General features: G+C 38.4%; 6 protein-coding genes across 9 annotated transcripts; 3 read left to right on the top strand and 3 right to left on the bottom strand.

Annotated features, from left to right (window-relative positions):
* The first annotated feature begins 22,721 nt into the window (after positions 1-22,721).
* SOX10 (SRY-box transcription factor 10) lies at positions 22,722-46,684 on the top strand. The gene is made up of 4 exons (XM_032221374.1): positions 22,722-22,869; positions 23,762-24,219; positions 42,885-43,150; positions 43,808-46,684. Exons 2-4 carry the CDS (start codon positions 23,810-23,812, stop codon positions 44,515-44,517), a joined length of 1,386 nt encoding a protein of 461 aa, XP_032077265.1. The 5' UTR covers positions 22,722-22,869; positions 23,762-23,809; the 3' UTR covers positions 44,518-46,684.
* Positions 43,543-58,181, bottom strand: POLR2F (RNA polymerase II subunit F). The gene is given in 7 exon segments (XM_032221376.1): positions 43,543-43,593; positions 47,974-51,120; positions 53,054-53,111; positions 53,114-53,124; positions 54,960-55,090; positions 55,915-55,984; positions 57,980-58,181. Coding segments are annotated over 6 exon segments (381 nt in total). The 5' UTR covers positions 58,000-58,181; the 3' UTR covers positions 43,543-43,593; positions 47,974-51,029.
* A 3-nt stretch (positions 58,182-58,184) lies between these two features.
* Positions 58,185-65,164, top strand: C7H22orf23 (chromosome 7 C22orf23 homolog). The gene is given in 9 exon segments (XM_032221375.1): positions 58,185-58,251; positions 59,074-59,200; positions 61,279-61,341; positions 61,975-62,157; positions 63,643-63,684; positions 63,687-63,716; positions 63,719-63,766; positions 64,005-64,105; positions 64,340-65,164. Coding segments are annotated over 8 exon segments (663 nt in total). The 5' UTR covers positions 58,185-58,251; positions 59,074-59,097; the 3' UTR covers positions 64,433-65,164.
* A 167-nt stretch (positions 65,165-65,331) lies between these two features.
* On the bottom strand, positions 65,332-97,640 carry MICALL1 (MICAL like 1). 3 transcript variants are annotated; one of them, XM_032221263.1, is made up of 16 exons: positions 96,525-97,640; positions 90,127-90,175; positions 86,873-87,014; positions 85,901-86,001; positions 83,540-83,676; positions 81,739-82,304; positions 80,876-80,939; positions 77,153-77,541; positions 74,725-75,203; positions 73,389-73,523; positions 71,824-71,950; positions 71,646-71,736; positions 70,486-70,559; positions 69,255-69,369; positions 68,711-68,757; positions 65,332-67,270 (listed from the first exon to the last, which is right to left on the bottom strand). In XM_032221263.1, exons 1-16 carry the CDS (start codon positions 96,668-96,670, stop codon positions 67,149-67,151), a joined length of 2,784 nt encoding a protein of 927 aa, XP_032077154.1. In that variant the 5' UTR covers positions 96,671-97,640; the 3' UTR covers positions 65,332-67,148. The 3 variants fall into 3 exon arrangements, with proteins under 3 accessions (XP_032077154.1, XP_032077156.1, XP_032077155.1); XM_032221265.1 differs by having other exon boundaries at positions 96,966-97,640; XM_032221264.1 differs by lacking the exon at positions 96,525-97,640 and adding an exon at positions 96,267-96,474.
* Positions 97,641-109,305: 11,665 nt separating this feature from the next.
* Positions 109,306-124,163, bottom strand: EIF3L (eukaryotic translation initiation factor 3 subunit L). 2 transcript variants are annotated; one of them, XM_032221406.1, is made up of 13 exons: positions 124,048-124,163; positions 123,555-123,603; positions 121,545-121,755; positions 121,073-121,152; positions 120,051-120,112; positions 119,844-119,913; positions 119,083-119,156; positions 118,201-118,372; positions 117,826-117,980; positions 115,460-115,630; positions 113,256-113,753; positions 112,590-112,670; positions 109,306-109,521 (listed from the first exon to the last, which is right to left on the bottom strand). In XM_032221406.1, exons 1-13 carry the CDS (start codon positions 124,075-124,077, stop codon positions 109,483-109,485), a joined length of 1,692 nt encoding a protein of 563 aa, XP_032077297.1. In that variant the 5' UTR covers positions 124,078-124,163; the 3' UTR covers positions 109,306-109,482. The 2 variants fall into 2 exon arrangements, with proteins under 2 accessions (XP_032077297.1, XP_032077298.1); XM_032221407.1 differs by lacking the exons at positions 121,073-121,152; positions 123,555-123,603; positions 124,048-124,163 and having other exon boundaries at positions 121,545-121,623.
* A 2,029-nt stretch (positions 124,164-126,192) lies between these two features.
* On the top strand, positions 126,193-136,577 carry ANKRD54 (ankyrin repeat domain 54). The gene is made up of 8 exons (XM_032221708.1): positions 126,193-126,540; positions 128,589-128,636; positions 129,824-129,922; positions 131,475-131,546; positions 132,255-132,302; positions 132,392-132,516; positions 134,070-134,177; positions 134,685-136,577. The coding sequence occupies exons 1-8, from the start codon at positions 126,198-126,200 to the stop codon at positions 134,757-134,759; spliced, it is 918 nt and encodes a 305-aa protein (XP_032077599.1). The 5' UTR covers positions 126,193-126,197; the 3' UTR covers positions 134,760-136,577.
* The last annotated feature ends 7,602 nt before the right edge of the window (positions 136,578-144,179 follow it).

Raw genomic sequence — 144,179 nt, 5'->3', positions numbered from 1 at the left:
TGGTCACATTCCAGAAGCAGCTGAAAATAGTGCTTTTCCATGAAGCATGTAGGGGTTAACGCCAGATGCTTTTTCAGTTTGTAAGTTTTTGTATACCTGACTTGTTATTATTATGTATTGTTCTATTGTATGTTGTGAGCCACCAAGAATATTTCATGATTGTGATGTAAATGTGATTAATAAATAAATAAACTCCTAACATTCCTAATTGTTCATCAGAGAGGCTGAGGATTATGAGAATTATTGTCCAGCTAATTAATAGTTAAAATTGACTTTGCTATCTAGACATGTAGCCAACTTTGTAAAAAGGACATCTTCAGTAATGTGAAGGCTCTTATACAGGCATCATAGTCAAGGGCAGTGTCCCTATTGGTCCAATTTCAGAAGGTATGTGGATGTATAGAACTAACTTTAATTTATAATTATGTAGGACTGGAAAAGATGATTTAAGAATGTTATCAATTACTTGGGAAAATTGCTATTTCATCACACTGTTTCTATTTGACTAAGGGCACATCCATAAGGAATCCATACAAGGATTCCTTACCTATTCAAAAGAAGACTATTGTGAATTATATTGACACCACTTTGGGAACTGAAGGACTGGGAAACAGAATGTGTAGAAGTGCCTTCACTCTTACTAACGAGGCCCAATAGGTTTCTGAAATAAAACAACAATCTGACTGCGAGAGGATGAGGCAAAATGAGTGCATATACAACCCAAGGAGTAGTCCTTCCTACAATTTGTTTTCTGGAACAAGTAATAGTGTTTTTTTCTTTAGATCCTGCAACAAAGGCTATTTCATCTCCATTTTCAGTTTCGAGGACAAATCTAGCTGAAAGCATGTGAAACTCTTCCATCTGAATGTGAATTCTTTTAAAAAGTCTTGGCAAGTTTCCTTACAATGTGTATTTCTGAGAAGGGTGGGAAGCTGCTGGTAATGGATGGACTGGTTCTCTGAGGTTTGATTCCAAAGATTGAAAAAGACTATTGCCCAAGATCACTCCCTGATCTCCCCACTTGCACCAAGATACCAAGTAATAAACTGGCAATAGATTATCAACAATGATACAGAAGCATCATGCGATGCACTCATTTGGGTTTCTGCAAAGTAGTACAGCAGAATGAACCAAGTCAGGGACCCAGAGGAGCTTTTATTGTGGAGATTAACATAAGAAGAACCCTGTCAGATCACAAAACATTCCATCTAATTCTACATTTTGCCATATACTGGTAGTTGCCAATCAGAAGCATTCAGGAAGCTCATAGGCATAGATATGTGGGTGATAGTTTTCTTTTGATGTTGTTCCATTTGTAACTGGTTTTCAAGGACTGCTGCTATGATTCCAGAGGTAGTAGCCAACCAACCACACTAGGTCCGTTGATAGTCAGATTGTCCCTAAATCTGTTCATTCCTCTTTAAAACATCTATATTTGTTGGAAACAAATTCAACATGATCTGTTCTATACACTGTGTAAAAAAATATTTCGTTTTTCAATTTTATATTTTTCTACATTTAGTTTCAATGGATGACCCTGAAACCTAACTTTGTGAGAGAAATATCTTTGATTGTAAATCAATTAATTGATGCTGATTTGCAGGAAGCAAGGCCCATAAGATTTGATTTCTATAGTTATGCGTCAAGTTTGATGTGATTCCATAACGCTTTTTATTTATATAAGAATACTTATGTCTACATATGCATCTCAACATGTAAACTACCACACATTTCATACAAATTAACATCATGTTGTAAACCCATTTTTGAAACACATTTTCCCTTTTGGGGCAATAATTTCTTGTCAGCCTTTGAAATTATAACTTCTTCCTCCCCCCCCCAAAGTTGCATTCATAATGCAATTAAGTTTTCACATGTCTGTATTAGCTCAGGAGGTTTTTTTCTCCCCAATAATGGCGAGACATTAAATGAAAACTGCTGTATTTAAAAATAATTCCCATTCACGTGGATCAGAAAGAAGGATTAATTTAGAATTCTGTCAAGTTTAGAAAAAGAAGATGGAACATTCCTTGAACTGAATACTTTCCTATATGAAACTTGGAGAGAAATTTCTACCATGGCAAAAGTGTACCATCCTACACAACGCATGAATTAGCCTTAGATTATTTGTCTAATCAAGACACGATACCAGCGGGGGTTGGTTAAAGAAATGTGCTAATTTTGGGGAAAAAAACATAAAATGAAATTCATGGGTAGTAAATATCACTTGTACTCCTTTTTACAATAATAATTAAGAAGTGTTTCAAAAAAGAATCTTGTGGTATTATAAAAGCAAATGTATTATTACCTAACTTTTTGTTGACAGTGTAATCATCAGATACACGGCATCTAATCCTATGAGAGGATTATTATATAAATATACAGTAGCTTTTCTGGAAAGGGGAAGGAAGAGAAAAGGAGGAATAAAGAGAAGAGTTGTGACAAAAACACATTAGCAATAACTTTACAATAATGCCATTGAGATCTACAGATTGAGATTTATGGTTTACAGTAATCGTAAACCCTGGATGTCAGCAGAGGCACAATCATTTCTGAGAGCCCGAAACTCTACCTTCAATGCAGGAAACAAAGATGAATACAATGAGGCAAGGCAAACTTCAGAAGAGGCATTAAGGCTGCTAAACAGAAATACAAACAAAAGGTAGAGAAGCATCTGGAACATAATAACTCAAGACAGGTGTGGCAGTGGCTACAACACTTAACTAAGGGCAATATGAAAAAATAGCCAATGCTAATGCTCTGCTGGTGGAGGAGCTAAATAGTTTCTTCACCCGCTTTGAGGTCAAAAGACAGGTCTGTGGCTGTAGCCCAAAGGCCCTCTAACCTCCAGCCTGGATGAACATCAAGTGAGAGCTGTGCTGAAGGCTGTAAATCCCAACAAAGCTGCAGGTCCAGATGGGGTGCTGTGGAAAGTGGTAGAAACCTGTGCTGACCAATTAACAGGGGTCCTGACAAGGATTTTTAACATCTCCCTGCAACAGGCTAGAGTCCTATCATGCTTGAAAGCAGCCACAATTATCCCAGTTCCGAAGCAGCCATAAACAGCCTGAATGACTATGGACCCATTGCAGTGACGTCTATAGTGATGAACTGCTTTGAGAGACTGGTCCTACAACACCTCAGATCCTGTCTTCCACCAAATTTCAATCAACGCCAGTTGCTTATAGAAGCAACAGGTTGACAGGGGACGCCATAGCAATAGCAGTAGACTTATATACCGCTTCATAGGGCTTTCAGCCTTCTCTAAGCGGTTTACAGAGAGTCAGCATATTGCCCCCAACAATCCGGGTCCTCATTTTACCCACCTCGGAAGGATGGAAGGCTGAGTCAACCCTGAGCCGCTGAGATTTGAACCGCTGAACTGCTGATCTAGCAGTAGCCTGCAGTGCTGCATTTAACCACTGCGCCACCATCGCCACTGCTCTACCTATTGCACTGAGCCACCTTGAGAAATCTGGGAATTATGTCAGAATGCTTTTTATAGATTATAACTCGGTCTTTAACACCATCTTACCAGGCACTCTCATTGAAAAGCTGACTGACCTGAATTTCCCTCCCCTCACTTGTGACTGGATCAAAGACTTCCTGACGGATCATCCACAAACCATAAGGGTTGGGTCCTTTACATCTTCCACACTGAAGCTCAGAACAGGCTGCCCTCAGGGCTGTGTGCTCAGCCCCTACCTGTACTCGCTGTATACACATGACTGCATATCCTCTGATCCATCCAACCTCATAATAAAATTTGCAGATGACACAATGGTGCTGGGTCTTATAACTAGAGGGGATGAATCAGCATACAGGAAAGAAGTCCAGAAGGTATCCGCATGGTGCTCAAGAAACAACTTACATCTAAATACTAGTAAGAGAAAGGAGATGGTGCTAGATTTCCGGAAGCACAGAGAGGAACCTGTCCCACTGTATATCAAGGGGGGCTGTGTGGAGAGGATTTCCTCTTTTAAATTCTTGGGAGTGTTTATTAGTCAAGATATCACCTGGGAAAACAACACATCCCTGATGATTGGCAGGGGGGCAACAGAGACTTCATTTCCTTAGAGTCCTGCGAAAAAATCAGGTGGAACAACGGCTGATGACCTCTTTCTATCAGTCCATGATAGAAAGTGTCCTCACATATTGCATTACAGTATGGTATCCTGGTTTAACTGCTGCGGACAGGAAGGCACTACAGAGAGTGATCAATTTGGCACAAGAAACCATTGGTTGCCCTCTAACACCACTGGATGACATCGCCAGGTTTCGCTGCTTTAGCAGAGTAAGGAAGGTACTCAGAGATGATTCACACCCTGGTCAGTGTCTCTTTGCACTTCTACCATTGGGCAGAAGACATCAAAGCATAGCCAGCCGAACAAATAGGTTTAAAAATAGTTTCTATCCTTGGGCTGTCAGACTCTTAAACACAACCATAATCACTCCAGGCACACACGAAAACGTATGGCTAGTTTTCTTGTTCTTTCTTTTTCTTTTTTCTTTTCCCTAATTACTTGCATTGGGATTATTCTTTATACTATTTATGTTGTTTCTATTTGTTGTCATTAATTGCACTAGTGGGCTAAAACCAATTTTGTTGTATTTATTTTGTACAATGACAATAAAGGCTATACTACTATCTATGTGGTATGAACTCCTTGTCACAGCGAGCTTCTGGTGAACGGATGTGAAAGTCAGAGGATGACCATTGATCTTTTTTTAATAATTGACACCTGTGGATTCCAGTGCTTGTCACAGAGTGACAGATCAGAATCCAAAGCAGTAGAATAAAAGGGCACTGCAACCCTGCCATGCCTATGTCCTGGGCCATCCTCCAGCTGCAGTAGCATCCGCTCGAGACCCAGACAACAATTCCTACCAAGTCCTTTGCACAGATTTCTCTCTCTCTCTTTCTCTCTCTCTCCTTTTCTTTTTAAATCCCCCCCTTTTTTTCAAACATATCATTACAGCGAAACAAAAATGGTGGGACAATAACGCCATTGATACAGCCTTCTCATCACCCGCTCCTCCCTCCCTCCTTGGTGCGTGCCAGCACTCTTTCCACCCGCCCAGAGCTGGAACCAGTGCCAAACAACCTCTGCTAATAAACAAGAGGAACCAGATAAACCAGGAAGACAATAGAGGGATTTGTTGCATTTAGAGATGGTGGGAACAATGTCAACGTCGCGCGCAGCTGCATAGAGCCCCCACACACTTGCACCCAAGCTAGTATGATTTATGAAAGGTCAAGGTTTGTCATGTCTTAAATGGTCCCCTCTTTACATCATTTATTAACCCTTCTTGTACAATGGGCCCTTATTTTATAGGGTGAAGGGTTTGTATATTCAGAATTTCTTTGAGGTGCTAAGAAAGAAGCACACAGAGATTGAACTGTAGGCATTTTTCCAAATTTTTGAGCTCCGATGGATGATGGCTGGTATGAAATATAACTCGGTTTATAAAACTGAAGTGATGATAAAGCAATGCAAATCAATAGCAAACAGAGGAAAAAAGAATAGCCCCAAAGAATGTGCCCCAAAGATAAAAGATTATAACTGAAAATCAAATGACAAAATGTAGACACTGAAATGGAGATGACATAAAGAAAAGCATGGTGTGATACAACAGATGTATATATTAGCAAATAACTAAGTGGAACAATAGGTGTGAATTATTTTATTGCTACTTTTTACTAGTCCAATGAATAAAAATTATGAAAATGTTTTAACAGAATTTAAGATTTGTCCCTGCAAAAAGTTTAAAATATGCCACCTCAGTTAAGATGTTCCTGATTTCAGTTATTTATCCATTATTTTCAATTTACAAATTTTGACATCAATCAGTAGTTACAAAATAGCATTGCCATTCCAATATCTATATTCATTTTATAATTTGAAAGTTTCATTGACAGTAAAATTGGCAACTTTATATCTTTCCAACATCTAGTTGCTAAAATGTATTTGTAATCTACAGGGGGTGCTGGGGAAAATATGTAGGTATTCCTGATTAAATATATCAAACTCTGAAGATTAATATGTGAACTTGTAAGACTGATCATATTTTATTTTATTATTTATTTTATTATTTATTAGTTCATTTTAAATTTATATGCTGCCCATCTCACTATCCAGAGTCTCTGCCTGTCCATCTATCACACATAAAATTGAAAGGACTTTGATATTCAATCATTTGAAATTTAGAATTATTTAGGGGTTGCATATTCTAGAAAATGCAAATATCTGTGCACTGTAATATAGTGTAAAATCAGAAAAGATATTAATTCTGGTGCATTTTGGTATTATTTGAATTCATTCTGCTGTCTGAGAAGAGTTCCATCATGCCATTTGTGCTGGCATTCCAACTAACCAAGAAGGGAACATATCCTACTAGCATCTCAGTGATGGGATTCAATTTTTTTTACTACTGGTTCTGTGAGCGTGGTTTGGTGGACGTGGCAGAGGAAGGATACTGTAAAATCTCCATTCCCTCCCCACTCCTGGGGAAGGATACTGCAAAATTCCCATTTTCTCCCAATCAGCTTGGACTCAGGGGGCAGAGAATAGATGGGGGTGGGCCAGTCAGAGGTGGTATTTACCGGTTCTCTGAACTACTCAAATTTTCCGCTACCAGTTCTCCAGTACTGGTTGGAACCTGTTGAATACCATCTCTGCAGCATCTACCTCCTACCCATATCTTGCTGCAATGCTTTTTTTCCTTGGCAGCTTCAAAAAACATGGTCTGCCTCTGTGAGGGTAATTTGCAAAGTATCTCTTGTTTAAAAGGGTCCAGTTTAAAAGGACTGATGCAGTGGTGGGATTCAGCCAGTTCGCACCTATTCGGGAGAACCGGTTGTTAACTTTCTAAGCAGTTCGGAGAACCAGTTGTTGGAAGAAATCTTATTTTGTTTTTTCCACTTTACAGAATAATCCTGTACGGAAGGCAGGAAGGAAACATTCTGGCATTGTTTCTAGTCTAATCTTTATTTCCCTGCTTACAGAAACTGCCTCTCCAGTTAACCTTATTACATTGTAACAATTAAGGCGAAGCACCCATCAACCTATGATGTTGAGTTGGCCACGCCCACATGACCACTGAGTCATGTTTAGCCAGCTGGTCATTAGGGCAGAGAACCGGTTGTTAAATTATTTGAATCCCACCACTGGACTGATGCAAAGGTAACATGGAGGAGAAGTTTAAGGCAAGAGGGAAAACTTAGGAATTGGGAACCCTTGTCAGTGGGGAAATCCAGCTGCAAGATACATCAACAGTGATTCTTTTTGCACTGTATCTTGGCAAAGTTAATCAGTCCTACTGCCCCAACAGAGGTTATAGAATCTGACCACATGGACACAAAATTGACTTGGAAGCTATACAATTTTGCAGGTGAAGAACAAGCAACGTGCCCCAAACATGCCCCAATTATAGCTTTTGAGCCAGAAATGGTTGCACTTTGTATTTTAAAAGCAAGTAAATAGTGATCTAATCAGAAATTTGTCAGGATACTGATTTAGGCACAGACACAGCAAATAAGGAAAGAGCAACTCTATATTAAAAGAGAGAGAGATCAGATCATTGTGGTGCAAAGCATTTAATCTCTGGTTGGACCATTGGGATGGAAACAATTCAAAGAAAGGAAAAATATCTTCCTGAACGTTTTCCATTTTGTTCTCTACTTGCCAACAGAATTATTTCTGCCCTTGTTTTGGCATCTCGGCCTCAGGGACCCTCTCTTTCTTTCCCTCTCTCTTTTACTTACACACACACACACACACACACTCTCTCTCTCTCTCTCTTTTGGGAGCAGAACAGGGTTTGAATGACACCCCAGATGACTCTTTGCTATTAATTCTTGAAAACAGAAAGAGCTCCTTGTTCTTATTCCCTGGGAGGAATTACAAGGAAGGAGGCAGCAGGCCGAAATGTTCCTGCCTTAACCCTTTCCCTGACTTCCTGGGATGTTTCACAGTGCAAGGGTGCCAAAGACACAAGTGCTGTGCCTGATTCTGGTTTTCCATGAATGTTCCCTAAAAGAAGGAGTGCCTTGCCAACACATGGGCCAAACCCCCTTCTATCTATTTCACACATACATGCCAACCAGTGGTGAAGTTCATTTTTTTTTACTACTGGTTCTGTGGGCATGGGCAGGAGAAGGATACTGCAAAATCTCCATTTGCACCACACTCTGGGGCCAGCCAGAGTTGGTATTTGCTGGTTCTCCAAACTACTTAAAATTTCCGCTACCGGTTCTCCAGAACTTGTCAGAACCTGCTGAATTTCACTACTGATGCTAACCTTCAGCCTAACAAACTGTTGTAAAAACACTCTTTGTCACACTGATTATGATATCAAAACCTATATAGACTTCATAGTAAAAGATACCCATAATCTTACAGTAGATAATGCAAGTCTGGGAGGCTGAAGGCTAATTTTAAAAAGCTATTGAAACTGATATTGTAGTTGATACTAGAAACTTCTTTTTCTGCATCAGGACAGGAAGGGTTAAGGAGAAAGGAATAGGAAGTGAAGAGATACACCTGCCCTCTTTCATCTTTTAAGACTGGAAGTAGGCAAAGACATTGATCCTTTGGCAATGGTAGACCTTGTTTTCTTTCTAAAAGACTTGGATATGTTATGTTGAAAGTTTTATTGACAGTAAAATTGGCAACTTTATATCTTTCCAACATCTAGATTCCAGATTGATCCAAAGATTTCAATAAAATCTATTGCATAGCTATTCCACCTTTTCCTCACACACAGAAGAAGGAACAGTATGAAAAGATTTTAAAAAATTACAAATAATGAACATATATCTGGGTCCTCATAGAAAATGTTAGGGGTAACTCGCTAAGCAATGTGTAAGAAAAGCCCAATCGAGATACATTTTGGTTCCCAAATTCATAAAAATCATTCCAGTTACTTTTGCCTATAAAAATTTAAAAGAGAGAAAAAGACAGCGTGCAACACTTCAAATATACAGTATTCCACAAATTGAGATATAGGATACTGATACTATTCCTATGTTCTTAACTTCTGTGAGATTGAGCTCTCTGCAAGTAGCCATACCTTAATTTGACAAAGTAGTCCTGATAACCCATGGTGTTAATTGATAGCGAGAAAGTTTGAAAGTTTGAAAAGATCACCAGACCCTCACTTTCTCTATGTAAGGGAAGCATGCAAAATGTTTGTCAGTAAAGACAAAAATCACCATAGTTTGAATGCGATTTGAGAAAGACACTGGGAGGTATAGACCTGAGTTTAGTCTTTAGTTATCCTAAGGTGGGTTCATAAGTTGGAATACTTTCATAAAAGTCTTGCTCAGGTAGGATAGACCATTACGAAATGATTGCATGGGCATGCACACATTTTTTTTTTAATGAGCATGGAGCCATTTGTGCCAAAAAAACATTTTTGGGAATAAAAATGTTTTCCCTGAGTCCCCTCAGGGAAAAGGGCGGCCTATAAATAATAAATAAAATCTAAAAAAATCTAAATCTAAAAGTACTTTTCCTTTATACCATCCCAGCTTCCTATGTATTTATTATTGTAATGTGCAAAATTAGGTGAAGCGGGAAGCCTGGGCGTGTGTGTGTGTGTGTGTGTCCTTGACATGCTGCTTCTCTGAGTGCTATCCAGGGGCCTAACGATTCCATTTGATTCTCTCAAATGCACTCAATGTCATATTCAAATGTATGTATTAGAGGTGGTATTCAGCAGGATCTGACCAGTTCTGGAGAACCGGCAGTGGAAATTTTGAGTAGTTCGGAGAACCAATAAATACCACCTATGACTGGCCCTGCCCCCCTCTATTTGCTGCCTCCCGAGTCCCAGCTGATCAGGAGGAAATGGGGATTTTGCAGTAACCTTCCCCTGGAGTGGGGTGGGAATGGGGATTTTACTGTATCCTTCCCCTGCCCACCAAGCCCAGCCAAGCCACACCCACCAAGGCACACTCACAGAACCGGCAGTAAAACTTTTTGCTTCCCACCACCATCTGTTTATCATCTATTTGTAAATAAGCACAAACATTAGCAAAAGTTAATGTTCTATTTTGTTTGTGAAAAAAAGTTCAGTCTTCCTCTTCTATTTTATCCTTGTTTTCCCCAGTAAATTTAAATGTTATATTTCAAGAATTCTATATATTTTAATTTGTATTATGTATCTGTTGTATGTCAGCCTGCTTGCTTGCTTGCTTGCTTGCTTGCCTGCCTGTCTGCCTATCTATCGATCTATCGATCTAACGATCTAACAATCTAACAATCTAACAATCTAACAATCTAATGATCTATTCATCCAACTATCCATCTATCCATCTATTCACCTACCTACCTAACTAATCATCACCTAACATCTCTCTATTGCCAGCAAATTTCCAGCTGCCTTCTAAAAGAAGCAAAATTTAGGTCCTGAAATTTCTTTCAATTCAGAGAGGCATCACACAACATTATTTAATTTATAGTAATTTTGGAAGCATGCCAAGAAGTAAAAATATCAGATGTCAGTAAAACTCAGAATTGTACTAGAATTTTGAATTATATTATGATCTTCTAAATTCATCTCAAAGAGTGATGGATAACCTGCAGTTCATAAACCTTTTCTGATCATTTCACCCCAAGTCAGCAGAGATACATTTCATGGCAGGAAGCATATGTAATCTATAATATAAATCCTAAAAGATGTTTTGAAATACAAAGATATCCAACCTGAACATATGGTTAATCTAATCGTATAAAATTACACTGTTGTCCCAACAGGACAGACAGAAGACATGCAACCTATTACATAACCAAGGGTCCTTTTTTTCACCTCTTTATGTAATAAACCACAGTGATAACCAAGCAGTTGTATCGGGAGCCCTGAGGAGCAGAGCAAATTGACAGATTTCTTTGCATATATTGCAGGTATTAATACTCTGTCACCACTCTTAAGATTAGTAGCATTTACTAAAACATAGCTTCAGTACCTGAGAATTCCGGCTTAAAAGTTGCTCTTATATGGAAGGGCATGCCTTTTTCCAAGCTTTCTTTTAATCTCCTTAATAACTGAGTACGCAATCCAGCACATGAATAAGACTACTTTCCAGGCTATGGAAAAAGACTAAATCAACTGCAGTGTCTAATCCAGAATGTTTGTTAAATAACTCATTAGAGAAGAATAAGAATAATTAATTACTTAGCTACTAAAACTTATCAGGAACCTTAATATTCAGAGATATAGTTTCTTCACTAGAGGAATAATTAGATTTCACCTAGTACAGGAATTTCTAGGAGAGCTGGAAACACTTTCAAGGAAAAAAGTTAAAACTGCTAATCAATATCTTGGAGATTTGCTCTTATAATATCTGTTTAACATAATATGTCAACCTGTGATGTAGAGTGATTCTTATCAGTGATCAAGTCAACAGAAAGCATGGCACTCTGATTTCGAAACCAGTTAAACAGACATGAAGATAAATTGGGACCAAGATGGCCTTTAAATACCTCATTGGTAAAAAAGATCCATTTTAAAAGTGATCCCTTGTCCATCAAATAAATTGATTTATGTGGCCACCATGCATAACTAGAATTGTATTTTCCAGAATTCTTTGGGGAAGGATAGCCATGGGTTCTATACAGCTGTAACTGTCCTCATGCTGCTTCCAGTTTTCTGTTGCTTAAAGCATCTTACTTCAACATGAAATGAAACAAGATTAGCAAGGGCTTTCTTGATAAAGAAGAGTCTGGGAATTTGCATGTTTATTCCTTATGCAAGTCAAATGTGCTTACAGAAATACAGCATCATTCAGAAGCACATAGCTATGTAGTCAGCCAGTCAGCTAGTAAAGGGGATCCCACAATGAGATGAGGTGAGATGAGAGAGACAGAGAGAGAGACAGAGAGACATGTTTATTGGGATTGCCAAATATCTTTCCAATCTTTTGTGGACACTTATGAGTCTTGATTCTTGCTGTTAGACTGGAATATAGAAAACAGGAGGGTTGGATGAGCCTCCTCCTGTGATTACCAATGACCCCATGCCGTACAAACATATGCAATGATAGTTACTGTATAAAAATGGAAGATTCCTGTTACCAACAAATTTCCCAGCTGCAGCAGGAAGCAGCCAGAAAAAAAGCATATTGGGAAGTGCATCTGAATATTAACTTTAAGACATTTTAATATGGCAGCTTAATCAGAATCTGGAAGAAACTCTAGGAAAGCTAATATCGCTCACAAGGTCTGTCTAGGCTCAACTACACATTACATTAACTTCCCACTCCTTGCTCCTTCCAGAATTGTAATTGGAATTAGAATTTCCCAATTACAATTTAACATATCACTGCAGCCTCAAAAGAGTCAATAACTACATAGAAAAGATGGCTCAGATAGGATTGTGCCCTTTATGTTCTATTGCTCCACAGAGTCCATTAACATCTCATACTTCTGAAAAAATATATGTTAAAAATAGACTTATTTCTTTAAGTGCATATATTCACAATATAGACTTACCGTAGATTGCAAATCTAAAGCTTCATTCTAAACTAGGAAATGAATAAATGCTATCTTTATTAAAAGGTCCTCTGAGGCCTTAGGTTCCATTATATTTCTGAAATATTTGGATACAACCCATAGAGATATCTCAGAACAGTTATCAATTTGTGAGAAAAAAACCCGGATATATATTGTACATTATCAGACAATAATATCAACTATATTAATTCTAATTACATTTAATGCAAATAAATAGAAATCCATTTCCTTTTTTTAGCTTCACCCACTAATTTTGTAGTGTAGCCTCTAACATCCAACTCAAAGAACATTTGTATATTTGTGGCATAGACCTCATAGACTTCAGGCTGTCACAGAAGTTAAATGGCCTTAACAAAATAGAGATCAATATCTAACAATATGAGGAATAATCAGCCAATTTTCATTCATGTTCATAATTAAAGACATACATTTAACATGATCCTAAGGGAGGCATTCCATTCTCCCTTCCTTCTGCTCAACATCTTCGAATCTATAGTGCACAAAGGGAATGTTCTGTAGATCCTATGCAAATTTGTCTGACTTTATTGGCATTTCTTTTTGTATAGACTTGAGATAAGGGTTCAGATTGTTGTGTGTCATCAGAAACTCTCACTGTCTTTGGGCAACAGTTCTCAAATCCCAGGATTGCCTGTTGGAGGGAGGTATTGAAAGTCCATGCAGCAAAAGTGTTTCACTATTTGTAATACAGAACAGGAGGAGGAGGAGGAGGAGGAGGAGGAGGAGGAGGAAGGAGGAGGAGGAGGAGGAGGGGAGGAGGAGGAGGAGGAAGAGGAGGAAGAAGAAATTACATATACACATGCAAATGTACTGTTACTTTTTCCAATTCCTCAACACCTGTGGCTTTATTACTATTTTACACACTATACTTCATCATAACAAAATCATTTAAATTTATCTCCATTAGATTAGAAGTTGTTTGAAATGCATGGACTCCCATTTGTAGCCTTTTGTCTTAATCCCAATTTGAAAAGGTCTAATGAAATCCAGCTTCTACATCTTCATCTCTTTGCCTATCTGCTCTTGCAAGGGAGCCTACCCCACAGAACCCAGCAGAGGATGACATTCATTTCTGTGTTTCTACCAAAGAAGAACCTAGACATTTTCATGACATCTGCAAAAGGAAGAGGACATGAGAGTCCTTTCTTAGCCTCTATCAGAAGTTGAAGAGAAGCTCAAAGTCTGCATTTTATACATCTCCTCCTTCTACAGAATAAAACAAAAAGAAAATAGATAGATACATAAATAAATAAAACTAACCTTCATTCTCCTGATTTAACTCCAGGAAGACCTCCAAACATTGGCAATGGCAGATTAAGTAGGCAGTTCCAAGTAGTGCCAATGATCTGCTCTACCAGTATGACCTAGGAAAGTGGTGGAGAATCAGGAAACCGGCATGGTGATCTCAAAAATATAAAAAAATGATACCACCAACCAGGGATTTATGGTTCCCTCTGAAGCAAGGAATAAAATGTGCCTCTCCTCCCATTCTCCCACTGTCTGAGGGTACTTCTTGCTCTGTGAGGAAGCATTCATTCCAGCGAGGCCCTGAACAGTCCAGAGCCTTCAGAAAAGGCTCAGGCATAGTTGTGCTGTGACCACTAGCCCAGCTCTCGAGGTCTCTGCTTCTTACAGCCCTAAGTGCTCCCTGGTTCTGGACAAGAAAGGACGGGCCTTTAAGGAGCTGTGTGCATGTGTGTGGTGTGTGTGTGTGTGCGTGCGTTTTAATCACATGATTATTGTTCACCTGTATCTTGAACAAAGGCAGTGCACTGTTAAAAAGCCCAAACAAGAAAGCAGGCAAGAGAAAGGGGGAGAAATTGAAGGGGCTGTTGAGAGAAAGAGAGAGCCCTTATCAAACTTTCAATTCATGGGTCTCTCTTTCTGTCTACACACTGGTGTTATTGTTCAGCCATTGCGTGTTGAACGTTTTCCCCTCTTTCCTTCACCCGTTATTGCTCTAGTGTATAGAAATAATTAATAGAGTCCCTCCAATTTTCCAAAGGGGTATGACACCAGTCTATTGCCCCCAAGATGAGCATCATCTGCAACAGATACCTCTACCACATTTACAATGTGTCTGGACACGTCAGTTATGCAATTGGGAGTATAACCCACCTGCGTGTATCTTTCCCACAAATGTTGAGATCATTAAAACATCAGAACTAACTCTTCAGTGGCTGAAACATTTTCTAAGAAAATAAATAATATCCTTCAGGTCTCCTTCATATGTGGAATCTATTGACTAATTTCTCTTCTGACAAGTTGTTTGTCTAAAGTGTTCATTAATTTCCCCATTTAATTTTGAATAGGAAATTAGTTCATTTGGGGAGGTCTAGATTAGGCCTTTGTTTCTGCTGTTGGTTCAATCAGAGAAGTTCATACTATCCAATATCAAAAAAAATATCAAAAGTAGAATAATCTCAGTGCAAAGGAGGCTAATGCTGAACAGGGACCACAACAATCACAGTAGTCCGATTTTTATTAATGTAACATACTTGTAATGCATTTTCATTAGTGCCAGCCTAAAGGAGGAGGAAGCTTAATACAGTTAGTACTTAATGGTATCGTTCACACTCAGAAAAGCTAAGGTTCAGTCACTGACACTTTCAATTAGAAATAGATTCAATTAGAAATAAGCAAGTGCTAACAAGTCATCTGCCAGCGATCTGAAGAACCGCTGTTAGCACCAGTAGATAGAGACAAAGGATTGAAGGTCATACATGACTTAAAAAGCTGGTATGTAATATTGTTGTTGTTAGTTGCAAAGTCGTGTCTGACCCATCCATTTAAATGGAGTCCATTTAAGCTCATGCCTACTGCTTTGAGTCTCCATCCAGCCACCTCATTCTCTGTTGTCCCTTCTTTTGCCCTCAATCTTTCCCAGCATTAGGCTCTTAGATATGCAATATGCAGGTGCCTATTCATGTTGCTACAAAATTGCAATTGCTATGCGGCAGAAAATGGAAATCATGAAATACATGGGAAGTAAGTATATTAATTGTTTTTAATTAAGCTCTGTGGGAAAATGGAATCCAGAATCTGGAGCCCACATTTTCCTATCTTTCCTTATATATTTCAACTTTCCAGACTGTCCAACTCTGTCCAAATGCCTGAGTGACTTAATATTATCTTGTATTTAATGTATCTTATTTTCTGATTTTGTCCTGTTTTGAGACTACAAAAGGACTGGAGTTACAACTCGCAGGATATGTAATTCCACACATTTGGAACAAGCCATGTCTAGTAAAACTATGCAAGGCTTCAATTTCTGAGGCAAAAAAAGTATTCCGAGCGGGTGGGGCTGGTCCCGTAGCACCCCAGCAACTGTTGAAGCAGCTGAGTGTTTTCTTAGGATTGCACATCTGTCCTCCACAACTACCGCATAATCCTGGGAAAAGATACATTTCGTTTAAGATTTGCAGGCAGGTGTTATTCAGCCCAAAGCTGAATAGAGTGAACAAAAGCTCTCTTAACCAAAGGCTCCTTCAGACAAGGATGCAATTGCAACATTAAAGTCAATTGAACCCCCTCCCCACCTGAATTTAGAGTTGGTGCTATTGTGTATTGTTCTGGGATCTTCCTTTCTTAGTAATTGGGTTTGCTACAAAATTTTCTGTTTTCAGTAGAAGTGATAATATTGATGGTTCCACATTTCCTCATCTGCTAGCAACCTTGGAATTTTAAACAGCAAAAATCCACTCAAATTATTCTATACAATACAATTTGAGCACAAATAGGAAGACTGCCTATCTGTAAATGCCCAGATTTATAGACAGGTATCAACACGTTCATGAAAATCTGATGGATTGAACTTGGAAAACTATTTTCTCAAGCATGAGATTTAGTCTAATCAGTATAGCATCAGATTGTAATGTCACTTTCATTACAGCTATAATACATAGTAGTGGAAAATATATCGGAGAACTCCATACTGACACTATATGTTCACTAAATGGGTATCTGTAGTTGCAGAGTGGGAAAGTACCCCATGCTCAGAAGTATTTCAAAGTGTAAGGGGGGGGGGGTCGCCCAACCCACAGAGATGATGCCACATAAAGTGTAAAAAAAAAAAACCCAGAAATAAACTCAAAATAGTTACTTGTTCATTTTTTTAAAATCAGTGAAACTATGAGAATCAGAGTTTTTCCTTGTCTTTATAGCATTTTAAAAAAAATATAAGCATCAAGTTTACTTGTGGCCATGGATTTGTGAATGTGTTTCAGCTATGCTAATAGGCTGTTTCCTATTCAACAATTTATTTATTAAATTTATATAGCTGCACATCTCACCTAAATGACTCTGGGCAGTGTATACTGCAAGAAACAAAAAACCCCAAACCTTCAAAGTAATTAAAAACAAAACCATTAAAAAGATAATTAAAACAGTTAAAAACTATGAGAAAAACATGGAAGAATGTATTCTGAACTTAAACACGATGCAACTATTTAACTATTTAATTAGCTAGTTTAAAGAATATACCAAAGTAAACAAGTTACGGTACATTTTCCAGGTTTCTCATGTCATAAATTACCACTTTGATGCTTTCCAAAATAATTGTGGTTATGAAAAATTTCTTCTGGTTCTCCAGAAGATCCTCACACACACCCTCACCATCTATTGTGATGGGAAAAGCAATCTCTGATTGTAAAGCATGATTGATGGGTGGAGGAAAAGATAGAAATTTAAATCCAGAGGTAGGTAACCTTTGTGTACTTTGAGAGCATGCTGTAGGTTATTTCACAAAATGGTTGCCATATGATTTGTGTTCTGATTGTGACATTCCAATCTATTTCCTACAATCTCAGTTTGTTTGTTTGTCTGTCTGTCAAACAGAGCACTAAGTTGAAATTATCCATCATTGTTACTGGCTGAAAATATCTAGGGAACCAGTAGCAGCTCAAGATGATTCCTAGAAATGAAGATTTTTTTGGGGAGGGGGTTTGTTAACGGTTGGCTTAGCTGCATCCTAGCTTCCCATTTACTTACAATTTAAATAATCTTTAAAAAAAATAAGGGCAGGTAAAACAGGGAGCCTGGATTAGTCATGTTGCTGCAGAGTTCTGTTCTCATTCTAAGTAGGATCCACTTTTCTTCTGAGATTCAAAGAAACAATGATTTATACCAGTGGTGGAATTTAAAAAAAATATTACCAGTTGTGGGGATGTAGTTGGTGGGTATGGCATGGCTTGGTGGGCATGGCAGGGGAAGGTTACTGCAAAATCCCCATTTCCTCCCAATCAGCTGGGACTCTGGAGACAGAGAATAGATGGGGGCGGAAGCCAGTCAGAAGTGGTATTTACTGGTTCTTTGAACTACTCAAAATTTCCACCACCGGTTCTCCAGAACTGGTCAGAACCTGCTGAATACCACCTCTGATTTATCCATGTTGTTCTCTGAAATATACCTTTCTCTGCACTGGCCTAGTTAAGCAGCTCCATTCACAGTTAACACAGAAACAAAGAGAAATTTCTGTAGGTGTCCATTTTTCCATCCTAAAATCTTAGGAGAAGCAAGCTGGCAGAATTCTCCTTTCTAGATGAGATTGGGAGTGGCCTTCCAGGTTCGCAGTCGAGTCCCCTTTCATGAAGTGAACTCTTCTGTCAATTGATGCCTCGCTTCCTCTTGCTTGACCATGTAATTCCAGATGCTTGAAGATCGCTATGGCATCCAAACTACTATTGTCTTTCACTAGCAAACTGCACCTGGGCATGGGGGAAATTGCTGCCCTACCTCTTTTCTTTTCCATTGTTTCCCAAGTTGCACTTCCCCACTCGAAGCTGAATTTTAGCCTGACTTTGGAACAATCAGACCAGTGTTTCCAAGCCATGGTGATATCTCAGGGGACCAAGAGAGCCAACCCCCCCCTCCGCGCCTTCCCCTCCCTGGGGCTATTGCTCCCTCTAAAGAGTCTTCCATCTCTCACGCTGGCTGAAGATGACCCTTTCTAACCAGGCTTGATACAGCTGAGTTGATGTAATATAATTACACCATTTGAAGTAGGCCATAGAAATGAACAGTTCCCCTGGATAGAAATTACCAAACTCTTGTTTGTTCCTTTTAACTGGTGGGATGAAGATATTCAGGTTATGATCACAGAGTGGCCTGGTTTGAAATGCCAAAGTTATTCTTCCCAATTAGCACATATTTTTTGGGAAAACATAAATTTATCACTATATTTTCCATAAAATATAGCCAGAATTTACAGAATTTAGATACAGATGCAGAATGATATGTCATAATGTCATTATGTGTAATAATATATTTTTAAAGTAATACATTTTGATGTAATATTAGGCGTGACTTAATCAGTTTTGTAGTTTTTGTGCAACAATTATGTCAGTCTGGAATCTATAGGGACATTTTCAGCATCCTGGAACTCACAGGAAAAAAACATGTTCATGTTTTTATAAATATATATTTTACTTGCATAATAACAATTAGTTTCTTCATTGAATGATAATTATGGCTCCAGCCATGTAGATCCATTAATATCTTTTAAATACTTTAGGCCAGTGTTTCTCAACCTTAGCAAGTTTAAGGTGGGTAGACTTCAAGAGTTGAAGTCTACGCATCTTAAATTTGCTGAGATTGAGAAACATTGCTTTAGGCTACAACTACATAGCAATAGCAACAGCACTTAGACTTATATACCGCTTCACAGTGCTTTACAGCCCTCTCTGGGTGGTTAACAATGTCAGCATATTGCCCCCCAACAATCTGGTCCTCATTTTACCCACCTCGGAAGAATGGAAGGCTGAGTCAACCTTGAGCCAGTGGGATTTGAACTGCCAAACTGCTGGCAATCAGCAGTCAGCAGAAGTAGCTGCACAATCCCCGAACACTTGCTGCTTTGGCTAGGGTTTATGGTTATTATAGTCCAAAGTAGTAACAATGTGATACACATTTGTTAACAAAACCAATCAATTTTACTTGTGAGTTTTTATGATGCGTTGTCTCGTTAATCTGTCCCCTTGATTTTTTATTTTTATTTCATTTATCAAATTTTTAAATCATCCCTCTCCTTCACAGAGGGAGTTTTGGGCAGTGTACAAGTAAAATATGAAGGCATAAAAACTGTATGGAAAATTTAGATAATAGGCAAAGATAATTAAAATTCAATATTAAAAGTTAAAAGTTAATTCAAAGGCAGGGGGAGGGCCATTGCTACAACATCAGTTATTTACCAAACCCTATGTTGACAATTTGACCATTGTTGTTGGTTTACTGTTTCAGATGTATAATATTTGTCAGTCATAATCTTTGCTGCCACCACATCATTAACTATTGTTAAAAGAGAGAAAAGTTACCATTCTGATGTTAATATTGTTTTGTAGTGCAACCTTGTGCAATCTTATACCACTCAGTGACTCTAAGGTTGCCTCTTCTCATTTGGATGGCTCACCATGAACGCAGCTTCAGTTAATGTAACTGTCCATAGTGGGGAAAATGGCAGCGTGGCATTAGGAATTTAGTTAAGACATGAGTGAGAAAGCATTAAGTCTTGGTCTCCCAGTGGGTCCACACTCATTCCTTCTGTAATAATTCAAATCAAATCAAATCAAGCTTATTACAGTCAAAGACCAGAGACCAGAACAAGTAAAAACACTCAAGGAATATCCAGTTAAAAATTATAGAACAAAGTAATAGATCAAATCTATATTAAAACCATAATTTGGCATCCATGCCTAACTATACTATAATATCAATCTTTAAACTGTGAGACCCACTTACTCCTTCTGTAATAGCATTAAGGACAGTAGCTGGGTTCATACATCTGAAACCTAAATTGTATGCTATTATTGGTTTCCACTTCCCATGTGGGAATTGTTTTTATTTAATTTAATTATATGATTAATATTTGTTTTAATTATATATTTTGAATGTATGTATTTATTATTTTTAAACATGAGTTATAATTGTATTTCCCCCTTTATTTTGTAAATCACTGTGCTTCTCTGTCAATGAATGTGACAGAGAAATAAAACATAACAAAACAGAATGCATGAATATGGTCCTCTCCGTAGACTTATAATTTTCTTCTTTTGTCATATTAAAAATTATTGTTCAATGGATGGCAATACTTGGAATGGTTTTAAGAGCCGCACTTGATCATTTATCATCTATGTTCACCAAATTTGCAGGATGTTGTCTAATTCTTGCTAGGGACCTTAAGCTGTAAAATTGTTCAGTTGGTTTTAGTTTAACATGTTATATTATGTGAAACCAGCTAGTTGCGATTTATTAAATATACTGTGGTTAAACATATTATGGCTTTGTGTGCAATAGTTGTGAGTCCAGCTACTATGTAGATATCACAGCTGCTTTTATTGTCTGTCTTAGTATCTCAAGATTTCCTTCACCCATCTTTGTTTGATGGAGCAAATACTACAACATTGTTATTACCGCATCTTCCCAACAAACCAGAGAGAAAGACAACAGTTACATTCTCAAAATTAGCCTAGACAAAAATATAGCAACTTCCTGTTTTGAGGCATGATTTCTCAGCTCCCCGACCAAAAAGAGAGACAGATAATACTGCCTGTGCAACACCAGATTTCTCCAATGGTCTCAGATATGCAATAACCTGATTTGTATTATAATATTTAATTTTGCATCGGAATGGGGATTGTTAGACATCACGGTTAACATTATCATTTGGGTACTTAAATGGAAAAAAAATGTTTATTGGAGTGGTTGCATGTGACAGTTACCAGGGTTCAACTGATTTTTAAAAAGCATTTTTGTTGTAACTGGAATGGAGAAGTAGTGAGAATTCCACAAGATTGTGGAATCATCTATACTTGAATCTATATTTCATGGTTCTGTTGTGCAAATGTCTTTCCTGAGTTTCACTGCATCTTTGGAGTTGTCTCCTGAGGATTCTATTAAATGTCTGCAAGTCCATTCCATCAATATTAATATTAATATTGCAAGAATCATTGGAAACTTAAAATGGTGATTCAAAGGGGAAAAAAGATGTAGAATTTTCTTTCTTTCTTTTTTTCTTGTTTATATGTTTTCTCCACAAGAACATGGAAAAACCCTAGGAGGGATGGTTTTAGCCCTTCTTCTCTATGAATACAATAGAGAAGTCATCAGATACATAATCACTGCACTGAGGTACATTTAAATTTGATCTGCATTTCAGGAGTGTTTATATAGACAGGAATTCCTACTACAGGTTGAACAACAACAATAAACTACATAACTGTAAAAGTACAAATTTACACTTCTTCCCACAAAACACTTGCAAAATTGTCTGAAATTATCTTGTTTGGGAGAAACTCTTAATCAATCCACCAATTCCTTTCCCCCAGTATCTTCCAAGAATGGAGTCTCCAAGAGAAGTATAACCTACCTCAGTGTGTCTCAATCTTGGCAACTTTAAAATGTGTTGACTTCAACTTCCTTCAATATGCAGACTGGGGGATTCTGGAACTTGATGTCCATATATCTAAAAGTTGAGACGGTTGAGAAGTACAGGCCGAACTTCAACTGGTAACAGGCAATTCAATTACAAGTCTTTCTAGATTGTTCTTATTTGCTAGAATGTTCTGAACTCTTTTTGTAGGAGAAAAGCATTTATTTTGAGGGTTCTCAGAACTCTCAAGTATTGGAAGCCTGCCCAACATCAGAACAGTAAGCTTCATCCTAAAGGCAGTTCCATATAATTTTGCATACATGGAGACTATCATATTTTCAGTAGATGCACGTATCGAATAATGGACTATTATTCACACTCATATAGAGATGTGTACGTATAGAAATAAATAAAAATAAAGCTGTTGGTGTAGCCATCACAGGGAATGACACACAAAGTTTGTTCATTCTGTAGTCAAATGATATAACAAAGTGGTCCTTAATGTGGTCCTTTTTCAAACAAAAGATGGTTTGAAAAAGGGGAGGAAGAAAGGAAGTTCTGATGCTAAACGTCTGAACAGATGAAATAAAAGTTGACTATAGCCACCTTCTAAATAGGCCATATGAGAGAAAAGTGTTAATTTGAGATGGGGGTTGAAATGAAGTTGATAGGGATGCCGAACGTCTCCTGTCTGCATACAATTGATGTATTTGGGCCATAGAGAGCTCTTAGCTCCACCCTTTGACTTTCCCTCCCCCAGTGTTAAGCAACGAACCAGTCACAGAGACATTCATGCAGGGTATTAGGAGCAACCAAGCCTCCCTCCAGGAATGGCACTTCTGATAGTTCTCCCAGCACACAGCTCTTGAAAGCTACCAGCCTCGTGAAAAGAGAGCAGACACAGAGAGAACAGAGAGGCTAGTGGGACACAAATTACAGCTAACTCAGGATTTGCCCGAGAGACCGGCTGATGTAAGTTTCCTTACCTGCACTTGATAACTTGCTTCTTCTCTTTTTTCGCTTTCTCTCTCTCTCTCCTTTCTTTTTAACTAACTGACAGCTTTCACTTCACTTATTACTTTAGCAGATGTTAGCAAAGTTGCTACTGTTCTGTTCAAACTAACATAAACGTGTAACTGGAAGTCAAATTTCAGTTTGGCTAATTTCATTGAAGGTGTTTGGGTGAACTTTATTTTTAAATATTGTTTCCCTATAGTTAGATAATATCTCACAGAAACTAAGTAGTGGTAGAAGTAATGACGAACTAAAGCTAACAGCTTTGAATTTCCTAAAAGGTTTCTCTCCCCCCCCCCTTAATCAGAATGTAAGTGAAACGGGACAAAAACCTAAAGACAAAGTATTAGTATCCCCTCTATGCTGCTTTTACCTGTTGGTTTCAAAGGGCACAATGTGTAACGACGCATTCTGAAATGTACGTCTTACACAATCACAAGGCGTTCATGTTATGATCCTTTAATACTAAAACCACCTATTTCTCTTCCGCTGCCAATATTCTTGACTCTGGTCTCAAAAGAAGCTTATATTAGAAGCCATATTTGGAATGTAGTAGGACAAATTAGAGCATGGAGATATTTTTTTTATTCTCAGCCCTCTAAGACCACCCAGATTTTTATTTTATGCTCATGTGTTCAAAAATTGGGTTGCCATATTAGAAACTTTCCCAACAAGAATTGGAAGCATCAATTAATTTGGATCTTGTCCTCCCATTTTTGATCATGGATTTTGCAAATGATAAAATATAGCCCTGGTTGTTTTTTTTAATAGTTACTGGCTGTTTGTTTGATTGTTCAGAAAGTTTGAACACTTTTGACTTTAATATTCACATCTATTTTTTAAATGGTAGTTCCAGCTTGAAGACTTGATTTTTGAAGGGTAAAATCAAGAGGAAACAATGACAGATGATCAAGACCTTTCTGAAGTCGAAATGAGTCCTGTTGGTTCTGAAGACCATCACTGCCTTTCACCAGGACCTTCCATGGCATCAGACACCAACTCTCATCTTACCAACTCCAGCAGTGGTGAGATGGGGAAAGTGAAGAAGGAACAACAAGATACAGAGGCAGATGATGATAAGTTTCCAGTGTGCATCCGGGAGGCAGTGAGCCAGGTACTGAGTGGTTATGATTGGACCCTAGTGCCCATGCCTGTGCGTGTCAATGGAAGCAGCAAGAGCAAGCCCCATGTCAAGCGGCCTATGAATGCCTTCATGGTGTGGGCTCAAGCAGCCCGGAGGAAGCTGGCTGATCAGTATCCTCACCTTCACAATGCAGAACTTAGTAAGACGCTTGGGAAGCTCTGGAGGTAAGAACAATTGGGCGGGTGGGGGGGGTTAAAGAAAATGAATAAGGCAAGGTCAAATAGAGCAGTGTTTTTCAACCACTGTGCCACGGCACACTAGTGTGCCGTGACATAGTGTAAGGTGTGCCGTGGGAGAATTACTTTATATATAGTCAATATAGGCACAGAGTTAAATTTTTTTAACATTTTCTAATGGTGGTGTGCCTCGTGATTTTTTTCATGAAAAAAGTGTGCCTTTGCACAAAAAAGGTTGAAAAACACTGAAATAGAGGCACAATGGAGAATGAGAGAAGCTCAGCAAATATTGATTTAATGGATATATATTTGCAATTTATGGTGTTAAGATAGGCAGTGTCAAAGAATGGGCAGACAGCCAATAGAATGAAATATCCAGAGTGCTGTCAATATAAAATTTCACTCATATTTTGATCTTGTCTATTCTCTTATCTCTGCCATGAGGCCCAGTTGACCTGGCCATTCAGTCTTAGGCCCATGAGTTTTTATTTCAGATACTATGTACTCTGCCCCTTCTCTTGATCAGTTGTGTTCCTTCAATCTAAATCTTTGATCATCTTCTAATCCAAAGCATTTGACGTGCTGGCAGGGAATGATGGAAATTACATTTGGAGGCAGTTGGAGGGCACCCAAGTGGGATAGGCAAGTTTAAACCTTTGCTTCCTTGTCAAATCAAAAGTCTTTGTTCTGCTGGGGAGCACCTAACACTGGAACAATGATTTTCAGGAATCCAATAACGTTGTAAAAGAGACGTTTTATCCTCTAAAACAATTCAAATAACTACATTTTTTTCCTCCATGAGGGAAAACAAATGCTTCCTTTGGGGAGAAAGAAGAAAATGATTATTAATGATGTAGTGAGATGCAGGTACAATGAAAGAAGCAGTTTGTTCTTATTAGAAACCATCTCATTTTTAATCACAGGGACGAATAATTTGTAGTTGTCTGAAAGTAATATGATGATGGGACTTGGTATAGGATTAGTAACAAGTGGAGAGGTGAGGAATTTAAAATTAAAGATTGCATCCTCTATGTTGCCAATTCCTTATTTATAAATAGATAATACTTGGCTGATGAACTGGGCATTTGTAAGTTTTGGGTGATCAAACTGAGGAACGCAGTTATCTTTATGGAACTATACTACTCTGTACTTAGCAGGAACAAGCCAGCACCTACCCAACAGTAGAGATTGTTGCATTGTCCTTGCTCTTCTGTTATATGGACCTAGATTTGAGGAAGCACTTATATTTCAGAAGCACTATGTTTTCCCAGCATTCAGATCACATTAGATTGCTGCCAGGAGAAAAACTCAATCAATTATCACATCTAGAAGACCCTATTAGAATACAATTACGAGGATGTCAAGGGTATCCATTGGAGAGTGCCCATGGCATCATTGATTTAAAGCAGATGCAACACACTATATAAGTGCCATAATAATAGCTTGTAAAAGAGGAGTCACAATGGAGCTGAAACTAAGTGGATGGAAACAAAGCATGGAAAGTCCTTGGATAGTTTCATCTTCACATCAGATAATCCTGATGCTATATCCTAAGGATTTATTTGCATAATTTAAATGGTTATTTTAGCATGGGGCTTTTTTGCATTAGAAGTTAGCTGATTTTGTGGGGAAAGTTTAAGCTGAAGTCTAATCAAACATTTGAAAAGATGATTAAAGGTAAAATATAAAATTTGCCTCTCTTCCTGTCATATTGCTTTATAACTTTAGAATTTTGGACATGCAGAAATTTCGTTCTGTCTCAAAGTCTCAGATGAGTTGGACTTGCTTTTGATTGATCATCCAAGTAAACCTTAAAGTTGGATTTTGTTGCTGTGGAATATTCTTTTGAATTCATTGTAACACATTTGAAGCAATTAAACATCGATTTCATTTAACATTTCATAAAGGATAAATTAATTATATTATTTCTAATATGATCCTCGGAATTGGGATTTAAAAAATCTACTTTTATCCAGATAGTGGAATGTTAGAAAATAGCCTTGGAACAAAACAAAATGAAATATATAATTTTCATCATATCATGTGATTCCTTTAGACAAGGAAATATAAACAACAACGGACTCAAAATTCCAGGATCTAGCCACACTGTTTGCTTTCAAGACTTTATCCCATCCCACCCGACTATCATTCCTTCAAAAGATCTAAATAAGGCTTAATTCATGTGATTCATTTTGCTAAGCAATTCAGTTATGGGGAGCAACATAGTATCCATGTGATGTTGGGTTAAGAATTCCACTGCTTTTCTGGCACATTTGTAACTGACTTCAGCTAAAAGGCAAATGACTGACTAGAGTTCAATAGTGTACAATAGTGCATATTGCATACTGAACTTACTATGTTCTTCTCAAGCAGGGCTGAAAATGTTTAAACTTTGGAGAGACACTGGCTAATAGGACAAGCAACTGAGCTGGGCTCGTGATCTAACTTTATATGCAGCATGTTTTTTTTTAATTACCTCCCTAAAATTGTTTGATAAGTGCTCCATTAAGACACTTGGATTTTCTTAGTGAAAACAAACTTAATATTAAGGATTTGGGTCTCAATTCTTTAGCTGTGTGATTTAAAGGCAACCATCTTTCTGGATTAGGTAGATGTGAAAATAGAGATATTGAGTGCAAGTCATATTAAATTGCAGAACCTCTGTTCCCTCCAGTATTTTAGTTCGTCTCTTTGGTGCTGGCGAGCACTCACAAAATATTTGACAGACTAATTTGTTGGTTATCAAAATCTGTTCCTACTTCTTTTGATTAACTCAAGCAAAAAGGCTTTCTAAAAAATAAATTAATATAAACAAGCATGGTAGATCACAAATAAGATTTCTGCTCATATCTCATTTCCCCCCCCCCACATTATCATACAGAGGCATTTTTGTAAGCAGTTTATGACAACTACTTTGATAAACTCTGGCTTCTTAAGACTTTGAAGACATCGTTATTTCAGGAGTCTGTTGGCATTCACTATTGCATAGACTAGTAAATCTAGTGTTACTACTAATGCTGCTATTGCTGCTGCTACTACTAATATTTGGAGTTTGAAACCAGTTTAACATAGTTTTGACACAGAGACAGTTTAAGTCTTAGGAAACCACCAACCCATTCAATTAAAAATGACCTCTACTTATTTAATTTTATATTAAATAAATATTTATTTAACATAACCTTTATTTATTTAGTTGAAGAATTTTTAATGCATATTAATTTTCTTGATCCTTATAAACAATTATTTGTGAGGAGTTGTTCTTTGACCAGCTACACATTTATTTCTGTTAATATTGGTATAAGTTAGTTATAAACTAGTAAATATAGACAGTGTTGAGCTATAAACCAATAAGGCAATCAATGTCTTTATTTAGTTGCATTAAAATCAGTGAGAAATACATACTGTAAATGTTAAATCAATGTCGATCATATTGGCAATGAGTAGATTAAATGGCAGTGAATAATATCTGTAAGCCCCTTCTTATTAGATCAAATCAGGAATCATCTTTCTATTTTTTTCTCTGATTATTGGCTGCAGTAATTATTGAACTATTACAATAGTGTTAAGAATCAACCATATTAAATATTGTGACTCCTGCAAGGGCAAATCAAATCAAAAGCATTTTGAAGTGCATCTCTTCTTTGGGCATAGTGGGTGATATACCAAATTCTTAGTTTATTTTAAAGTCAACTTCAAGCTCATTGATGATACTAGATTGTAGCCATTGGGTTTTGAAAATATCTGGTTTGAAAAGAGGACATGGAGTGATAGCCATATTTTTATGTTTTCATTTTCATAAATTTGATGCTGCACTTACTCTTATATTCATCTTATTATATTTTAGCCTGTATGCATTTCAAAATGAGAGGCTATACCCTTAAACACATCAAAATAATGATGTATGTTGAATTCAGCAGAATCTGCTTATATATAAACACTGTTAGGGTACAGTTATAATTATAATTAATCATCATACAATTATTATTATTATTATTATTATTATTATTATTATTATTAGCTTGCTAATTATGCTCTACATTATAAAGAGCTCCATAGAATATTTCTGACTTCTTTTTTAATAGCATATTTTATGTGTGTGTGTCTGTGTGTGTGTGTGTTGTTTTAGGCACAACTCTTGATCATATATATTTTCCTTTTTGCCTTAATATCCCATTATATTTATTGCCATTTGCTGTGGTCCTGCTTGGTTAGTTCTGGTTTTAGGAAAGCAGTCACAACATATCTAAGGGACTGGCTGCTTTCTCAATAATCCTGATTTATGTCTCTATTTGCTTTGTCTTGTTTGCTTTTGTTAACAAAAACTTCCTTGTATCGCTCTTCTCTTATACAGCATTTCTCTTTTTTCTCTTTTTATATCTTGTTGCTAACATTTTAAAATCATGCTAAATATTCTTTAAAAAAATATTATCTTAATTATATAATCCAAAATAAATGAATAAATAAATATTTCAAGTTTTTTTTTAAAAAATAAAACAATTTTACTTCATGCTTTCAATATAAAACTCACATGCCGCAGAACTTCAATCATTAAAATGTTATGTTTGGAACCAAAGTTATTTTCTTTTCTGATCCCAGACATACAGAGGATCTCTCCCAGATCTTGTGACCATGTTTCATGGGACCTACAGCTGCCACTACTGTCCTTGAAGCCCCCTGTCTGCCTTCCCAGGTAGATTAGTCAGGAAACCGATCAGGTGACCCAATTCTATTTAATTGTAAGGCTGCATTAAGAGAATCTTGCAAGTCTGATAGTAGAAACTTTTCGCTGTCTCTTTTACTCTCTGATAAATTAGGAATGTTCTTTTCTGCATTTTTTCTCTGGCCATTATGCAGCTGCAGGTTGTATCCAGGTGTCATCTCTTCCCTCCATCTCCCAGGGGTATTCTCACATACCATTGCATCCATTGCAATCAAGGGGCAACAGAATAAATAGCTTTCAGTGGATTGATGTTACAGTGATTATATTGATTGAGTCACTTAACTTGGAAATGAACAATAACAATAACAAGTTATTTGGCCACCAGATGTCCTCCATGTATGTTGGACTACAACTCCCATACCGTGGAATAGAATGATGGTGATATAGTCCAATACTTCCAGAAGGCATCGGGCTACAGAAGGCTAATTTATGGTACCAAAAAGCAAGAAAGGAGCTTTCATTTTTTCCTAGGGTAAATGAAATAATGAAATAAAAGGCACTTTTGAGTAATGGTGGCCCCAGATTTGAAACAGCCTCGAAAATTCTGCAGAAATTGTCCCTGAATTTAATACAAAAGAAGAGGTGAATTATTAAACATAAAAAGAATGGTCATGAACATTATTTAATTAATTCATTTCAATTTAGGTTTTGTTCTGACCGTTTGTCCTTTCTAGGAGTGCAACTCTTGGCACACAGATGGCAAATGTAGTCAATGGCTCAAAAAACAGTCCATACCCTTGCATTAATGAAATGCTCATTGACAAATAATACTTTTCTTATGAAAGTGCAGGGAAAATTTCAATCTCTTTGCTTATATGTAATAATAATAACTTAATGTGTTTATTTCTTACATGCATACGTACGTCACCTGCTGTATCAATTCCTGATATTTATAGTACCCCAATAAATATCATAAACCCCAAATTAAATTTTATTTAACGGATCTTTAAAAGCATAATCCAAGAAAACATAAAATAAAAAATGAGATTTACAAACTAATAAAACACAGAGTAAAAGTTTCAAAGTTAACATTAGACTAATGCTGCATTTAATAGTGATAAAAACCATTAGTAAAATCAATATGATTCATATTATCTTGGCTATCTTAGTTAACTATAGAATAGTTCCCAAATTGGAAATCCTCTCCCAGATGTTTCCAGTTTCAAAACTCTTGCATTCGGGGAAAGTTTCCATCGTCTTCCTAAATGTTCGCAAGGAGAGGGCTATCCTCACCTTGTGGGACCGGCTATTCCAGAGCAGGTAATTAATATATGAACCCGTCCAGGAATCAGAAACTGGCCTGATTCCTAAAATAGAATTGAAAGTCTGGATTGTCGCTTCTCTTGTTCTGACAAGCATGCCTGCACTGCTAAAAAAACAAACAAACAGCCTCAACATTTATCTTTTACACAACACTTTCGGCCAGAGACTAAAACAAACTAACTTTGCCTCATGCGCTGTGTTTCCTGGGCAAAAATGAAATAATCAAAATCAAAATCACAGTTTTCACTATTACTTTAAAAGTGTAGATAGAATCTCCTCCTTGGTGTGGAATGAAAACCTGCTGATGAAGTTCTCTTTATTTTTTAAGGTATAGTCCAGAACATAACTCACCGGCACATAAACGTAACCAATACCTTTACTAGCTTCATAAACCATACTGGTGTATATGCCTTGCTTCTCGTCACATCTCCAATGCATCTGCTATAGCTCAAGCGCAACTATTTTACTCCCTATGGATTAAAGTACATGCCTTTTGCCTGATATGTTGAATTTGCAACTGTTGTACAACCAGAAACCAAGACCGCTTTAGCGCTATTCTATCCAGTCTTCTGGATCAATATTTTTTTCAGTGGCAAAATCCAAAAGGTTACTCCCCACTCATTCACCCAAATTCCCAAATTATTGCTTCCACAGTCTGCTATAATGAGGAATCTTCCTACAATTTGGAAATTCCTCTGAATTTTTTACAGATAGATATCTGCCTATCTGCCATTGTAGCAATAATACCTGCACCCCATGGGAAAATTAATATTTTAATGGGAAGAGAAAACCTGGGTTTACTAAGATCCGTTAAAACTGTATTTTTTTTAGTACATCGTATGTGTTAGCTCATGCTCTCATAATAATAAGGCTACAATTTATGCCCACAATATTCCTAGTTTACTGAGAATAGCTTGTCTAAAGTATCCTCTTATGTTGTAAAGTTTTTACACGTAGTATCGGAGTTGAACTGAGATTTGGGGTAGTTCTCAACTACCAGATTGCTCTTATTCTTAATCTATGATTTATGACCTCATGTGTAGTGAATTTCTTACACTGTGCTATCTTTTATTGAAGGAATTGCATGTGCTTGCCTCATGTGTACGTTTTTATTTTTCCCACATGTTGATTGATTATGTGCCATCACGTAAGTGTTAACTTTTAACAACCGCACAGATAGATTTTCTCCAAAACAATTTGTTCCTAACCTCGTCCGTCAAGTCTTCCCACCGGTGTAGTCATCATCACTCAAACTGAGTCTGTTCATTTTGCTGCCGGTCGTCCCTTCTTCTCTTTCCTTTCACCTTTCCCAGCATAATAGATTTCAGCCGAGAACTAGGTTCTTCACTTAGTGTGTCTGATGTAGAAAACATCCTTTCTGCTTCAAGTGAGAACCCTGGATTGATCTGTTTGATGATCCATTGGCTTGCTTTCTGGACGGTTCACAGTATTCTCAGAATCTTCTCCAACCCTGACATTCAAAGGGGTCAATATTTTTTCTATCCTGCTTCTTCAAAGTCCTACCTTAGCTTTCATAAAGTGTAACTAGGAATATCATTGGTTGCATTATATTAATCGTCATAGGTATATACATCACAGCATCTGAATATCGTTTGCCATCTGTATATGTTGGGAAATATATATGATAGCATTTTACATGTGTGCACATGTAAATTGGTATGGGAGCATTAACAATGATATACCCAAGGGATATCATAAACTGCTCATGGATTTCATTAGATGCACAGGTTCACATCCAGAATATTTGCCTTGTAGTTCCTGGTTTTGCAGAGGCTATTATCTTTTCCCCCAGAAGAAGGATAATTGCTAATTTCTTGCAGCAAAACCAATACTTTTGTGGCATCTTAAAAGATTAATAGACTTTCATGTTATTCAATGTTGATTCTAATATTGATTTTAATATTGAAGATCAGTTCTGGAATACATAGAATTATATTTATGCTTGAAAAAAATTATGTGTGGTTTTTAATTGTTACAGACACTTTGAAATAAAATGTAGGTAATTGAACATTACTAATAGTATTAATGTACTTTAACGCTAAGATGAAGAAAACAGAATTTTCAGTTCCTATGAATTTATAGAACAAATCCCTAAATCTCTTCTAAAAATTAATTGCTGACCAATAAAAGGGATTCAGGCAAAGGGCTGTAATAGATGAATGATTTATCTGAATGATTACTGCATAAATAAAATGAAAATTGAGATATAATTTCATTTACATGTTTTTCTTCTGCTTACTGCATCATTAGTGGACAATGTAGATGATAATTCTCAGTTGATACTGTTTTAATTCTCATCATGATCAAGCCAGATTTAGACATTAGGTTCAAGTCACAGTTTGCTTTTAAATGGTTTGTTGAATATTCAAAACTAGCTAGGTTCACAAAACAGATTAAGCTAAAATCCATGGATTTTTAAAATATAAATATGTCTATATCATTTGGAAGTTGAATGCAGTGAAAATGAAATTTTTATCCATTTTGCCAATTTCAGCGAGGACAGAGTAAGAGAAGTAAGAAGGTTTGTAAAAATTTTGCATTTTATAATTTGTTGGTTGATTCTTCTTGAGGACTTTTTCTTTATGGAAATAGTATCTAGTGCCTAAGAATAAATACTAAAAAAAAATATTCTGCCTGATTCACCGAGAAAGCTACAGGGTTTTCCCGCCCAGAAAATTCATGAGATATGGAAGCCTTGGAGATACTTTCAGATTGAAAGGGCATTTTTGCAAAGGCAGATGTGCAAAATCCCTAAAGAATTGTTGAGATAGATGTAAGTGTGGATTCTTCTACATGTTGTGAGGAGTGCGAGGTTGATCCATTTGGAAAGAAAGACAATAACAAAATCAGTATTTGTCATAATGTAAAAAGGCCAGGCTGTTGCATGTAGAGACTAAAATGCTGCTATTTACAGCACCCTCTCCTGGACAAGATATCCAATAACACATTCCAACAGGAATAAAAACTGTTCCCCAAAATAAATCCATAGGAATTTACTGAGGTTGCAAAAAGAAAAGAAAACTTAGACTTATGATTGCCTAATTGCTGCATGCATTCATGAGAAGAGGAAGATGAATTTGTCATAAAAATTTGTCATTAACATTCTCTGATGTACAGTACATTTAGTTTTTGATGAGCAAATTCAGGTATTCGGAGGAGGATCATTAAGCACGGAACATTGCAAGATATGTTAAGCATCAGCACAGTGCACATAGCCATGCACACAGAGCAAAAACCAGCATGCTAATTTGGTGAAAGTGTTCCTGAGAGTTTCTGACAGCATCATAGTACATAAGCGACTGTACATCTTTCCATGTATTTTTTTTAATCAAATAACTCAGTGTTCCCAATTTGATGTCCTCCAGATTTGTTGGCCTCTAAATCCCTCATTATTCCTAATCAACATATTTATGAAAATATAAGAATAGGACCAAACCAAACACCATCTCAGACCAGGATTTTGTTTCTCATTGATCAACTGGATGCTCACAAGTAGGACACCGAGACATATTTCTCTTCTGCTGTTATTTGCCTGCAATTAATTTTAGAGCAACACTGCCTCTAATGCAAAGATAACTCTGATTTTTTTCAAGACTAATAAACCTTCATCGATCTTCCTCCATGAATGCATCCATTCCACCTTGAAAGACAACTAAATTAGGATTATTATGCACTGTTTGAAGAAGTGCTTTCTTTTGACTGTTCCGAATGTCAATCTGATCAATATCAGTGGATCACAAGTTGGCCCAGGTGTTTTGACAGAGGAACAAAGATGTCTCCCATCCCATTTTCTTAATGCCATGCTGCATAAACAGTTCGAATGTCCACCAACCCCTTCCTCAGGTGCCTTCTTCCTAAGCTAAGAATCCTGCATGTTCTATTTTTGATTTCTTAAGGAATCTCCTAACTATTCACTCTTTTGCAACTATATCTCTATTATATCTTTCTTTCTACTGCGACCATAAATATACTGGTAGTGTTCCAAATATAGATGTACCATTGATGTATATAATGAAAAAAAATGGCAATGTTATTCTCAATCCATTTCCTAATGATTTCTAGATGGATTCTGCTTTTTTCAACAATGGCTGTGGATAGAGTTACCCTCTTTGTTGATTCTTTTTCTTGCTTAGTTTACAGGCAGCTCAGATCACATTGACGTATAGATGAAGTTAGATTGTTGCCTTATTGTGGATCATTTAACGTTTAAATTGAAATTCATAGTTTGCCATACATAGTTAGGCTGGTTAGAAATCAATGATTGAAACCCAGCACATCTTGAGATGGAGACCCAGGTTGGAGGTAGGTGGGTGCAATAGCTCAGGATGTGCCCTACCCTTATCACTATCCATCCAATAATATTGGCACATCAAAACTAGGCATGCATAATCAATAAAATTGTAGCAAGAAAATTGTGGAGGGATAATATTGATGCTTTTTTTCCTGGTTCCTTTTTCATTATGCCTTAGCACATGCACTGTTATTCATGAGTTGAGGAGTGTGAATTGCATCCAATGTTTTTATATTAATATTCTCAGAAAAAAGTCTGATAGCATAGGAAAGTGAGAAAATTGTTCAGCTTGTATTTGCATGAAATCTACTAAATAGTTTGTCCTAAGCCAATACTCAAACAAAACTGCAAATTATCCTTTAGGAATGGTACTTTTCTGATGAAGCAATTCTCCACTCTATATTATGCATTCTAATGGGCACGTTGGGAAAAATTAAGGAAAATGCATATGCTAATAAGAATGGCACAAAACAAATAATGCCAAGTTAAAAAAATGCACCCTTTTGTAGTTGTGAAGAAGAGAGTGATATCAACAGATGTAGATTGTCCTAAAACTACACTTTCAGACTTTGTTTTCTTTGTGTACAGAAAACTCTATATGAGTACAGGAGCATAACCTTATCTTTTTGGCATGTGGCCATTTAGATTTGATGTTAGGAATGATTTGTGCAGATTGGGAAGAACTTCAGATCTTTAAAATGGCCTTTCTTTATAGAAAGTGAACTTTTTGTACAAAAGAAAAAAAATGCTTAGCATTTCTCCAGAAGTATCCTTGTTCCAAATCCCAAAGATGGCACATTACTGTCAGCTACTGTGTTCAGCTAGATTTGGCTGGTAGAAATGATGACTTTAGAAACATAAAACAAATAATTAAGTAGATAGTACAAACATCCATTTGTGCTAGTTCAATTAAATTTCAGACACATATTATCAGCAGACAAAACATTTACAACAGCAGTCATTGGAAATAATAGCATCATCTTAGCACTGCTAAATTAATTAACCCCACGATGGGGCAGAAAACAGTTTTATTCAATTGAAACCCAGACTAGTACTAAGGATTTTGATAATGTCTACATTAATTTCATGCTGAAATTTTCTTAAGCCTGTTTTCTATATTCTTTATCTGATAAAATCAAATGTACAAAATATAACCTATTATCTTTTAGCTGTTGCTTGTTTGAAGCATCTTTTTTTTAACTTAATGGCCTATCAAAAGGCAAATATGAGATGGTAGAAATTTTAAAGTACATAATTAGAGTTTTCAGTCTCAACCTGAATAACTTTGGGCCATGTTATGTTGGAATAGTGTTGTCTTAGTCACAATGTTCAAACATCTGTCATTGTCTATGTGTAGTCATGCTGAATGTGTGCTCTTCCATCCTCCACCTTCCTCTTGTTTTCATTGTTCACCACACTGATTCAGCAGCAGCTGCTACTGATGAGTAAGTGGGGACGGTTGTGACTTTATCGCTTGCAGTCACTCTCAGCGATATTCACCAGATTTCTACTGTCGTGACAGTGAAAAACCGAGACTAAAAGACCATCTCTCACTGATGTTATAGCCAATGTGAAAACTTTACTTGAACTGGGTGAAATATTCTTTATTTATGGGTCAGGGAACTAGAAGTTCAGTTAAAGGTTTCTTAGGACCAATAGCTTTACAGGATGGTTTGCCTTCCCCCATCTGCTTTGGTGGGGTTTTTTGTGTATGGGCGGGGGAGGTTGCATCCAATTCCTTTTTTAAAAGCATAGAAACAAGGAGATTGAGTTGGGGGGAAAAACCCAGATCTTTGCCTGCTCGTATCACTTTCTATTTATTACAACTGGTTTGGTTAGGTAGAAAGAGATGGGTAGATCAACGTGGATTTGATTGCAATTCATTGAAAGATGGTGAAAACAAATATGCAGAGGTTCAGTTCTGGGTACAAAGGCTGATACAAAAAGAATTGAAGCTGATTTTGTAGTAGCATGGAACTTCCTGTCAGTTGTGTTTTCATAAAACAGCACAATGAAGGGCGATCCTTTTAATAAAAGGCACATCCTGCCATATAAAAGTCCCGCTGCAATGGAGATAGACAATTCTTAAATATGATAAAAATATTATATAATGCCACCAGACGAAGTAGCCCATTGAATCACTGATGAAAGCAGACACTGAAGAAGAATGTTTTTATTTATTTCGTTTATTTATTTATTTTCGTCAAGCATATATTAGATAACAGATATAAGTATAAACATGATTATGAATACATGAAAAGACTACGAATAAAAGGGAACATTAGGACAGGGACATTAGGCACGTTGGTATGCTTATGCACGTCCCTTACAGACCTCTTAGGAATGGGGTGAAGTAGACAGTCTACTACTACTACAGACAATGTCTGTTGGTTCTATATATCTCCAAGCAAGGACTGAAAATGTTGGCCATCTTAAAGGTAAAGGTTCCCCTCACACATATGTGCTAGTCACTCCCAACTCTAGGGAGCGGTGCTCATCTCTGTTTCAAAGCGGAAGAGCCAGCGCTGTCCAAAGACATCTCTGTGGTCATGTGGCTGGCATGACTAAATGCCAAAAGCACACGGAACGCTGTTACTTTCACACCAAAGATGGTCCCTATTTTTCTACTTGCATTTTTTACATGCTTTCGAACTGCTAGCTTGGCAGAAGCTGGGACAAGTAACAGGAGCTTACACTGTTACGCAGCACTAGGGATTTGAATCACCAAACTGCTGACCTTTCAATCGACAAGCTCAGCATCTCAGCCACTGAGCCACCGCATTCCTTGTTGGCCACCTTGCATAGACCCTATTTTCTGTTGACAAGTATTTAATATCAAGCAGGTTAAAAGGTTCTGAATGAATTTTCAGTGACTTTTTGTTTTATCCCAGAATAATATTCAGAACGTTTCAAGTACCGTAGGTTGATGGCTTGTCCAGATTTTATCCTTCCAGAAAATAATTGTCAACTGAGTATTGTTGACTCTACTTTAGCTTTTTAAAACCATTGAAGAACTCTGCTTGGAACAATTCAAGACAAAGGAGGAGGGTGGTTTGGATCTCTGAATGCAATCCATAGAGCCACCAAGAGAATCAGGAAAGCTGGCATTTAACTAGAAGATCAGTGCTTTTAATATCCTGGATTAAAACAATGAAGTAAAAGAATGAAATTTTGGGCATATAAGCCATTCAGCACCAGGTGATGTGATAGTAAGTCAAGCTTTCAAGATACTGCTGCAGGTCATAGAAAAGAAAAGCCAAGTCTTTTGTTTGCCCGCTAACTTTGTTATGAGCTGTTAATCAGTATTTAGTATTCTTGTTCGTATAATAAACTAAGCCAGAAAATGTGTGATTGATTTTGTATTGTTAGCAATATGTTGTGTGAATACAGTTTTAGTTTATAAACCATGGTTTCTGAACTAGTAGTAATGTGCAAACCAGCCAGCAAACCATTTAAAAACCATGATTTATGTGATGTGTGAACCTAATCTCTGCTTGGCTTTCTAATGTTAAAGTCTGCTTGGATGTTAATTACAATAATGTAAAAACCTTCAGAGCTTGCACAGACTCACAGAAACTCAACTCAATTTAGTATTTTGGTGCTCCTTCCCAGAACTTAATCAAAATTCTTAACTGGAAATCTTGTACAGAGTGACAGGCTTGCATGAGAATTTACAACTGTGTCTAAATTAGCTGGAACCCACACAAGAAACACCAGGGAATTGTTCTGTTTCTCATTGAATTGGAAAGACACAGCATTTATGGACAGAAACAGTAGAGTCGGTCCATGTTTTAACAAGAAATACTGTGGGGTGATATTCAGAATATAGCACAGCAGATCTTGAGATCTAAGCTGGCTGGAACTTTTAGTAATCAGAACCCAGGTTGTAGAAACCTGATCTGAAAGCTATATATCCCCAAAAACTGTAGTTATGCTAATAGGCTAGCTAAAATAGTCTCTTGGAAGAATGTAGAGAAATATCTAAAAACAGGTGCTGTTGTACTAATGAAACATATTCTTTTGTAAAATATGCCCATTTTCTTCTATGACTAATTTTTGCACTTTGAGAGATTCATTGTTATTGCCTGTTGTCATGGTCCCTCCTCCTTTTGAGAGCAATTTCAATCTTAACATGATGCAATTCATAAACTTTTCAGCTCCTTTGAAGAACAAAGGCACAAAACCAACCAGTACCTCAAAATGTTTAACAGGTGTAGGTGAACATGGCAAACCTGATGATTTAAGGCAGAAAGAAATAGTAACAGGGATTAGGTTTTACTACCTGCACCCATGTTTCCATAAGTCCTTTATTTCTTTGATTTGGAAATTAATTCCCCCTTTTTAAAATGATAATCCAATTGACAATTAATAGATTATAAGCATGTTTGCAAGAAGAAGGTAGAAGGATATGGGAAAAAAGGAGCTAAAACCAGAAAAATAGGAATGCATTGTTATCATTATGGCATTATCCAAAGGAGCTGGAAAGTATCTCTGTACCAGGTTCAGAGGAAATGGGAATGTCCTTACAGCTTTTCCAGCTTTTACACCTGAGAATGCTTGCGTCTTTTATTTGACTCAAGGCACAGAAGAAACTTTTTCAAATGCTATTGAATGGGAGGTAGAAAGAGGTAACGCTATTTAGAGACCAAGGCAAGATCTCTGGCCATGCTCTGATTGTTATTATAACACTCGATTATAGAATGGTTAATTCACTAGTCATCTATGCTTTAAAAGATGGATCAATTAAATATAATTTTTTTCAAAATCTTTTAAAATCTTCCTTTTCTTGCCTTTGCTCTCCTCCTGAAGATGAAATATTTTGAGGCAGAGTTTGGTAGAAATCAATGGAAATTATCATAGACATAATTCGTGTACTCAATATATATTGTATTTAGCATTTTATTTTGACAGCCAAAGTGGCAAAAAAACTGGGCCATCATTTTCATGAGGGGAAAGGAGAGCAAAGGCAAGAAGAGAAAAGTTATATGACTTTTGTTTTCTACCTATATAGGGAGATAGGATTATCTTGAATATTTTTGTTTGATTCCCCATTCTTGTAAAACCCTAGAAACAATAAACCAGTATGGTTTTGTAATTTCTATACCAATTAAAATTAAGATCCATGTGCTAGCAAGCAATGCCAAATAAACAAATCTTGCAGTCCTAATAAAATACTGTTTCACATGTTTCAAGCAGCTGCTTGATATTTACAACAAATACCAGAGCTCAGGCTTTTGTTCCAATGAAGCTCTGTCATTATAACTCCATGTTTACATATTATGCATTAAACATTGTTGCTGCCAATCTCTGTGCCTGATTTATAGTGCCTTAGACTGGAAGTCTTGGATGTTGCAAAATTAAGTCCCAATTAAAGCAACTCAATTAGCCAGTTTTAAAATGCATATGTGTAAAACCATTTTGAGGGGTTTCTTCCCCACTAGCCATGCTGGAAGCTTGTCAGCACTTCCAGACTTCGGGGAAATGGGTTCCCGGAAGGGTTTGAAGGCTGCAAAAAGTGGGGTTTGGGGATATACTGGCTCATCCTTGGTATATATTCAGATGCTTTCAGAGTGCTGATAGGTGCCAAAACTTCATGAAGAACCATTTCACACACAGAAATAAAGCATTAGAATTTATTCCCAGTTCATGCAATGACAGAACATCTGAATAACAGAATAATATTAAATAATATGAATTGAAGCTCAGAATTTTTATGGTTTAATCTCTCTTTCTCTTTCTCTCTCTCTAATTTATAGACCTGCCCATCTTAATCTCATGACCTTGGGCAGCGAACAGCAGTTAAAAACATAAAGCAACAATAATAGCATACTAAAGATTGGCAGCCAAGGTAAAAACCATCATAACCATCAATGTAGGTATCCCATGGGCTCTCATTTTGATTCCATGCCCAGTGGTATATTCTTCAAAACCATCGACAAGGTTAACAAGGTTGGGGCTAGTCTAATGATACTCCAAAGAGTGGCCATCACAACAGGCTTTCTTTCTTGGTCCTGCTATTGACGACAGTTGGGCTTGCCCGGATATATATAATCAGGAAGAAGTAGTCCCTCAAAATCTAACCCTATGCCATGGAGGGCTTTATATTTACATAAACAAATTGAATATTTATTGATAAATCCACTGATCTATTTGCTAAACAAGAAATAGCCAAAATAATTCTTCATAGGTTATTTGAGGAATAAAAATGTTCATTCGGTTTGTTGTTTGTCTATCAAACAGAGGTTTTTCCCCTCACTGGGCAAGACAGAGAAAGGTATCTCAACAACTTGATATTTGTTTTGTTAAAATTTAATGTAAGCAATAATATTTTTGGGCGCGGAGGAGACAATCTGTAATTTAAATATAATATATATAGTATAGCAAAATTTAGACAATAATTCTGGGGTGGGCTTTACAGTACCATTAGACAGCCATGGTGACACAGTGGTTAGAATGCAGTACTGCAAGCTAACTCTGCCCACAGCCAGAAGTTCAATCCTGACCAGCTCAAGCCTTTGATTCTTCCGAGGTCAGTAAAATAAGGACCCAGATTGTTTGGGGCAATATGCTGACTCCGTAAATTGCTTATAGAGTGTTGTAAAGCACTATGGAGCAGTACATAAGTTCAAGTGCTATTGCTATTAAACAGTCAGTTGATTGACTCAGGTGGTAGATGCTGAAAGACGGGGAACAAAGTTACATGTTGAAGTGATACCTGCCTTATATTTCCCCTTCTTGTAGTATACCTGCCTATATTTCCCCCCTGTGGAAATAATCTAAAGAGATAGAGAAATTTTGAGCATTTTGAAACTCCAGATAATAGGTTTTCTGTTCAAGGCTCCATAATGCTACTTAGCTCAACAACCCTGCCCACTTGCAGCGACTTAGCAGGAAATATTGTCTCAAGTAATAACACAAGCCACTTAGGGATTATGTTAAGCGATTGAAAAATTCTTAATTAGATGAGGCTATGAAATAAGAGTCTGATTGGTCTCAAAGTTAGCGTTGGGCTCAAACTGGTCTCAGTGGCAATCCCCATTAAGAAGCAAAATTCAGAATGTGTTAAAGAGATAGTTTCTCTTCTTTACAAAAAAGCTTACAATAACCCAGTGTAGATTTGGGCAGTCATTTTGCTGGATAGCAGGTTTCGCCTTCTCTACCCCTTGTTGGTCAAAAGTAAAACATTCTCCTGCATCTGTATGGGATTTTTAAGGGATGTATTGTTATATATAACATTTTTAATGTCTCTGTGAGAATTTTTTGAAGATGACATCTGGAGATCAAAATATTACCCACCTAATGTATGTTAGTCCCAATCTGAAAAATAAAGCTGCCATAGCAAACGCATATTACAGACTTAACATGTGATGTAGGTTGAGCCATGGAAAGAAATACCAGAGTGTACCAATCTCCCACAGTTTCATTTAATCCTGGATGTTTGTTCTGTGAATAAATTGAAAAAGATTGTATATAAATGGAAATTGATCTTATTACCAAAAGACTAGAATTTGTTCAAGTGTATGATGTAAAGTTTTCCCACTTGTACAATCCGTGAGGAACATCTTTCTGTTCCATTTCAGTGAAATTGATTACAAACATTTAACCAATTCTCCTAAATAAAAATTTCACGCATTACAAGGCTCGGTAGGTCAGTAGAAAAACATGTACCAGATGTGCTTTCCGTGTTTGTGTGCCTTCAGGTCAGCTTGACTCCTGGCAATTGTCTGGACAAGTCCCTGCAGTTTTCTTGGCAAGATTTTTGGAAGTGTTTTGCCATTGCCTGCTTCTTATGGCTGAGAGAGAGGAGGGGAAGAGCTGGCCCAAGGTCACCTAGTTGGCTTTAAGCCTAAAACAGGATTAGAACTCCTGGTTTCTAGCTCAGAGCTTGTAGCCATTACACCAAACTGGTTCTCAGCTGAATAAAATACATAGTTGTTTACAGTTGCTCATGCCAGTGAATTTTACATAAAAACGTAATTATGGCAAAAAACTTTGCTGATGTGCTAAGTTGAAATCTGCTCATGATATGAGAGAGAGCTTTGACTAGCTGAGTGTAGCATTCTTGCTGAGTTCAAAAGAAAATGGCTGCTGATGTTTCTGGTAGCATCACCGATTATCTTAAAAGTTCTCACCGTTCCATTGCAAAATTTCTGGTTAATCTCCTTCCAGAGTCATGGTAGAGCAACTTTCAACATCTCCTCTTTGCTGATCTTCTTTCCCATCTGCAATGCTGTGTCTAATAGTCATTAATGGGTTTCTATTATCAATTGATACGATCCTGATTATTTAGAATTCTGCTTTTAAAACATTGGTCACTTACATTTCTTCCTGTTCTCTTCTCTCTCCCACCTCTTTAAGATTACTGAATGAAAGTGACAAACGACCTTTCATTGAAGAAGCAGAGCGGCTAAGGATGCAGCACAAGAAGGACCACCCTGATTATAAGTACCAACCACGGCGTCGGAAAAACGGCAAGGCTGCCCAAGGAGAAAATGATGGCCAGGCTGATGGGGAAGCTGGTGGAGCTGCAGCTATTCAAGCCCACTATAAGAATGCCCATTTGGACCATAGGCATCCTGGAGAAGGATCTCCCTTGTCTGATGGGCACCCTGAACATTCTTCAGGTGAGTTCATAAATTGAGCCAGCAGTCAGATCCATAGCAATCTGAATTCTAGTGGCATGGTAAACCAGGAACTGCCTAAATATAGAGCAGAAGCATGAAAACCACCATTTATTTTTCTGACAAAGCTGAACATTTAATTGAATTGGCATAGATGAGTATCATAACAAAAGACAATTGCCACAGCCCTCAGCTCACAATTACATCTTGCAATTGTGCTTTTTTACTTATTACCAGCCTCTTTGTTCCTTCCTTCCTTCCTTCCTTCCTTCCTTCCTTCCTTTCTTTCTTTCTCTTTCTTTCTTTCTTTCTTTCTCTTTCTTTCTTTCTCTTTCTTTCTTTCTTTCTTTCTTTCTTTCTTTCTTTCTTTCTTTCTTTCTTTCTTTCTTTCTTTCTTTCTCTTTTCACTGGAAGCTCTTGTGAAGCCACCCCAAGTCAGGGAGTGCCTAAATCAAATAAAACAAAACCAACAAATGACTAAGCAGTCTGTGTAATGAAGGTAAAGAACTTAACTAAGATACTGGTTTGTTGTGTTTTGTTCTTAATGGACTCAAACTCCGGTAACCTGGAAAGGATCCAATCCAAATATAATGTTGCTATGAAAGTTATATTTGTAATAACTGAGCAGTTTACACACACTCTGTGATGTCAACCTTACAGGTCAGAGCCATGGTCCTCCCACTCCACCAACTACACCTAAGACGGAGCTCCAGACGGGTAAGGCTGACTCCAAACGGGATGGGCGTTCCCTTGGGGAAGGAGGAAAACCTCACATCGACTTTGGCAACGTGGATATCGGGGAGATCAGCCACGAAGTGATGTCCAATATGGAGCCCTTTGATGTCAACGAGTTTGATCAATATCTTCCACCAAATGGACACGCTGCTCACCCAGGCCATGTGGGGGGTTATGCCACAGCTGCTGGTTACGGCCTTGGTAGTGCCCTGGCTGCAGCCAGTGGACACTCTGCCTGGATCTCCAAGCAGCATGGGGTCTCTTTGTCTGCTGCCGCATCCTCAGTGGTAGATTCGAAGACACAAGTAAAAACAGAGGGTTCTACTCCTGGGGGTCATTATACTGACCAGCCCTCCACTTCCCAGTTAGCTTACACATCACTCAGTCTGCCCCATTATGGCTCAGCTTTTCCATCTATATCCAGGCCCCAGTTTGACTATCCTGATCACCAACCTTCAGGACCCTATTACAGCCACTCTAGTCAGGCTTCTGGCCTCTACTCAGCCTTCTCATATATGGGGCCCTCTCAGCGTCCTCTGTACACTGCCATCTCTGACCCAGCCCCTTCCGTGCCACAGTCCCACAGTCCCACACACTGGGAACAGCCTGTGTATACAACTCTCTCAAGACCCTAGGGAATGGGGAGCAGTGACCAAAGCAGCAGCGAAAAGGCTCCAAAGAATCAGCCCCAGAAGATGAGCCTCCAAGTTCCAAGGTCTTTTGGTGTCATCCATTCGCCAGAATCCACAGAATATCCAGGGATGTCTATCATGACCACAGTTATCGATGGCTCACCTGGCTGGAGGAAGGTTCCCAACCACCACCCCTACTCCCAGTCCCTGAGTGGCTTTCAAGATCCCATAGGCCTTCTAAAGGAGGGTGATTCTAGGCATGGAGCAACAAGTCATGGTTGGTTTTTGTAAGGCAGATTGAGGGTTTAAATAATTACAGGAAGAATAAAATTGAGAGATAATTCCTCCCTTCTCTTCCCCCATCCTCAACTGCCCAAACACTCCGTCTGACATTTTAAGAAAGAAACCAATAACCATAACTTTGCCACAGTCTATTGGGAAATTATGGCTAGAGCTGGGCATGCTGTGGTGGATATGTTACAGAAGAAATGCAGTGATGCAGCTGCTGTGGACAGAGCTCTAGGACATTCGTGCTTCAGAGTTGCACATGCATGAAATTTAGTTCTCCATTGGAAGACCACCCTGTGCTTGCTTTTCCTGTTGTACTTGGCATCTCAGTTTCCGCCTATCTATTCCATCACCTCTCTGCTGCCTGGCTCTCTTAAGACTTAACTACACAGTACATTGGACTCAGGAACTGTATTATATGATCTGGCCACCTTTGCATGTAAGCGAATCCATGGGGGCACACCTGCTGGTCCCTCGACCATAAATGGCAAAACAGACTGAAATGTCGTCCTTGGTAATGAACGTTTTGTATTCCTAGTCTGTTCCCAGTACTTCATGGTTCCCTTCTAACTCTCCCAACTATCCTTCTAATAGTCAAAAAGATATCCTGCCAAAGCCAATGTTTTTTCTTCTGGCACGCTTATGAATGTGCGTTTCCATGTATGAGTGTGTATATGTGGATGTAGGGAAATTGGGGAAAGACAGCAACTCAGTATGGTTTTTTCCTACATGCTTAATTAGAGAACAAAATTACTGTTATCATTTCATGAAACATCTCAAGATGTTTGGGTGCTTGAGGCAAATGTTCCAATAGTATCCAGGAATGGTAACAAGATAGTAAAAATATTAGCTGATCCTTTGCTGCCCTTCAATCATTCACAAAATCGGCTATGAATGGAGGACTGTGTTACCATGCCTTTTGGTCACAATGTAAAAGCATGAAAACATCAATGCACTAGAAACAACAGATGCTATGCAACACAAGTACATGAGAAAAGGCCATTACTGGCTGCAGCAGTGTTTCTCAACCTTAGCAACGTGAAGCTACATGGACTTCAATTCCCAGAATTCTCCAGCCAGAATCTTCAAGTTGTCAAGGCTGAGAAATACTGGGCTCTAGTATTGTATGTTAACGCTACGTTTTGTTCTTCCCAACACCTTTAGACTGAGACAGCTGAGGCTTGCCTGCCCCAAGTTACGAACTTATATATGCTTATTTCCATGTTCAGCTATGGATAATTATCTTTTCTCTATGGTATTTGAAAAGAACATGTAGTATGGCTGTATCTCTTATAATCTATTAACTGCTATGCACCCTTATTTATGCAAGTAGCACATCTTTTCCTGTCCCCAATGCTACAAACTTAAGTTGTCCTAGCATCATTAACTTTGCATCAAATGTATGGAGTAATAAACTTAAAATGTTTTAGCTATGTATGTCAATGTGTGTTTCCTATTTTGATCTATGCTCTGCCTCATATCCCTCCAAACTGGCTGAGAAGAGAGAGAGAAAAACATATAGCCTGCTTGTCCATAGATTTCTCCCTGTGTATTGTTAACAGATCAACCTGTCTTTTCACACCTAGTCAGAACTAAAATTCCCACTTTTTTCACCCAGCAATGGACCAGATGAGGATTGTTGGTCTTTCCAGTTAAACATTCCAAGCATACTTTTTACTATATTTTTCTAGCTCCATGGTTGTCTGTTAAACCCAATTGGGATGGTCACAAGTATCTTGTCATCTTTTCTAGCTCTTTCACTACATTTGCTATTCTAAAGTCAGCTGACTCTGAATATGGGGTAACATCTTTAATTTCCAAGGATAACTGTAATTGATAAGTTTATTCTACAGTATGTAATCCTTTGGGGTTCCACCACAAAACCGCGTCTGACTAAACCGCGTCGCTGACGTCATCAACAGGGCGACAACAGCGCGGAGACAGAAGCACGCTGTAAACCCTAAACCTAAAATTAACACCTAAACCTAAACCTAACCCCCTAAACCTAATCCTAAACCTAACCCTAACCTAAACCCTTAACCTAACCCTTAACCTAACCCTAAACCTAATCCTAACCCTTAACCTAACCCTAACCCTAACCCTTAACTTAATCCTAAACCTAACCCTAACCCTTAACCTAACCCTAAAGCTAACCCTAAACCTAATCCTTACCTTAAGTTGAATCGGCTTGCTTTCAAAGCGCTATTTAAAGCGCCCTTCTTTCTCTGCGCTGGCTGTTGTCACCCTGTTGATGACGTCAGTGACGCGGTTTAATCGGGCGCAATTTAGTCGAGCGCGGTTTTGACGGGTCACGATCCTTTGGTAGCATACATTCTATAAATCAACTGCATCACATTAATGAGAGGTCCTTTTTGTGATGCATCCAAACAGGTTGACTGCATAATTTTAAATTCTAAATATGGTATATGTTTTGAAGTGAGATTAGAATAATATTATTCTAATTCAATTTATCCATCCAGTTCACCATCCCACTTGATTTGCAATGCTTTACTTGAGAGAAAGTATGTGCCTTCTTCATCAGGCAGCAAAAAATATATATTTCTACCACTACATATGCCATTTCTATTGGGAATTACAAAAATGGACTTTCAAGATTCCCATCCCTGAAACCAACTGATCCTTCCTGATTTCTCAGGTAGGTACTTAACAATCAGGAGGAACAAATTCCTACTTTCGTCCACTCCTTCAACTTTCATTCCACAAGATTCCTAAGATTATGAAGAAATTATACATTTTTCAGCCTGAAGTATCATACCAAAACCAAAAGGTTGCAATGTCAGAAAAAGGAGATATGTAGCCAAGATGGTACTTAAAATTCAGAAACTGCCATATTTTGCATACCAGGATAACTTTTGACTTATTCTGTGGGGGAGCGAATGAAAAATGTAATGGTGGGTGGGTTGTGCATTCGGCTTGACATTTTCTCCTTTGACTCTGGTGGAAATCTTTGGCTCTAGGCCTCTGTTTAAATGCCTGGCCAAATGCTTTAAATTCCCAAAAATTGGCAACTTGTGCTCTATATTTGGCCATGGCACTAGTTTTTTAACCAAATGACTCAATGATCACTAAGCAATCTGAGTTGAACTTTCCTAGGTAAAGGAGAATAACAAGAGGAGGTTAATAGGAAAGTGATAAGATCAATGCAATTACCTTTCTTCAGCGGACCAATGAATCCACAAGATGTACCTCATTTTAGATCAGAATAGCCATAGTTTCTTTCTTCACGCCTCTTACTACAAATCCTAGAAGCATAGAATCAGAATTGGAAGAGGGTGCATGGGCTCTCTAAGTCCAACCTCCTGTGAAGGAATCCAAATTAAAGCATTCTAGTCAGATGGTTTTCAGTCCTAATTTGAATATATTCAGTGAAGAGCAGTACACCTTCTCTAGATAGCATGTTTCATTGTTGAACTGTTCTTATTGATAGATAAGGCATCTGTCTTTCTATAACTTAAACTCATTATTGTGTCTTGCATTCTGGAATGAGAAAACTTCATCTATATGGACATTTTTATATCCAATAAAACATAGTTAAAACTGGAAATATATGACCTATTGCAGTAGGGAGATTGCCACAACTAAAGGAACCACACACAAGGAACAAAAGCAAATCTTTCCAGATTATTTCAAGGGCTTCCTATGCGCATCTTCAGAAGGAAAGCTGATTAAGAGGAAGTGATGTGCTTTCTTAGCCAATAAATTGCAGGAGTTAATGCCAATTGCCCTGTTTCTGTCTTAAGAACAAAAGTAGGATCCGGCATTTACCAGCTTCCATGCTGGGCACAAAAGGACTGTACATTCCCCTGCCAGTCTGGTGGGAGGTGGCCTAGAGCCTTTTGCTATCCTTTTAATTGTATCTGATGTAGATGCAAGGGTTGAGGAAGGGGGATGGGGGATGGGGAAGGGAGAGTATTAAAACAAAGAAGCTTTTTTTTTTTTAAAAGAGGACCAGGAGAACAACTCCTGCGCTCCATTGTGGACGCCAAAACGATCACACAAAGACACATTTCATTACTGAAATTTCATCACACAAACGTGATTAAACGCCAGAGGGAGTCGGGACGCCAAGGAGATTTGTAAGTTATAACAACTCTGCAAATTAACCTATTATTGGTATAGCTGCTGTGAGCAAACGCAACACATTCCTTATGGCTTCAGTGCCTTTGTCTGTTGACAGTTGTTGCATTCTATTCACTTCCATTTCACATTATTTCTGAAACTACTCCCTTAAAAAACTATTTCCAAATATAAATTTCATTTGCATATTTGTGTTTGTGTATAAATGAAATTGGGTGGAGGGGAGGGAGAGAATAGGTAACTTGAAGTCCTAGGACTGTCTATAGCCTTTGCCCCAATTTCACAAGCTCCCTGGAAAAACATCTCACATCCAGGGCAAGTCCGATGTACCCCTCCAGTAGCAACTCCCGGGCATAAAGTAGAATAATAAAAGAATTTTGCCATAGTAGGAGGAAATCTGGATATTCCAGCAGGAATCTTTCTTCAGAGTCTGGTTAGCTTTAGTTTCTCTCCCAAAACCCTACATCTGAAACAAAGGTACACAGGATTGAATGTTGCATACAAAAATCAAGAGCTGTATTTTAAAAAAAGAACTTGCATTCAAAGAAATTACACTTAAGAAAGTATGCATTAAGTTTGCATCAAGAGCCAAAAGCAAGGCAAATATCTTAAGCAAACCTTTTTGGACTACATGCATTACATATGTATAACTTATAGCAGCGGTCCCCAACTTTTCCGGCTCTGCTGACTGGCGGTGTCAGTGTCGGAAGGGGGATGGTTTTGCTCGTGTGCCCGCTGCTTACACAAAACGGAGCTCTGCCTGCTCATCCATCGCTTGCACAGCTCAGTTCCCAATGGACCATGGGTTTGTTGGGACCTCTGACTTATAGGAATGAGGTTTACAAAGCCTTTGTAGATTATGTTAAAATATCCTTACAGTCCATCGGGGTGTTGGACTGAGGATTGATTGGAGATTGTGACTCGGGGGGGGGGGGGGTGGTTCAAACTTTTGTTTTTATTGGGTGTAATTCTGGATCCGGTTTCAGAGTCGGAATTACACCGAGTCCTTGCCAATTTAATGTGTGCCCATTAAAATGGATTTGAAAAGGATGGATGCCTTGGACTTCATTTTCCAGAACATGCTAGTTGGAGGCTTGACACAATGCTGACAATACATTAGTTCTAGAAAGCTCCAAAAAAAGAGTGTTTGTTGCAAAAAGTAAAGATTTCTTAGAAGCATAAGTTTTTTCTCATTGCAAAAGTACTTTTAAAATATTATCTTTGACCATTTGGGTGGCACAGTGGATTTGGAGTTTTGTTTTGCAATACAGTTTGCTTATTTACCTAAGTTTAAAAGTTATTTTCCTGATATTTTAGGGATCGTGTAATTCTTCTCAATATGAGCATGCACTTACAGTCAGACTAATACCAGACAGGGTGGGAAAGAAATGTACTGAGACATAGGTACCATAAAGCATAGATTACAGATGTCAAGCTGACTCTCGCTAGATAGCTCATCAAGGCAACTATGCTTTTTTGCTGTAGAACAGCCCACTGTAAGGGGATCCTGTTGATTGATAAGAAGTCAGGGCAGGAAAAGGAACAATGGGAGATTTGATGAGAGTTGCTCTGTGATACTCCTGAGAAGCCCAGAGAACCAGCCTTGATCAGAGGGGAAATTGGGGGTTTCCAAGGCAACTTGTTCCCAGGCACAAAGGCATGTCTGTTTGGTAGCAAGCAACAGAAATGCCTCGTCTACTACAGGCCCCTGGAAAAAAGCGTAGGTCGAAGGCAAAGGGGTCTTTCAGTTGTCTTAAAGGGCATCTGGAAGTTTGGCAGCTGCAAGATCACTTTAAAATCACTTGCGCATAGCACGATGATTAGATACAACACTGAGGAAGCTTCTCCTGCACCATCTTTCTAGTTTGCATTTATAGCATTGAAAGGCAGCAAGTTGGTTTGTCAAAAACAACAACAGAATTAACCTACTGGGTCTTCAAGACAATGTAAGACTGAGCTATAAAAGCACTAAAAAGAAAAAAGAAAGAGAGCAAGACAGGCAGGCTGCTGGTTTTCTTTAGCATTATTTATGTAAAAAGGAAACATCCAAGACATTTGTAGGGGGATTTTGTATTTATTTACACAATATATATATATATATATCCATAAAGATGGAGCACGGAAGAGATTTAATCTGTGATAATTAGTTCATCTACACCCCAGTCTTCATAACTTCCATCCGGCAGGTACCTGCGGATAATTATAGGAATCTTCCGCGCTCTGGAGGAAAGAAAGAGACATTCATAGTCAAGGACACTAAATCATTGGTATTCAGCGAGACTCCAGTAATGTAATAAAACATTTGAAAGCCTCCAAACCCAAATCAAAAAATTCACTAATAGAAAATCATTAACTGTTCCTTCCCACATCTTAAAAATAACCAGGAAGTAATCTGAACTTCTGAAGGACTTCTGAATCTGAATTTTCCAAAGAACGTTCCTAAGAGACAGGGAGACAACTGCACTATAGAAAGAGCAAACTGGGATCACATAAATGACCCTTCTAATATGCTTTAATTGCATATAAAGTGTTCATATAGTGTAATGAAAGGATGCAGTGGCTCTCAGTGGCTAAGACGCTGAACTTATCGATTGAAGGTCGGCAGTTCGAATCCCTAGCGCCGTTTAACAGAGTGAACTCCCGTTACTTGTCCCAACTTCTGCCAACCGAGTAGTTCAAAAGCATGTAAAAAATGCAAGTAGAAAAATAAAGACCACTTTGGTGGGAAGGTAACAGCATTCCGTGCACCTTCGGCGTTTAGTCATGCCAGCCATATGATCACAAAGATGTCTTCGGACAGTGCTGGCTCTTTGGCTTTGAAACCGAGATGAGCACTGCTTGCTAGAGTCGGGAATGACTAGCACATATGTGTAAGGGAAACCTTTACCTTTATAGTGTAATGTCATAAACCAAACAAATGCTCTGAGTTTTAAACTATTAAAAAACGTTTGGCAAACTAAACAATTTGGAACCTAAAGAAATTTAAATCCAGTCTAATCTAAATAAGACTTTTTAGGTCAACAATATAATTAGCCAGCCTGGAATTTGTCTAGGGCATCAGGTTGATAATCTTGCAATATGTGAAAGTAAAAGCAGAAAACTATTTTTTTAAAGTTGCAGGAGTTCAACAGAATGGTTCTGAAGCCATAATCAGAATAGAATTTTTCAGGGAAATTCTCACATTATGAGTTTGCATTGGGGTACCAATTACAGCTTCATATAATTCAAGTAAACATTAAAACAAGTTTAGTTACATTAATGTTTGGGTTTACAAACTTCTATAAAATATACAAATCTTGCATTATGTACACAATGTGAGCCAAATACGAAGAAAGAAAAAAGTACCCTTTTGTATTTCTTTCTATAATGGGAACTCATGAATCTCAACCACGTTATAACAGGAGTAGAGTTTACTGTCACTTTTTCAGTTTCTACATAATTAAAATCTGACATTATAGTTCTCTAACGATGCTTATAAAAAAAAAAGAGAAACCAAATTATTACCTATTTAAACCCTGAATCTCAAAATAATAGTCTGAAACATTTAAATGCTATGAAAAGGAAAATCTTCTACTGTGATGATACTTCTATGGAAAACAAAAACCAAAGATGGCAGGGACTAAATCATAAACTATTTTAATGCCTTTAATTAATTCACCTGGGAAAACTATGGTACTGAAAATGTGTCAAAAATAAATTATAAAAACTATTAGTATTTTATAATTAGTGTTATATTACTTAGGTAATAGGCACCTACAAAATGTAACAGTCTATGTAAGTGTTTCTTGTTGGACAACAGAAATTAATTCAAATATTTTATATGTGCATAAAATCTCTCCTCTCCCCAATAATTGCCTCTTTGTCATAAGTTGTAGGACAAACATATGTAGTAATAAATATTTACTATATATAGAGCTTCCTCTCATCATGTCCTAAAAATCATGGTTTTAAATTGTATGTGAACCAATACATGTAGGCAAGATTTCAGGCTGCAGAAAATTCTCTTGACCTTAAGGACAACTAGAAGAACAGGAAGAGTGAAACTAGCATGTTCACCATCCAACCCCTCCTGCCTTAGAGCAGAATGTTCAAATGTAATTAGAGAAGGAACAGTTTATGCACACCTGCACATGGATAAAACTTCTCAACTTACTTCAGTTCTTTCATTGCAATCAGCAAGGGGATCTCTTTCTCCTTCAGCTCTACCATACTGGGGCACACATCCTGGTGGGGGGAAAGATTTAAGAACTTTTACTGCAACAGGAGTAAGCAGTGGATATTAAAAGTTATCAAGTTAGATGAGAATATGATATACCATTTGTTTCCTGTCAAACTTGTAATTTGCCTGGAGATTTTACTCTTGAGACGCTATGCTATAATCTCTGTTTTCTGACATTTAAAGATTTTCATTTTAGAGCTGGGTGTGTGTGTATTTTCGAGTCAGTCCTTCTTGGAAAGGGTTTCAGAAGTAGTTTGCCACTGCCTGCTTCCTAGGGCTGAGAGAAAGTGGTCCAATTTCTAGCCTTAACCACGAACTGATCTTTGTTATTGTTTGGCTATACGTCAATAATAAAATGTTCAAATGAAGTTATACTTTAAATTGCATTCAGAAGTATGTGGGGGTAGGGGAGATGGGGTTGCTATTTTGGCATAAAACAAAATAAAATACAAAAATAAAAGTAGATTACATTCTCACACATGGGCATTATTGTTATTCACCTCTAGCAACTAATCTCATTGGCTTAGCAAAATAACTGCCTACCACGTGATTTCTACTGAAATAAAGAATAACCAGCCACTAGTCCTCACTTACTGACTAAAATTGGGACCAGCTACTCCATCAGTAAGTGACATAGTTGCAAAATGAAACTTCATGTAACCATACAGAGTTCATCAGTTCTGGATATGGTCATTAACAAATCACCCATGGCCATTAAGTGAGATGTCACATGACGGCAACTTGCAACTTACTGCCAGCTTCTCTTGATTTTATGGAAGCCAGCCATGAAGGTGGCAAATGTCAATCATGTGGCCAGAAGATGACAAACATTATAAATGTAAACTGATTGTTAAGCATCCAAACTGCAATCACATGATTGCAAGGACACTGTGACATACGTTTGAGAACTGGTCACAAATCTACTTTTTCAGTGTCATCATAATTTTGAATGTTTACTGATAAATGAGGACAACCTGTAAAGTTTTGGCTTGTTAAACCTCCGGAAAGATGCTTCAAATAAGCTCAAGAGCACTACATTCCTTCAAGGAGCAATATTGAGAACATATTGGATAATGAAATATCTATCCGTCTTTAGTGGCTAATTCTTCTAAACATTTCGTTTTCCACAAAAAAAGTAAATATATCCTGCCTAGCACCTTCAGAATGGGGAAAATATTTAATCTGAAAGACATTGTGTAACCCACCCACCCCCCCAAAAATACAATCTTATTTGGACCTCTGTTTTTAGTTGCTCATCTTAAAGTTCCCTTGGGAGAGGAGTGGTGTGGTGGCCTAGGGGTGGAGCCCTTGCCTCACAATCAGGAGGCTGTGAGTTTGATCCTAGATAAAGACAGATATTTCTCTTTCCGGGGACAATGAGAATATATCTGCTGAACAAAACTCTGCATTGGCAACAGGAAGTGCATCCGGCCAGTCAACACTCTGCTAGTTCCATTCAGTTGCCCAGATTCCACCCAGCAAGGGATCATGGGGTTATTAAAGAATGATGATATGATGATGATGATGATGATCTTAAAGTTCTCTACTACTCTTATTGCCCAATTCGTGAATGAGGAATAGAATATTCTGCTAGCAGCCTTCGCCTCCCATTATTCATACATATCTCTGTATGAATTCTGAAATCCATGTACATTCCCGTAATATATTCAGAATGAATGTCCTATTTTTAATGATATCTTACTAATAATTTAAATGCATGCTCTGCCAAAGAGCTATGGCAAAGTAGAATTATACTTTTCCAGCTGAAAGCTGGAAAAACCTTCAAACAATAATTAGTATAAAAAGACAGATAACTAAATAAATGTATATCTATATTTACGCTATCTGTAGGGCACGGGTGCCAAGAACTCTGGCCCGCTCATATTTGGTCATGTAAGGAGTAGTGATCCGCTTCTGATTTGCTTGTTGTCGCTCTCCAGATGGCAAGATTTCCACATTTTCCTGACCTTCCTATGGGATAATACAAAGCAAATATAAACACACACAGGTGTATGCCCTGTCATCTGAGCAGTCATGCAACTGAAACTGAGAATATGAATGGAAATATTAAATAAGGTTCTATGACAAGAATGTTATTAGTAAAGGTACCTAATACATGATGATAAAATGTACAACAGACATTAACATGAATTCATATATTTTAACCCATTTCTAAAGTTCACATTTTACCACTTAAGCATTGGGGCTTTACAGATCTAGGTTACCAGTATAAATTTATATCCTATTCATTGTCCTTAGCTTCTATACAAAGAACAAAATATATGCTTTGGGTAAAACAATATGGAACAGACTTTGATGGACATAAGAGAGTACTATGCAAAAATGTTCAAGATTCTATTATTCTGCCTTATTATGATAAAGAATATTCCTAGAATCCAGTTTCTTGACCTGGCCTATCTCAAAGGACTGACATAATTCTTGAAAATTTATCCAAGTTTTTCTCTATCTCATCCTATACTAAACAAAATCAATGGGAGGTTATTTTGAGTTTGTTTCTCATGCTTCGCTCTAAAGTCCCTCTATAGTTTGATCCTTCTTTCTCCTCTTAAGTGGCCCTTTCATAAGTTCCCTAAAATCAATTCTATATTCCTTTATACCCTAATAATTCAGAAATACAGCCTTCCAAAAGTATTCATTTTGCCAGCTAAGAATGACATAAATTGAAGTCTAATATATCTAGAAGTTATTTCACTCATAAAATATACATCTTCCTATTTCAAATCATTCACCAGATTGAAGGCTATTTTAATATATCACAAGCTAAAGTCACTTACCTCCTCAACATTTTCTAGATCATCAAGTCCTTCATCTTCTTCCACATCATCAAAATCATCTCCATCAAAACTAACAGAAGAAATGTATTAATATTTTATGGACAATTCTCTAGCAAAACCCTAAAGTATGTTTCTACAAGCACTACAAGCTAAATGTCACAACTGCTGTCAACACCTCAATTAGCTGTTGACAAAAACAACGTAGGACTGGACTTGATTCATATTTGGAAGGAAGATCACTAGGAAATCCCAGGTTTATAGTTCAGGCTGTGAATAGATCACAGAGAAGTCAGAAAGGGAACATTTTGTTTTTAGACTGGAGAAAATTAACCTGATCTTCTTTCAAATTCTGTGGCACAAGCCAGAAAAAAGAAATATTTTTGAACTTTTAAAAGTCACTAAATCAATATGCATAGTTTTAAGGAATTTAGAGTCAAATCATACATGAGTCAGGGACAACCCATTGGCATGACTGTTGGCTATTTAACATATTGTACATAATGTAGAAAATGCTTTTATTCTCAATTCTGTCCATCAGGTCAGGATAAACTGTTTGAGCAAAAATTATACACTTAATTAAAATACACCTATTAGTATATTTTTTAAAAAGTCCAATTTGGCTAGTTGTATGCCAATCCTCTTTGAAAGGTGATTAACACTAAAGAAGAACAAACAAAGTAATAAACAAAGGATTTTTTGACTTTAACTGTACTTCAAACTGCCACATCTGAAGGGTGCATACTAAAAATGTGGATCATTTAGCCTTTCAGAATAAAGCATGCTAGACTAGACAGAGCTTTAGTCGGATCCGTGTGTGTTTGTGTGTGTGTGTGTGTGCATGTGCGTGCAAATGTATATGTGGGTGGGGAGACACTGTAATTACTCTCCACTTTCAGTGATGAACAGAGAGACTATGCCATGCCAGTTAAAAATATTTTTGGAAAAATCAGTATGGTACAATTATCTGAGTGAGCCTAGCTCGGCCTTGGATTCAAATTTTATCCTTAACCATGAGACCCAACTCATTATCACTTGGGACTGTTTCAACAATGAAAGTGGGATACACCTTTTAATAACAATGCTATTTTATTAACAAACTCAACATTAAGAAAACTAAGATCATGCATCCAGCACTCTCAATTCTGGAAAATAGATGGGGAAGAAATGGATATAGTGACCGATTTTATTTTCCTGGGCTCCAGATCACCACAGATGGGGATTGCAGCCAAGAAATTAAAAGATGCTTGCTCCTGGGGAGGAAAGCTATGGCAAATCTAGACAGCATACTAAAAAGCAGAGACATCACCCTGACAACAAAAGTATAGTCAAGGCTATGGTTTTCCCAGTTGCAATGTATGGTTGTGAAAGTTGGACCATAAGAAAAGCTGAGTTCCAAAGAATTGAGGCCTTTGAATTATGGTGCTGGAGAAGGACTCCTGTGAGTCCCTGGATGCAAGGCAATCAAACCAGTCAGCTAGAGGAGATCAACCCTGGCTGCTCTTTAGAAGGCCAGAACCTAAAGATGAAGCTCAAATACTTTGGCCACCTAATGAGAAGGACGGACTCACTGGAGAAGAACCTACTGTGGGAAAGCTGAGGGCAAAAGAAGAAGGGGACAGACAGAGAATGAGGTGGCTGGATGGAGTCACTGAAGCAGTCGGCATGAGCTTAAACGGACTCCAGAGGATGGTAGAGGACAGGAGAGGCCTGGAGGAACGTTGTCCATGGGGTCGCGAAGGGTGGACACGGACTTCGCAACTAACAACAAATTGTTATTAACATTAACATGTGGTAATATTAAATCATAGCAATATGGGGGGGGGGGGGGAATCAATAGCTGAAAACACATTCTTCTTTAAGTCACGAAATTGAAGTGACCCAGGGCAGCGTCTCACCCGCTCGAGTTTTATAAAGCAGTTCCAGGAGGCTCTTTTCCCAACTGCAGGCTAAGCGAGCCTTCCTTCCACCCTGGACCGGCTCTGGAAATGAGAAGCAGCCCCAACACCCCGGAGACGCCAAACTGGGGCAAGAGATTAGAAGATGCATTTCGTATTCACGCGCTTACTTATCCTCGTTGTCCGACATGTTGAGGCCTTCCCTCGTTCAGCGCAGACCCTCGCGGTGTCAATTCCCACCACCAACCGAGCGGCCTGGTGGGAGACGCGAAGAGCCCCGAGAAAACCGCCACCGGCAAGGAAGGAAAAAGAAAAAGATAATAAATCCACGCGCTTCCCGTCGAAGAGCACGCAGAGTGCGAACACTTCCGGGGTCAGAGTTGATATTGACGGAAACGAGTGCCGGAGGTGGTTGTCATGGTGACGGGAGTCGCCAATTCGGGTAAGAGAAGGGGGAAGTGGGGGGAGGAGACTTTTCTTGTTGCAAACCTCTCTCGCTTCTCACTCCGTATTGTTATCCCTCCAGAAAAGGGAGCCGTGATCGGACGTAAAATCGGCTACTGTGGGAATAGCTGAGATGGGTGCCTGCAAGCCGAGAAAGGCACGATTTCACGTGTCCGTTTTAGATGCTGGGTTTGCACCTCCGCTACCTTAAATTGCACCGTGATGTCAAAGTTATGATTAGGCTGTGATAAGACGCTGGGTACAATTGTTGTGATCGTGAGGTAGCACAAATGTCTTCAATTCTTGCCTTTAAAAGTCCAGTTCGCAGCCCATACATATTTTGCAATTGGTACAGGTAATACATAACTTATGTCCACAAATGAGACCAAAATTTCTGTTGCTAAGTGAGACGGTTGTTAAGTGAGTTTAGCCTCATTTAAGACCTTTTTGGCCACCGTTGTTAAGTGAATCATTGTAGTTGTAATATGGTTGCTAAGTGAATCTGGCTACCCCACTGACTTTGCTTATCAGGTTGCAAAAGGTGATTACCTGACCCTGGAACACTGCAACCATCATAAATATGAGTTACCATATTTCCCAAGCATCCAAATTGTGATCATGTGACAATAGGGATGCTGCAACAGTGATAAATGTGGAAACTGGTCCTAAATTCAGTGCCACTGTATTGACATGGGCAGCATAGAAATTTAATAAATAAAATAAAATATGGCAAATGAACATTAGTGAAAGAATCACTAGAAAAAATAAAGACAGAATATGTGTGAATTGTGACCTTAATAACCGTAGTTCTCTTTATCAGTTTCTTTCAGAGTACTATATTACAATGGCTTCTCAAGAGAGGATCAGGCCTGTGATAAAAGGAAGTGGATTTTGGCATGTTCCCACTGTGAAGGAATATAGCAAGGAAACGCAAGAGTTGTTAAAAGGTAATCAGGAAGCAGAATAGAAAAGTATCCCAGGAAGTAATGCTTCCCCACTCCTGATTATTATCTTGCTGCATTTTAAATTACTACCGCTTAAATTACTTTTTGTGCAAATTGAGGATGTAAGTTAAGGATCCCTAGTCTTTGATGATTTTAGTAACTAGTGACTATAGGAAAACACCTGTGTTGAATTTCTTCATAATATGAAGAAAGCAGCTAATCACAAGATCTGGTCATGCTAATAAAGTTATAGCTGAAAACCAGTTACAGAAAAAAATACAGCCTTTTGAATACTACTTGTTTAAAGTAAAAAATCCAGAAAAAACTTCACTTTGGATTTTTGTATTCCAGAATAACCACAATAATAAAAATAATAATATTGGAGAGAAAACCTATTGTTGCAATTAATTAGATATTCTGAAAAAGGGGGTTGAATATACATTACATTATAACATTCATTTCCTTTATTTGTATGCCGCCCTTTTCCCTGGGGGGACTCAGGGCGGCTCACAATTCAAAAAGGGAGGGGGGGAAAGACAAACAGTATTCCAATATGGAAACAATACAACATATTAAAAGAGAGCACAACAGTCACACAATTCGGGTGGGGTTAGAATCTTAACCCAGGCCAGCCGGGACAGCCAGATCTTCAAAGCGGCGCAGAAGGATTGGAGGGTGGTGAGGGTCCGAATCTCCACGGGGAGTTCGTTCCAAAGGGTTGGAGCAGCCACGAGAAGGCTCTCCTCTGGGTAGTTGCCAGTTTGCACTGGCTAGTAGATGGAATTCGGAGGAGGCTTAATCGATGCGATCGTATCGGTCTAGTGGAGGTAATTGGCAGTAGGCGGTCTCTCAAATACCCAGGCCCACTACCATGAAGGGCTTTATAGGTGATAAGTAGCACCTTGAAGCGCACCCGGAGATCGACAGGCAGCCAGTGCAGCTCACGGAGGATAGGTGTAACGTGGTGAAGCGAGGTGCACCCACAATCGCTCGCGCGGCCGCATTCTGGACTAGCTGAAGTCGCCGAATGCTCTTCAAGGGCAGCCCCATGTAGAGCACATTGCAGTATTCCAGCCTAGAGGTCACAAGGGCACGAGTGACTGTTGTGAGGGCCTCCCGGTTCAGGTAGGGACGCAACTGGTGTACCAGGCGAACCTGGGCAAATGCCCCCCTGGTCACAGCTGACAAATGATGTTCGAAGGTCAGCTGTGGGTCCAGGAGGACTCCCAAGTTGCGAACCCTGTCTGAGGGGCGTATAATTTGACCCCCCAGCCTGAGAGATGGAACACTTGGCCAATTCGCGGGAGGGAAACACAGCAGCCACTCGGTCTTTTCTGGATTGAGCACAAGCTTGTTGACCCCCATCCAGTCTTTAACAGCCTCCAGACCCTGGCTCATCACATCCATCGCTTCGTTGAGTTGGCACGGGGTGGACAGATACAACTGGGTATCGTCCGCATATTGGTGGTATTTTATCCCGTGCCGTCGAATGATCTCACCCAGCGGTTTCATGTAGATGTTGAAAAGTAAGAGGGACAGGACCGAACCTGCGGCACCCCACACGTTAGGGGCCTAGGGGTCGATCTCTGCTCCCCAACTAACACCGACTGCGACCTGTCCGAGAGGTAGGAGGAGAACCACTGTAGAACAGCGCCTCCCACCCCCCACCTCCCGCAGTCGTCGCAGAAGGATACCATGGTCGATGGTATCGAAAGCCGCTGAGAGGTCAAGGAGCACCAGGATGGAGGCGTGGCCTCCATCCCTGGCTCTCCAAAGATCATCGGTCAACGCGACCAAAGCGGTTTCTGTGCTGCAGCCAGGTCTGAAGCCTGACTGGAAAGATTAACATTCTACAACTGGATGTCCTTTAATTATATTATATCAAAAAGAGGGCAGGAATATCTCATTGGAAAAGGCGGCTGCTTACAGGTAGATTGGACTGTACTCTTTTAGCATTTGTGGTATCTGTGCTCAAGATTTGGCATTCCTTTTTAAATGAAGATACCGTTTGGGTTAAATCTGTTTCTGCAAAGGGAGTGATGTAGTTACTGATCTCTATAGATATCTTTTTTCTCTTTCAGTGATGATGCAAGAATCTAAGCTTACTTGTTTCCAGCAACGCCATCTTGTAAATTGCATTAAACGTAAGTATGGCTGAAATTTAGCTTTCTTTTAAAATTTAGCTCCATGAAAGCCATTTAGTCCTGGCTTTCAGATTTCTAAATTTAATTCAGACGTATGACTTTCTCCAGCTAAAGAAACAAACCATCCTCTTGCAAAGGAAATTTATATAAACTCAGGAAGTGAACTACGGTAAACATTAGTGGAAAACTGTAAATCACAGATAATGAATACTTCTTAATAAACTCTAGTTTAGGCAACTCTCTAGGACAATAAGAAATCTTCTGTAAAAGTTTGGGATTTTCAGCATGTACTATAAAGGTAGGTTGAGGGACTATTTTAGTTTTAAACACTTCTGAATTCATATTAAAACATGAATAATTCCTATTATGTTTTCTTTTATGCATTTACAAACAAGCCAATTTACAGAATCCCTCCTGAAATATTAAATTGGAACTCATATTTATACCTAGCAATTTTTAACTTGGGGTCAAATCTAGATACTGCCAAGAATACTGCATGGAGGTTTCTAGAAGTTGCCAGAGACTGAGCTTGGCTGAAAGGAGACACTTGCCATGTGCACTTAAAATGGTACATGTATGCCATCAACTTTACGTTTAATTCCTTTCCAACCAATCTCTGCCTTTCTTTCTTAGGCGGTGATGCTTTACCCATACACTGTTATCCAACATCCAGCAGAGAACCAGAGTTTCCGAAGCCTGTATTACCAAAAGTTATTTTGACCACCAGTCCCTTTGGCAGACCTCACCTCAGGCCTGCAGAGATCTGTCGTGCAGGAAATGCATATATCAGAGAAAAATTCAAGCCTCAAGCCACTCGTAAGCAAGAAACATTTACAAATGATAAATGAAGGAATGGAAAGATCAATAAAAATAATTATACTCATTATTTACAAGTAATCTTTGTTTAGCTACTGTACAATCTGGGCAGCAACCACTTGTAGTTACAACACTAATGAAAATGTAACCTTGCAACCCGTGACCACATTTATGGCCTTCGAAGCTTCTCTAGGTCATGTGTTCACCATTAAACACGGTACATGTTGCGTATTGCTTGACCTGCTTTTCTCTCTCTACCTCATTCACAGTGCGGATTGCCTAAACAAGCTATCTCTTCCTGAGCTGCTTCTCTCTTCAGTGCAGAGGATCACTGAAAAATGCAAACCATGATTTAACCACTCTTGCCATTTTAATTACTTCATTAGAATCCTGGATCTGCACAGTTGCTCCCTGAAATTGACAAGACTATAATCAATGTCTCAAGGCTTTTTTTTGTCCCCTAAATGGTTCAGCACTCCTAAGTGTGCTAGGCAAACAGCTTTATTCCACTTTGTGTGCCTGCTTACTTCTTATAATCTCTCCTTTCCAAACATGAATTCTCTAATTCCCTTACTAAATTATCCCAGTACTTGAGTGAGCTTCCAAAATGGTAACAAGGAGCATAAGATTTGCCCCTTTACTTGGCTTCCTTGTGAGTCAAGTTCCAGAAACCTTCCCCTGCTGTTTGAAATGACCCGATTGTTTGGGGTCATATCCTTTTGATGCTGTAAAGGAAAGCTGCTCTAAAAGTGCAAGAACAGTCATGTATTTTTTCACTTAGCTACCATGCTTAATGACTTGCGTTGGTCCCAGCTGCAGTAGTTAAACAAGGGACTATCTGGTGAAAGGATTAATGTTCTAAGTCAGAGGTGTCAAACTCGCGGGCCAGATGTGTCACATGCTGGCCACACCCACACATTTTAGCAAAGAGGGAAGTCACAGTACATGACTGGCCGCATGACAATGCGAGTTTGACTCCCCTGTTCTGAGTAATCTGCAGATTAGTGCAACACTTCAGAGAGAAATGTCTGAGAAAGAAAATGATAACCAAGGAAATGTCTGTGTGGGGAAATACTATCTCCAGAATTCTCTCCACTAGCAGTTTCAACTGCTGCATTTGAGTATCAAGGTTTATTGTATTCCTTGCTTAAACCATTTTAAAGTTACCTTCTTTTGAGCATAGTCTGTCCTTATGTTTTATATTGTATGGTAATTTTTATTTACTATTTAGTAGTTTAGGATAAGAATAGTTCAACAAGAATAGTTTTCCTAAAATATATAAATGCCTGAGATTTGAATCAAATCAAACCTAAACTGCTAAGCATCAAGCATCAGCAATCCAAATTCAAATAAGTCCATGGTCCTTCTTCCCAACTGTGAGCTGGCGGGAGGGGGGGGGCAGGATGGAACATGACAGTAAGCTATTCCCTCAGGAATGCTGATCAATATTTTCATAAACAGTAATAATATCTCTTGTATCTACAGGAGACCTGGAGAAGGAGAAAGAAAGACTGCAAAACATCTTAGCAACGGAAAAGACAAAGTAGAAAAGAAAACTCGTCAGTCAAGGTTAGAAGAACAGTACAAGAGATGGACCGATTCGATGAATGTAAGTGAAGTTATTAACAAGTTTAAATATCATACAGGGTATTAATGTAGCATATGTTCCAAATCTGTTGTTTTCATGTGCTGTTGTTGTGAGCCTCCTAGGTTATGACCATAAAATGGGCTGCTACAGAAGTCTTTAAATAAAATACATGGGAACATTAATGATTCAAACTTCAGAAGAACTATGTTCCTGCCCTTAGTGTTTCATTCCATATTGCTTCTTTTGTCTTTATGCTCAGTGGTGAATGAAATTCAAGATCGACAAAATTTCCTGTCAGAAATGGAAGCTTTGGGACAGAGCAAAGTGTATCAAGGAATTATCCAGACTGAAATATCACAGGTACCTGGTAATTCTGACCCTTTATAGGCTTAAATGCAATCGTTTTTCAATATGAAAATTGGATATGATCATGATTTTTTGACAAAGTAGGGAAAGATTTGGCAGAAGGGCATGTGTGTATCTAAAGTGAAAATGAACCTTATACTTCTTCATCTAGAGTAAACTGTGTATTATCTTGTAAGAAAATTAAATTTATTGAATTCTTACTATGTCTCCTTTCTCTGCTGTTTGCAGATGCTCCGGGGAGATGGAGATGATAGACAAGCAGAGAACTGCAGAACTGAAAGGGGCAATAGCCAAGTCTTTCACTGTAAGCATCAAACATGACAATCCAAGCACAGGTCAAGTAGACCAATAGTTCTCCCCACACTACACCCAAGGATTTTAACTCCTTCACTCTTTTTCTGCTGACATAAGTGAATGTGAAGAATATCTTACCCAGTACAGTTTGACCACCTTGTGGCAAGTATCTGTAGAATATATTTAATCTCCTAGGAATACTGTATGAATCCTGAAAAGTAGGAATAACTTGTTTCAACATGTAATGGCAGTTAAAAAATGTGATCCAGAAACAAAGGGTTCAAATGAATCACTGGGTTTACATTCTTGCCTTTGACAAAAAAAGAGAGAAAGGATTTCCACATATTTCATCTCTGGAAGACAGCATCTGTGTTTCTATCATTTATGTGCTCCTGCTTTTTAGAATTAGAACTGTACAACTATTAGAATAGATCAAAAATATTTATGTTATGATTGTGCCATCCACTGATGCTGCTGCTTCCAGTCAAAACGGCTGTTTTTCACTCGTCATATAAAGCGTTAAGCAAACAGTGGTGACTGTTGTATTGGACTATGAAAGAGAATCGGAAGGTTTTAGATGGCACTTATTTTTGATGAATGCTTCTTCAGTAAAATTACAGACTTAGGACATCTTCATTATGACTGTGACTATTTATTTACATGTCTGTCACTTGTTAAAAGAAAGACTTAATACCACAACAGCAAGTGGGTGGGTAGGAGTAAGGGATGTTTTTCTCATTGGTACACTTTTTGCTTTGGTCCAGCAGCTCCCTTTTGATAGCTATATATTATTCAACTTGTAAAAAAATAAAAGTCTTAAGAATTTTGTGATTTTCTACTTTTTATCCCCTGTACTGTAATGCTTTCTGTCCACTTCCTGCCAAGACACCTCAGACTATAGAAACAAACACAACAGATACAAAATATAGGGTTTTATCAGTTTTATTTATTTCATCTGTGCCCATCAGTGGAGATTGCAGTTAACACCGGGTAATTATGTTCACCATGATAATTTCTGATGGGAATGTATCTGAGGACATTTTAAAAGATTGACTTGTTTTACTTTATAAAAGGAAGGGCTGTGCATTGGACAATCTTGTAGCTGAGAGCAAGAATTAGATGGTGGCTACTGTACTTGTAGAGCAGGGGTGTCAAACTTGTGTCATGTATTGTTACTTTTTTCCCCTTCGCTAAACTGGGGGTGGGGGTGGCCAGCGCGTGACGCGTTCGCCCTGCAGGCCACAAGTTTGACACCCCTGTTGTAGAGGCTGAGAAGGTGGTCCCAATCAGAGCTGACACCACCAATGAATTCAGTTCTGCTTTGAAAAGGTCTAGACCTTAACTGCTGCTTTCCAGATGTGTTGAATTATCCATCATTCCCAAACTAGTATTAACATGACATACTGGCTGACCAGATGGAAATGGTAGCATAACACATCTGGAGGGCTCCAAGTTAGGGAGGGCACTCCAGGCTGAATATCACAGTCAAGGACTGTTTGCCAGTTTGTCACATTTGAATAAAGCAGCACAGCATTTGCTAATGAGAACTCAAACCAACATCTACAATATTATCAACATTTAACTCAGACCAAACAAACATCTCAATAAATAGTCCCTCAAGTTAGAGAAGCCAGAAGAGGAAAAAAATAGACATTCTCCCCTCTGAATTCATACATACACACAAAACTAAAAAAAAAAGCTGAAAGTCAGATAGAGGGAGTTTGGCTACAAAAATTGTAAAGATCTTTTGCACTCTTAGGGAAAAAAACCATGCACATAAACCCTTAGGGGAGGGAGCTAAGAAGAATTACAGTGGTACCTTGTTGATATTGAAGACAGCTTGACATCCTCTTCTGGCTCTAATGTTTGGCAGGCAATGAGTATTGTCTCAGCCTGCTGTGTCCCCTGATATAAATAGCAGCAGAAGCAGAAGCAACTAAGAGGGTTAAAAAGATCCAGTTGTTTTCCATTCACACCTGCACAAACCTATCCTCCACAATTTGCTTTACAACAGAGGTCAAAGCTGCCTTAGTCTTTCCTCTGGTTTGTTAACTGGTTGCCAAGAGAATCGGCATTCACAGCATAATATCTTCTTTGGTGGCAGAGAAATCTTCCAGAAATAAGAGCACTGGTTAGATTTTTGGCTGTTTTTACTGACTTTATAATAGACTTCTATGGTCAAAATATTTTAAAAATTTAAGACCACAACAAAAATCTGCCCTGAAAGCCCAATTATTATTATTATTATTTAATTGAATGATCAAAGAGGAGAAAAGAATAAGAAAAGGAATTCTAGAGAGATAACCAGAGGCTCCCCAAACTACAGTGGGGATTCCCTTCCTCCTCCCTCCCTCCCCCAAAGAGATTATTAGGCACATGTGACTATCACAGTTAAAGGAGGGGACAATTAGTGCAACTTCCCCCAAAGCACACATGATTAAAGTTCTGAACAGTCAAAGATAATAGGTGCACAACTGAGGAAGTCTAAAGCTATTTATTTGTCCATTCCCATCCCCACCTTGAAAGAGAAAATGGCAAACAGCTTCTTCCCACCATGTCTGTCCCGCTTTGTAATGTGCTCATAAGACTTGCCATATTTCCCCATTTTCTAACACCTGCTGCTGTGGAAGGTGGTGGATTTTTCCGAGATAAAGCCAGCTTTGGTGTATGGCAAGGCACAACCTCTTTAAAAAAAATGGGCAAAAGCAGGAAGCCATCCTACTTGCTAGGCACACCAGCTGCTTTAGCTTTTTTCCTTGGGGGATCTGCTTTTTGAGTCAGGCTTATTTCCAAGTAACTTCAGCACTTTCATTGGTTTGAATTTTCCTTTCTTCTTGCTATCAGCCTCGGAGTCCTTGCGAAATTCTGGAGAGAGAAAGGGCTAGGGTTAGTGGCATGCAACGTAGAGGGGCATAGAAGGCTCTCTTAGAATCAGCCAGACTACTCAACTGTCTGCTTAAACTGAACAAAAAGCTCTTGGTTTTCAGAAACCATTCCTTCCTAACGCTACCACATCAAGCACTGAACTAACCCAAGGTCCTTCTATAACATGGAATGACTTTCTTAGACCACAGATGCTTAAGCAATGCATCCAGAAAATGCCTCAATGACAGGATTTACAGGAATGTAAATTTTATATTTTACATTTAATGACTAATATTCCAAACTTGTACATGGATCTTATCTAAGAATATAAATCCATTTATCTGCATGTTTTCTAAAACTTAGATCATCTTGGAATCATAGTTAGCAAAGTTTACAGAATCTGCAATTGTGTTCAGATTTCCCCCCCCATATTGGATTAAGAAAAAAAGATTTTGCAGGTGGCAAATATTAAGACCACAACAGTCACTGAACTTATTCATTACTGAATCTGCGCCACTCTGGGAATGAAAATAGAATCTCAATTTAGAATTATTGCACTGTACCCTTAATCTGTCCCATCCAGATACATGCTGTGATCTCCGGGTCAAAGAAAAAAATCACGTTCTCTTGACAATGAACTGTTCTTGTTACAGAACAGATGTAGCTTTTATGACAAATCACAAAAGATTCTGGGTTTCCAATATTTTGGGCAGAACTTCTATGCCTTCTATTTGTTTTTGCTCCACAGCTAGCAAAATCAATGTAAATAACACATTAAATGCAAGTCCCTGAAAATATTCATGACTTATATTCTTTCTTGTATTTGCTTCAAAAGGAAGGACGATTGCCCTCTTCTACACTGGCAGTGGAAGAGGAAAGCAGATTTAGATTCACTGGTCCAGTGCCTCAGTTTACCTCCTCCTTTCACTTAACTTTCTTTGATCTCTTAAATAAAAGTTATTTGCTACTCTCATGTGTTGGCAAAGGGAAAGAAACTAAACCAATACAACTTCCCTCTTCCTTGGCTCATGGTAGCAAATGTGCTGCCTCTTTTGACAAAGATTCTCCCTAACAACAGAGAAGTGGTGCCAACACCATATATTGACAAAGCCAATTTAGGATGGAGAAACATTACTTTGTATTTCCCATTTCTAATTCATTCCGTCTACAAGGAACAAAAAGTATATTTTACTGCTAAGGTGTATGTGGGAAACAGGATAAGTACCTATTTGGTTTATATTTTATACCTAATTATACAGTTAGCTTGGCTTACAGTTGTTACGATAGAAGTGAAGTTGGTATGGATATAAACATTAAAGATATTTTTTACAGAAGACAAACATATTTAATAGTTAAACAACAATATCAGTGCATCATTCTGCGAAGAGCAGCTGCATCTGAGACTGGGAAGTCTGAATGACTGGATTTCATTCTTCTTACCTTTTTTTTTAATCATGGCTTCCAACATTTTATCCTCCTCTTCCTCCCTGGCAAAACAATCAGATCCTGTTTTAGTCAATGTAGCCAAAGTGACACTGGTTAGAACAAGAATTATGCTCCTAAAGCAGCAATGAGCTGCTATTGAGTGACCAAAGTCTATGTTTAATATTTTTCAAGTGGGTGGAGGGCTAAATAGGGAAAATTCATCACATATATGCTGTTGCCTGGGTTTTCCGTATTTTTTTTAAAAGTTTTTAATTCTATGGGGCATTTATTACATTTTGTGAATGTATCCTTTCCTGAAAAGATAGCTAACGGTGGCAGGGGATTCCAGAAACTGCATATTGCCCACCCCTCTCCTAAAAACTAATACACTACCCTTTTGCCCAAGTTGCTAATACCACCTGGCTTAGTTTATCAAAGAATTAATGGTAAGAATCACACATGCAATTACGGTATACTTTGCAGTGCTACAATCAACATTTCCCAGGCCAATTGTTTTCAATTAACCAAAAATACAGCCATTAGCTTTTCCTTTCACTACCTTTGCCGATCCTCATCCAGACTGTTGACAATGGCATTCCGTTGTTCAATAATGGTTACAAGCTCTTCCATCAATACCTTCTCTCTGATCCGGTCATCATCTGTCCAGTCTTTATCTAGCACCCAAAAGAAAGAAAGAAAGAAAGAAAGAGAGGAAACAAATTATATAATAAAGACAATTTAGGCTCTATGTAATGTTACATGAGAAAAGTGCTTTTGATCACCATTTATGCATTTATTCTTCACTACATATTAAACATGCTGAGAATATATAAAGATTGGGTGAAGTTTGCTTTCTATCCTGCTTGTATAGTAGCATATTCAGTAACACAATACCAGGATTCTGTAGAAATCCACTGCCATCAGAACAAACTATAGTAGATTAACACTAAGCAGTCTATATTTTATGTGCCATTGAGTTTCTTTGCTGAAAATGAACAATGAGAGCTCAGCAAAATATATTTTAAAAGGTGGGATTGAATAATAATCATCCCAAAACATCTGGACCACCACTTGAACACTAATGGTATCAACAAAATTACCACCAGTCAGTTGCAAATGCCAGATTTACTTGGAACAGTTTACATCCTGTGACAATACCTTTAACACCATCAGACAACATCTGTCTATCCCAGGTCTTTGGGAAAGATTTGATAGGTGTATAAAAATGCCAAATCCAGTCTAAACATCTGGCTGATTCTGTGACCATAATTATTGTTATCATGTATATTAAAGGATCAACCGTGGGTTCAATACTCATTTGAATCCAGTCATGAATCAGTAAGCTCTGATATATTTCAACAAGTCATTATGCTTTCAGCCTATTTTGGGAGTTTCTTTTTTGTTGGATTCTTGCTCTTAGGACAGAAATAGAGAGCATGCAGAAAAGCTCTTGGTTAGCAACAGAGACTCTGCTTTTATAGAACAGTACTCCCTGCTGGCAGCCAAGGTATGGTGAAACAAATTTAAAAAAACATTTAAAAAGCAATAAGCACAACTCAGTCTCCCTCCATGTAATTCCTCCCAGATGTATCAAACTGTAATTCTCATCATTTCCCTCCAGCGCAGCCCATGCATGACCGATATTGGATTAGGGAAGAACCAAACCCAATGAGAGAACAGATGCTTATGTTTTAAATAATTTCCTAATGCAACAACATATTTCACTTAAGATCTTTAAAAAAAAAAAAAAAAAAAAAGCAAACACCAGGCTAACACCCTTTAAGACTTGCCAGGTTTATTAAGAAGACATCGCAGTTCATACTCCACATCAGCTTGACGTTGCTCCAAGTTCTGCTGCTTAAAACTCGAAAGAAGAAACAGAATATGTATTATTGCTTTAATTATTGTAAAAACTGATATACCATCTTTAAGGACCAACATACGTCTCTCAAATCTTCAGTAAAAGAAAATATGCTTTATTCTCCAAGCATTTTACACAATTTCTGCTACCTAAGAAAGGCACTGCTTATGGCTGCCCCCCCCCCCAATTTGCATTTCTGTTGTCATTACCGAATTTGTCGCTATTGAAATACTGAATGAAATCCAGGTAGATCACTTTTCCAAAGGTCAGAAGTACTTTGAATGTTTTACACTCATATCTCTGGGCTTCCTACAAATAATCAACTGCTTAAATAGGTAAGCATGCACTTGTATGAAATATCCTTCAGGACTGTCCACAGGAGGGAAAGCCAGTTCAATGTCAATGCCACAGAGTTTGGCAGGAAAGTTTCTTAACAACAAAAGAGTACTTCCATCATGTGCTTAGAAAGTATCAGACATTGGTAGTTTCCAGGTGTGATGGGCTCTATAGCATCAAATTCTTCAGTTCTACCTTTTCAGCTTGGAAGATCTCGACAAGAAATGGTTCCTGAATCATCTAGATTCTGCTACGTTACTTCTATTTCTGTGGTATATTTGAGGATGTCTTTCTTTCTGATTATATTGCTCCAAGGTTCTTCCATAATTTTCCAGGACTGTCAGTAGAATGTAAGTGAATGAAAAAATGCTAGCCATTTTGCTTTCATTCTATGCCCCATATGCAGGAAACTACCCAACTTCTCACTGTAGGGATTTTAGGAAGAGATCCACATTAATTTATAGTGGTGAAAAATCTGAAGGAGTCTAATGGCACTTTTTTTGACAAATAAATTTTTATTCATTCATAAATTTTCATGAGTGCAGCTCACATAAGCAGATACATAAAGGAAGTGAGCTGCAGCTTATGGAAACTTAATGGCTTTTAATAAAATTTATTAAAAGACAATTAAGTTTCAGAAAAAGTGCCACGAGATTCCTTTGGATTCTTGGCCACCTAACAAATATAATTCATAGCATATTTATTCAAAAGTTAAGTCTTGCTGAACTCAATTGCAGCTTATATTGTACTCACATATAGATAAGTTCAGACTCCCGACGCACTAGCATATGTTTCTCATGAATCAGCTTAAACCAATCCACCAGCAAACTATCTTCAGGGATATCTGCCAATTGGAGACAGGACAGGGTAAGGTTAGAAAAACACATTTCCTTTCCTTATCCAGCCTTAGGAGTAGCATCAGCTATCCTACCATTCTCCATGCTCCGGAGTTTCCTTTCCAGCTCAACTCCTCGGTGTTCTAACTCATCCAGCTGCTGCTCAATGCTGTCCATTTCACCATAAATATTCTCCACTGGAACATACTGATCTGACTGAACCTATAAAAAGAGGGGGGGGGGGATAAGGAACCATATGTTTTATTCCAAACAAGATTTGTATAAAGTATCAAGTATTTCCAGAGTAGGCAGAGAGAAATAACAGTTACTGACAATGAGACAGAAGCAGGAGAGAATTTGGGGAGAAGATACAAAATGCCAAATTTATTCTAACTTCTTGCCTGAAACAGGCATTGACTGCCTAACTCCTTCACAACTGTGAAAGGCAGGCAGGGAGTGGTTTATTGTCTTTATTTAACTGAACATTCAAGCCTAAGGAAGCAAATTCAAATTCATGGTTAACTGTCAGGAATCAAATCCCCCCCCCCCCCAATTTAATTGTGTCTGATTCTTTGAGATTGCCTGGACAAGTGCCTGAAGTGTTCATGACAAGGTTTTTCAGAAGTGGTTTGCCACAGCCTCCTTCCTAGGGCTGATACAAAGTGACTGGCCCAAGGTCACCTTAGCTGCCTTTGCGCCTAAGGCAGAACTAGAATTCAGTTTCCATTTCTAGCCTGATGCCTTAATCACTACACCAAATTCACTCTCAATTTATGTCATTCCTTATGTTGTTTTATATAAAAGTTTGGGCATCTCTAGTCAAATTGTACATTTCGGTGAGTAGAAGTTGGCATAGTCCGTACATGATACAAAGCTAAAATACATCTTTCTGTAAATCTGAATACATGGTTATGATGTATGTATAGCTATTTACAAATTTAAATTAAAGAAAGAATGAATATGGCATGCGGAAATTTTGGGAACACCATTTTAGTCACCACTTCGTGTAACAGCCTTGGAAGAATTGAAAACTTCCAAGTGTTTTCTGTAGTCAGATAAGTATCTTTCTATTTCCCTTCTTGGAATTTTTTCCCATCTTCCTGGTAGAACTCGTCTAGCTTAAACATTCTTTTAGGAAGTTTGAGATCTCCACACAGAATCTTAATAATATTCAAGCCTGGGACCGTGAAGGCACTGAAATATTCCATTTGACCAAGTGTGCCTAAATTTATGCATGCAGCTGTAATTTTGACTATGGCAATAACAATGTATGGAAATCATTACAAAAAAGAGAATTGAAGGTTGGAATGTTCTGAGCCAAGTTCTAAGGCCACAATTTTAGAACCTGAGATGATGAGTTTTACTGTAGTGCAGTCTTTAGAAAAAGCCACTATACCATTACATAGTAAGGCACTTCCTTATGGAATCTCTTGGCAGCCTTCTGACACTGTACCCCTTTCAGATATGTGAATTTTAACTGCCAAAATTCACCACCCATAATTGGCATTGATGAAAATTCTGAAAAATGAAGATAAGCTATCTTAATATTCAACCCTCTCTTAGAAGGTTAGTAACCCCCTTCCAACATCTGTTTTTAAAAAAAGGAAGTTCAGGAAGCACCATGCAAAAGTACTTCCCCATTTCCCCCAATCCCAATTACCTTCCTTTTTATTAGTGGGAAACCATGTCCAGGAGCAGGAGGCCTTGCTGGTTTGGGTCCCTTTGAAGCTTTCTTAATAGAAGGGGAAGCGGCAGGTGATGGCTTCCGGTTGAAGGGATTCTCCTTACAGGATGACTAGGTACAAACAGATAAAAACACATCTTGTGATTCTGGGCTGCACCCTCATTCTTTAATGGGAACATTCCAAATGCATTGCTAAAGAGTGTATCACCTTCAAAAATTTCCCCTCCAGGTCAGATAAGTAGGAACAAATGAATATATTGTCCAGGTCATTTTACATCTAGATCAGGATGAGATTTCCGAGAAAGAAAAAATAGGTGCTATAAGAAGTCATAAGTGCTGTGGAAACACTGAAGGATTAGAAAGTAATTTCTGTCAACATTAAAAACCAAGATTCAAAGAGAAGGAAATAGCACTGAAACTGTCAATCCATCTTTTAGAATCTAACTGGCAAATATCACAATTTAAGACAAAAGTTTTTCCAGCCCTACTGTTTAATTGAATTACTATGCAAAGTGTGTGCATTGAGCTATGGTCCTTCCCTATAGGGCAGTTCTTGTCTTCTCTAGTTTACATAATTTGTCCCATAATCATTTCTGGGAAAATAATTCAGAAGCAAATAAAATGAACTTCTTGGTGAAGGCAGTGTCAAGAGAATTTTCACTAATCAAAGTGAGGTAGACTTTTGCTCTCCAAATGAGCCTAGTTCTTTAACCCCCTGAGGAAAACCAAGTTGTGGTCAAAAGCGAACAAAATAATAAATTTTAAAATGGCCAGCTCTAAACAACTTCAGAACCAAATACCATTGGCCCTGTGGTGGGTTCCGGCCAGTACACCCCAGTATGGGCGTAGCGGTAGCAGCTGGGAGCAGCCACCATACCAGAACGGTGTTTTGGAGGGCCCACCCGTGTTCCTTACCTGTATTTAAGCCAACCGGGCCATTTGTGCACGTGTGGGCAGCCTATAGCGCCTGCGCAACCTTCACTGAGCAGCTGGAGCATCGCAGGGAAGTGGGTGTGCAAGCGTGCGCAGCATGCATGCCCGAGGTGGATGCCCAGCCCCGTTGCAGCGTACCAGTTGCGATGGGATCTGGAACCCACCATTGCATTGGCCCTACGTCTAAGTGATGCCAAGAGACCAAAGAAGCATTTTATGGACAAAGATGGAATTGTCTGAATGTTTTATAACAAACAAATCCCATATGTTTCCTAGAAAGCTAAGTATACCAATGAATAGCTTTGGTAGAGAGAGACAGGGGAAGAGTAAGGGAAGGAAAGAAAAAGACAGAGAGCTTCCAACTACGCCTGCTACCTACCTTTGGCTGTGCTTTGGGTGAAGGAGAGTTACTTGCAGACCCACTGTTCAACTCTGATGCCAAGAGAATGGGTGTGGGAGATGCTCCAGCAGGAGGCTTAGGAAAGGTATTCCCAGGGCTGGTTTTCAAGTTCCCAGACAAACAAATTCTGCCAGTCTGTAAATGTCCACCTTGTGCCTCATCCCCATTGCCCATCAAATCACTGGATGACGATAAAGAGGAATCGGTAGAACAGGCGGGCAGAACTGTAGGTCCCTCACCAGAAGGGACACTGATCAGCGGGGAGTCCGAATGGGAAAGGATGGAAGCAGCTGGAGCATGGACTGTAGGCTCAGAGGAGCTCTTCGGCACAGAGCCATCGTTCAGGTTATCAGCAGCCTTGGCCAAACATTCAGATGTGATACTCTCCAAGCTGGGGGCTGGGGACGGCGTGGAAGAAGATGGTTCTGAGTGCGAAAGCCTGGAGATGGGATGGTGAACTGCAATAGGAAAGACAGAGTTTGGAGGCAGCATGAAGAATCTTTTGGCTAATCAGGTCTGTTTGATGGAAGTCCTGCAGCTAGTGACAGAAAAGCACCATACCTCAAGCCCCCACCCTTTTGTCCCATTGGTCTTAAAAATGTGCAACATTTTCCAAAATAAAGGCTACGTTCCAGGAAACCCATTCCAAAAGTAGATGAGGCCTGAACAAAACAGTACTTGGAAAGAGAACAATTTCAAATTTACCGTATTTTTCGGAATATAAGATGCACCTTTTTCCCTCAAAAAAGAGACTGAAAATCTGGGTGCATCTTATACACTGAATACAGCATTTTTGGCCTCCTGAAACCCTGCTCCCTTCACCAAAATGGCGGTGCAGAGCCTTTAGGAGCCTTGCAGAGTGTTCCTGGGGACTGAAGAGGGCAGAAATGAGCAAAATATGGGCCGGTTTTTGCTTAATTCTGCCCCCCCCCCGCCCCCAGGAGCACTTTATAAGCCTCCTAAAGGCTATTCATGAGCCCATTTTCACCAAAAAAAACCAGGCCATTTTTTGCTCATTTGGGGGTCCCCTCATCTCCCAGGAGCACTCTACAAGCCTCCTAAAGGCTATTCATGGCTTTTTGGGGGGGGGGGGGAAGCAAGCCCCTTTTCGTGAAAAATGGGCTGTTTTGGGGAGGTCTGCAGAGTGCAAAAACGTTTTTTTTTAAATTGCATCTTCCAAACCTTGGTGAGTCTTATACTCTGGTGTGTCTTATACTCTGGTGCGTCTTATACTCCAAAAATATGGTAAGTTAAATTGTACTGCTTTTATTATTAAGATAAGATGATAATTTCTCTCTTCCATTACATAATCTTACATTTCAGCAGCAGTCTTGTGAGGGCTCCCCTCAGGTTTTTGAAGACTGCACAGGACCATGAAATTCAGGTCATGCACCATTGCTCTGTGCCCTCCAAACTATAGTGGGTAAAAACAGAGGGGGAAAAAGGAAAACACCTAGAGAAAAAATCTAGCCAAGTCCTTCCCAGTCTTTAAGCAGCAGATCAATTAGGAGTCATAAATAACACACCTTAAAAAAAAATAGGAGGAAAGAAGAGACCATACAGCACACACCACCTTGTCTTTAGATGAAAAATGAAAACTTATTTTCAAGACTGAATGCTGGAAGGGAAGTTTTCATCTTAAAAGTCCTTCACTAAGGAACAGAAGAGAAATGCGAGGAAAGGGGAGAAAATATTCAACAATAGCTCTCTGCCATTTCCTTAGTCCTCCAAGAATAATCGGAGAAGGACTAGGTAATTGCATTTGTTTTGGAAGCAACTGAACAATCAAATCAATCATGATCTAGGTTTAGGTTTAGGTTTTATTGGGATTTATATGCCGCCCTTTTCCCTGAGGGGACTCAGGGCGGTTTTTTTTGTTTTTTTTTGTTTAGGTTTTAGGTTTTAGGTTTTTAGGTTTATCTATACCCGTGATGGCGAACCTATGGCACGTGTGCCCAAAGTGGCACGTGGAGCCATGTCGCCTGGCATGCATGGCACCTCCTGTTCCTCTTCTGGGTTTCTGGTGCACATGCATGCACAACAATCAACTGGTCTTTGTGTGTGTGGCAGTGCCGGAAACTGGAAGAACTAGTCTTCTGCTTTCCGGCGTGAGCATGCACGCCAGCCAGCTGATCATCCTCTGCGCATGCGTGCCAGTAACTGGAAGACTAGCTGGCCGGCACAGATGCATGCGCTGGAAAACAGAAGTTCCCCTGGGCAGCTCCTCTTCCGGTTGTGACCCCAACAAGCACACACGCATACTCCCTTTTCGGCACATGGTGCCAAAAAGGTTCACCATCACTGATCTATACTGCAAAAAGAAGAAGGCATTGACATGCTGAATAAGTCAGGATACCCATCTAGAAGGCATTTTTTCCCCATTTTAAAACATGCTGAAGAAACTCACCAAGTGGGAAGGCACTGGGTGCTCTTGGAGCTGGTCGCTTCTTTGTCTTGGGGCTGCTTGTGGGAGTAATGCCGTACCAGGGATGAGTAGGCTTGAGACCACCCTCCCTTTGCTCTTGCTTTTGCGTGTTCTGTGATATGACAACTTCCTTCTCCTCCTCTTCCTCGTCTTCATCTTCAAAGGGGTTATAAGGCTTTGGCTCTTCCAGGACAGCTCTGTCTTCCCTGATCTGTGCCTTTCCTCCTTCTACTCTATCTTCATTCTCTTCGAAGGCCACTGGGGAGCTTCCTTTGCTATTGCCTGGTGGTAGAGGAGCCGGCTTCTTCCTGGATTCTGTCTGAACCAGTGCAATCCATGGAGGGTCTCTGGGCCTTAGCAATTCACCAGAGCTGGTTGGAGGGCAAAAAAGGACAGAACATAAGGAAAGATGAAAAGGAAGACTGGAATCACAGCAGGGAAAGTTCTCCCTGAGTAGAAGAAGATGGGCAGATGTGTTCCTACGTCTCCTTGGGAGAAAACAAGATGGACTTTCTGATATGTATAGATCTAAATATTCTGCGAGTGTGTTACACAACACAAAGAAACACTATAAAGAAATAGCTAAACACAAAATAATTATTCCTGCAATTTCATTTTGTCTTTCATTTTAATTCTGTAAGTTTATATCCTTCAGGCTGCAAGTACAAATTTAAAAATGACTGGATAACAACAACAGTAATTGTTTCAGAGGAACAAAATTGATTACTTCTCTGTGCACACTTTCAGACTTCTTCAGAGGTAAAAGAAGCAAAATGAATTTAAGTAAATGTTATTATTAATTTCCTATATTGATAAAGATTCAGTAGATAGTCATGTAAATGGCCAGCTGCAACTTTTCCTTTGATGAATGAACAAACTCAGCTCCCACAGAATAACAGGAAGGCTGCTAAAATGAAACTTTAAAAAGTGTTTTCCTTAATGCATTATTGGATAAACTGTTCTCTAAATGGGAAATAGTTCTGTTGCTGAAGTCTTGTAATCCTATCCCTTTCATCTCAATAAATCACACTAAAGAAGACTCCTGTGGGAAGCTTGTTTGGAAAGATTTACTTGGGTTTCAGGCAACTGCCAAAGAACCTGACAGTAAAGTAACTCAGACTAAAAGTCTGCAGTGAAATAACTGTCTCTTTAATTTAAATGTGTATATAAAACTCAACAACTTGCATATCCCTGCAGATTTTAGCCTTCCTCCATCTACAATGAGGGTATAAATAACAAGCTCTCTTAATAAGGTGTAGATAAGCCTTTTATAACTTTGGATCCCCAGATGTTTAAACTACAATACTTACCATCCCTCGCAAGTAGAGAAGCTGACTAAAGATGGTGAATGCTAGAGTTCAACAACACATGCAAATCCAATGTTAGGATAGATTTGAGAATGCAAACCTCTCGTTATTTTCCCTCCTGCCAATAATTTACAACCCTGCTTGGCAGAAGCTGGGACAAATAACGGGAACTCACTCCATTACACAGCGCTAGAGATTCGAAACACCGAACTGCCAACCTTTTGATTTGACAAGCTCAGTGTCTTAGCCACTGAGCCACCGCATCCCAGATTCTCTCTACATTGTCTTAAATCTCAAAGATCCTTTCCTTTTTTTTTCTCTATGATCTATGATCTTTTCTTAAACGACAAAACTTCTAACATGAGGTTTTAAGTCCAGTGCTAAATAATTTCCCTTCCCTGAACTGAAAATGATTTAGCTCAAGTTAAGTTTAGGGGCATATTCCGGCACAAATTGTTCTGATCTAAAGAATGATGTTCTGAGTGTTCTGAGCTTGGGAGAGAACACAAGTGTTTTGAGCGTTTTGTTTCAAGTATGGATTAAAATGTGTTGGTTTTCTCTCAGTAAAAAACAAAATGCCTCTTCTTGAACAACAGCTCTTTTTCAAGTGCTGCATGATATTCTAAGCAATATGAATGGAATGATGCTTTACAACTGGATTCTACCTTTACATTTTTTCTGGGCAATAATAGCCTTATATATCTATTGTTATTGGTTCAAGATAGATCTAGAAATCTGACGGAGGGAAAACTGCAAGCATTTAAGGGGCACTAAAGGAATCATTCTGGAACTACTGGTAGTTCTGACAAGAGAAGAAAGAGGGAGAAAAAAAGGTATCGTTGCAAGGCATTGTTGGATTGCTCTCACTGCTGCTGATGAGCATATCTGTTTGTATTCTCCATTCCTTTCATCCCATTTTAGCTTAAGTATGCATTTCTTAAATGTTTTACTTTTACAGAAGTGCCAGGGAAAATATTAAAAGTGAAGAAGAAAGACACAAGCATTTCTTCACCTCATTTCTTCTTGCTTTTCAATTTAGCCTGCCCCCCTCTCCCCAATATTTCCCATATTTTCCAATATCTCCATCTTCCCACTCCAAATAAAGCAGGCTTGCTTACTTGGGAGACTTTAATTCTTATTAGCTGTTGCATACACACTACTGATAATGCACTGAGGTTTGCAATCCAAATACACTCCTTTATTTGAACTGTAAACAACATTTTGCCTTTCAATAAACCCAGTTCCTCCTTATCTACTGCTTAGCTAACAATGAGGCTCAAGAAAAGCAGGACTTTCTCTCTGTTGAATCCAATTCATACAACTTCAAGGCCTGGATTAGCAAGTGAAGTCTACTAAACATCTTTTGAAATTAGGGACGATCAAATATCTATTCACCCTTCATCCACTCTTGTTTATCTCTTGTAGCAGTAGGAAGCCTATGATGTTAGCATCTTTTCTAAGCAGAGCTAAGTAATTTTATAATGATTGAAGGTAGGCATTAGGTACATGTAACAGCTTGCTCCAGAGACATCATATCCGCATATGATATCATATAGGTAATAACACCACCTGCCCATATTTCATTCACTACTTCAGTGAGCAGGTGCATCAATGTTGCAATGAGGGAATAATAAGACTATATGGAATATATGTGTCTTATGATTGCTACAGAGTAGTGGAATAAGACTGAGGCCAATCTAAGCTTCAGCAGATATCGTTATCCATATTTAGGGACTGCTTTATGTTGAGCTGCTGGGTGTAGCTCAAAGGTGAATGTAGCCATGAAAAATATAATGCAGGGCTCTCTACACCATGGCTTTATGGTCAGCAGCATTAGGCAAATATGTGATAGCCAATGTGTCGGACACTACGTCAGGCCTGCAGCGGTTCCTTTAAGAATCTTTGGCCTGCCACACTCTCATTAAGGGGGGGGGGCAGGTTAGCAAGGGGTAGAATGTGTTGTTTTCAAAATAATAAATTCCTTCCTAGAAGCTCAAGGTCATCTTTTGTCTCCCAAACTTTTGCACCTGATCGGAAGCAGTTGGGCGTAAGTGCTAGCATGAAAGAAGAAGATTGGACCATATGAAGGACTGTGGGTGTGGGGACAAGATCATGAACTTTTAACTGGGTGGGATTCTGATGTAACTTCCAGGATTGGGATCCCATAGCACGATGCCAACATGCCTGCCTTATTAAATTGGAACTTTAAGCATAGTTTTGCCTTTGACTCTGATTTAATTCTGCATGATATTTGGAACGCTGGCATACTATTGGATTCAGCTGTGTTGGGTATGTACAGTATATATAATACATTTTGGGAGGGAGGGAGGGAGGGAGGAAGGAAATGTGGTAACACGTTTCCCTCCCTCTCAATACGTTTTGCAAGAAAGGAACATACCGGTCTGAGGAAGAAGGTCTGCTTCTGGGCTTTGGAACTGGAGGGCTGAGCTCAGGAAATTTACCTATTCCAGAAATGAAGAAGACATATCGTAATTAGGTGTTACTTTCTAAAACCACTTCCAAAATCATTACACTGTGATTATTTTAAAAAGTTTGTTCTTTGCCTTTATGCCTAGGAATGAAGGCTTGACTATGTATCTATTCAGTATCTTATATTAAAAGAGAGGGTTTTCTGGAGGAAGGTACACATTCTCTTATTTCTGGACTCTGCCATAATTCCTTGGCACATGCTTAAAAACCAGAGACCCTTTGGATGTATAGTACTATCATGCACATCATCCCAACCGGGATGGCCACTGCTGGTAGGGAATGATGGACATTCTGGCCCAACTAATAGGAAAGCACCAAATCAGAGATACCCTAGGAAAAACCACAGTTTTTCTATGTATTTCATATATTCCTAGTCATCATCAGGTTTCCCATCAGGACTTCAGACTACAAAGAAGTATTTAAATAAAATATTATTAAATTGTGGGTGCTAAAATAGGCCAGGTTTCCCTAACCTGTTTCTTCCAAATGTGTTGTATTACAATTCCCATAATCCCAAATCAGAATGACCATACTGAAATGCGTTATACAAAACATGTAAAGACACTAGACTTGGCTGGAGCAAGCAATACAAAATTGAATGAACACTTATCCGCTCTAGCATAAAACAATTTAGAAAAATAAGTGGTAAGGTTCCTTCCTTGTTTTATAAAACACACACATTTTCCTTACTTTGGCATGGCCTCAACATACAGGATTACAAGGAGTCCAGTTAGAAGGTTTAAATTACTTCCTGTGTCCATGTTTCCTTACCATTGACCAAATCAGATGGTGGCTCACTGGAACTCTCATTTTGCATATTGGCTCTGGGCCTTGGGACAGGATATAAGTTCAGTGGTGACAGACTGGCTGGGTCTGTGCTCCTCCGAGGGGCAGGGGTAGGTCGAGGCTCTTTGAGCTGCCCATGTTGCAAGCTAACCTTTTCTTGGATAAGTGTTGGTGGCTTGGTTGGTATAGGAGGCTTGGGAGGCAACTGTAAGCAAGAGCCAGAAGTGGAAGTGGGCACTTCATTCTTTGGCCGGATGCAAGGTATCTCAAGCTCTGTGCTTACTTCGCCAACAGTTCTTTCCCCCATTTTGCCCATTTCTTCCATGGCTGATAAGTGACTTTCTGAGATGCCATTCTTTTCTTCCATCTCATTACTCACTGTCCCAGCTTCTGTACTTTCCTTTCCAAGTGGCGGTTCTGGAGTTAGCTGGTGCTCAGTCTTCCCACTCAGTTTGCTCAGCTTACCGCAATGCTGGGTGCACACAAATGTGCCCAATTCAGGTCCAGGTTTGTAAGATCCAGGAATGAGGGTGCTGGAGCATTCCTTGCATCTGCCGGAGATGTGAATCCATGATCAGAAAGAGAAGATAAAGAGGAAAACACTCAAGTTCTTGCTTGCCTTTTGATAATAGAAGCACCCAAAGAAAATAAAATTCAATCCGTGATTTTGCTACAGATTCACTCAGAGACCGGGGGGGGGAAATCACTTATAATTTTTATCAGTTCCCATCATCCCCACTTTTAAGCAACAAGAGCAAGTGGGTAGTAAAAGTTTTCCATATACACCAATACATGTAGCACAAGCAAAGGCAGCGTTTTGCTGTTTTCCTTTCCCAACTAAGTTTCATTTTTTTCTATGTCTTTATCCCACTGAAACCTGTAAAATAAAAAAATAAGTTCCCTGCTCCTAGGCTACTGTAAATTCAGGTCCCATCCTGGAGGACTATGACATTTTGAATATAGCAGATCCAAAACTGTCACCACCAACAATGTCTACATGAAGACCAAATATCCGGAGTGACAATATTTCTGTTATTAAGCTCGCAATACTTTGTGTGGCTATATTGTAAGCCTCCATCTCATCTTCCCTGGAGAGCTTCTCCTTATTGAACTAGCCCATCCCATCCTAATTTCCTGTATCTGACCTTACTGCTTGTAGAAATTAAAATCCACAATTATTTTCCAAAATGAATGGCATAGAAAACTGTTGTTTTTTTTAATTGCATTTACTGTATTGCATTCATGCTTTGCCTTTTCTCCGAGAGTTCAAGATAACTGTATGTTAAGAGAGTTAAGTGGGATGTTTCCCCTAATTTTATCCCCACAACAACAATCTTGTGTGAAGCTATGACACGGCTCCACAGTAAATAGTAAACTCTCTGGTCTAAGTTCAACTCCTTAACCACTGTGCCTGAGGGGTTGAAGTTCTGGGTTTGCAATTCAACAAAACAGTCTCGTGAAGCTGAAAATGACACTACTGAATCTCACAGTACTGTAGTTTATATTCCTGTATTAAACAGTACCGAAAAACCAAAATAGGGTTTCTCTTTATTTCTTTCAAAGGTAAAAATTATGGGATCCACTTGAGCCTAGAAACTGGAGGTGACCTTTTTAAAAAAATAATAATAATAACATGGTAACATAGTAAATTGCAAGGACATCGTGGGCTTGAAAGGACTGAAAAAGGAAAAGATGTTCTAAGTTATCCTGGCACAACTACAGACTTTTTCTACAGGACTACAGACGACAGATCCTTTTTCAGTGGCCTTGGATAGGAAGAGCTCACCTGAAACACTGACGGTGGTAAAGTTTGCCCTCAGCCAAATAGCGCTGAACCAGGTGAACGTGTTGCTGGCAAGCTGCACAAGGGCTGCTAAGGAAAGTGTGCGAGGAATCCTCTGCCAGGCTTTCAGTAACACTGTCCTGAGACAACAAGAATTGAGATGAGAATGTCTCCATCAACTGTGATTTAGAGACTTGAGACTAGGTGGCCTTTCGGTTAAGGATATGAAAGAAAGACACACACACACACACACACACACACACACACACACACAAAGATTAGAATAATCTTTTTTTAACCCTTCTCTCAAAGTTGCTAGGTTGATGAAGTTGTAATAAAATAAATAAAATACTTATAAAGTGACTTGATGCCATCTGACAACTGTGACTGACACCCTTAAGAAAAGTCTCAAAATGTACTTATTCATCCAAAAGTAGCTATATTGTTCAGAGGTGCAATCGTAGCTGAGCTTTTAGCATTTTGGAATGAATGTTTTACTTTTTGTCATTTTAACATTGAGAGCTGGTGAATATGAAGATTGGTCTGATTTATGCTTTCTTTCTTTGTGTGTGCATCAGTCATCCTGGGACAAGTTTTACCCTAAACACATTATTTTATATTTTAAAAGAAAACAAAATAATTAGGAATATCCTTTTCCCCCCTTCCATCCAATCACATCCAATCCTCAGAGAAGTCCCTGTGGTTTTCTTGGTAGAACTGGTTTGCCATTGCCTCCTTGATAGGCATGAGAGAACATGACTGGCATTGTATCTAAGGGAAGGGATTAGAAGTTACAATCTCTCAGTATCTAGACTGATGCCTTAACCATTACACCAAACTGGCTTTATACACAAACTTTATATCCCACTTTTGGATCCTGTGTGCAACATAATATCTGCTTCTTTATGTACAATTTTCTTCACAACCATAAATCCCTTAAGCATATTTCTAATTCACAGGTGTCATTACATTTCACTCAGTGTATATTTCTTTAATAAAAACTTCTGGGCAGAAGTTTAATAAAAACTTCTGGGCAGCAAACTATAGAGATGAAGCAATAAAATTAGTAATGTAAATAATTAAAAGGGCTTATTCTTTACAGGCATCAAAGACTTGTTTTTCTTTGGCTTGGTCCTATGAAACTGTTAATACTAAAAGTTTCAGACAAAGAGTTATTGGAGTGGGGGGAGCTTTGGAAGGCACTGCTTCCTGGAGATAGCCAAATCAATGAAGAGTCTTACCTCTAAGGCAATCTTTGATGCAGCTTTTCGTCATGTAACTGATATATGGTTTGAAATACAATAATACAATACAATACAATAGCAGAGTTGGAAGGGACCTTGGAGGTCTTGTAGTCCAACCCCCTGCCTAGGCAGGAAACCTTATACAGTTTCAGACAAATGGCTATCCAACATCTTCTTAAAGACTTCCAGTGTTGGGGCATTCACAACTTCTGGGGGCAAGCTGTTCCACTGATTAATTGTTCTAACTGTCAAGAAATTCCTCCTCAGTTCTAGGTTGCTTCTCTCCTTGATTAGTTTCCACCCATTGCTTCTTGTTCTACCCTCAGGTGCCTTGGAGAATAGTTTGATTCCCTCTTCTTTGTGGCAGCCCCTGAGATATTAGAACATTGCTATCATGTCTCCTCTAGTCCTTCTTTTCATTAAACTAGACATGCCCAGTTCCTGCAACAGTTCCTCATATCTTTTAGCCTCCAGTCCCCTAATTATCTTTGTTGCTCTTCTCTGCACTCTTTCTAGAGTCTCCACATCTTTTCTACACCGTGGCAAAATGTACAAACCAAGTTCAACATGGCTACTATTTCTCCCCCATTTTTACCCCAGTCCCTGGGACCCTCCCCTCCTCCACCCAAAATTATCAGTGTTTAATACTTATTTTAATGTAAAATAAATTAAGTGGGATTAGTTTTTGCAAATGCATTCATAACTGAGGCCTGCTAAGTGGCAATTATTGCAACTCAAGTACTGTGGGGCCCTTGGCAACCTGTAGTTGTATAATCCCAGACAAACAATGTAGCATTTATCAAGTTTGTACTGGTGTGTCATACATGGCATGATGCAGGAGGAATGTAAGTATAATCATAAAACCCACAGAAAGACGTTAAGGGATCAACAAAACCCTCAATATGAAAGAAGGGAGAAGAGGATGAGTTGTTAAACCAGGCCCTTCAAATATGCAACAAAATTTCATCTTAATGTATGCCGATTAGTATACATTCAAACTGACAATAAAGTTATTCTAAGCCTAAAAATTGGCCTTTCTTAAAGTCCATGGATTCAGAAGCAAGTGCCTGAAATAGACCGGAGAGACCATGAGAGTTTCCAGTCTGACGAAACTGAATACCTGGGATGTAGATGTAGCTTCAAGTACAGACAAAGGTTTGTCAGTTCGCAGAATCGGTGAGGAGACAACAGCTGGGTGTTTCACAGGGATGCCGACTCTGGCTGCAAAAATAAAGAGAAAGGGGAAATTAATCTGTGACCCAATAGATAAGTCAGAAAAAATAAGGTATGGAGCAACTTTTCTCTAGTCAGTTAGGCTGATTCCTGGTACTGTTGCATTAGATTGGGGAAGTTGCCTTAAACATCCTATCAATATATTGTGGTATAGCTACAAATTATTTTGCCAGAGGCAAGCATTCCATGTCTTTTGAGGATCCAGAAATATACATCTTTTCTTTTCTAATTTCTTACTTGCACTTAGTAATGTCCTACAATGCTTTACTTCTTCTGTGCAATGAGAAAAATGGAGTAAATTCTTGGTCTCCTGTAAAAGATCTTGAGTAAAGGAGAGAGCCAGGGTGAAATAAGGAAATAGAGCACACCTGAGTTACATTACAGGTTCAAGACCAATATTCCATCCAAAACCTTAGGACCAAAGTCCAAAGCAAAGGGGTGACATAGTCTTTCTATATTCCATTATTATTTCAGACATATTTGGAAGGAAGACCACAGCCAGCCCTAACATTAAGCAAGGTCATAAAAGGATAGCTAAGGTTTTTGAACATATTACTTATCCTTTTTTACTGCCATAAGTAAGAAGTGTCACTAATGGGATGTTTTGGAGGGGAGGTTAAGTTGGTTATGGTGTTAGTACCCACAGCCCACACAAACACCAAACTCAGAGCTTTTTAAAATGTCATCCTGCTTACTATGGGATGTTTACCATTGGCAAATAACATTATGGATTCCTGGAGAGTCCACAGCCTCTAGCAAGGATTGGGAAACTAGTTCTGCCACATCAAAGGAAATGAAGGAACTCTTCCTCCTCAATATATAATTATCTCTCGAATAAATGACCTGTTGAAGCTCTCACCTTGGGTAGGGTTATTAAAATGGTTGTAATACTGGGACACATATGTCATGATGCTGAGGCAGTCAGGAACTTTCATGGAGACCATATCATTGGGATCCAACAAGGCAGGGATCCCCAGTTCTTGTTCAGCCACTTCAAATGCCTATCAAAGCAACCAGGAGAGAACAGTTAGTTGATGGAAGCTGAAAAAGAGGCAGACTCTAGTGCAGGGAAACTCTAAACTTCGCAATTTTAAGACGTGTGGACTTCAACTCCCAGAATTCCTCAGCCAGTTGATCCCTGCTCTAGTGGAACAACATGAGGTGAAAACAAAGGAAGAGAAAAATGTCAAAACAGATATTTAACAGAAAATTATATATATATATATATATATATATATATATATATATATATATATATATATATATATATGAATGCTGATTATTTATATTTAATTGAATTAATTTGAATTAATTTTCATTACCCTTAAATTAAATCAAACTTAATTTTGTCCACCACATTAGGAACATTATTCATAGGTAAAATAAGCCTCACAAGCCTGTAAATCATCACTGATTTATCATCTTAAAAATCACTTCACTATAAGACAGGAGCATCTACTTTGCTTGTTAGTAAGCAAGTACCAAGCCGTACTATTCCAGAATACTCAAAATGGCCTGTTATGAAGTCGAATCTTCCATGTTAGGATCATAACTTTGTGCAATATTGAGAGTGGCCTATGTTTGAGAGTGGAATGATCTGCATAATCCTAATTCTTATACCATCTTTTGAGTCCCTTCATATCAGAGAATTGTTCATGCATAGTATTTCTCTTTCCACATATGTTTGGCTGTAGTCAGAGTGAAACAAACTGACCCATAATTAAAAAGACAATAATGATGTAATAGTTGGTGTATCAGACTATGATTAAGACAACTCAGCTTCAAATTCCTATTTAGCTACAAAGCTTCAAATTCCTATTTAGCTACAAAGCTAATCACATGCCCTGGGGCAAAAAATCAGCTTTCAGCCTGTCTTATTTTGGCATAAATAAAATGGAGACAGCAAATTACAAGCATTGTCTTGTTGGAACACAAAAGCAATAAATGAAAAGGTAATAAACATAAAACAAACAAACATATAAAAAGTGATGGAAGACAGTGTGTTCTGTTTTTCTATGTATATCTTGTGGCAGGCCCCTTTGCCTCCTTTGAGTTGTTATACACACCTCTCTTTCCTTTCCAGCATTAAAATTCCTGCCCAATCCCTCTCCAAATGTTGAGTGCACAAAAAATTGCTTTTAGAAAATATTATACAACTAAATACATTTTAATTAAAAAGAAGTGATGATGGTATCATCCTAATGGACAAATGAAATTACCAAAGCAAAGTATTTGTAGTCATAGGCAATTACCAGAATCAATGAGTGAAGCAGAAATAAAAGAGATTAATGATGATGCAGATTTGCTTCTTATATAATCCATTACAATAGACAGAAGGTTGGACTGTTGACCAATTCTCAGCTGAACCAAAGTCTAACTGGATGAATCAATCGGTGTTCCTTAATCTAAGAATGCCAAAGCTTAGCTGCTTTTATGCAAAAGTCATAATGGAAAGTATTTGTAATTTATAATTACAGATACTTTTAACCTTTTTCTAAAGCAAAGCATACCACATATTAAGAATAATAGCACTAAACTGTAAACAAACTAGCAAGAAGTGCATTATTTTTAAAAGAACCTAAAAGCAGATGCATATAATCCGTCTGTGAAAATGCCTATCATAAAAGAGAATATGTTTCCATCAAGAGCCCATAGATGGACCATTCACACAAAATGTTAAGAGACATAAAAACTTGATGCCATAAACTTGGTAATGTGCAAAAACGAACAACACCTTAAATGTGGTCTTTAAAAAGTATGCATCAATATCTATACATTCAAAAAGTGTTAATGTTGTGTCCTTGCTCATTTTCCTCAGATTAAAACCAGCAAAGATTACATCTCTGACTAGTCTATTGCTAGTCAGAACTTTACAATTACGTCAGCACTGTTTTCCTAGTGTAGATTATTATTTACAGTCATCGGGTAATTTACACCAGCCACAGAGGCAAAATCTAAGCACATTCTTTCACTGTCAAGACAAGTCCATGATACTGGATTGCACGCTTGCATCTGCCATGTTCGCTGCACAAATATAAAATTTACTACAGTAATATTGTAAGATTAAACACCTTTAGAATAGAAACATGTTACTTTTCAAGAAAGAAAAAAATCTAACTCCTGAAGAACCTTGCTAGCAAAACAACTGGATTATGAAGCGATGAGACTTACTTTGGCCTATGTACTAATGGCTTGCCGGAAAACTATAAACATCCTAATCCCTCTTCCTTGATACCAACTTCTAGAAAGGTTGTGATAGTGAAAGTTAGAAATAGGCTTGCATAAGAAATTAAAGAAATTTAAATCAACAAGACTAAGCCAATTTAAGTATTGGTTTTAAACTTCCACCAAACACAGCCAGTTAAGGGCACCAGGTTGGGAAAATGTAAACACTTTTCAAGTTGAGCTTAGCTTTCAAGTGGACTTCATACACATATCCATGTAGCTCTCTTGTTGCCAATATGGAACTATGTTGCCACTGGTTTTTCAACTTCCCAGTCAGGCCCATAGCTCTGATATTCCCAAGAAAATTCCCATTCAGGTACTAACCAGCCAATTTCTGAATGAGGACAAAGTCAATCATCTGCCATCACTGCCAGAGATACCATGTTGGAAACGCCTGCACTTAATGAATATTGATAAAAATGTAGAAATATGTAACTTAGAAAGTGAGACATTGAAATGTCTGCTCCCTGCTTTTCACAATTGACACATTATTCTATTTCTCTTGTCCTTATATCTTCAACAAATGTCTTTGCTGCAGTTTTCCCAAACTTGATGATTTCCAGATGCATTGGAATTTACAACTTTAGAACTGGTCAATAGTCATGCTATCCAGACATATGGAGCGTTATAAATCAACACATCTGGATAATGCCCTGTCAGACAAAGCTGAGTTCATTCTAACAAGAAATAGCTTTTTTCATCTGGTTTCTAGTCATCCATACACAGCATGCATGGCACTCATTTGATGTAACTTACTAGCACATGCATTTCAAGTTGATCTATGTCTGATGATTTTCACAGCCGACATATCAACTACAGTTAGAAAAAGAGACTAAAAAGCAAGCATGATGAAGTATGATTGCAATGAAGCCAGAGGCCAGAACTTACCAAACGATTGTTCTCATATACATTTTCTTTGGACAGGGAAGTAAAGTCCCTGCAAATTGAAAAGAAAAGAGACTGTCATAAAAGAAGTACATTAGATTATATAGCTCAGTGTTGCAATATTTCTCAGTAACCACTAGTAAAATTTGCAGAGAACAGAATCCTTGTAGTTCATTCTTTGATATTACAGTTGAATGCCAAAGCTTTAAATTGTGGACTTTTCAACAATACTCTAACATTGAAACAATCCCAATAGAATTGCCTTTTTAAAAAAGAGATCTAGCATAAAAAGCATTCTGATTAGCAAAGGAACAGCTTTACAGCACTTTCTTTGCAAATTGCCAAAAATATGTCCCAATGGGTTCACCTGAAATGTATGTTCAAAACTATTTTTCCTGGATACACTCCATTTTCTCAATTCCTTTACATAGTTTCCTTGCACGTGTTTCCACTGTGTGAGAAAATCACTGGAAGTGTGAAGTTATTGAAAATTGTACTGACAGTGAAGCTGAACTCAAGAGATAGAGAAGCTAAATTCAAGAAAAACAATACAAAGCCGGGACCAGTATATATGCATACATGTATGTATGTATGTATGTATGTATGTATGTATGTATGTATGTATTTAATGTCACAACCCCTGGTATGCCCAAATATGGGAGGAAGCAGACTGCTTCCATTCTCTGTCTATCGGCTGATCACAAGAGACCATCACGACAGAAACCCAATATTTTTACTGTTGCCTTTGTTACATTTGTGTTGTATTTGTGCTGATTTTATTTATTTTTATTTATTTATCAGCACAAATACAACACACACACATATATGTATATATGTATATGTGTGTGTGTGTGTATAGATGATAGATAGATAGATAGATAGATAGATAGATAGATAGATAGATAGATAGATAGATAGATATAGATATAGATATAGATATAGATATATAGATAGAGATATAGAGATATAGAGATATAGAGATATAGAGATATAGAGATATAGAGATATAGAGATATAGATATATAGATTGCAGGTGGCAGATACATTTTTACAATACACACAGAATACACCAACATTGTCTCTGGTGGGTTTGTTAATAATTCCTAAACATGTTTTAAACAGGGGAAAGCAGATTAAATCCTATTCTGCTAGGATGTATACAATGAGGGCAACAGGACCTGATAATCAAATAACAACTGAACATATAATTCGAAGTGAGTTTTATGATTATTTACCCCCCACCCCCACCCCACTCACAGCCTTTAGCCTTTATTTATCTTTTTGGTTATGTTTACTTAGTATGGGGAGTTAGAATAATTTAAATTTGATACTAGATCTACTAATTATGATTACATACAAACACTGCAGAACCTGTATCATTCTTACTGTTATGTAGAAGAGCTTAATAACTCTGGGGCTAAAATTATACATCTCTTTAAGCTTAATTTATGATCCCAGAAATTAGCCTCAATGTTGTATTTTGGTATGGTTTGATACTATTCTGCCTTACAGTCAGCAGTACTTGCTGATGGACTTTATTATATATTTTCAAGTCCATGTTAACTCTTAATAATCAGATATAATTTCTCCAAGATGATCTGTCCCCAACCAATTCAATTCAATTTCTGGGTATTCTATCTGGTGATGTCCGTGCGTATAGATGCTGTTTTGGCCATCCAAAGAGTATGCTAGTAATGGGGGAAAAAATCTGGATTGGCAGGAACAAATAAATTGTTTCGCTTCATTTCAGCCTCCTAGGCTACGTAGTTTCCCACTTTGGCTTTCTCGTCTCCAACAAGAAGCACAGAAAAAGCTGTAAATGTTACTAGGAAGGGAAATACTGTCAGCACAAACAGGGTGTGTAATCACACACCTCAAATGCAAGTCCTAACCTCCCTGAGCAGTTTGCCTGAGGAGAAGTCAAAGCTCATGAGTCCAGAGAAGGAAGCAGAGTCAGTGTCAGAAGGTAATCCAAAAGACTTAAGATACAAATCTAGGTCATGGTGAAAAAGCAGGAGGATGTTTGTCACAAGACACAGTCAGGTAGTTGTTCCCAACAAGGGACTGACTGCTAGCAGTGGTTCTAAAATAGAGCGTCTACCAGGTGCAAGCAATTACCAGTGGAAACACCCTTGTGTGGCAAAGAGCTGCTCAGATCTTCTCTGTTCTGCCCTTCCTTCAGCCTTATGTGCCTTAGGGCTAGGAGGAGATCCTAGATCAGAAGTGTCATTCTTTGCTGCTTCCAGGTGCTCAGAATGCTCTGCCACCATATCAGTCCCAGGTGTGTCCCTGGTGCTTTTTCAGATACCTCCTTAGACTCCTTCCAGTCTGAGCTGGCCATGACACATTCTGTTAATTTCAGGTTGACTAGAAAACTTGTGAATTTCCTCCCCTCACCCTGTAACAGTGATTAAAGCATAAGCTTAGGAAACTATCACATTAAAGGATTGTCCACAAAGTCCAATTAATATTAAATTAGACATTGTATTGTACCCAAGTACTGTCTTTCTATATCTTCTGAACTATGACTCCTCATATAGCACAATCAAATATCAGCAGCTGACTACAAGAAATCTTTTATGACATTTTGTATTATGTCATAAAATGCCAACCAGTTCACCGAGGGCTCTGATAAAATAAAACTTAGGTGAAAACAGGATTTCTTGTGATTTTTGACCATTTTTGTCTATCCTTTGATCCTCTAGCTTCCAAGTCAAGACATGCTGAAGCAGTTAAAATGATTCAACATTCCCTTCAGATGTTCCTTGGAAACTTATTTCTTAACATGCCATATCCTTGTAAGGCTCTATGTGTCAAGTTGGCAATGCAATTCACTACCGTTAATTAAGAAGTGCTTACTTAGACCATTTGCAAGAGCAGCGATTCATAGTTGAGGTATTTCAGAACAGTAACTTGTGCTTAATGGACAGCTAATAATGGACAAAGGCCCTCAACACTATCACATTCATTTAAAAACTATTGAATGACTATCACCAAGCAATTTTATCAGTCATTCATCAATGACATACCTAATTTAGTTTGATCTAATAGAGAGCTAGTGTGGTCCAGTGGTTAAGGCACCAGGCTGGATGCCATGGGACTTTCAGTTGTACTCCTGCCATTAGGCATGAAAGTCAACAGGGTGACTTTGGGTCAGCAATTCTCTCTCAACCTAACTCACCTCACAGAATTGTTGTTGTACAGAAAACAGCAGGAGGAAGAAGTGTCATGGTTCTTTTCTGCCTTTTTATTTATAAAAATAATAAAGGTGGGATAAAAATAAATAATCTGGCTTTCCCCAATCTGATGTTCTCCAGGTATTGTACCTCAATAATTCAAGAATTTTACCAGTTGCAGTCCCACTATATCTGGAAGGCACCAAGATGAAAAAGGTTGCTAGTACAGTACTTCCATATAGATCATAAATTTACTAAAGATATTTCTATTCTTAATTCTCTTAGCCAATTTTAATTACAAACCTTATCGAGATAAGTGATGGCATAGAAATGAGATGAGGATGATGGTAATAACCGTGTCTTAGTTTTCCTGCTATTAATTTGTCACATTTTAAAAAGTAATCCAGTTGTAAGAGAACAGCGCTAAACAAGAGCTTGAATTTGGTGATTTCTACTGTGCTTTCCAGTTATAATTCTTTAATTATATCATAGTATTATACTGGGGTAGGCAGACGGGAGAAGAATGATTAACAAATATGTAGGGTAGACAAATATCTCCTAAATAATTATTTGCAATATCTTCCCACCAGAGTTAAACTGGATCGGGACTCAATAAATATATTTACATAATATACTTAACCATTGGCTAGACTTTATGCTGCCATTTGCACTATGTGCAAAGTTGATTAGTTTTAAACTTAATTCATTTATTTACTTGATTCTTTGCATAAACTCACCTCATTAAGTTGGTTGACTGGTCTTGTACAAATAAACAAGTTAATTTATTAACGCTATTGTTTGAAAGCAGCTCAGGCTTACCCAGGACTAAAAATAAGGGGACCTTCAGATGGAGACCTTCCTGCCCCCACCTTCTGCCTGTTATTCCACCCAAGCACTTATTCTGATTGGAAAACTCAATACATTAAAACAGAAGTCTTCTGGAGGTGTATTAACTAATTGGAATGAACCATAAGAATTGTTTATACATTATTCCAATTTAAATGTGAAACATTATGTATTGGCAATAGTTATATTTGTAATAATTATTATACTACTGTTATTGTGGAAGTTTTATTCTCTATAAACTGAGTCATACAGTTGCAGTGGTTTAAAAATCTAGTAAATAAGTACATTTAACTCCCTCTCCATTATATACAACACAGAATATAGGACACATACAGGATAATATTTTGCTAGTTTCAGTGGATATTGCCTAGATCAGTGTTTTTTCCAAACATGTCTGAAACAACATGGACAACAAAGCAGTTTGACTATGGCAACACAAGTTTGCAAGATAACATTACAAAACAGAAGCATTAATATTTGCCGGCAAAAATACATTTGAAAACTATAATTCTGTTAAATATGGGACGTATTAATTCTATATTGTTTTTAAGACAGTGAACATTTATCTATTCCTTTTCTGTAAACTTCTGAATTTGCACTAACCAGAAATTCTGTAAAACAAAAAAATCCAGTCATGTACTGCCAACTATTTTGTGACAACTGTTAAAAAGATAATGTTTGTGGATGTGTTTACAATTGTGAAATGATTTACACAAGTGGGGGGGTGTCATTCAGGAGGTGGTTAACAGAAATAAGACCCCACCTCCTTCAGTGCATTTGGTTCGCTTCCTCATCTTTGTCAATTTTAATAAAATGTTTTATGACTATTTATGTCTTAATGTTTGATGCTTCATATTGATGTTTTAATGGTTGCAAGCTGCCTAGAGGCACTTTCTGACAAAATGTGTAGCCTATAGTTTTAATAAATAAAGTAATAAAATACTATAATGCATCAATAAAAATATTACCAAACCTTTTATTGTTTGGCTTAGGTAGAATAGTTTAATTGCCCTTGAATACTAAAACTGAGTTTCTAATTCATGATTAATATCAGAACTCCAATAACTATCTCCAAACTGGAAAGCTCCTTTAGGATAACAAAATAATTAAATAACTGATGGCAGATCTAGAGCCCATCTATACATCCATGCAACATCAAAAAAGACTAAAAATCATTAAGCAAAGCAGGGTTGAAATTTTCATTTGAGAGAAGTTCTGAAAAGGAAAGCACAACCATAAAGTAAGATTTCATATTTTTTCACAGTCAAAAAGAAGAGGTTCTACTACTCTTCTTTTATATATTATATATTATTTGGCTGTTAGAATCGTACAGCTGGGACTACAAAAACATATTTCACAGAACTTCAAACAGTATTCCCTGATTATGGTCTGGTTGATAATAGCTTTTAGAAAGACACTTAGGTGAGATGGGTGGTGTAGAAATGTGATAAACAAATAGTCTACACTTGTTTTTTCAGATGATAAAGACTGGACTATTTTGACACAGGCCAGGTTATCAATCAGCTTGAACTAAAAGTGTCTGTGGTGTTAAAAATATCACTCTATTGTACAATGGGATTTCCATTTCTTGCACAAGTCATTTCAGAGATGAGGAACAAGGAGGAAGGCTGAAACTGAGTTTTAGCTGAATCTGAGAAGAATAAAACTCATCTTCATAAAATTTTTGTCATGAAAGTGGGCACATCCATTTCATTACTGTAGGCAGGCAAGATTACAATTATTAAAATATGAAGTTTGGTTATCTTTTGATTTGGAGCAGAAAAGAAAGGTTAATTTAAGGGGTCCATCAATTTTTCAGCAAAAAAAAAAAAACAGGAACTGGTTTTATAGACTATTTTTACACTATTTATAACTGAATATTCACCCTATTTCAGGAAATGTCTGAATTACAGGGAGCAGATCCCATGTCAGACACATCTGAACCGGACAGCTCTTTTTTACACAATGAAATTCCAGTTACATTGCACTAACTGATTGCAGAGTGGGAAACAGTCCTTGTTTGGGATCAGTTGCTATGGAGTAAAAGGGTGCCAGTTGGTGCCTTTGCTAGAGGGGTATGGACAGCTGGGTGGGGGGTCTCTCTAAGGCTCTAAGTATTACTTTAAGATGACTTCATCATATCCGTCTCTTGGAGGGGGCGCCTCTCTCCAGCCAGTTTCTAGCCAGTAGCCCATCTTTTCTCCCTCTTCAAAATTCCCAGGAAGAAAGCGCTGGTTCCCCCCACTCGGGAGCTGGAGAGAAGCTCCTCCTCGAGCGGCTGGTGGTCGAGCCGAGCTCGGGGTTGCTGGGCCTAGTCCCGCACGTCCTGTATGCGGAGAGTAAGGGGTGGGGAACGAGAGGCGGTCGCCCGGTACTCACAGCAAATCAGGCCGGTTCCTATGGAGGATGGCGCAAAAGGCCAGGCCATCCCGGAAGGAGCTGCTGAGGTTTCGGATCTCCACGCCCGGGTAACCCTCGCATTGGCGGCGGCACCAGGCCTGCAAGGCGCTGCGGGGGCCCGACATCGGAAAGGAGGCAAAAGAAGAGGGAGCCCGGCTCAGGGAGCCTCTGCTTGAGAAAGCGGCATGGACGGAGCGGAGAGCAGTGCCCGAGACCTAGGCGCGCCTCCCGGGAGAGCCAACGGAAGGCGGCGGGGCCGAGCCTTCGAGCTAGTACGGCTCCCGGCCCGGTGCCTGGGCGGGGAGGCTGAGCTTCGCCGTTCCCCGCTCGGGTTCTCTGGCGGTTCCCCGCTCCCCTCCTACCCCCGGGGGGCGCCTCCTTCCTCTCCCGCCCAGCCACACCGTCGGACTCTGCTCAGACCTGTCCCTTCTCCGCCCATGATCATCCTCTCGCAGCGCGTTGCTCTTAGTCATCCGTCAGCCCGGGGACGGGAGAAGGCGGCTGGGCGCAAACGGAGGCCCGGGAAGAGTCATCCTGCGGCCGCCTCGCGATTCTGCGGAGGTCGTTAGTTCGGGGCTGCCCTTTACAAGGTCACTCAATAGAGCCTCCATGTTCAGAAGGCGTAAGGAAACTATGGTTACGACCACCCGGACATCCTGCTCTGACCTTTGTGGAAACAGGGTTCTGGGCCAAAGGACATTTGGCTTGATCCACCTTTAGGGTTTGATTGGGAATGGAGATCCCAGCATTCAATCAATAAAGATTCACAATTAGATCAGGCAACCTCAGACCAACTCTGTCTAGGTTATCCCTCCACTGTGCATAACCGAATGGGAACCACATACTTAAAATTATGAAATTCCTGGTTTATACATTGGCTCCCACCCCTCATCAAGATGCCCTTCCCTAAATGTGCTCACCATCAAATGTTCATACTCACAATTAAATTAATCTGAGATATGTATCAATCCTAAATCCTTTTTTTCCCTTGCAGATACAACAGAAAACTATTCAGTGTGTCTGGTAACGATCTAATAATTAGAAAACATTGATTATTTGAATTTGAGGTTTTGTTTGAGCCCAAAGTTTCTGTTGTTAAACAAGACAATTGGTAGGTGAATTTTGAGCTTTCTTCCACAGCTGTTATGTGAATCACTGCAAGCATTAAGATGGTAACATAATTGTTAAGTGAATCTGCTTCCCCATTGACTTTGCTTGTCAGAATGTCTCAGAACGTGATCACATGACGCCAGGACACTGCAACCATCATAAATACATGCCAGTTGCCATGTGTCCTAATTTTGTTCACTGGACTATGGGGATGCTGCAATGGTCGTAAATGTGAAAAACAGTCATAAATCATTTTTTCAGTGCCATTGTAACTTCAAACGGTCATTAAATGAATGGTTGTAAGTCAAGGACTACCTTGACTATATTTACTGTCAGTAACTAGGCTATTCACAGGGAAATATAGGAATTATTGGAAATGTTATCCAAAATTAACAGAGGGTGTGGATGAGTGTGTACATGCTTACACATGCACGTTTCCATGCAGTTTTAAGAGGTTGAATTATCTGCAGTGAATTTAAAAAGAAATGAAATGGCTCTGTAGGAAACAGTGGAGCACACTCAATCCTATTCACAATGCAGCGAGTTGTGTTTCCACATCAGGAGTGTCACCAAAGAGCTGTGGTGATTTATTTCTGGCATTAATAGCGCTACACACATTTTATTTGTTTGTTTTAAGAATTAATGCTTCTTTCCTACTGAAAGAAACATTTATTTCCATGCAGCTCCCCTCAGTAGCACAAGCAAAAAGAACTTAAAGTGAAATTATCTTGTTTTTCCTGTTTTGCATCTCTCTTCAGATTCGGTTGAGGATGCATTGAAAATACCAGGTTTGGGGGGAATTTTACTGCTTACGTGATACTTCTCCCTTAATTGGACTGAAACTGAGGAGTTTATTGCTGCAGGAAAAGTCAGTCAGGAAAATTTGGAAGTTTTCACTGCTAGTTTTTAGCGTTTCAAGTCAGATGTCAAGGCTAAAAATGTTATAAACATGCTATAAACAGTACTCAGACAGCAAACATTTCCATTCTTCCACAGTTTTCATTTTCTAACTCATATTTCAAATACAGAATCTCCCAAGTAAAAATGCCCAGCTTTCGAGGATTTGGGAATGAATACAGCAGTAAGGAAATTTATGCTACTATTTATAAATTGAAATAGCAGCATTGTTTCCAAAGCTTTCTTTAACCTAGATCTAGAATACATAATATGTGCATTCCCTAATGTTTTGGATGCAAACATGTCATATAATACAAACATATTATTTGTGTGCCTACTAAGGCATTTAACTATAATTAAAATATAGCTTTTCTCTGCCCTTACCCACCTTTTATTTAACTATCCATATCTCAGAGGAGGCTCATTTTGGAATGCACAGCTTTGTAAACTCCTTTAATATAAAATAATACACAGCTGCCCTGCAAAATTGCATATCCTTCAAACATTATTATTTATTCTATAGGTTATTCTGCAGGAAGTCTCCCAAGAGAAACTGTCTTAGTAAATATTATATTTAAACATACATACCAGAGCAAATATGGAGTTCAACAATAGCAAATTCCTCAGATAAATAAATTAAAGAAATTAAATGTCATTGAAGAGAATATCAATAAAAGATAATTCAGTAATCACTGGAGAAGTAGTGTTCATTCAGGCAGATCCATCAAGTTATTCCATTTGAGAGCTACATTATGCAAAGCAGAAAAAACATTCTGCAGAGCTCAGAAGCGAGCTGGTAGGCAAAAGAAATCCATGAGATAAGAAAAGAATACATAACTAAACTTTGTTCACATCAATGCCATTCTCTGTAACTATCCCTGCTCTCTTTCCAAACCATCTTTGCTTTTATCATATCCATTCAGATTTGTATGAAACTTCTTGTCCTTGAAATGTCTCAATTTTTTTCAGTATCTTCAGTATCATAAAACTATAATTTTCTCATTCTTCACGTGTGTGTATGTGAGTGTATCTTCAAGTATGCAATCATATTTAATGCGCCCCCCCTCACATTTCCCCAATACAACAAGCCTGTGAGTGAAGTTGAGTTGAGAGACAGTCCCCAGCTCAAAGTCATCCAGATGGTCTTTCATATGCCAGGTAGGACTAGAACTCACACTCTGCTTGTTCCTAACTTTCTGGATTCAGTCTCTATATGACTAAACGTTCTCAACAGGTTTCCTTTGTATTATTCATACACGTTTACATCCAGGCTACATTAATTTAGTATCTATCCATTGTTGACTTTCTGTATCCTGATTTTCTCACATAAAGCACTCAATTAAAGGGAATATAGCATTCACTGAGGAAATAGTATTTAAACACTATTTAAGAGTAGCTATGTACACTCAGGAGGGGCTCACAGGACAGTGAAACCTGCAGACTATGGGAAAGATTGAGGCCAATGTAGGCTCTGCCCATGCTCTCTCCTTTGCCTTAAAAAGTTCTGAATCAGTTTTGGAGTGTTATCGATTGCCTTTGTTTTATATTCAGTGGGGGAGAAGGAAGAGAGTGAAAAACACCTTATATATAAAGGAGGGGTGGGGAACAAAGGTAGAACAAAGGGATGATAAGACAACCTGTAGATATAATCTGGGGGAAGGAAGAAGGAAAAACTTGCATTTGATATTTGTGTAGGCAGGCAGGAAAGTTCTCAATAAGCATTGCCTTGTAGTAGATCCCATGTTTCCTTCATTAAACATTCAATTATAAAAGCTTTCCTTTGTATAAGCTTTAAAATGGTACCGTATTGGGATAACGATGAGAGCATCGACCTGCTTGAAAAAGAAGTAGGATGGTGGTGCTTTTTTATTCATTTTTAATGGATGTACAGTAGCAAAGGACTTATAATGAAGTCCTTTGCCACTTTATATCCATTAAAAGTGAAGATACTTTAAAAAAAAAGTTAGCAAATAGTATACATTATAATGATTGTGGTAGATCAAATTACACCATTTTTTCTGTAAACGTATAGAAGCAGTTATTTGTGGTTTGAGATATCAAAGACTTAACTTGAAACTTTATCAAACTGCACAGACCAGTCAGACAAGGAAGACTGGAATGAGGAGTTGCCCGAGGTAGGTGTGGATGGGTATGTCTTTTGTTACAACTGGTCTAGCTAAGCAGAGCATCAGCTTCCCTTTATGTTGCACACAGAAATGTTTATGTCTGAACTCTCAATTGCCTTGCAGTGCTATAATTAACCAGCCTTTACGAAACCCAGTGCTTCTCATGCTGCTGGGGAATTCTGGGAATTGAAGTCCATAGCTCTTAAAGATGCTAAGGTTGAGAAACACTGATTCAAGCAATTACAAACATTGTATGCGTTTGTAAAGCCATCAGATAGAAAAGCCATTGGATAGAGTAGCATATAAGGTACAAATAATAGAAATAAAATTCTGAACAATTGGCATTTGGAAGAATGTCAAAGAATATTGCACACTGCTTTAGGCTGTTGCTGCAGATTTTGAGCCATAACAATTGCAGGAACTGTTGCATAAAATCAGGGCTGAAAGGGACTTTGGTGGTCTACTAGTCCAATTCCCCCCTGTTCTGGTTAGGCTTGTAATTATCATATATTTTCAGTTTGTGGCTTCCTCAATTAATGAATTGGTTCCCAAATTCCAAAGAGAAGAATCATTCTTTGGTTTCTTCATGTTGATATTTCCTGAGAACTGGAAAGGTTCCGAGTGGGACCTTAGAAGGAATGAAGCTGCATTGCCTGAACTCATCCCCCTGTTATACCCTCTAGCTATGAATATTATAAAATCAGGAAGCTGTTCTTTCACAGAATATCCACTTGAAACTTCATTGTACCAACACAATACCCTTTCTTTCACCTTTGCAGTAACTAGCCAATGCTTTAATTCATTAGTGAGGAAACAGCTTCCCCCTGATTCACCTCTTTCGTGGGCTTCTCCAGTTCTAATGGCTGTTTCTGCTGCTTAAAAGGTCTAAAGGCCACATGAGTGTGGATTAGGAGTGGTCGAACCTCCATTCTCCAGGTCTATTATTTTTTTCTGTTAAGAGTAGTTGGGATAAAATCCCTTAAGATTAGGCTTTGTCTGAATCACCACTCAATTTTTAAATCTTACTGCATGCTAATGCATATCATTTTTAATTAGGGCATTAATATCTTTGTGACAACTTCAGCTTTGTTTAGCTATGAAATTCTTTTTTAAAATGATGTTGTAGGATGTGAACTCTTCTAATGTTGAGAATGGAAAATAGCATACAAAGAAACTAAATGCTGAGATGTTTTCCAGCTGCAGCTGCACTTTAGGGATGGGCAGGAAGCGAACATGATAAATGCCTGGAAGGAAAAAGAAGTTCATCTATTTTCAGTTATCATGAAAGTGCACTTTTTATTGAGGTATTAAAAAAAAGTCTTAAGAGGAAAGTACTAACAATGGAGAAAAAGCAGCAGCACTGGATCTTCAAAACTATTTGAAGATGCTGGAAATTACACAAAATGAAAGTTGTTCATATCTTTAAATCTGTCATAAGATCAAGATTTGTTATTATTTAGACACACAGCATATGCTGCAATATTTTGAGATGAGATGTGCACAGCATGATAGTACAGACAACACCATTTCTTTTGGCCTGCATTAATCATGAAAGAACAAAACGGATAATAAACATTTATAAAATAGGCTTCAAATATATGTGCATTCTTCTGCTCTCCCCGCCTTCCCCTAGTTTTTATGCTGTGCTCTGTAATTTAACAAAATGATCACAGTGAACTGTATATTTCATAATTGAGATACAACATGAGTCTGACGTTTAGAGATGGAAAATTGGTATACAAGTCAGATGACAACTCATTGACATTGTCCAGGCTAAAATATTCCAAGCCTGCCTTCATAAAAATATATATATTTGACAACTAATTAACTCCAGACTATGACAGATAGAAACGTTTCCATTTTAAAAGCAAATCTCTAATCTGATTTTTTATGGTGGCTGGTATAATGTGCAAAGCTGTTGAAGTGAGCTAAACCATGCTTCAGAATATGTGAAGCAGAGTGTTGTACAGCCTTTTCACATGCCCTTCTCCACATGCTTTTCCATCCTTGTTTGGGCTTTTTCAATTTGCCCAATGTCAAGTATCTTTAAAACAAGATTTTTTTTTTAAAGAGTCCTACTGGATTAAACCAAAAGCCTGTCTAGTCTAGTACACAGAATTAGATTGTGGCCAGCCAAATGAATTCAGGAAGTTTGTCAATGCAGACAGGAAGTGATTTTTCTCTTCAACTGCTGTTTTTAGCATGTGGTATTTAACATCATCTACTGTATTACAGTAGTACTAAATAGACATAAACCTAATAGGCAGTGATAACTGACTACATGCATATTTGCAATGCCATCAAAATTGGTGTTGCTTATTGTACTTGATGGTAGCAAATACCATTTTAACTACCCATTGTGTAAAATACTTGAATCTGATTACTTAAGAGCCATGGTGGCGAAGTGGTTATAATGCAGTACTGCAGGCTACTTCTGCTGATTGCCAGCAGTTCGGCAGTTTGATTCTCATGAGCTCAAGGTTGATTTAGCCTTCCATCCTTCTGAGGTCGGTCAAATGAGCACCCAGATTGTTGGGGGCAATATCCTGACTCTGTAAACCGCTTAGAGGGCTGTAATGCACTGTGAAGCTATATATAAGTTTAAGTGCTATTGCTATTGCTATTTGAACAGTGTTGGGATTCAAAAAATTTACTACCAGTTCTGTGGGTGTGGCTTGGTGGGCATGGCAGGGGACGGATACTGTAAAATCTCCATTCCCTCCCCACTCCAGGGGAAGGATACTGCAAAATCCCCATTTCCTCCCTATCAGCTGGGACTCAGGAGGAAGAGAATAGATGGGGGCAGGGCCAGTCAGAGGTGGTGTTTATCGGTTCTCCAAACTACTCAAACTTTCCACTACTGGTTTTCAGAACTGGTCAGTACCTGCTGAATACCACCTCTGTACTTGAAGAAGGTAGAGGGAGTTTTTCAAAGGCATTTTATTCTGCAGAATAATATTGGGAAGGGTGAAATCATTTTAAGATTAAGCTCAGAGATTCCAAAAGTGGCATGATGCCAAGAGCATTCCAAAGCGAATTAAGGTAAATATTTTTCGTAATAGGTTAGAAATGGCAAGAAAAATACCAGACTTTTAAAATAACAGCGCTGACAAAACATTGGCACATCCATCTATTGACTGACTTTGAATCTAGCTTTGCACAGGTCAGGATTTTGCATAATGCCAATTTATAGAATGTCTTATTTGGCTTTGGTTTAATATGTAATATAAATAAATTACTATTTGTCAGCCATTCTGTAGGAAACCCAGCCATTATAGATTTTTCAACAAATTAAAGTTAAAATAACAGCAGATTAATGAAGAATTTCTTTAAAAATGGCAACCATAATGGCTGCTAATCAGAAAACATCAGAACGAAACTGATATGATTACTTCACAATAAGCCACTCACGCTATGGTGTTGCCTTTTTCTGAGTAGGTTGGTTCACTTCCATAAGAATATCAGGCTGAAATTGTCTATCACTTTATTTTATGAGTGCTTCTGAATACTATGCAAGACTTAAGAGGAATTGTTGAAAATACAAATTAGGCTTGAATTTATTACTTTGCTTCTCATTTATTTTTTAAATCTTTTTTTAATGAAATCAGATGGATCGGAGAACTACAAAGAGTGACATTGACAGGTAGATTGATGCCTATATCCTCATACTGAGATTTTAAAGATGGCATATCTATAAGGAAGTAAGCCTTTGATCCAATTTACAGGATCTTATGTCATACAACATTGTGTATAAAAATATATCACTATAGTATTCTATACGCATGGCGTCTTGTTCGAACAAAATCATTTTTCATTAGGCACTTCCATGACATGACTCCAAGACCAGAATACTGATCACTATAGTAAATTAATACTGGGTGCAAGTGGGTCAAGGAGCCAACTTAAATTGTGATAGGTCATACAGATAGGTCATTTTGCTCAGTCAGCATCAACTTTACACTGGATCTGGTCAGTGTAAAGCACTATCTCCCTGTCAAGAAATGTGAAACAAATCACTTGTAGCACCAATTTTATTTCATGATTTCAGCAATTAAGAGTTCTGAAGGGGTTTTATCGTTGAGCTACATCAGCTCAGAATTTATTATGGCAGTTGAGCCTGGAGCTGAGATTTAAAAACAATGTGGCTATACAGAAACTTCACCCTCATTTCAACAATTGGGCTCTCTGTTAATGCGGCTACATACTTTGAATTCCTTTAGGTTCAGTTGGTGCCAGGCACAGACTGAAACAGCCTGTCCTTCCTCTGGCTACAAAGAGCAACTGGCCAGAAGGTCTTTCCAGAAGGTCAGCTGTGATGAAGTGAACCCGCCCACACCTTTTGCCACTTAACAGAAGTGTGATGCAGCAGGCATCAATGTGCAGCATGTGATATTTATGTTCTCAGAAATTGTGGAGGGAATGGTAACAGGTGCAGTTGCAAAGACCACTTCATGTAATATTTGATCACACTGGCTAAAAGACAATCCTAGGCTAGATTTGAGAATGCCACCCGAACCATCTCCATAACAAGAAAGTGCCTGAGGAGATACTTCTGGCTGTTTGAAATGAACCTATTGATCCATAAAATGCTAAAAAACCTGGGGGGAGGGGGAAATAGCTGGGAAAAATGAAGAATAGCATGACACTAGGAGAAATTCTTCGCAGAACATGAACTACAGAGAGGATTTGACAAATTATTGGCAGATACATTTATCAAAATAACTTTTTTACAGTGACTTTATTTTTCCTCCTCCATGACAGACAGCAGGCTTGTTAACACTAATTGCTGGGAATGCTGTTATCCTCATGAACTTTCCACACCATCTAGTTCAGTTAAAGTTCACACCTTGGTGACTTTAAGTCCTGTGGACGTCAACTCCCAGAATCCCCCAGCCAGCTGACTGGGAAATTCTGGGAGTTGAAGTCCACAGGACTTAAAGTAGCCAAGTTTGAGAAACACTGATCTATTTGGTCACCATGGGGACAGAAATGTGGATTTAGTAATCCTATTGTCTGATTCTTATTTCTGAACATTGAACACAGTGCATGGTCAATAGCTTTTAATAAAAGTGGTCCAATAACATTATATCAAGTCTTATTTATCCTCGAGGCAATTTGGGATTATAACAATTCATATTATTTTTAAAAAATGATAAAATGGACTGAAAAATAGTGGCTAGCCAAAAATCACCTATAAAGGTTTGTGGCTGAGCTGAATTTAAATTTAAGTTCAAAGTTCTATCCACTATGACATAATGCTACAACGTATACCTATAAAAGTGTATCAGTGACAAAAATGCTGCAAACAATTGAAAAATGTATTTTGCTGCACATTTTGAATCAGGAGATCATACACAACCAAACCTTTCCTAAAGCCTTTGCCCGCCAATATACTTTCTTTCTACACAAGTGGGAAGATAAAGATCTTTTACAAAATGGCTAAAAACTGCATTTCAATTACTGAAGAATTCCACTGAACAATTCAATCACTTCTATATAAACACATATAAAATCAGGCTTTTTACTTGCAAGCAAACACATACAAGACCAGGCTTCAAATTCCTTTTTATTATAATTTCTATTGAAGATTTTAATTACTGTAATACAAACTAATACAAACTAAAGTCAAAGCGAGAGAAAGGAAATAACAGAAAGTGAAAAGTGCAAAGAAAAAAGAAAAATGAAGGGTGAAAGAAGAAAATAAACCAAGAAGTAACTTCCAATCTTCACAAGTATAAATGAGTTTAGTAGGTCTTTATTACCCTATAAGATTACAAACAGGTATCTCTTCTTCCCATGACCCATTATTTATAAGCAAATGTACAGTATAAGACATCAACTTTTCAATCCTAGTGTCAGTAAAAAAATCCATAAACGGTTGCCAGAATTTCATAAAAACATACTATTTTAAACATGATCAAATAAATCAGCTTTATATTTCTTCATTTTACTTCTGAAAATCTGAATCTTTAATTCATTCAAATATTGTTGTAGGATGTGATTTCCAAATCTTCTTTGTTCCCCTCATGAGCCTCTTGACACTTGAACTAGCCTCTTTTGTAAATCCATTAAGACATTATCCAGCCATTCTCTAATTTGTTATTTGCACTTCCCCTTTAATTTTTAAAACTTGTCCAGATAATCAAATTGAAAAAGGGGTTTTCTTTTTGCCTTCAATCTTTAGTCCCCTCTAGTTTCCAAATTAAATCTAATTTCTTATCTCTGTTATGAGATAAGTCTTACAGTACATTGTCTTACAGTAGACAAAATAATTTTGGTTCTCACAAAAAGTTGTTTTATATAGTTCCAAAATCTTATAGTAAAAGTTTCAATATTCCAAATTTGTCTGTACCCTTAATTCATTTATAAGTTTCTTTGTTCCAAGTCTTAGCTTTTTGCAATTCATTTCAAATTTTTAAAGCTATAATTAGTTGTTCAGTAATGAAGACAGACTCACCAGGTGCTTTTCAAACTTGTTTTTGGAAGATCATGAATAGGTTTAAGATAGTTAGCTAAGCAATTTCTGAAGTGATTAGAAATGAGGTTAGCAAACTTAGTGTTCTTTGAAAGATCCTGCCATCTTTGAGTTTGATTATTGATCCCTTCATCTGTTAGTACTCAAACTCATGGGAGACAAACTGTCCAGTGAGCTCCTCATGAAGAGCAGCCATCTGCAGCACACATGGGTGATCTCCTGTCTTACCAGTCCTTTGGTCATTGCCATGATCATCTGTGCTCTCCATGGAGACTTGTTTAGCTCACTATGTCTCTACCAGACGTCAACAGCAGGCTTCATATTCCATTGAAATATGTTCATCAAAGTATAGTTTTATAGTTCTAGAATATAGTTATTAGAACACTGCATTCCAATGCTGTTCGCAACAAAACAAGCTACTGAAAATTCAAGTCTTAAATATGTGTGGCTATATTAGACTGCAAAGCATAAAAAATTTCAATATTATTTTCTCTCAGAGAATAGAATAAGAATAGAATAAAGAATAGAAGAGCTTTATTTGCCAAGTGTGGTTAGACACACAAGGAATTTATCTCCAGTGCCAGAAGTTAGGAAATAATCAACTCCTATGATTGTCACATTTGTCTGCTGTTAAAATCTGTTAACACTGTGTTTTTCTGTAGATAGAATCTCTAGCAAGGAAGAATGACTCTACCTTTCCAATTCAATATTGTTACAGAAAGTAATGAGTATTCTTGTAGGCGCCACATGGATGCTACCAGAGGCCCATAATGTACTTTTTAGATCCTATATGAACAGCTGACAAAGTTTTCTTTTAGAACTACTCATTATAACATTTGAAAATCATGTTAGCATTTACAAAATCCTGAAAAATGTAATTTTTTTAAAATTTGTGCATTCTTGTTAATACACAGAACTCCAGCTGACTAATTAACACCTGCAACAAGGATTTTTATGAAATGCTTTAGCTTTTCATCTTCATGTTTTAGCAAAGTGAGAACAATACATTTATTTTTCTATTATTGTTTTTCATGTTTTTTATCAGACAGTAAAACACAGATTCTCAAACTCTAAAGTATGCCCGTTTTGTTACTTTGTGAACTTGTAATAGGAAAGGAGCTTGCAGATTTTCAGTTTTTCTATGAACTCAGCACTTCCTCATATGCCTTTTCTAAGAAACAAACATTTCCCAAGAGGTATTAGCTAGCCTCACTGAGTGTACAATTGTAAGAATTGGCAGTTCTAATTTCATATGCTTACCCTCACTAGGAAAGCTGGAAGGAGTCTGGCATGAACAAATGGCTGATATTTTTTAGCAATGTTGTTTCATTATTGTCAAAAGCGTTCCATAACATGTGCTATACTTAGTCACATACTGAAACCCCCTAACATTTCATCCAATGTAAGCAAACACACCTTTAGGCAGCCCAATCCTAGTATGTTTTCTAAAACTACCAAGTTCAAGAGATTGATTTCCAATTTACATGGATGGGAATGTAGTCATAATTGCTTTTATTTCATATAAAAAGACTGAAGGTTTGTTTGCAGTATTTTTCAGTATGATTTTTAAAAGGGAGATAAATTTAATCCTAAAGGATAAGAAGGGTGCTATATGTCAACTTCACTCTGATTTTGCGCATTAAAAAAAAAAACAAGGCACATGGATATTGCCAAAAATCATGCATGGACATCTCTATGAGGTCACCAAGAGCTGAGCCTGATTTAGAGACTTCACCTTTCCTGTCCCAGTGCCTTACATTAAAAGAAAAAGAAAAAAAACACATCATAAAAAATCTGGAAGATACTCTGAGGCATTCAATCTTAGAGGGATTAAATCTACAGTCCACGGAAATCATTTGGACATGTAGCATTTTCTCATTTCCTTTCTTTTAACAATGCAGGGCATTGTGGTTTTGCATTCTAAAGCTATAGGAGAAAGGGCAGGCTCACATTTTTGTGAAATCAGCATCAATACAGATCACATTTCAAAACAGAGGTGAAGACCTGTGCTTCAGTCCTGGCAAACACTCTGCTAGCTATCCAAAAACACTTCCAGTAGAATGAAAGTAGGAAGGCCCTACAACCAAGATATCAAAAGCAGCCAAAGATTAGCTATTTCTCCCTCAAAGGGACAAATGAACAAACTCCAGAGACACAAAGAAATGTCATTTATTTAATTAGACCTTCTAGGTTTTTTTGTATGAGCACAGCCATCTGCTGTCCAAGAAAAAAATTGCTGAGATTACAGAAAATTCCAAAATTCTTAGCTCATATTTCTTCCAGGCTTGCCCTCTTCAAAATAGGGCAAATAGCTGATGCAAGAAGAGTTTCAAGGTCTCTGGCCCATCTTCTTCAGGGTACGGTTCAACTGAAAGAGACAGACATCTAATTACAAGTTAACTGGGGGAGGGGGAGATAAATACCCATAGTTAAGCACTTCAGTGTCATTGCCGCAATTATACATTCTCCAAACAATTGTCTGCATCCTACCAAGAATGCTGACTGCAGCTGAATAAATCAAATCTAGCCCGCATGCAGACTGCTAAGGTGGACAGATTTGAGGTCAGACCACCAATGTATTTGTAAAAAGAGATGAGCATCTGCAAATTATACAAACTGTAAATGATTTTATCCAAATTTCTACTGGCAAAATTGTTTAGAAATAATCATTTCTGGAAAATGACTATTCAACTGCTAAAAAAAAAAACCTAGAAAAAGAATTTTGGGGTTATTGAAATTGGGAGATTCATAGCAAAGATGGTGGTTGCAAAGAATTCGTACTCATTCATCCAGTTGGTCATCTCAAAACTTTTTACTCTTGGGATTGCTTTCAGAAACCTCATTAGACAGTATTATTTCATCTCCTGCATCATTTTCCAAATTTTTATGCTATATTATGCATTTCTAGAGACTTCCTTATTCTCTCCTTCACCAATCATGTAATTCCCACTCATGCAAATGTGACCAACTAGTTATGTATTCTGAAGGTGAGTCAATATACTACATTTTATCTCCTAGTTGGTGGGATGCATGGAATTGTGCTGTATGTGAAATGTGCAGAAAAAATTTAAGATGTGATAGAGATAGATATGGAGAAAGATTATTCCAAATTATGATATTAGAAAAGCCACCCAATAAAGTGATAAGAGATCAGAATCATGGAATGTTTTTATTATTATGGAGTATTAACTGCTGATTATAATCAGTGTTTGCTGCAAGAATCACAAGTGTAGAAATAAACAGATTGCTTAGCAAATGGCTCAGTAGTTAGAGGGAGGATGTGTGATATGACCTTGATTGTTTAATGCATTTCTAAAGAAATGTGTAAGGAATGCTTTGTTGCATGTTGTTGATTGAGAACCTGAATAATTTCATCAAATGTTAAATTGTATGGTGCAGCAAAATTAAATGAAATTTTGCAAGGAAAACAGTGAACAATGATGAATGGCAAAATGGGGGAAAATAGACCAAGTAGATGAATTTTTGTATCGTAACAAATGCTTAGATAGGAAAATGTAGAAATTTTAAGATGTGTAAATACTAGGAGAACAGCACTGAGCGGTATAATCTATTGCAAGGAGTTCATCAGAAATAGCAAAAATAGCTGCATAAAAAGTGTGCTTCTGCCCACTTTGTTATATAGGAGTGAGATTTGGATATGTCAAGAGAAGCATAAAGCCAAATAGAGTGGGAATAGTGTACTTAAATATATGTGATAAAACAAGGAAATAATTAGAAATGAGTGGACACAATAAGAATGTAGACTAAATATAAGAGACCAATATGTTGAATTGGTTTAGCCCTATAGAAAAAATGAATGATCATCAAATTGCAGGTAAAAAATAACACATGGGTTAAGAGAAAGGGAAAGACTGAGAAGAAATTAATGAAAAAAACTGGAAAAAAAACACCAGGATAACAAAAGGCATGCGTAAATATGATGGAAACAAAGATGGTTTATATGTATTTTGAAAGGGAAAGGGAAATGCAGAAGTGGTGATGATATAAATTAAAACCAGCTGCTTCCTTTCTCTTATTTTAGATGTTTCTTTGGTTTATTGATTCTTATTCCTTTCAGCTCCTTACACAATGATGAACCTGACAGGGAACAACATAATGGGCATGCATGTATAAAGTTGTAAGATTTTTGTGATCAAGAAAACCAACAGAAAGTACATATTACAGAAATTAATATTTACCATTGCTCAACTATATACAATATATTCAAAATAATCCAGCCATTTCTGTTTAAATCATTTGTTGTACCAATTGCTTGACAGTCACTGCAAAAATAACTCCAACTGGCTGTTGTAAGTCACCTTGTGATCTTCATTAGACAGCCCAAAATTAGCATTTTCAAAATTAAATTTGCCTGGCATTATTTGTAACATAAGCTGCTTATATCTTGGCAAGCCTCTGCAAAAAAAGTTGCAGTCTAGGAGAGCATCCTTCACCGACTCTGACCTTTCATTCTTATGAGGGCAAACTCTTTGTGCAGTAGGGATCCCCCGACCCCTCCTTTTCAACATAACTACAATCATGCCACTTAAGGCAATATGATATCTACAATGGCTAGGATTAAGTAAGGCATCTGAAGAGCATAGTTATAATTGAGGCCATTTTAACCATGCATTACTATGGTTAGCCCTTATGAAGCTGGCTGGTATCTTGGTTTTATTTTAAAAATAATGATGATCAAAGTGCACCACACAACTCTGAACAAACCTTGTATATACAATTTGTTGATTACAAGTAATTAGGAACTGAATTCTGGTATGATGGCAAAGAAGGGTTTTAGAACTCTCCATTCTTGCTCTTCTATCCAGAATAAAAACAAAGCAGGCAATTCAAGGAGGGGGGAGCCGTCACCCCCTCCACGAGAGCTTGCCAACTCCCAGCAGTCTGACGATCTTTGAGGGCTTAATCACAAGGCAGCTTTACATGCTGCTCATCTGATAGCTTCCCTCCATTTTTCCACCATGATCCCATGTTAAATGACCTCAATAGAGAGCACTGAGCCATTTCAGTTTTTTAAAAACAAAATAGGAAGTAGGGATAATCATTTTACTTACACATACACACACAGAAACATCTTTACCCCTTTGGATAGATTGCTGGGTAATGTAGTGACCTCTTCAGGATGGCTAAAACAGCCATATTTTGCTCTCTGGGTGGCAAAATGCATGGGATCTTTCTGACAACTTCCTTTTCTCACAGAAAGAGGGCAGCAATGCAAGCAATTGCTTCATTTTGGGGTTGCATACAAATACTGTTTGGAATAACTGGTGCTCTTTTAATGTTTGACCACCTTTGTATGGAAAGAAGCCCAGACTGAAGCAAGAAAGAAGTGTTTTAAGTTTCATGGCCACCAGGTTTTGGAAACAATGCCATTTATTTGTTAATAAGTTTCGCTTGTGCATTTATCCATTAGCTTACCTCTTCAAACTTATGAATCTGACGGATGAAGAAATCCCCATAGCGCCGAGCAACTTTTGTATCTGCAATATGGATCATGTCCTGCCAAAAGGCAAGTAGAAGTTAGCAACATATCCAGATTCTGCTAGGAAACATCTGCTGGGTATTATGTCTGCTCTAGGCTGGGATTAGGGTTTTATTTTTATACTGCCTTGTATCATATGCTGAAACATGACATGTTGGTCCGAATTAGGATTTGCTGTCATGAAAACAGACTTGTCATGTTATCTGATATTATCTTAGGCTGGATTTAGTCTGTTTTAGTCTGTTTGGGTGTTTCTACCTGAAGCTCATGCCCCTAAGAGAGGTGGCCTAGTGATCTGGTCTCACAAGGGAAGGGCTTCAGAGAAGGGATTCCCCCCCCCCCCCCACTACTTCTATATGGACTCCCTGAGAAAGAGTCAAGGCAAGGGAATGTGGGAATGTCTCATTTGTATATCAGTTTCCAACACAGATTAATCTCACGTGTATAAAGGAACTCAAACCCAAGAGAAGATGTAAATGAGTTTGATGATGATACATTCCAGTTGTTGGAATGCATCCCGTTGACTGGAGTTCAGTACATCTAAATAGTATCAAGTTCAGGTACTATGTACTATTGTCAGAAGGGTTGGAGAAATGTCAAACCTTGTCAATGTAGAAGTCCACCTCAGAAGCTGACTGGAACTCTCCATCCAAGGCGGAGATGCCACTTGTCCAGACCAGGTTTTTCATTTTGTGTTTGAAGACCAGCAGTTGGATGCAGAATTCCTGCTCTGTGAGGTCCAAGAAGCCAGCCAGTTTAGTCACAGGCATAGTAGTGTACAGTTTTAGGAAACTGCGAATGGTGGACAGCTGAGCTTGCTGCTGGACTTCATCAGCAAAGACCTTCAATTGCTGCAGGTATGGTTCCTTATGATAATTGGGATGTACATTGTCGTAGTTGGGTACTACGGGCGAGACAAATTTGGGACAAGAATAGCTGAACAGCTCTTCATATACCTGGGGGTCTCCCTTCTGCATCCGTAGCATCTTATCCCCATATTTCTCTCTGAGCTGCAGGTGAATGCTTTCATCAATGCGCATTGGATACATGGCAAGAGCAATGGCCAGAAGAGCATGCATCTGCTCATTTTGCTTGTTAATCTGAAAAATAAACAATTCCCGTGAGAAACATTAGAGTTAAGTTACACTTCACATCTAAGAAGATATGTGTGTAGCAGCTACTTGCCAAGTAGCACACCCTTAAGTCTCACTTTTGTCATGAATGCATGGGTAGCTTTCCAAAGTAAAAACTAAGCAAGCAAACGTACACTGACACACAAACTGAAAATAAAAGCTGCCCTGATCCATTAAGCTCCCTGAACATAGACAGTGGCATCATTCTAGTTCTGCTTAATAGACCAAGTCCTTTGGATAATTGGGTTAGCTTAATATAAAGGGATTTTTAAAAAGCGCTTTGAAATATACATTGTATGCTTTTGGTGTCTTTAAATAACTATTTTTAAGTCTCTTGCCTATCCTTGCCCCCACCCCCTTTTAAGGAACACTTAAAAAATAAAATCCCAAAGAGTTCTCAACTCTTTGAACATTAACTTTGAAGACCAATCTAATAAGGAAAGCTGTCTATGAGAATTCATGACAGAAGTGATTGCCATATTTAAGAAAATAACAGCAAGAATAGGAGGAACTGAGATACCAACTTAAGCATATGCTGGTAGGAATTTCACCAGACAGGATATAGTGTATTTTTTGGAGTATAAGATGTTCCAAAGTATAAGGCGCACTTAGCTTTTGGGGAGGAAAACAAGGGGAAAAAGATTTACCTCTACCTATCAACAAATTGCCTCCTTGGAGAAAACAGCAAACAACCAGTTTCAGTTTCAGCACAGCCTGATTAGCACAAGCAGCTGATTGTCGGGCCTCTTTATGACCAACTGTTTCAGGCTGCAAAGATTGTCTTTGCCTATTGCCGCCTCTGCACCCCCATTTTCGGTCTCCGCATGCCCCGTTTTCGGCCTTTCTGCATCCCGTTTTCTGCCCGTTCCAGGGATCAGAATGGGCCGAAAATGGGGCGCACAGAGGCTGAAAATGAGGCGCACAAAGGCAGCAATAGGCAATGGCAATCCCTGCAGCCTGAAACAGCTGATGGGGAGGCCAATCCAACTGACAATCAGCTGCTTGTGCTAATCAGGCTGTGCTGAAACTGAAACGGGCTGTTTGCCGCAAGGAGGCAAATTGCTGGGAGGCAGAAGCCAGCAGGTGGACGGGGCTACATTTGGTGTATTAGATGCACCCAAATTTTCACCTTGGGTGTGTGTGTGTGTGTCATATACTCCAAAAAATACAGTACATTAACAAAGAGTATAAAGGTTTGCACCATTCACAATAAGGATCTGGTCCCATAGAAACAAATTTTGAAAAAAGTATCACTACATGAAAGGATGGGAAAGTGGAGAGGGCATCAGCAGCACAACAGCAGACTAGGGAAATAGACACGTTAAATCAAATTATCAAAGTGTCCAAAAGTGAAGACTGAAGTTTGATATACCTAGGGCAAATGAAAAGGATCAAAGAATTAATACTCTCCTGAAAGATTTAATCAGTTACATACTGGATGCATCTGGCAGGAGCTATTGATGCCAGGTAGGTAAATATGGCTCAGCTAAACCAGAAAGCATTTGTACATTTTTAAACAAATGACTTGAACTGAAAGCTGAAAGCTGGGTACAACATACTTCTTGATATCAGTGAAAGAGATACTGATAGAATTGGGCTGAAAGAAGATCACTGGCACTATTTGCAAACAGGAAAGAATTGTCAAGGAGGAGAGAAGCCTTTCTACATTTTACCATTTCATATTTGTAAGTTGTTCTCTGGAACATGCTCTTGGTCCTCTGAATATAAAGCAGAATATTAGCAAAGACACGGATTGCATCTTGGTAGCGTCGCATCATGAAGTATGCAAAACCAACATAGTAATAGGTGGTAACCTGGCATTCTGGCACTCGTGAGTACATGCTCTGAGAAGGGAGAAAGGAGACATTGCTCAGCACAGGAGGAGTCAAGAAAGAAATGCTATCGGGGGCTACAAAGAGTGAATAGCGTCATTCCAAAGGCTATAATGTAAGGACTTGGCAGCATATTTACGATTAACAAGTAAGCCCAAAATTTATGTTGCTAAGCAAGACAGTTGTTAAGTGATTTTTGCCCCATTTTACTACCTTTCCCCCCACAGTTATTAAGTGAATCTCTACAGTCATTAAATTAGTAATGCGGTTATTAAGTGAATCTGGCATCCCCCTTGAATTTGATTGTCAGGTCACAAAAGGTGATCACATAACCTCAGAACACTGCAGCCATCATAAATATGAGTCAGTTGTCAAGTGTACGAATTTTGTTCATGTAACCATGGGAATGCTGCAATGGTTGCAAGTATGAAAAATGGTCATGTCACTTTTTTCAGCACTGTTGTAACTTCAAACAGTCACTAAATGGACTGATGTAAGTTAAGGACGACCTGTACTGCTCTATAGTGTCTCTGAAGCACTGCAGGAAGCAGAGCACCTCCTTATTCAATCTTACTGTAGCATTTTAATCCTACAATTTTCAGAGAGATAGGCCTGTTAAGTTCCTTGCAGCAAACATAATGAAGAGAAACAGAGTACCAGTGGTGGGATACGGCCAGTATGCCCCGGTACGGGCGTACTGGTGTCTGCTGGGAGCACCAGGTACCGTTCCGGTACGGTGCTCCGGAGTGCCCACCTGCCCGCCTTACCGGTATTTGAGCTGTTCAGGGCTTACGCGCATGGAGCCTACGGCGCCTGCGCAACACTCCGCCAAACAGCTGGAACATTGCAGAGGCGTCACGGAGCATCACAGACTGTAAGTACACATGTGTGCGCTGCGCGCATGTTGCGCATGTTCATGTGGTGGACACCCAGCCCCGTTGCACTGTACCGGTTGCAACGGGATCCGGAACCCACCACTGCAGAGTACCTTAAACTTGAGCAACAAGATGTTGTTATTTTATTCTATTTAAACCAATCTATGATTTTAAAAGCAAATGTATTCAGCATTTTTAACCCAAACTTGTTCGTATCTATTTTTAAATAGTTATCTTCAGCTAGCTGGCAAAAAAAGAGAGGCAGAGATACACATTTTTCTCTGATTAAAAGGTACAATGTAACAATTTCACCATTGTAGAGATCTCCTATTACAACCTTCCCCAACTCTGTACTTGACAGCAAGTAGCTGTCAAGGGAAATCATGGCAATCCTGTGTGAAATCACAGGGACTGATTATTTTCAGCTCAAACAGAGCCCAAATTAGATGGGGCTATATCTACTGTATACAGATTACTGTTTTTCCCCATATTCGCTTGTTTATAATATACAATTTATATGATTTATTTGGAATCAAGGGAATAGTAGATTTATAGTAGGGGAATAGCAAGGGGAAAGTAGGTTGGATATAAGGGGAGAAGCACAGCTAACAGTCACCAGAGAAGAAAAGAACTAATCTTGGAATATGCATTAATTTTCTAAATTATATTAGCATTAAATATGGGTTATAGCTTGAAAAGTACCATTTTGTATGAAATGCAAAACCTAAACAGTAACGGATGGCTTAGTATTTAAATGCCTGAGAATATAAAAGCAACAGAAACTTTTAAAGAGACTCCACATCTCTTTTCAGTACAAAGAATAAAAGTAAGTTGGAAATCTCATCGTACAGTTATGAGACATCCAACAGGCTCAACCTGACAACTATTGTTTAGAGAAAAAAACATTTTGCAGAACATTTAGCATCCTAGCAAACAAAATCTATATATTTATATAATTATAGCTGTCCAGAGCCATATTCATGAGACGGATGGTGATATAAATCCATGCAAATAAATAAATATTCCAGAAGGGAAATGTCCTTTAAAAAAAGTGCAATTTTTTTAAGAGCCGAAGTGGCGCAGTGGTTAGGGTGCAGTACTGCAGGTCACTTTAGCTGACTGTTATTTGCAGTTCAGCGGTTCATATCTCACCGGCTCAGGGTTGACTCAGCCTTCCATCCTTCCAAGGTGGGTGAAATGAGGACCCAGACTGTGAGGGCAATATGCTGACTCTGTAAACCGCTTAGAGAGGGCTGAAAGCCCTATGAAGCGGTATATAAGTCTAACTGCTATTGCTATAACTGCTATTAACACAAAAGTGGCTCTTATTACCTTCTTGTTAAGCTCAATATTTTCCAGAACCTTGATGGCTTGATAATAATCACCCAACAATGAATGGAGGCGCAGCAGACCCACAAGGCTAAAATAGCCCAACATCTTATATAAAGAATGACGACCGTATTCTCCAGCAACACTCTCAGGATCACCTAAGGGGAAAAAAAATTGAAACTATATATGTGAACTTTAATGCAACAGTGAAAATGCACATTTCAATCTGCCAACTTGATTCCTGATCAGAATGAAACAGTTGAAGACATGATCAGAATGAAAATTGCTAGACCTTCCTCATGAATAAATTATTGGATAATTATTATTGATAATTGATCATGGGAAAGCCCACTCATTTAAAAATATTTATTTCCTTACCTCCACTGGTATAGACTTCCAGTTGCCTGTTGATGTTGGATTTGTCCACTATGGAATATAACACATTAAGAACACTGTGGACATTCCAGATCTTAGGATTTAACCTCAAGAAATCAATTTCTTCCTCAGATTTCTTGGCAGTCTTGCAGCGATACTGACTGTAGGACTGAAACTTTACAAGGATATAGAGAATGCAAGAGAAAATTAGGATGGTATTATTTTCCTCCTTGGATTTTTTTTTATATAACCAGAATAAAAATGAAATGACTGAATAAATTGGAATTATCCAAAGACAAAGGGAGAAAGGAAGAACAGTTCATCAATGAGTACCAATTTTATGTTGCATTTAGTTTGCAAAACCAAACTAAATACTATTTTACAAATGAAAATAGTAAAGTTTCCTCAGTGCTAATTAGAAACCAAATTGTAGCTCTAACAATTTGTAGGAGGAAAAGCAAATCATGTGAGAACCCTGAATAAAATTACAACTCATCATAAAAATATTATTCAAGTCACTAAAAATAGGCATACTTGTATCCAAAATATCTATAGTATATGTCAAACAGAGCTGGCACAAAACAGATTTTAAATTCTGTCGAGCACACAAAATTCCATACAAATTGCAATCTTATATACCTGTATAAAAATAAACCCTTCTTTCTATGCATATATATATATATTTGGATATCTGCAGTGTTCCAAGACCCAAAAAGAAAAATATAAACATTCCAACCACAAAGCTGCTGGAAGTCTTACTGCTTTGGGAAGTTTTTTGCAAATTACTTGCATGCTTAGTATCTGATTCTAGTGATCTTTGTAGATTTTCATCAGTGTTAAAAAAGGCATGTGGAATAGATATAAGAGAACAATCCATTTTTATACCTGATATATAAATTCATCTATAATATCCCAGAGCCACTGATTGGGTAGTTCTAGAGGAGCTGGGCCATCTGCATCTAGAAAGGAACATTCAAATAGAATATATAGAATGAATAATACAAGACAAAGAGTCTATATGTCTTTGTTCTCTCCACATCTTACTGATAAAATAATTAAGAGGAGATCCTGGACTATTGACTGAGCAGTTCCAAAAACAAGTTAGAACCTAGCTTTATAACATTATTAAGCCATTGTGCATTGTGCTAAAACCCTTCATAATGTAATTTATTTACAAATTTGGGGTGGGGGGACACTATACATTGCTGCATTTTCTAACAGAATTACTTTTAATCCAAATTAGATCCCACCATTAGTTAACGAACACTGAATATTTACTAATTTAACAGCTTGCACTATTGCTTCTTGGTTTAATTTTACATGCTTGTATTGTTTTCTAGGCATTCTAAGTAAACACTATATCATAGCAGATCATTTCTTTAACAGAACGAAATGTAAAAAGGAAAAGAAAAAAACCAAACAGAGATGTAAAAAAATCAGAATAAAGAAAGGGATTTTTCTTTTAAAAAATGAAGATATACAGTACTAACAAAAGGGGTCAGAGAGCTTCAGAAGGCTTCTGGGAAAAACACATTTGGGAACAGAGTTATATATTAAGATGTTAAATTGAATAAATGCTAATATAAAAGATATATTCTTATTACCCCTTGTACAATACAAAGAATTATATAATTTTAAAGACTCACTAAGAATGTAGTTGAAGAGATTACAGTAATTGTAATAAGATTCAAATCTTTGTTCCAGGGTTGGGCCACCCTGCAATAAATGAAGAAAGAGTAAATAGTTGTCTGAATTTCTAAAATGAATGAATATATAGTCTCAGAATTCTTAGCAAACAGTGAACAAAAAATAAATGTATTTTTCACTAAGGACAATCTAAACCTGATACTCACACTGACTTTAGCATAGATGTGTCTGTAATACAACTCCTTGTACAAAATCAGGAACACAGCATCTACAAGTAAAGAAAATTTATAAATTGTTGTGTTTGTATTTGCCTTTTCATTCAATTGGTTTTCAACTTTTCATACAAGTGAAAATAATAAAATATATCAGAAATCCAAAAATTGTGAATGTATATATGAAATTGATAAAATTAAAAATAAAAAAAAAATTCCTATAACAAATACAGGTCAAAGCCTATCAACAGCATGATTCTCTGGTAAATAAAATTTCATATGCTATCTGAAAGTTAACAAATATGATATGCTAGAATATGCTACAAATACATTTTCATCTGATTAGTCTCTCTTGCTAATGAGCATCTGAGATATCTCATAATTGGTGATCCTACACTGCCATTAAGATCCATTAAATGCAACTATAATAAAAAAAGGCTATTCTTATTTTGATAAAAACTAGTCATGTTGTATATTAAAATTTTCAGTATTGTACTGCAGTATAAAATCTTCAAGCATCAAGTGGCATTGTCTTCAAGCATTAAGTGGCATTGTTAAAATTTTATTCAAATAGGAAATACGGTTAAGATAGGAGATTTCTTCTGGCAACAGAGACCCTCTAATTTGTTGAAAATATAATATCAATATCTTAATACAGTAGGATAGGATGCAAAAGTTCAAGGACAGTATTTCTTTATACCATCTCTTAAATTTGTCACATGTCTCACAATTTCAGTACAAAAAACAAGCCAGGTATACGATAAAAAAAGAATAAAGTCTTCTGCTGAATCTCAATTTTAGGCTTATCATATAAATGTTGGAAATGTGGGTCAAATCAGATCACATGTGACATATCCTGTTACATTAAAGGAATCATTTAGAATTAAGAGAGTTCAATGCAATTCTTAAATCTGTCTTCTTCAATATGTACTGTCGTGTCCCGTTCCCCCCCCCCCCCATTACTCTTCCAATACAGGATAAAAGTCAGAAAAACATATTCTATTTAAAATTCTTACCATTTCCAACCTGTGGGGCAATAGCTTCTGCTTCTGGCCACGGCGTGTTTTTAAAGAACCTTTCTGTTAGTTTGGTCCAACTGCAATACACATCAGTATTTAGAAAATCATGGCATGACTGATTATAATAAACCTATATAACAAACTACCACAATTTACATGACCCTCTCTCACTTTTTACCAACTCTACATATATAAAGATTTCCATGAGAAAAGTGGTAAGAAAGATGCTAAAGAAAAAGATTTTTCAGTGGTATATGCCATCATGCGAGCAGATGGCACATCACAATCTTGTTCTTTAGCATGTTTCTTACCATTTTTCTCACATCTGCATAAACTTTAATTATTTACAATTATATAGTCACAATTATATAGCTCATTAATATTTTATCTTTTTAAATATAATTGAACCATAATAAGAACTATCCATACTGATAATTCTTGCTCTTTTCTGAAGCAAAAGAAATCCTACCTGTTTTCATAGATGTCTTGGATCTCATACACCTTCTGATCAATGACATCACTAGATATGCGACTGGCCTGAAGCTCATACACTTTCTGGTCAATCAGATCTGAAACAGTCTTATGAAAGTACTGGATAAAATTTTTTATCACTTCTGGAATCACCTGAAAGGTTTGCTGTTCATATTGCCGTTCATAGGCTAAATCCTGTTTTGGATCTCCTATGAAATACAAGATATAACAACTATATCAAAACATAACATCAGGAAGACATAGAATAGTAACATTTTGAATCTAATGCATGCATCTGTTTTAGAATCCTCATTTTTAATAAAATTCTTCAAATACGAACATGGGCAGATGCCAGAAAGGAGGAATGAGAAGAGAAATGATAACCTACTGATGATGCCATCCATGCAAATTTCATTACTTGCAACAATATATTATGATGAAAATATATAAAAGCAGCATTCGCATGATGATATCTGTCTGTCTGTCTGTGGCTCATAGCCCATCACAGGCCACTCAACACTTTGGCAACATTAGGGTTACTGTGGAGGCTAACAAACATGAATATTGATGATGTTTGTCCATCATGTTTTAAGAGGATCTTGACATCTAACAAGTTGTAGGTTGTCTATGATGTATCCGCAGGTGGCTGGTAACATCTATACAGGCATGAAATGTTCTGCCACATGTCAGGCAGACATGTGTGGGCACCATTGTTGGAGCATTTGCGGCTCTGGTTTTGCGGATAAAATATATAATAGCAGCATTTACATGATGATATCTATCTGTCTGTCTGAGGCTCACAGCCCATCATAGGCCACTCAACACTTTGGCAACATTAGGGTTACTGTGGAGGCCCGCAACATGAATATTACTAAACAAGACAACATAGGTCAGAGGAAAAAAAGTGTACAGAACAAGAGCAGGCATTCTGAAAGGCCCTCGAAAATGTTTTTTGCTGATGAGCTTGGAGATCCCATGAATTTGGAGACTGCTAAATGTGTTAGTTAACATTAGATGCATTCCTTGCATGCTTTGCTGTCATTCCATCTTATTTCTTGTGGTTTTTTTAACCTTGCTTTTATATTGCCTTTCTACTAATTTAAGTTGGGCTTTTTAATAGTATTGATGTGTTTTGTTCTACTATGGATGCTATCCAGCGTCACAATGTGAATTTAAGCCACAGTATTCTTGGTATCTAAGTCAGTAACATTTTTTCTTAATTAAAATTTGCTTTTCAACTGGCAAATTCAGAAAACATACGGAAAGCTTTTTTTTCATATTCTTAAACTACCCGAAGAAGTAATTTGTTTTGGGAGAGAGTAATTGTCTATAATCACCCAAGTGAGTTCCATAACTGAGTGGACATTTGAATTTGGACAACTTTAAAAAATATGTATTAAATAAAATCCCATTATTCTTAAACAAGCCAATCTGAATAAAACACCTACGATAGATTGCAAGAATGGAAAGTACAAGAATGGAAATGCCTAGAAGTTATTTTGTATAGCCAGATTGTTTTAATCTCTAGTTTCCACTCAATTTTGTTTTCACGTTTTAGCCTACCATTGCAAATTAAAAGCAATTGGCAAAGAAACAAACCAGAAAAAAATTAAAGTTGCTAAACCAAAGATAGGTCAAAGTACTTTCTTTCCATAAGAGTATAATATCAAAAGTTTAATAAAGCACATAGTTATCCTTTTTTTTTTGCTAGAAGTGCTTTGAGTCCAGCCCACTTCTTTATTCAATTTCTAGCAAAAAAAAAAAATGGATAACTATGTGCTTTATTAAACTTTTGATATTTTTTTCTCATGGAAAGAAAGTATGTTGGCCTATCTTTGATTTAGCAACTTAAATTTTTCCCCGTTTGTTTCCTTGCCAAATGCTTTTAAGTTAAAATGTGTGTGTGTGGGGGGGGGAATTGTAGCACAACACACACCTAGGATAGTACTCTTTGCCTAACATAAATTCAAAGTAGGAGGACCATCAACACGAAAGTATACAGACTCACCTGTGTGTAAATCATAATCCCCTGTATAAGCATATGGATCGTAAGAGCCCTGCAAAAAGAGAGCGTGGGAAGGAAAGGCTTGAATCTGGTACAGATAACACAGTGCAACATATTTAATCGTTGCCCCCCTCCTTCTCATATGTGAACACCCACGGATTTGGAAAACAAGACCCTTCTTCTCGGCTTTGCTTTTAATGACAACTCAGCCTAGTAACCCCTCTTCCTTCCACTACAGCAGGGGACTCCAACCTTGGCAACTTTAAGACTTGTGGACTTCAATTCCCAGAATCCCTCAGCAAAGCAAAGCTGGCTGAGGAATCCTGGGAGTTGAAGTCCACAAGTCTTAAAGTTGCCAGGATTGGAGACCCTCTGCACTATAGGGAGGCGCCCGCCCATCCCTTTTATCTGAAAATGCCAAGCAAAACCATCCACGAAGGTCCCCACTCCCACACGCCAATCAAGACCTCAGTGAATAGATACGTAAAGCTTGTACCTCTTCGTAATCGTCCACCGGATACGACATGGCGGGCTTAAGAGCACGGAAAAAAGAGAACGCACACCGCCGAACAGCCGACCGGGCTGAGAAAGTTGCAGCAAAGAAAGTCTTCCGGCAACCGAATTTGTGGAACTTCCCTTGTAAACCGGAAGCCGCCGGTATAAAAAGTCCGTTTGGCGGACAACTTAAAATACTGTAGGGCTAAGCGGGACCGTGTTAATCTGCTGCCAATGCGAAGAAGTAAACGTTCTACGTTTAGTGTGTGTATGTTATAGGCCTGACGGCAACCGCGCTTAAAAAAAGGAGTGTATTTGGTACAATACTGTTAATTCTGTTATGAAAGAAATGCGGGTTATAAATCTATTGACTAACAGATCTGTTAGATGAAATCAAAAGACTCCTAAAGCATTATCAGATCTTCAACATTGATCACCCAGTTGCAAGATCGCAAGCAGGGTAAAAACGTCACAAATTTCCATTGGTTTTTAGTGACTAGAATTGATGGGATTTGACAAATGAATAGAGCAACAAGTTTGAATGCCTCAATAACCACTACACAAGAATATTGTCAGTCAATTTTGTTTTCATAAAGCATTCATTAGATAATAAAACAAATTTCTGATTCACAATTGTAACTCAAATGAATTCATAATTACTAAGGAGGAATGGTGAAAACATATAAGTATAAACAAAGTTTAGCCACAGCTGAGACATTTCAGTACCACCATTTTTTATAAAAGCATATTATTTGCCCCCAAAGAGGAGCAAAAGAATTACAGAATACTTGTTTCCTGAGAATGTTCCTGTACACTTTCAATAGGAAAAAAAAGACCTAGGTCTACAGAGGAAAAAAATTAACAGAAGACATGACACCAAAAGTTAAATCTACTAAGTTTCTGCCCTGTGGGCTTTACTTGTCAGTGCTTAATACTACATTTATAACAACAAACTGCCACTGAACCTATATAAACCCTTTATTTTAATTTGAACAAGATGTAGACATTACAATCTAATGCCTGGAAATAATATCTTCTCTCAACACTGAGGTTTTAAACTTGTAAATATGTTTGTGTACTTTGTAGCTATGGCAGTGTGCTTTGCTGTTGTTTCATTTTTGGGGTCAAGTAATTACAGTATTTTCCCCTCTGAAATGCGGTGGCTCAGTGGCTAAGATGCTGAGCTTGTTGATCAAAAGGTTGACAGTTTGGCAGTTCAAATCCCTAGCGCCACGTAACGGAGTGAGCTCCTGTTACTTGTCCCAGCTTCTGCCAACCTAGCAGTTCGAAAGCATGTAAAAATGCAAGTAGAAAAAATAGGAACCACCTTTGGTAGGAAGGTAACAGCATTCCGTGCACCTTTGGTATTTAGTCATGCCAGCCACATGACCATGGAGATGTCTTCGGACAGTGCTGGCTCTTCGGCTTTGAAATGGAGATGAGCACTGCTCCCTATTGTGGGAAACGACTAGTACATATGTACGAAGAGAACCTTTATCTTCACCTTAATTATAGTATTCTCCCCTCTGAAATGCTTTTTCTATTTTTGCTGCCTTGAGTAACTTTATTTCTTACAAGTTGCACACATACTATATTATCCTGGGTATAAATGAGATTTCTAACGAAATGTTGGTATGCATTCTGCACTTCTGTTCAGGATGGTACAGTAGTTAAAGCCTCCCCATTTGCAGATTGTGGTTTCACTTCCTTCCCCTGAAGGAGTAGCACCATCCTTTTCTGCTACTTGGGATGTCCAACTGCCCTTCTCCCTTTTCACGTTCAGATACCTCTTAGGTGTAAGGTATGCTGTTTTTGCCTATGTAAAGAGGCACATATATGAAAGAGCGTTTTATTCTAGGATATAATGCTCATACCCTCCCCAAAGGGCGTGTTGGATTGGACACCATCTTCAGCCAGTAACCATCGCCGACTGTGAGCACCTTTCCAGGCTTGCGCACAAAGGCATCTACTAACTACAGTGTTCTACTTGGCTGTAGACCGAATCCTCACCTTTAAGGAAAGGATGACGGAAACTCTTTTGGCCGTGGGTGGGGGGAGTACGCTCCCTTCCCGTCATTCTTAGCCCGTCGCTTACGGCGCCTGACCGTTCCTATTGGCTGCTACTTACCTTGTTCCCGTCCTTTCGTTTCCATGGTTACGCGAATTTCCCCGCCTCCCGTCAGCGAGCTTGGGCTTTCTGGGCCCGCACTTCACGCGAAGGCTCGGAGAAGCGGGGCGCGGGGGAGGGAGGGGGCGGGAGGGATGGAAGGCGGTAGCCCCGGCGAAGCCGGCCCGGCCGACGCCGCCAACTTGTTTTCCCTGGCGGGTCTTGGCGTCGCCTTGCGGACCATCCCGGAGACCCCGGATCCGGCTGCTTTGGGCTACTTGCAATTGCCGTGGCAGAGGGAGCCCCGCGTGTGCAAGATCATCAGCCGCCGCCGCAGGGACGCCCGGCTACACCGCAAGGGGGACCCTCTAGGCAAGGAGATTCACGGTGAGGGGCTGGCTGAGGGGCTAGGCGGGAGAGGGGCGGGTGTGCGTGTGCTCTGTTTTTACGGAGTGACCGAAAGGCCGTCCGTCTGTCCTCTCCTTACCGGACCCTAAGCTCGGAGGAACCGCCTGGCTGAATTGTCTAGGAGCGTAACAGTAAAAGAGTTGGAAGGGTCCTTGGAGGTCATCTAGTCCAACCTCCTGCTCACACAGGAAACCTATACTAGGGGTTCGAACTGCCGAACTTGCCACAGTGGGTCTGGGGCTTTGTCAGGAATTTGGAGCTTTTACATGCTTTACTGTATTGGGAAGGCAAAGGCAGTGGGATTTTGCTGTCAAATGCAAGTAGTCCTTGACTTATAACAGTTTGTTTAGTGACCGCTCAAAGTTACAAAAGTTACCCTTTAAGAAGTGACTTATGACCCCTTTTCACACGCCCATTCCAGCATCCCCGTGGTTACGTGATCAAAATTCAGATGATTGGCAAGTGGTTCATATTTATGACGGTTTCAGTATCCTGGGGTCATGTAATCAGCTTTTGCAATCTTCTGACAAGCTGAATCAATGGGGAGACCAGATTCAATTAACAGTCATGCTACTAACTTAACAACTGCAGTGATTCACTTACAAGAAAGGTCACTTAAATGTCCCACTTGGCATAAATTTTGGACTCAATGGTGGTTGTAAGTTGAGGACTACCTGTAGATACGGATAAGGGACTAAACACTCAAGCAAACACGCTTAGGCGTGGACACATAATTGTTCCCATGATAATCCAAGGCAGACTTCCCCAACCTGATCGATTCCAGTTGGTGTTCATAATAATTGTCCAACAACCTTCCCTGTTTGCCAAGATGAAGGACAGGACTTTTCATAATAGCTCCTATGTTTTGGAGCAGACTGCTCCTGGCTGGATGCTTGGCTTATTTCAACAAGCCAAACCTCTCGCAAGAATTAATTGTATTATTATGGATGGTATGATTTGTTTTAATTGAGGTCTTATGAACCGTGTTGTTTTTCTCTTGTTCTGTGCCACCCAGAGCATGTTTGATTGGATTGCCTACAAATATTATGGATAAATAGTACTGGCTGTATAAAGGAATTATCATTCATGCATGTAAGGCACTGATCCAGATTGTGGTTGATCTTAAAATTGTGGGTGGGCGGGAGAGAAAAATGAAATACAAGCATGGCTTAATGATGTACATTTGAAGTAATTTTGCCAGTCAGACCTGAAATCACCAGAATTCCTGATTTTATATTAAAATAATGAATGTAGTTTAAATTGTGAATAAAATGAGGTAGCTTGTGTTATGCTATAAATTAAGGATTAACATATTTGTGATGAGTAAATGTGATCAAAGCAATCTATTAATTGCAACTTACTGCCAGGAAAATTTATAATGTATTGAAGCCTGATAAGTTTGTTTTGTTTTGTTCTGTTCTGTTTTATAAATAGATAAGTAGCAGCAGAAATGTGGACACAGTTTGCTCACTTCTCAGAGTACATTTTTGAGGAGGAGCAAATTGTGAAAACTTGGTAGATTGGTGCTCCTCTCTTTTCGGATACAAAAGGATCATTAATTCTTGAAAGATCTTTTCAGTCAAAATCATACCAAAGCCCTCAAATTACAAGAAAAGAGAAATCAAAATTATTGGGCTCTGCCCATCCAGGAACATTGTTGAAAGACTTCCTGTGGCCAACTAGCCTGTGCCCTATGTGTAAAAGATTACCAACCCTTTTTGCCAAAGGAAGGAGAAGGTCTGCTTTGCTGCTGTTTGCACATCTAAAATGAATTTTAAGAGGTAAAAAAAATCCTACAAAAAGCCATGATATCCGAATAATTATGAGTCTACTAGCTAGAGGTCACATCACAGTTCCCTAGATATAAAACATTGCATTGCTGCCTTTTCCCAGTAGAAGATCACCCTTGAGAGAAGGAATGGATTGTGCATAGTAAACATAGTTAACCAAACCTGATGTGGTTATGTTTGTTTTGTTTTTTATAAAATTAAATTGAGAAGGAAATAACGCTCTCTCTTTTTCCACAGCTTTAAAAAGATTGAGAGAAGCTGCTAATTCAAATGATTTGGAAACAGGTAACATTGCATCAGTCAGAATTTGATCTATAGCACCATGTATTTTCCTTCTCTGATTGAGAAATATGGGTCTTAAACAATGACAGACTGTAAACAGGAACAGATTCTTTGAGGTGAGAATGTTCAATATACAGTGTTAGATTCCTAAGAATTACATTGGAATGTAGGTTTTTACAAAAAGTATATTAGTAGCTTGGAGGAACCTTAGGAATTCCTGAAATGGGTCTGTTAACAAAATGTTAGTTCCGCCCCCCCCCCCCCCCATTTCTATCCAGGTATTATCTTCTTTCATCTCCTAGTTTCAATTAAGTCTTTCCTAACCAGTTCTGTCTTATTGTAAGATGCATATACTAGTGGAGGCTTGTAAGTAATCCTCTCAAAAAATAGTTTATGGAAATTTTGGCTAGAAGAAATACAGAGGGTTAGATTTCAGTGCTTTGCTAGCTAACCCTCCACCTTCACTCTCGTGACTTCCCTAATTTCTAATATCTAATTTCTTGCCATGCAGTTCCTGATTCCCAATCAGAATTACATGATGAGTACATTTACTAGAAGTTACATTGCAGGAATATGAACTTTTTCTGTCTTTATCTCTGTTTAACCTATATTAAATATCCTCCTCCACCTAAACTTTAGCTAAAATCAGAAGAAGTTTAGATTTAAATTTGTCTGAAGAGTGCAGTGAGATAGTGGAACAGTTGGTACCGTGCCTTTTTTTGAATTGAATAAGGAAGCAACATTTAAATAAAAGTGTAGTTCTGAGAGAAACTATGTCCTAACTAACTGATGTCCAAATATAAATTAAAATTTGCATTTAATGTTTTCATTAAAAGAAATATAAATTTACATTGATTGTAACAATTACTATGTACAGTTTCTTTTTTTTTTTTAATGCTTTATTCTGCTATTTCACTTTGAGCTTGAAAGGATGCTTATTTATGCTGATGCTGTTTTACTTACTGATGCTGAATTGCTTGGCAAGTATGGATATTGAAAATATCTGAATGAATTTGGGCATGTCTCTTATTTGTTTCTTCTAAAATAAACTTTCAGCATTAAGTATTGTTTCTTGAAAGTTTTGCAACAATGTATATTGCATTTTAAGCCAGGATGCTGATGGTGACTTTTAGCCAATTAAATCTTCAGGTTATTAATGCTTCCTTTTCTTTCTTATTTGCTGGCATCAGTAATGCAACTTCTGGAAGATGGGGCAGACCCCTGTGCTGCTGATGACAAAGGTCGAACGGCCCTGCACTTTGCTTCTTGTAATGGAAATGATCGCATTGGTAAGCCAATTAAAAAAAAGTGGGGGTTGGACTCTTACTTTAGATGCCACTTCACAGGGAGGTATTGATTATTTTCAAAAGCATTATTATTTGTAAATTTCAGCAGGGCAGTTCACTGTCCTTGCAGGTAGAAGAAAACTGGCCAGAAGTAATGGATATAGATCAGTGTTTCTTAATCTTAGGAAAGTTAAGATGTGTAGACTTCAACTCCCAAAATTCCCCAGCCAGCTATGCTGGATGAAGAATTCTGGGAATTGAAGTCAATGCATCATAAATTTACTAAGGTTGAGAAACACTACAAGATAGAATGAAGTTAGAAGTGGAGATGCCATTATGAAGTATACTTCCTAAAACCATGTTTCACAAACTGGGCAACTTTAAGGTGGGCGGATTTCAATTCCCAGAATTCCCCAGCCAGCAAAACCGAGTTTAAGATGGGTGGCTCGCTGGGGAATTCTGGGAATTGAAGTCCATCCATTTTAAACTTGCCCAGGTTGAGAAATTCTGTTCTAAAATGCAATATTGCAGAGATTGCCTGATGTCCAGAATAATTCTGAGAGATGCTGTGGTTTTATAAACAAGCTTTTGGTGTGTTCCTTGAAAAGTTTGGTTAAAAAAATAAGAATAGGGAAAAAAACCCAAGAACATAGGTTGCACCTGCAAATTAGGAATGACACCAGCATCCTTAATTAAAACTTTTCTATTGCCTTCTGGGTTGAATGGGATTTGGTTATTGGATAGAGGACAGACTCAGTTAAGCTAATATCAGCTCACTTTGGTCATTTTTGGTTACCAAGAGTTGAGCAAAGTCTAAGATGGTGTCTAGTTTCAAAAATGGGCAGTTTGAGATGTGAGGGTCCATTACTCAACTTTACATTCTTTCCAAAGTGCCTGGAAGCCAATGAGTAATATTATGTGATATTATTCAATAAGTTGTACTTAAACTTTATTGGCCTATTTTTAGAGTCAGTGTGATTAAGAAGGAGTTGAGAGAGGTAATATTCTCACTGGTAAATTATCTATATTGGGGGAGGGGGCGCATGAGCAGTGATGCTTGTGTTGCAAAATGGCAGGTACTACTATGCAAGAAAAGCCTTAGCCCTTTTTATGGGTATACATTGCATGCAATGCAGGTTAAAGGAGAGTTGACCTTTGATCTCCTGATCATGTCTATCATCTTGAAGCCAGTGGCCCTTCCATTACTTTTGAACAGCCCCCAAATGTGGCAGATTATTTTGCTGGCAATTTTGGATAGTGTGAACTTAAGACGATGGGGCCCAGAGTTCCATTCATTAGTGCTTCATATGCAAGCTTGACTGTTTCAAGGGACATAAAAGCATCTTATTACAGAGATTACAGAGGCCTGTTCCATTAAAGTACTTAGGAAAAGAGATTGATATTGGTGAGATGCAGCTTAGACCGATTGCTTTCTGTCTCTAAGAGTTGCTATGAAAGAATGAATTCTGTAAACTATTTGACCCTGGGCTAATATTTGGGATATTTCTATATGATTTTCAAACTGAACTTGAGAGACTCTTTCTTTGCATTTTAGTGCAGTTGCTTTTAGACCATGGTGCTGATCCAAACCAGCGAGATGGATTGGGGAATACTCCCTTGCATTTGGGTAAGCATCATGTATCTGAATTGCCTTCTCTCTCTCTCTCTTTCCTGAAAGAAATCTGCTGAAACGAAATTTCCTTCAAGTTCAAGCAGCAATAGCCCGGGACACATGGAATGGAAAAAATTGTTCAGAGTAAACCAGGAAATTGCCCATTCAAATATCAGCTTAGCAGAGAGTGAACATATGCAAACTTTTGCCTTTGGAACTGGGCCCACATCTGCCATACAAATAGCATAATATTTATTTTTCAGGACTAGCTTAATGTTTACTGTGATAATTTCTATAAAGTATATCCTAGCATTTTTATTTTAAAAGAAATTACTTCTGGGTGTAAGCAGTTGCATATCTCGTATTTCAAAAAAATGGATTTCAATAATCTTATAGGGCCAGTACAGCTACATCTGCACCAAAGAACTTGTGATACTGTGTTTAATTTTTGTAGGTTCTATTTCTATAATATTCTTAACTTCTACTGCAGTATTTCTTATAGCACAGATAGGATTTGGTGAGATTGCATTGACTTCTTTAATGTCATGACATGAAGCTGAGATCAAATTTCTCAGTTTGCATTCTTTGTTAGTATACCATATAGATTTGCAAAAGGAGCTTTATTGTATAAATAAAATTGTGATTCAGATCAGATATAATGTATCCCCACTACTTTACTCCAAAACACTTCTTAGTTTTATGTTTTATATTCCCTCTCCGCAGCTGCCTGCACGAACCATGTTCCTGTCATCACCATGCTACTCCGCGGAGGTAACCTTACTTTTTGGCAACTCTAAAGCTGCCTGTTCTTCTGGTGCTCTTTCAACGTGTTTTTCTTACTCTGCATTTGCCTATTTCAGGAGCTCGAGTTGATGCCCTGGATCGAGCTGGAAGGACCCCTCTGCACTTGGCCAGGTCAAAGTTAAACATCCTGCAGGATGGCCTCTCACAGAGCTTGGAGGTTGTTCGCCTTGAAGTAAAGCAGGTACAGGAAGGTTATCCTGGATTTGAGGAGCTGCCAGGTGTTTTATATTTAGCAGTTGTGTCAGGGCTCCAAGGAAGATATTTTTGGACTGAGGAATGTATGTGGACATAAGAGTTTGGTGTCAGTGGATTCTGAGACAAAGGCAAAGGTGTGTAAACCTGATTCCCACGGTAGACTAGGAAAGAAAAAATACATTTGGCTTAGAGGACTTCTAAGATGCAATTGGCCATTCAGATTAGTTGGATATGGCAGAGGTCTTGATGAGTCTAAAAAATTTAATCTTTGAAAAGTTTTAGGTCAAGGAGTAATTATTAGGTATCTTTAGAAATCTTCTTGGAAGTACCATATGAACTTCCCCAGCAATTGTGAAAAAAGAAAATAGAGAAAGTAGAGGGTGGAAGATAGAAAAGTAAGGCTTGCTCTATTTTATCTGTGACTTGTTGCTGACACCTGGCCCTCTATAGCCAGGGTATTTTCTTCCACAGGCTTCAAAATGTTTTGGTGTGTGAAGGTTCCAAAGTATATATTGCTAGTAAGATCATGAAGTAACCATACTGAAGAGAGCCAACCTACTTTCAAAAAATGTATAATCTGCACGGTTTTTAAAATGCATATTACACTTACTTACCTTTTATTTTATTTTCCTTCTAGCTCTTTATAGCTATAGTATCTTTAGAATCATTTTACCAGAATGATACTTCATTTCTATTGTAATCCTTCTATCTACTGCTGGCCAAAATTATGGCAGTGTATTTAAGATGCTACATTCTGATATAAGCACACTAAGTGCATTTGTATAATAGTCACTGCAAAGTTTGGCCCTTCTGTTCACGTGGATCTGAAATATTATGATTTGGAAATGTTTGCTGTAGCAGTGTAGCTTTCTTTCTACTGTTGTCAGCATCCATACCTATAAAATAGAGATGAAGCCTGATCTAACAATAGATTTTTACATATATGCTTTACCTGCCAAAAATGGATAGAGTTTGATTGCAAAGTTGTGGTCACCATGTATAATATTTTTACCCATCCCATCCCTGCCTCCTGAATGTCCCCAATAAAACCATTGGTTAATCTTATTTTTAATCTCATATCTGTTGAAAGGGTGTTGGATTGCCTTGAGTTCATCATTGGTCATTTTTTGATGGTAATAGGATTAGTAGGTCAATATTTGTTTTAATGGTTTTTGTTGTTTGATTTTTGTTACGGTAATTTTTATATGGCTTTTTGTGTTTTAACTTTATTAGCTGTTGAAAGTCATATATGTGAAATGAGAGGCATTGTAAACTGAATAAATAATACTGTTGCCTTTTAAAAATAAAGTGCCTTGAGTCTCAGTAAAAAAAATAGTTTTATTCATTTACCGTTACATTTATATTTGGGTCTTATTTTTTTCTCCTGGGCAGATAATTTACAATTGTCTCTGTCCTTCCATTTTACTAAAAGTTTATAGTACTCTACAGATTTGCTTCAGAGGTGGGTTTTTAATTTAAAACTTTGGGTTTCTTTCATTGTTCGCTGCAAACTGCATATTCCCATGCTGTTCATTTTAGATCATCCAGATGTTGCGGGAATATCTTGACCGTCTTGGGCGGCATGAACAGAGGGAACAGTTGGATGACCTTTGCACCAGGCTACAGATGACTAGCACAAAAGAACAGGTGAGGGATAAAAGAACTTTTTGTACCAACCGAGCAGTTCTGCAACTTGAGAAACTGGGAGATCCAAAAACTATGTTTCATATCACTATGAAATACTTTTAGTTATTGGCAAAATACATATATTACTTGAATTTAGGATAAATAAATTCGGAATACATTGGTATTGTGGGAGTGTTTTATTTTAAAGATATTTTAATGTATTTTGTGGCTATTTCAATAAATGAGATAGCTATATTGTTTCATCCCTGGTGGAAATGAAAATTTTAACCCATTTTTCATTTTTTGGAGTGAATTACAGGTCCCATTTATTCATGGGAATAAATGACCCAATTTTGGTCCATTTGCTATTGCCGTTATAGGATGGTTTGCTGCTGCTGGATTTCAGCAGAATAATTGGGTTGAGGGACTTCAGCTGCTTCAAAAAAGGATTAAGCTGCAAACTGCCCATTTTTGTAGGATTTTGTTTCTTCAGGTCCTGTACCATCATCTCATGTGCTTCCCCCGCAGGTGGATGAAGTTACTGACCTCTTAGCCAGTTTCACCTCACTCAGCTTGCAGAAGCAGAAGATAGACCAGAGGTAACCGGCTTTAATATCATCCTCCCACACCAAAGGAGAAGCCCTGGAAGAAAAGATAGCTGGAGCTCCATTGCAGGACTGCAGCATTGTTGTTGCCAGCATTAAGCATACTTTTCCTGCTGCTTCTATGTTGAACGGTTTGAAACCATGAAACATCAGGGACTGCCTTCAATATCCTTTCTTTGGGCCAAGGATTTTTGCTGTGCTGCCTTCAAAGGCATCTTTATTATTCTTTGTTTTAAGAATCAGGAATTATCTTTCAGTTAATGAATTGTGGTGGAGCTTCCCCTCTTTAAGGACACCACCCTCAGGAAGTAGCATTGAAGTCCTACAAGTAGCATCTTCAGTCTGCTCTGAATATATTTGGAGAAATGGCAGCTATTAGCAATTGCTCTGCTTTTAATACCCAGTATTTATGCACACAATTAGTGAGCCTGTCTAGAAGATGGCAAACTTAATTTACAATAAATTAAAAAAAAAACAGGTTGGGAATATTTTAAATGGAGAAAAGTTTGAAGGTCTAGCAATGTTGCCTATGTCCATTGTGGGGGGGGGGAGGGGGGAGATTTTTCACATACATTTGTACACACATGCATACCTTAGATACATTCACATGGGCCAGGAATTTCCTTTATGCTGATTCTATTTCCTGAATTTTGAATAACAAAAAGGCTGGTGTAAGTAAGTCTACACTCTGCCCAAGCTTCTCTTGCTGATATTATATTAAAGGAGCAGAGCAAGAGTAGATAAAAGTCTTTGGCTGTCTCTTAGCCTGCTAGCACAAAATGACATTTGCAGGAGTTGGGTGATTCCTTTAGGGTCCTGCAATGAGTTGTTAGATTATCAGCTGAATATTCTTATTGTGCCCTTTCCTTGGGCCACTTCCCTTTTTATCTCTGGCTCATGGAATTACTTGTTCCAGAAAGGAGGGGGGAGGAGGAAAATAATGTGAAGTGCAAATGGTGACATGCTAGTTTATTTTCATATGCTGTTTTTCTTAATACAAAGGGCATAAATTTGGTTTACAGCTCATGCCAGATTCAGGTACTGTAGCAAATCATCTGCTTTAAATCAAAATATGTCCCACTGTGATAGTATGTAGATTGTACTCAAATCAAAATATGGTTAGCTATGTTGAATTAGCCACAGACCTTATCTAGGGTAATGTAGATGAGCAGAGAGAGAAGTGTTTTCCCCTGGTGCCTGTGAGTTCCTTGAACATGTAAGACTTTTTTTAATGATGCCGTTTTAATTGGCTCCGGCTGAGCAGGTTTTGGAAATTCTGCTTCTTTTAGGGGAAAGTACTTGCTTTTTCATTTTGATGTTCAAAATGAAAAAAACCCTTACTCTGAAGTTCAGACAATTTTCTACAACCATAAATTTGTTGAATAAGAGCTGGTTCAGAGGGGGAAAAAACCTTCAAAGCTGCTGTTATGTCCTAACAGGGTGTTTTGACTCTAACCAGCAGTAATTAAAAAGGAAGACGCTTGTAGCCATTCCAGCATCATCAAAATTCCAAGGTTGTTTTAATTCTTTGAGATTCATATCTTCTTATGACTTTATTTTCTGGTAAATATGTAATGTTTGTGGCAGAAGAGTTACTGGATGCATAACTTTAAAAGAGACACCATTCTTGGGTTTCCTGAATGCAGCAGCTTGATCAAGGAATCCCGAATTCTTTCCTAAAGAGGATGCTTTAGTTCTGAATTGGTTCAGACTTTGCTAGAACTGTCACTGTGAATACAATGAACTTTATTCTATTATACAAGGAGGGTGGGAAGCAATTTTATCTTTTCAATAAAACTCTGTTTTGCTGTCAGAATGAGTTTGGGATGTTTATTCTTTCCTGCCTTTAGGTTGTTTCCTTTCCTTTTTTTAATCTCAACCTACAGCCATCTCTTTACTAGAACTAACAGCAGTGAAATGAAATGTGACAGTGTCCTGTTACAGTGAGCCTAGAAGCTGTAATCTTAATGTAATTTCCCACCTTTAGCATGTGACTGAAACCCCATTAAGTTCTCTCTGACTCTTAATACACTGGGAATGAGAACATGTAAACAGTATTTGGAAAAGAGAGGAGTTGATGGGGGCAGAGAAAGTCTCTCAGAATTGCTTGTTAATTTGTTTGATCAGGTTGTAAATAGGAGAGGGCAACATATAAAAAGCTATTCTGATAATTTGGAGAAAATGATATTATATAAGATCCCCAAAAACATGGAGGAGAAGGAGGAATGATAAAGTACACTTCTCAACAGCACAGCGTAAACTATATGATATGAGTCATTGCCTTCAACAGTGGGATGCACATATAGAAGTGGGGCTTGTAATAATATATATATTGTTCTTTTTATACTATGACATGAATATTTCTTAAACATAATCAAACTTGCTGGAATACCTTACAGGGGTATGTGTAAGTAAAAGAAGCAATAATAGTATTTTTATACACTATAAGACTCCATTTTGTGGTTAAACACAATTTATTGGCATAATTTGTTCAGTTTACCCTATATGTTAAGCCATAAACCATGGCTCACAAACCACAATAATTGTGTTCATACATTATGCTAAACAAAGAGGAAACCATATTTTGACTTTTCATAATGTACAAATACATCTCATTTCATTCATTTCATTTCATTTATTATATTTATATGCTGCCCTTTTCCCCCGAAGGGGACTCAGGGCGGCTAACAAATCAAATCAGGGAAGGGGGGGTACAGACAAAAAATAAAAAATAAACGATACATAACAATACATAATTTAAAAACACACAACAGTCATACCATTCAAGACGGGGGCAACAACTCTTTAGCCCCAGGCCTGTCGGAACAGCCAGGTTTTAACGGCTTTGCGGAAGGCCTGGAGGGTGGTGAGGGTTCGAATCTCCATGGGGAGTTAGTTCCAAAGGGTCGGGGCAGCCACAGAGAAGGCTCTCCTCCGGGTAGTCGCCAGTCGACACTGGCCGACGGATGGAATTCGGAGGAGGCCCAATCTGTGGGATCTAATCGGTCTAGCGGAGGTGATTGGCAGCAGGCGGTCTCTCAAGTACCCAGGTCCAATACCATGAAGGGCTTTATAAGTGACGACTAGCGCCTTGAAGCGTATCCGGAGACCAATAGGCAGCCAGTGCAGCTCGCGGAGGATAGATGTTACGTGGGTGAACCGAGGTACGATCGCTCGCGCGGCTGCATTCTGGACAAGCTGAAGTCTCCAAATGCTCTTCAAGGGCTGCCCCATGTAGAGCACGTTGCAGTAGTCCAGTCTAGAGGTCACAAGGGCACGAGTGACTGTTGTGAGGGCCTCCCGGTTCAGGTAGGGACGCAACTGGTGCACCAGGCGAACCTGGGCAAATGCCCCCCTGGTCACAGCCGACAAGTGGTGTTCAAAAGTCAGCTGTGGGTCCAGGAGGACTCCCAAATTGCGAACCCTGTCTGAGGGGCGTACTGTTTGACCCCCCAGCCTGAGAGATGGAAAACTTGGCCAATTAGTAGGAGGGAAACACACCAGCCACTCGGTCTTATCCGGATTGAGAACAAGCTTGTTAACCCCCATCCAGTCCCTAACAGCCTCGAGGCACTGGCACATCACGTCAACTGCTTCATTGAGTTGGCACGGGGCGGACAGATACAGCTGTGTATCGTCCGCATACTGATGGTATTTTATCCCGTGCCATCGAATGATCTCACCCAGCGGCTTCATGTAGATGTTAAACAGGAGGGGGGACAGGACCGAACCCTGCGGCACCCCATAATTGAGGGGCCTAGGGGTCGATCTCTGCCCTCCGACCAACACCGACTGCGACCTGTCCGAGAGGTAAGAGGAGAACCACCGTAGGACAGTGCCTCCCACCCCCACCTTCCGCAGTCGTTGCAGAAGGATACCATGGTCGATGGTATCGAAGGCCACTGAGAGGTCAAGGAGCACTAGGACGGAGGCATAACCTCCATCCCTGGCTCTCCAGAGATCATTGATCAATGCGACCAAAGCAGTTTGGTCTGAATGTTTTCTGCTTATTATATACCTATCCCTATCTGAATATTTTGTAGATGAAATTTGGAGTAGAGTCTATCAAAGAAGCTCCATCTCAAGCTCTTTTGTAAGTGTGGGGAGCTGCTTAAAATATAGAAGGATTAGATTGAACTCACATATTGCATGACTGGTTCATACTAGATTAAGCAAACTACATGGCTTAATGTAATGTGAATCCCAATCTTACTTTAGTTCATTAGTTTGGAAATACCACAATTGTAATAAATTTGCTTCTGCATAGCTAAACTCTTCGGTAAACAGAAAGCTCTGCATAAAGGATTTGCCCCAAAGTCTGACTTTTGGGGTTCCTCCACTACATAAAAAAATGGCAAAAAAGAAAAATGTAAATTAGGCAAAGCCAATCCCTCCCCCATAAAATGTCTTCCAACTTTCCAAATGGATTTTTTTTTACCATCTCTTTTGCTGTTTTGGCATAACTGCCATTTTCTAATTTTTGTTTATCATGTTTTTGATTATTTTTTGGTTTATTGATTTCAAAATCAATCCAACCTACAGTATCATAGAAGAAGCAGGTGTTTCATTTCTAACAAAACTGCCACGGTGACTTTGTCCACAGTGACTTTTCCTACCTGGAGCCTGTAAGTGTTCTGGGTTGTTTCCACATCTGCCTCATAGCATTGCCAAGAGAATAATAGCCAGCCCAGTTTTTGTGTATGTTTTAAAATGGTTGATATCCTATGTAACAAACACCTGATCATCCAGAATAATCCAGAATAATCTGATCATCACTCCATTTAGTATTATGATTAACTGTTGGGGAGAGATGTAATTACCAGGTGATCAAAGACTGTCATGGAGGATAGGCAGTGGTGGTTTTTTTTACAATGCAATAATTGGGAGGTATAGTGGGAATATTTTTAACAGATTTTTATCACATACACACCTCTCTCTCTCTATACACACCTCTCTCTCTCTATGCTATTTTCCCCACAACAAGAAGGCTGGGTTCAGATAAAGTTGTTATTGTTATTAGCGTAAAAGTCACTTTGCCAGATTTCATGACTAAGGGAGACCTAGAAATTGCATTCTCCTGGTTTCCATAGCCCTACACCTTAACCACTACACCAAACTGGTTCTTCTTAAGATCTCCTCCCATTAAAGCATAACTTTTTCCAGAAACAGCAACACGTGCAGCTATAATTCTGGAACAAATAAAATGAGCTCCTTGGTTACTTACATATTTGAACAAAGCATCAGGCAATTGTTCCAGAATCTCTAAATATATCTTCATCCTTTTTTCCTGTTTCCATGTATCTATGTACATGTATCCATATTCATTATTATCAACCTCTAACTATGTGGGGGTTGGAGCGCTAGCAATTGTCCTAGGATCTCTGTTTATTGTGTAAATGGAAAATACTGGGTTATTTTCCTAGCCAAAAATGCCTCTAATATACATATCTTATATATATATATATATATATATATATATATATATGTATGTATGTATGTATGTATGTATGTATGTATGTATGTATGTATGTATGTATGTATATATCTTAAAGGGGTGTGTGTGTGTGTGTGTGTGTGTATATATATATATGATAGATAGATAGATAGATAGATAGATAGATAGATAGATAGATAGATAGATAGATAGAGATAGATAGATAGATAGATAGATAGATAGATAGATAGATAGATAGATAGATAGATAGATAGTTCGAATCCCAGTAAGGATATGGCTAGCTGATGAGAGCTAAATAGCTTGAAATAGACCTATACTAGTCTCCCTTTATTTATTTATCAGCACAAATGCAACACACACACACACACACACATATATGACACACCATCTACCAGAAAAAAACACACAACAACTGCAACTTAAGCACACAATCCCATCACCACCCTGCACAGATCAACTCTGTACTCAAGACTCTCATCTCCAGAACCAAACGCCTAGCCAACAAAGACCACCTGAAAACTGAATTACACACTCTCACAAACGATTAATCTCCAACGAATTCCAAAGAAAAACAATTACCAACCTAATCCAAAGGGAGACCCCCCCCCCCAAGAACCGAGACACAGAACAGGACAACGGCATTGCCCTCTTTCCTTACATCAAAGGCACCACAGATAAAATCGGCAAAATTCTCCACAAACACAATATCAAGACAGCCTTCAACACGGTTCCACCACAAATGCGCGAACGACAAAAGCGCGCCTGACTAAACCGCGGTGACAAAACCGCGCCAACGAATGAGCGCTGAAGCGCGCCGACAACAGCGCACCGACAGAAGCGCACTGTAACCCTAACCCTAAACCAAACCCTAAACCTAACCCTAAACCTCACCCTAAACCTAACCCTAAACGTAACCCTAAACCTAACCCTAAACCTAACCCTAAACCTTACCTTAACTTAAATCGCGCTTCTGTCGGCGCGGTTTTGTCGGCGCACTGTTGTCGGCGGACTTTTGACATCGCGGTTTTAGCGCCACGGTTTTGTCGGCGCGCTTTTGACGTTCGCGCATTTGTCGGGTCACGCTTCAACACTGACCAAAAAATAGCCAACATCTTAAAAAACCCAAAGACAAAGTCCAGTGAGAAAATCAAGGAGTCTATGAAATACCATGCAAAATCTGCCCTGCAATATACATAGGACAAACGAACAGGAGAATAAATGCATGCATCGCAGAACACAAGAACACAGTATGAAAAAAAGAAAAAACTTCCTCCCTTTTCCAGCACCTTAAAGCTACAGGATATGAAATTAATTTTGAAGGAACCAAATTAATCTCCAAAACTGTACACTTCAACAAGAGAATAATTATGGAAGCTATCAAAATAGAGAAACACCCCCACAACATGAATAAACGTGACAATACTTCCCACCTACCAGGCATCTGTAAACCAACCCTAGTCAACAAACAAGCCCCACCCACCACCCAGGCCATTACAACACAAAACAACAACGAACACACAGCCAGCACCGATCAGCACCAATCTACCAAACATGATACAACTACACAGCCAATCAATCCACTTATTGAAACAAAGCCAGCACTCCACATCCCCCCACCAAGATTTATAGAAAGACAGCAGCTCCGACCATGCTTTACTCACACAAACACGAAGCCGAAAACACCTGCCTGAAGATGACAAGTGAGACCTCGCCAAAACGTTGCCCAGACAATCTCAATCTTACATGGGAACAGACCTGAATACAACAAGACCAGCATACCTACACCCTTGAAAATCTATGAATGAATGAATGAATGAATGAATGAATGAATGAATGAATGAATGAATGAATGAATGAATGAATACATACATACATACATACATACATACATACATACATACACACACACACACACACACACACACACACACACACACACACACATACACATACCATTCCAGACAAATGGTGTCATACCTCTTCTTAAAAAGCTGCAGTGATGTAACACCCACAACTACTTCTGGAGGAAACCCCAAAGATACAAGTACAGATTAGGTAAAACGTGACACAAAACAGTAACACAGAGAGGGACCTTGGAATCCTAGTGGACAATCATTTAAATATGAGCCAGCAGTGTGTGGCAACAATTTAAAAAGCTAATACAATCCTTGGTTGTATAAACAGAGACACAGAATCAAAATCATATGAAGTATTAGCACCGCTTTCTAAAGCCTTAGGAAGGCGACACCTGGAATCCTGCATTCAGTTTTGGTCCCCACATTACAAAAAAGATTTTGAGACTTTGGAAAAAGTGCAAAGAAGAACAACTGAGATGATTAAACGCCTGGAGATTAAAACATATGAACAGTTGCAGGATTTGGGTTTGGCTGGTCTAGAGAAAGGAAGGGGAACATGATAGCAGTATTCCAGTATTTGTGAGATTGCCACAAAGAGGAGGGGGTCAACTTATTTTCCAAAGCATCAGAGGGCAGGACAAGAAACAATGGATGGAAACTAATCAAGGAGAGAAGCAACCTGGAATTAAGGAGAAATTTCTCAACTGAGGGCAATTAACCAGTGGAGCAGCTTGCCATCAGAAGTTGTGGGTGCCTCATCACTGGAGGTTTTTAAGAAGAGACTGAAAGTCACTTGTCTGAAATGGTATAAGTTCTCCTGCTAGAGCAGGAGGTTGGACTAGAAGACCTCCAAGGACCCTTCCATCTCTATTCTGATTAATTGCTCTTACTTACCAGAATTTTCTCCTTAGTTCTAGGTTGGATCTCTCCTTGATAAGTTTCCTTCTGTTTACTTATCCTGCGCTCAAGTGCTTTGGAGAATAGGTTGATTCTCTTTTCTTTGTGACAGCCCTTCAAACATTGGAAGACAGCTACCATTTAACCCCTAGTCCTTCTCTTTGCTAGATTGCATAACACAACTGACTTAAGTAGTCAACTGAAGAGCCATAAATGCATCATAGATTTAAAAATGCTAATATATACTTATGTATACATAATATGAGCAAGAGAGGCTTGTGATGCGTATAAAAAAGGTAAAGGTCCAATCACACGGTCATCCAGACTTTTTTTTTAACCATACCCCATGGACATCCCTAGAGTAGTTAGGGATGCATGTACAATTGTCCAGAGTCTGAGTAGTTGTACCTACAATTGGAAAGGATTAAAGCAATCATGGAAACCCAGTGGATTGAACAGAGACAGGTGAAGTTTATTTGTAAAATATATTAGCATTAAACCACTAGAAGAGGCACAAAAATCAAAACCAGAACAAGGAATATAGCAGCAGAGGCTCAAATAAAATTTGAAACTCAAGGCTCAAGGATCTGGACTGTGGGGTGCTTAGATCTGCCCCACATTTGCTGCCCTGGAAACAGCAAAGGACCGGCCCATGGTGCCTCTGCCAGCAAAAGCTCCATTTTCGCTGGCAGGGGGTTGCAGGAAGCCATCACAGCCAAAAATGGAGCTTGGGAGCCCAATTTCGCTGGCAGAGCGCTTGGGTCACTACAGGCCCCCCTGATACAAATGACGTCAAGCTGGACACATCCACCCTGGCCACAGCCACCCTTGCCCCTCCCTCCCAAGGTCAAACACAACCCTGGTGCAGCCCTCCATGTAATCGAGTTTGACGCCCCTGCTCTAACACATCTGAATGGCACCAGATCATGGAAAGTTTTCAGAGATTAAAGCATATCTGTCATTGACTGTGTATCTGAAAACTGATAGAAAAGAATTGTTATGGCTATCCATTCAACTGTTTGGACTCACACAGAATCTGGCTTTCCCACTAACTGAACAGCCGATGTGTAAAGTCTGCAGTGGGTCATCCTAACCCCGACCATGCTGTAGCAAGTTATCATAGCAGGGAGAGAAAAAGGAAAAATAAGCATTTGTGTGATGAAATGCTAGGAAACCTATATTTCAGAAACCGTAAATGACTGTCATAAGC

This window comes from Thamnophis elegans, chromosome 7, assembly GCF_009769535.1.
Source record: "Thamnophis elegans isolate rThaEle1 chromosome 7, rThaEle1.pri, whole genome shotgun sequence".
NCBI classification, from domain to species: domain Eukaryota; kingdom Metazoa; phylum Chordata; class Lepidosauria; order Squamata; family Colubridae; genus Thamnophis; species Thamnophis elegans.
This window is presented reverse-complemented; position numbering and strand designations above follow the sequence as displayed.

What these genes read in the sequence shown, in the direction of transcription:
- SOX10 (XM_032221374.1), top strand. Translation starts at nt 23,810, where the DNA reads ATGACAGATGATCAAGACCTTTCTGAAGTCGAAATGAGTCCTGTTGGT. An exon ending in ACGCTTGGGAAGCTCTGGAG is followed by an intron (nt 24,220 to 42,884) that starts GTAAGAACAATT and finishes CACCTCTTTAAG; the next exon opens with ATTACTGAATGAAAGTGACA. An exon ending in GCACCCTGAACATTCTTCAG is followed by an intron (nt 43,151 to 43,807) that starts GTGAGTTCATAA and finishes TCAACCTTACAG; the next exon opens with GTCAGAGCCATGGTCCTCCC.
- MICALL1 (XM_032221263.1), bottom strand. Translation starts at nt 96,670, where the DNA reads ATGTCGGGCCCCCGCAGCGCCTTGCAGGCCTGGTGCCGCCGCCAATGC. An exon ending in ACCATCTGATTTGGTCAATG is followed by an intron (nt 80,940 to 81,738) that starts GTAAGGAAACAT and finishes TTTCTGGAATAG; the next exon opens with GTAAATTTCCTGAGCTCAGC. An exon ending in AGACCTTCTTCCTCAGACCG is followed by an intron (nt 77,542 to 80,875) that starts GTATGTTCCTTT and finishes CCCTCCAACCAG; the next exon opens with CTCTGGTGAATTGCTAAGGC.
- EIF3L (XM_032221406.1), bottom strand. Translation starts at nt 124,077, where the DNA reads ATGTCGTATCCGGTGGACGATTACGAAGAG. An exon ending in GGATTATGATTTACACACAG is followed by an intron (nt 121,756 to 123,554) that starts GTGAGTCTGTAT and finishes TGTATTTCATAG; the next exon opens with GAGATCCAAAACAGGATTTA. An exon ending in GGAAGTCTATACCAGTGGAG is followed by an intron (nt 117,981 to 118,200) that starts GTAAGGAAATAA and finishes TTTTCCCCTTAG; the next exon opens with GTGATCCTGAGAGTGTTGCT.
- ANKRD54 (XM_032221708.1), top strand. Translation starts at nt 126,198, where the DNA reads ATGGTTACGCGAATTTCCCCGCCTCCCGTCAGCGAGCTTGGGCTTTCT. An exon ending in TCTAGGCAAGGAGATTCACG is followed by an intron (nt 126,541 to 128,588) that starts GTGAGGGGCTGG and finishes CTTTTTCCACAG; the next exon opens with CTTTAAAAAGATTGAGAGAA. An exon ending in TTCGCCTTGAAGTAAAGCAG is followed by an intron (nt 132,517 to 134,069) that starts GTACAGGAAGGT and finishes TGTTCATTTTAG; the next exon opens with ATCATCCAGATGTTGCGGGA.